This window comes from Theobroma cacao, chromosome 8 (genome assembly GCF_000208745.1).
Source record: "Theobroma cacao cultivar B97-61/B2 chromosome 8, Criollo_cocoa_genome_V2, whole genome shotgun sequence".
Taxonomy (NCBI): domain Eukaryota; kingdom Viridiplantae; phylum Streptophyta; class Magnoliopsida; order Malvales; family Malvaceae; genus Theobroma; species Theobroma cacao.
The window spans coordinates 4705794-4843452 of NC_030857.1; the positions used below are offsets into that span (position 1 = coordinate 4705794).

The 137659-nt window shown below is 36.9% G+C and overlaps 21 protein-coding genes across 41 annotated transcripts in view; 9 read left to right on the plus strand and 12 right to left on the minus strand.

The window, feature by feature from the left end:
- LOC18592055 (probable cellulose synthase A catalytic subunit 5 [UDP-forming]) lies at positions 1660-6805 on the minus strand. Of its 2 annotated transcripts, none has more exons than XM_018125596.1 (14): positions 6725-6805; positions 6399-6594; positions 6119-6315; positions 5861-5963; positions 5615-5783; positions 4994-5260; positions 4559-4904; positions 4336-4473; positions 4136-4255; positions 3802-4014; positions 3451-3727; positions 2866-3059; positions 2415-2765; positions 1660-2247 (listed from the first exon to the last, which is right to left on the minus strand). In XM_018125596.1, exons 1-14 carry the CDS (start codon positions 6803-6805, stop codon positions 1660-1662), a joined length of 3240 nt encoding a protein of 1079 aa, XP_017981085.1. The 2 variants fall into 2 exon arrangements, with proteins under 2 accessions (XP_017981085.1, XP_007018605.2); XM_007018543.2 differs by having other exon boundaries at positions 2866-3072; positions 3446-3727.
- LOC18592056 (histone-lysine N-methyltransferase ATXR7) lies at positions 9164-18001 on the plus strand. Of its 4 annotated transcripts, XM_018126069.1 has the most exons (20): positions 9164-9408; positions 9673-9823; positions 9914-10376; positions 10462-10578; positions 10762-11064; positions 11144-11491; positions 11572-11955; positions 12070-12585; positions 12683-12979; positions 13079-13124; positions 13216-13368; positions 13468-13892; positions 13988-14110; positions 14224-14304; positions 14414-14467; positions 14550-14701; positions 14898-14937; positions 15061-15117; positions 16898-17032; positions 17629-18001. In XM_018126069.1, exons 2-17 carry the CDS (start codon positions 9681-9683, stop codon positions 14917-14919), a joined length of 3627 nt encoding a protein of 1208 aa, XP_017981558.1. In that variant the 5' UTR covers positions 9164-9408; positions 9673-9680; the 3' UTR covers positions 14920-14937; positions 15061-15117; positions 16898-17032; positions 17629-18001. The 4 variants fall into 4 exon arrangements, with proteins under 4 accessions (XP_017981558.1, XP_007018607.2, XP_017981557.1 ...); XM_007018545.2 differs by having other exon boundaries at positions 9656-9823; positions 12683-13124; XM_018126068.1 differs by having other exon boundaries at positions 12683-13124; positions 16898-17083.
- Positions 20589-25245, plus strand: LOC18592057 (uncharacterized protein At1g76660). The gene is made up of 3 exons (XM_007018549.2): positions 20589-21263; positions 22696-23881; positions 24881-25245. The coding sequence occupies exons 1-3, from the start codon at positions 21225-21227 to the stop codon at positions 25090-25092; spliced, it is 1437 nt and encodes a 478-aa protein (XP_007018611.2). The 5' UTR covers positions 20589-21224; the 3' UTR covers positions 25093-25245.
- Positions 25932-39846, minus strand: LOC18592058 (stromal processing peptidase, chloroplastic). Its single transcript, XM_007018552.2, has 26 exons — positions 39798-39846; positions 39398-39618; positions 38863-39154; positions 38536-38777; positions 37622-37820; positions 37163-37210; positions 36837-36944; positions 36555-36743; positions 36161-36460; positions 35374-35475; positions 34589-34723; positions 34107-34331; positions 33287-33490; positions 33001-33171; positions 32313-32462; positions 31232-31369; positions 30803-31030; positions 30559-30711; positions 30272-30398; positions 28147-28267; positions 27701-27821; positions 27514-27594; positions 27256-27357; positions 26946-27096; positions 26353-26487; positions 25932-26244 (listed from the first exon to the last, which is right to left on the minus strand). The coding sequence occupies exons 2-25, from the start codon at positions 39580-39582 to the stop codon at positions 26396-26398; spliced, it is 3864 nt and encodes a 1287-aa protein (XP_007018614.2). The 5' UTR covers positions 39583-39618; positions 39798-39846; the 3' UTR covers positions 25932-26244; positions 26353-26395.
- LOC18592059 (calcium-binding protein CML39) lies at positions 41463-42589 on the plus strand. Its single transcript, XM_018125931.1, has one exon. The coding sequence runs from the start codon at positions 41833-41835 to the stop codon at positions 42418-42420; it is 588 nt and encodes a 195-aa protein (XP_017981420.1). The 5' UTR covers positions 41463-41832; the 3' UTR covers positions 42421-42589.
- On the minus strand, positions 42750-45487 carry LOC18592060 (UPF0047 protein YjbQ). The gene is made up of 7 exons (XM_007018557.2): positions 45053-45487; positions 44900-44960; positions 44729-44823; positions 44578-44611; positions 44392-44446; positions 44252-44294; positions 42750-43073 (listed from the first exon to the last, which is right to left on the minus strand). The coding sequence occupies exons 1-7, from the start codon at positions 45239-45241 to the stop codon at positions 43002-43004; spliced, it is 549 nt and encodes a 182-aa protein (XP_007018619.1). The 5' UTR covers positions 45242-45487; the 3' UTR covers positions 42750-43001.
- LOC18592061 lies at positions 45618-49332 on the plus strand. Of its 3 annotated transcripts, none has more exons than XM_018125930.1 (9): positions 45618-46066; positions 46280-46507; positions 46602-46723; positions 46840-46900; positions 47076-47225; positions 47602-47709; positions 47910-48138; positions 48217-48362; positions 48979-49332. In XM_018125930.1, the coding sequence occupies exons 1-9, from the start codon at positions 45938-45940 to the stop codon at positions 48997-48999; spliced, it is 1194 nt and encodes a 397-aa protein (XP_017981419.1). In that variant the 5' UTR covers positions 45618-45937; the 3' UTR covers positions 49000-49332. The 3 variants fall into 3 exon arrangements, with proteins under 3 accessions (XP_017981419.1, XP_017981418.1, XP_007018621.2); XM_018125929.1 differs by having other exon boundaries at positions 45627-46066; positions 48217-48456; XM_007018559.2 differs by having other exon boundaries at positions 45628-46066; positions 47085-47225; positions 48217-48456.
- LOC18592062 (tetratricopeptide repeat protein SKI3) lies at positions 50940-62688 on the minus strand. Of its 2 annotated transcripts, XM_018126040.1 has the most exons (22): positions 62547-62688; positions 62354-62428; positions 62068-62268; positions 61860-61982; positions 61691-61774; positions 61531-61581; positions 61125-61217; positions 60464-60604; positions 60293-60373; positions 59874-60121; positions 59617-59788; positions 59075-59190; positions 58922-58979; positions 58655-58720; positions 55951-56166; positions 55729-55780; positions 54984-55357; positions 54768-54862; positions 54297-54539; positions 53280-53923; positions 52925-53128; positions 50940-51520 (listed from the first exon to the last, which is right to left on the minus strand). In XM_018126040.1, exons 1-22 carry the CDS (start codon positions 62556-62558, stop codon positions 51342-51344), a joined length of 3528 nt encoding a protein of 1175 aa, XP_017981529.1. In that variant the 5' UTR covers positions 62559-62688; the 3' UTR covers positions 50940-51341. The 2 variants fall into 2 exon arrangements, with proteins under 2 accessions (XP_017981529.1, XP_017981528.1); XM_018126039.1 differs by lacking the exon at positions 62547-62688 and having other exon boundaries at positions 62354-62541.
- Positions 65068-67329, minus strand: LOC18592064 (AP-1 complex subunit sigma-1). 2 transcript variants are annotated; one of them, XM_007018565.2, is made up of 7 exons: positions 67087-67329; positions 66540-66626; positions 66119-66210; positions 65936-66044; positions 65777-65812; positions 65399-65485; positions 65068-65300 (listed from the first exon to the last, which is right to left on the minus strand). In XM_007018565.2, the coding sequence occupies exons 1-7, from the start codon at positions 67087-67089 to the stop codon at positions 65229-65231; spliced, it is 486 nt and encodes a 161-aa protein (XP_007018627.1). In that variant the 5' UTR covers positions 67090-67329; the 3' UTR covers positions 65068-65228. The 2 variants fall into 2 exon arrangements, with proteins under 2 accessions (XP_007018627.1, XP_017981102.1); XM_018125613.1 differs by lacking the exon at positions 65399-65485.
- LOC18592065 lies at positions 67560-74684 on the minus strand. Of its 4 annotated transcripts, none has more exons than XM_018125301.1 (13): positions 74492-74660; positions 74280-74367; positions 73315-74109; positions 73049-73132; positions 72864-72933; positions 72137-72253; positions 71071-71382; positions 70490-70878; positions 69974-70073; positions 69560-69613; positions 69387-69473; positions 68297-68425; positions 67560-68192 (listed from the first exon to the last, which is right to left on the minus strand). In XM_018125301.1, exons 3-13 carry the CDS (start codon positions 73368-73370, stop codon positions 67884-67886), a joined length of 1707 nt encoding a protein of 568 aa, XP_017980790.1. In that variant the 5' UTR covers positions 73371-74109; positions 74280-74367; positions 74492-74660; the 3' UTR covers positions 67560-67883. The 4 variants fall into 4 exon arrangements, with proteins under 4 accessions (XP_017980790.1, XP_017980792.1, XP_017980791.1 ...); XM_018125303.1 differs by having other exon boundaries at positions 73315-73416; positions 73990-74367; XM_018125302.1 differs by having other exon boundaries at positions 73315-73416; positions 73684-74367.
- LOC18592066 (protein MIZU-KUSSEI 1) lies at positions 77383-78478 on the minus strand. Its single transcript, XM_018125367.1, has one exon. The coding sequence runs from the start codon at positions 78298-78300 to the stop codon at positions 77602-77604; it is 699 nt and encodes a 232-aa protein (XP_017980856.1). The 5' UTR covers positions 78301-78478; the 3' UTR covers positions 77383-77601.
- Positions 85013-86347, minus strand: LOC18592067. Its single transcript, XM_018125372.1, has one exon. The coding sequence runs from the start codon at positions 85853-85855 to the stop codon at positions 85238-85240; it is 618 nt and encodes a 205-aa protein (XP_017980861.1). The 5' UTR covers positions 85856-86347; the 3' UTR covers positions 85013-85237.
- Positions 89484-91805, minus strand: LOC18592068. Of its 3 annotated transcripts, none has more exons than XM_007018572.2 (5): positions 91599-91805; positions 91367-91516; positions 90963-91163; positions 90640-90855; positions 89484-90224 (listed from the first exon to the last, which is right to left on the minus strand). In XM_007018572.2, the coding sequence occupies exons 2-5, from the start codon at positions 91367-91369 to the stop codon at positions 89913-89915; spliced, it is 732 nt and encodes a 243-aa protein (XP_007018634.2). In that variant the 5' UTR covers positions 91370-91516; positions 91599-91805; the 3' UTR covers positions 89484-89912. The 3 variants fall into 3 exon arrangements, with proteins under 3 accessions (XP_007018634.2, XP_007018635.2, XP_017981840.1); XM_007018573.2 differs by having other exon boundaries at positions 91367-91467; positions 91599-91794; XM_018126351.1 differs by having other exon boundaries at positions 91367-91486; positions 91599-91794.
- LOC18592069 (squamosa promoter-binding-like protein 14) lies at positions 92791-98984 on the minus strand. 2 transcript variants are annotated; one of them, XM_018125960.1, is made up of 11 exons: positions 98388-98984; positions 97390-98025; positions 97071-97264; positions 96146-96894; positions 95945-96019; positions 95720-95827; positions 95514-95631; positions 95150-95285; positions 94919-95063; positions 94207-94809; positions 92791-93868 (listed from the first exon to the last, which is right to left on the minus strand). In XM_018125960.1, exons 2-11 carry the CDS (start codon positions 97977-97979, stop codon positions 93443-93445), a joined length of 3144 nt encoding a protein of 1047 aa, XP_017981449.1. In that variant the 5' UTR covers positions 97980-98025; positions 98388-98984; the 3' UTR covers positions 92791-93442. The 2 variants fall into 2 exon arrangements, with proteins under 2 accessions (XP_017981449.1, XP_007018638.2); XM_007018576.2 differs by having other exon boundaries at positions 96146-96990.
- On the plus strand, positions 103942-106150 carry LOC18592070 (bZIP transcription factor 60). Of its 2 annotated transcripts, XM_018126335.1 has the most exons (4): positions 103942-104078; positions 104178-104619; positions 104862-105085; positions 105671-106121. In XM_018126335.1, the coding sequence occupies exons 2-4, from the start codon at positions 104180-104182 to the stop codon at positions 105952-105954; spliced, it is 948 nt and encodes a 315-aa protein (XP_017981824.1). In that variant the 5' UTR covers positions 103942-104078; positions 104178-104179; the 3' UTR covers positions 105955-106121. The 2 variants fall into 2 exon arrangements, with proteins under 2 accessions (XP_017981824.1, XP_017981823.1); XM_018126334.1 differs by having other exon boundaries at positions 103961-104619; positions 105671-106150.
- LOC18592071 (pyrophosphate--fructose 6-phosphate 1-phosphotransferase subunit alpha) lies at positions 108482-113807 on the plus strand. The gene is made up of 19 exons (XM_007018578.2): positions 108482-108795; positions 109469-109641; positions 109844-109956; positions 110193-110267; positions 110362-110475; positions 110558-110625; positions 110736-110819; positions 110932-110985; positions 111142-111222; positions 111308-111401; positions 111487-111560; positions 111692-111802; positions 111900-111944; positions 112031-112087; positions 112375-112479; positions 112561-112677; positions 112904-113007; positions 113100-113265; positions 113464-113807. The coding sequence occupies exons 1-19, from the start codon at positions 108706-108708 to the stop codon at positions 113590-113592; spliced, it is 1854 nt and encodes a 617-aa protein (XP_007018640.2). The 5' UTR covers positions 108482-108705; the 3' UTR covers positions 113593-113807.
- On the plus strand, positions 114441-117729 carry LOC18592072 (protein FAR1-RELATED SEQUENCE 5). Its single transcript, XM_007018579.2, has 2 exons — positions 114441-117030; positions 117311-117729. The coding sequence occupies exons 1-2, from the start codon at positions 114958-114960 to the stop codon at positions 117473-117475; spliced, it is 2238 nt and encodes a 745-aa protein (XP_007018641.2). The 5' UTR covers positions 114441-114957; the 3' UTR covers positions 117476-117729.
- LOC18592073 (cell division control protein 2 homolog D) lies at positions 118019-120132 on the plus strand. Its single transcript, XM_018125995.1, has 8 exons — positions 118019-118448; positions 118577-118718; positions 118807-118868; positions 118997-119108; positions 119208-119301; positions 119407-119476; positions 119558-119696; positions 119803-120132. The coding sequence occupies exons 1-8, from the start codon at positions 118210-118212 to the stop codon at positions 119893-119895; spliced, it is 951 nt and encodes a 316-aa protein (XP_017981484.1). The 5' UTR covers positions 118019-118209; the 3' UTR covers positions 119896-120132.
- Positions 120211-125809, minus strand: LOC18592074 (protein PIN-LIKES 3). 3 transcript variants are annotated; one of them, XM_018125993.1, is made up of 11 exons: positions 125475-125806; positions 124783-124904; positions 124408-124487; positions 124184-124308; positions 123074-123195; positions 122672-122908; positions 121998-122090; positions 121454-121554; positions 120957-121009; positions 120642-120827; positions 120211-120526 (listed from the first exon to the last, which is right to left on the minus strand). In XM_018125993.1, exons 1-11 carry the CDS (start codon positions 125695-125697, stop codon positions 120402-120404), a joined length of 1467 nt encoding a protein of 488 aa, XP_017981482.1. In that variant the 5' UTR covers positions 125698-125806; the 3' UTR covers positions 120211-120401. The 3 variants fall into 3 exon arrangements, with proteins under 3 accessions (XP_017981482.1, XP_007018644.2, XP_017981483.1); XM_007018582.2 differs by having other exon boundaries at positions 124783-124942; XM_018125994.1 differs by lacking the exon at positions 120211-120526 and having other exon boundaries at positions 120645-120827; positions 120944-121009; positions 125475-125809.
- LOC18592075 (AT-rich interactive domain-containing protein 5) lies at positions 126864-134824 on the plus strand. Of its 2 annotated transcripts, none has more exons than XM_007018583.2 (14): positions 126864-127359; positions 127858-128273; positions 128377-128510; positions 128623-128662; positions 130999-131051; positions 131225-131270; positions 131859-131948; positions 132140-132262; positions 132405-132453; positions 132541-132610; positions 133204-133270; positions 133441-133491; positions 134016-134108; positions 134447-134824. In XM_007018583.2, the coding sequence occupies exons 2-14, from the start codon at positions 127872-127874 to the stop codon at positions 134540-134542; spliced, it is 1314 nt and encodes a 437-aa protein (XP_007018645.1). In that variant the 5' UTR covers positions 126864-127359; positions 127858-127871; the 3' UTR covers positions 134543-134824. The 2 variants fall into 2 exon arrangements, with proteins under 2 accessions (XP_007018645.1, XP_007018648.1); XM_007018586.2 differs by having other exon boundaries at positions 127865-128273.
- The window catches only part of LOC18592076 (AT-hook motif nuclear-localized protein 27), a 4711-nt gene continuing 2322 nt past the window's right edge, over positions 135271-137659 (minus strand). The window contains exon 2 of one of the 3 annotated variants that reach the window (XR_001929070.1): positions 135271-135622. The gene's annotated coding sequence lies outside the window, so the exon portion shown is untranslated. Of the gene's footprint in view, positions 135634-137391 lie in introns of those variants that run through there. The other 2 variants (XR_001929071.1, XM_018125902.1) reach the window with 2 other exon arrangements.

The following is a 137659-nucleotide window of genomic DNA, read 5'->3' on the forward strand; positions in this document are numbered from 1 at the left end:
TGGAATTTTACTATAAGAAACTCTTGTTAAAATACAAATGCTCTCCTTGAATTTAAACTTTTTCTATGCAAAAGCAAATAAATTTACAAAATGTATGAGCTTCATTATGACTTGTGTGGACAACCTCTTTGCTCACAGTCAAATCACATTTACAATGGCCTCTTAAGAGATAATTATATAATATATATATATATAATATATATATATATATATATATATATATATATATATATATATATATATATGAGTACTTGCATGGTTAAGTTATGTCAACCAACCACAAGTCTAAGGAAAAGAAAAGAGAAAATAATTGGAGTGAGGAATATCGGTGGACGTGGTGGTGGAGCCCCGGAAAGGTGGTTGGCTGGAAAGCTACTATTTGTGACTTTATGGCATATGTCAGCTTTGTCTGGTGCGGCTTGGCTAAGTGGCTGGAATGGCTAGACCCATGTTCCAGGATGCATCTATTTTAAAATAATAATCTAACATACATCAAATTCTTTAGCAACATGTATGAATCCATGACAAAGAGCAGGCTTGACATTAAAGTCAAGGCCAACTAGAAACCGCGTATTAAGCGGCATAGAGCATCATTATTAGTAGTAGGCTGTAATTATTATTATTTATTATAATATATTCCCTATTAAGATAATTATACAAATTATGTTAAATAAAATAAATCTTGTATTATAAAATTATATATATTAATTAAACATGGGTGAATAAGTCAATCATTATCTCTAATTAGATATTGTAATCTATCTGAATAATAGTTTTGTTTAATAATTATAACTAGATAATTTATATAATTATTAAGTGTTTGATATTTTGATATAAAGATAATTTTTAGATAAAAATAATTTATAGAAAAAAGTTTCAAACTTGTTTATATCGTATGCCCTTATTCTCATTTTAAAATATAATTTAAGAAAAAGAAAAGTTAAAATAAAATAATAATCATTATATAAAAAAATTACAATCAAATTAAAGAATCTAAGATCTAAAACCATAAGAAAGTATTGTACTCATGAATTATAACATAATAATATTGATGCCTTTCATTTGTCTTCAATTAAAACGGGAACCATAAAACAAAATCCAATTGAAGAGATAATGCCAAAACATTTGGAGAGATATATTTCGAAAAACTACAAATACAACTGCAAAAAGTATTTATATCTACAGAATAAAAAACTCATTATTATCATAATAAAACCTATAGTTATTATGATTTAAAATACAATAAAATCTATAATAAATTAATAATCATTCAATACAAGAAAATTTATAATAATTATTTCATTCAAATTAAGGGTGTCAATATATATATATATATATGTTATTAACTGGCTGACTTGTAGTTTACATGTAGACTGTACCTGACAAAGCCCACTTTTACATAGTGAATAATGATAATCCACTACAACCTCCTCTTCCATAGGTCAGTAAAACTAATAAAGAATCAAGGAGAGCTCCTGCTACCGTAAATCATTATGCTCAACAGTCTTATTTGAATTTCGATGTTAAAGACTGATATATGGAAGGGATGATAACATGCCCAGCAGACCTTCAATCTACAGCTGCAAAACCTCGTTACAATCAAGATAGTTTTCTATCCTCAATTAGGAAATTTGGACTTGTAGGGAAGCAGATGTAGTGCTAATCACAGTCCAAGCCACATTCCTCCAAAGGCGGGCCATTTGATTTGGCCACGAATGGGTTCACATGAACCCACAAAAGTGAGAAGGCCGAAGCTAGCAAAGTTGACCAGATAATAATAATCGTGGGAGTCCTATTCCCTCGACCCAACAAGCCCTTCAGGAAGGGATAGAGGTGAGCAAGAACCCAGAAGGCAAAAAAAAGCTTACCAAGCAATGGTCCCCATGAATCATAACCATTATTTATTGCATTTGAGATACCTGCAGTCACTCCTATCAGGTTTACTATTAGCAGTGTTGTTGGGGGGATGAGCAAAGTTGTCCACTTCAATTCATACAGCTCGGAGAACTCTCCATCGTCCCCTGCCTTGGAAGTCATAGTACTGAAGTTCGTATTAACACCAGCTATAACCTTTAAAAGGCCTTGGAATACAGCAAATAGATGCGCTGAAACCCCTCCAATCACCCAAAATTGTTGATTCCTCCACCATTCATCAACACCGACTCCACTCCATCTCATTTCCAAGATGCTTGTTGCAAAAATACAAATGAAAAGCGACACGAACCACAAGCTAGCAACATTGCTGAGCTGCAAAATGTACAGACCATTGAAGATGATTAAGTTCACATCATTACAAGGATGCCTTAACAACGATGTAAACAAGTTTAAAATATATAAATATATATATAAACATTGCACACAAACACCATGATTTATCTTCTCCTTTGCTAATTTTATGGTTAGAAGCTTTATACCTCTGGAATGATGAAATTCCCTGTCAGCAGGCAAACAGCTGGAAGAGTACAATATGCCACCAGAGGAATCGAGGTCCATGGATATACAGTGGCATTTACGTAAGAAAGACGCTCCAACCACTTTAGACCACCTCCGTATCCATACCAAAGAGGACAATGCCTGCTCAAAAATATTTCAATAGATCCAAGGCCCCATCGGAGGACCTGGTTCAGACGATCGGAAACATTGATGAGAGCAGATCCCATAAATGCTGGCCTAGCAGGAACACAATATATGGATCGCCACCCATGGCAGTGCATTTTAAATCCTGTTAATATGTCCTCCGCAACTGAGCCATAGATCCATCCAACCTAGATCACGAGAAATGTTTGTATGAATTATATCTTTCAAGGAGAAAATGTTAAATTAAGAAAAACATTTCAGCAATGAGAATCTAAAAATTGTTGCTACCTCTTTTCCCCACTCTGTTTTATCTTCATAGCCACAACTGATGACATGGATGGCTTCTTTAAGCAGAGATGCAGGGATAGCACCATTCAGTGTTCCACCATCCTCTAGTAAGGTAGAGGCAATAAAAGTAGGGGACTGCCCAAACTTCTTTTCTAACTTCTGCTCAGACATAGCAAAATTATTCCCTGCCTTCCCTGTATTCAAGCTCTACAAAGTCAGATGACAAGATTATCAAACTTGCTGGACAAATTAAGGGTACTGCTTTTTAAGTATCTCATCTTGATAATGGAAAGACAATATTAATATGCCTACAAAATCAGTGAGTGCTAGAAAATATTGATTTGACTTTATATGCTGACATAAAAAGTATGTTCTGGTACGTATTTTTACAGCCTCAAAGTATAGCATTAGGTAAAGGGCTCAAACTTCTCTACAGGAAAAGCTTGAGCCCTATTATCCTGTGGAGTCTGGGTCGAGCAGATGCACAGCTTCAGCAATTTCAATGCTTTGCACAATTTCATTTGTTAGTCAAACTTGAATAGTCTTGAAGAAGAGTTCAAAATGTACAAAAATTGCATACAACACCTTCTTCGATACCATCAGTAGCAGTACACACAAGTGGTGATGCTTCTTCATCTCTTTGCTTAGAATTTCTTGCCTTCCGTTGTTTATTAGGTTGCTTCTTCTTTCTCCTTCCTGAGCAAAAGCATCCACAGCACCACTTAGGCCAACAGTTGCATGTCCTTGTTGGTGGCTTCTTCGGTTTTGGAGCATCATAACTGTAAAGTGCTATTCTTCTAAATACACATCCGGTACCAACATACATAGGACCTTGAATGCCATCCAAACCTTTCATATTAATCTGAGATGGGGCAATTATACATTATATTTCGGAGAAAGATTGACAAAACAAAAATTCAATAAATAAATACTTACATCAAAGAATACGGTGTTCGTGTTGCCATATCGGTCATGACTGTCAATGCCATCAAACCTCTGGGGGAACTGGACGTAACACACTCTCTTTCCTAGCAATGGATCCATCATGAAACACATTGCCTCTCTAAGAGCCTTACTATTATTAATGTAGTGATTGCAACCCAAATTTAATACATATGGAGCATTTGTGAGCACAGCAGAGACTCGAACCTATTTGACAACCAAGTACAAGATTATTAATTAAATTAAAATGTCTAATTATATTTTTCCAAATAAAATGTCACATCTTGTCAGCTGCAAGAGAATATGTTCGCCATTTTTAGAAGTTTACCAAAGCATTCATTGCTCCAGCATTTTTATGGTGAGAAAACCTCGGTCTCTTTTCTCTAGAAACATACACCAGGCGTGGCAAATCATTTCCATCAATGTCATGTCTTTGTCCAAGAAAAACCTGTGAAGGATTGCAAATATAAGCAGGACATGAAAGGGTTCTAATGAGAATCATATAAAATGTCAATCCATTGAACGTACCTGAATCATTCCAGGATGATCACGGATATTATTCCCAGGCCATGGAGTTCCATCCTGCATAGTCCACCCTTCTTCTGGAACCTTTCGAGCCTTGGCAACCAAAGCATTGATGCGGACTTTGAACTTTTCATACTCTCTCTATATATACAACAGGCATTGGAGTTACCATGTGATCCGCCATAAATAACAGAACAATTTTCAATGACCATGGAAGCCTTGTTACCTTCATTGCTCTCCTTTCCCTCACAAATGATGGTAACACCTTGTCGTTGAGGTAGTCTATCTTTTGAGCAAAGTACCTCTCAGGTGCCCGGGGTTCAATGTTAAACTTCTTACAAAAGGGGACCCACTTCCTTGCAAATTCGGATGCTTCAGACAGTGCCTCAAATGTTATCATAGCAGCGGCATCATCAGAAACATAACAAGAGACCTTTTCAACAGGGTAATCCACTGCAAGAATGGATAGAACAGTGTTTACAGTCACCAGTGGGGGTTCTTTTACCGGATCAACTGTACTCACGAATACGTCAACATGAGAAAGTTGAGAAGGTTGCCCCTCCTTCTCATACCTGAAAAGGAGAAAAACAGGGCAGAAAATACTCAAAATCTAGACTTTAAGCACTTTTGCTTGAGTATGATCACTTTGCAGACTACTTACCTTAAGGATAACCTATCCAGATAAGTTTCCCTGTCAATTGGAAACCACTTCGGGAATTGATCAAAAATCCATGAAAGAGCAAACCAGATTTCACAAATGACAGATACAAGCCATAACGCATAGGCGTCATTCACAGGGTGCATGACTCGATAGTGAAAGAAAAATCCAAGAACTACGAGTCGAATTAGGATGATCATCCGGTATGGGTTGATTTGGCTTGATGGAATGCGCAACTTTCTTGACAATGGTTGTCTAGCTTCATCCATTCTGATCCACAAGCAATAACTATTAATTTAGCCAAGAAATTTGAAAAGAATAAAGAAATTATAACTTGTAATCAAATATGAAGTAAAGCACTCTTTTAGTCTTTTATCATTTCTTCAAGGAACTTGGTAAGTTTTAGAGCTTTAATGGGGATTGTACCAGTCAAATGACTACTAAATTGAATTTTACATAATTCAGGAATTATTTTGGGAAGAAAATAAGAATGGTGGCAAGTATCATTACATCAATGCTTGCCTGATTTTACTAATATGAAAAGAAAATTGTGCTCAAATTATATGTGAGTCTATTAAACCCAAAAATATATATAAATAAAAAAGTCCTAGGGGGGAACTTTACAATGGTAAATCAAGGTCATCAAAATAGCCATCTTTGCTACCATCATCAGACTTCATCATATGTAATTTTTCTTGCTTTTGTTTCCAAATCTCAATCCTCTCCTTCCAAGCAACACTTCCATAGCCATAAGCAGCTAAATCCTTGGAAGGATCCATGGCTCTAGGTTGCACTGCAAAAGGGAATTAGTAAGGAAGTTGATGTTCAACTACATCAAAGAGATGCATCTAAACAAAAATTAGTATATACCGGGAAGAGAGGGATCTGGAAAAGGAAGGGGGTGGATCCTCTTGCCACCACCACCCATGAAGGAAGGGCCCAAAGCATGCTGGTCAGGGGGTGTGTCATCAACCTGGTAGTGGCAAAAGTTGAAGCGAACAAAAGAAAAAGAGTGAGAACAAGGTGGCCGAGCAAGTAATGATCATACGAACTACTAGCATCATTTACATCATTTATCATAGATAAACTAGTATGTAGTAGATAAAAGAATTAGTAAAAAGTAAATACCATTTGACCATTAGTGAGAAGGGGAAGTTGGTAATCCGGATGAACAATAACACGAGGCAGATCAGAGACACAGGTGATTGCATCGGCAGCAAAACCATGGTTCATATCCTGCCCGTTGCTCCTTCCCTCCAAATTGAACTCATTCTCCAGGTCATCAATGTCATCTTCTTCTTCATCCCCATCCACTCTAGGACAGCCTGAACCGCGATTACCGAGCAGTGAACATTCACACTAAAGTAGTAGCTAGAGAATAGACAAAAGAAGAGTAGACTATAGTTACCCTTGAGACGTTTGAATCTGGTCTTGCACTGAGGGCACACTTGACTTCCTTCCCTGCGCTCGTATTCGTAGCAAGCGCGGCAAATGGGGAAGGCACACTCATTGCAGGCAACGAACAGCTCTCCCTCAATGGTCAGTCCTACATCATCCCCGCATATATGACATGTTTGGCCACTTAAATGTTCCGCCGCTTTTCGCTGCAACACCACTCGCTCTCATTTTCATGATTCATTTCAACGTAATTCTTTTTTTTTTTTTTTTGGCTAATTCATAGTTCGTGGAAAACAAGTGCGTGTCATATATATATAGCATACAAAAGCTACTTACAGAAGAGTCCTCATCACAAAGGATAACTACGAGCTCGTTCCGGTTGTGAGATCCTGCCACTAAACCAGCACTCGCTTGCATTGCTTTCGCTCTTTCTCTCTCTTATTTAAACTTATAGAGGATCTGCCCACTCGAATGAGATCTTGAATACTGCTAAATCAGATTGTTTGCCCTGTATTGCTTTTCTCCCCCATTCCCTCTGCTGGCAGACTTTCTTGACCTTGCACCCTCTACCTCTTTCCTTCATTAACCGTCTTGTTCATTGCTTGTTGTTTCCCCTATGCCCCCGCCACACATCCTCTTCAGCTAAAATCGTACCACCATCTCCCTCGCTTTCTTTCTTCTGCTACAATTATCACTTAGAGCTAATAACAAAACAAACAAAACGATAAGCAGGGGTGTGTGTAAAGATAAGTAGGACTCAGTAGGAGTGTTATCGATAAGCAGGACTAATATGATTTTCCATTTTTAATTAAATAATAAAAAATATTTCCCCAACCTTCCTTATCTCCGCCGAACACGTGTAATTCCGTAATATAACATTTGGTAAACACAAGTTGGCAACCTCCCTCTCCATAATCTCTATCCGTCGGTTGTTACGGAAAAGTCAGATGTAAGGCACAAAGCAAAGGACGGCATTGAATGAACAGAAGCAATTTTAACTTGGGAGCCAAATCTTTGGAGAATACAATTGTAGTATTTTCTTTGAAAAGAAAGAAACAAAGGAAAAACCAAGCGTATGTGCGATTTTAACAAGGCTATATCCTCATACATATTCCGTAGGACCTAAATAAAGCATAAACTAATGAAAAACGGTTATTACAAAGATGAATTTCTTTTTTCTTAAGAAAACAAAGCAATGTGCATAGGTACATGAATTTTGGCTGATGCAGCAACTAAAACAAAAAAAAAAAAAGAGGGGATTTCAAATCAGGCGATGGACTAAAAACTAATGAGAGTTTGCTAGCGTATCAGAATACGTTTATTTGAACAAAAATGCAGCTTTTGAAAATGGTGAAAAGGAAATTGAATGTTCTATTTTACCCTTGACTTCAAGTTGAATTTTCAACTTTCAACCTTTGAAAAAGAGAGAGAAATAGAGACTAGAGGAGAAACCATCAAACACACGCTGGTAGCATCGTGCCATCAGAAATGACTGAAAGCAAGCCGATCCGGCTATGAAAAATCTGGATCTGGTCGCAGAGAGCATCTCGCCAACTACTTTGCCTTTATTGCTTGGTTGGCAGTTATGGATCGTTGGGGAACTTCACTGTCATGTACTACTTGTCGTCTTTGTAATGTAGAGGATTAGCAAAAGAGTAGAGACCACTTATTATTCTCAAGCTGTCTGGACCAAAGTAGTGCAGTTATTCCAAGGATATCCCTGCTGATTGGAATACTGAATTTGACTGGGTAAGGCATCATTGAGGGGGAAGTTCTTCTGTTCAACTCTGCTTGAGACTAGCTTGACAAGCTATAAGAAATGCTAGGAAGGTCAATAACAAGCAGCAAACTCCTGATGATGAAACTCAGTTCATTATCTCATATAGCTGCTACTCCTTTAAATATGGATATTTGTAATGGTTGGAGGATCAACCTTCTGTCTTTTGTTAGTTTCTTGTAGTGCTTATAGTTTGGGGTCTTCGTGTACTGTATTTCTTGTAGCAGGTGATCTTTCCCGCTTCTTTTGCATGAACGCAACTTTAATTATCCTAAATAAATAAATAAAATCTGCATAAGAAAAATACTTGATATAATATAAAATAAGATCCTTAAACTATTAAAAAAATTCAAATATATCTTTATACTTTTATTGCATTGAATCAAGCTTTGTACTTTTATTTTAAATTAAATAAATCATCATATTTTTTATTTTGAGTTAACTAAGCTTTTATAATTAATAATTAATTTAATCAAAATATTATTTATTATTTTATATCATGTGACGTTGAATATTAAAATATCATAATTGATTATGATGTGGTATATTATTGTATCATAATTAATAATGACATGATATGTTAATTTGATATAATAACATAATTATGCGATATTTTTACACTTTATGTCAATATTATGTTGACATCATATAAATATAAAATAATAAATAATATATTTATTAATGATAATTAATTAATTATTAATTATAAAAATTTATTTGATTTAAAATAAAAATATAATAATTTAATTGAAAATAATAAAAAATAAATATTTTTTAAATATTATAAAAATTTATTCGAGCATTTTGTTAAAATACTTTAATAATAATTCAGAGACTATGAGGCCGAAGAAAATTGGGTTTTGAGAATTGCCTTAATAGTATTGGCCCGAAAGTGAACGAAAAGCGAGCCCAACAAATGAGGGTAAATATTCCATAGAGGGAAGGCCTGAAGTAAGTTCACTAAAAATTAAAAAAAAAAAAAAGCCCGAAATCTGAATGCCCACTTGCAGCCCACAAAAGTGATTGATAGTTGATAGTAGACCGACCGAGCCAGGAGTCAGAGGGCAAAGGAATTTTCCTCGCCCCTGCAAGGCTGCAACCATAGGCAAATTAGTCCTGAATAGGGTTTACGAAGACCTGCAGGTGATAATGGTTTACCCCTAGTTGGGAAAAGTCGGAGCAGAATCGTATTACTGTATTGGACCCAGAGGAATTGTGCGGATTGGCGGCGAGGATTGGAAGGGTAAGAAAAAGTTTTGAATGGTTGATTCTTTTTTCAACTGTGTGGAAGGATGAGAGATTATGATATTCCCACATGCATGTTGTAGATTTCTTTTTTCTTCTTGGAGTTTTGGGCAATCCTATTTGCAGATGCAGCTATAAGTCTCGTCTGATTAGTTGAATGGTGTAATGCGTATTACAATTATCGCTTCTTTTTTTTTTTAATTTTTGTAATACTAAATACATATATGACAATTGAGGTTGGTTAGGTTTGAATTTGGTTCAGGCCAGACCATGGTTTCCTCAACATCCCCCTTTGACGAATATGATCACGTTCACGATTACCCTTTCTTTTCCAGAAAGCGGCTTAAAGTTTCAGATCGCAGATCAAATATCTATACAGGCCTCTCTCCTGATTCTGCATCTTCGATTTGCGGGTATTATTATTGATATACTTCTTTTGTTGCTTCAGCTTGAGCCCTTCTTTTTCTCTGTGTGTGTTTTAATTCGTATTTATGATTCGGCAGTGATGAACGATCCGCAACGGAGATGAGTTGCCAATCTAATGGCAATAGCAGTGGTGTTCCTCAATCTTGTAATGACGGTGGAGGTTCATGCCAAGACAAGAGTTACTCCAGCTATGCACCGTCTTCTTTTGCGAGTGGATGGATGTATGTAAACGAACATGGACAGATGTGTGGCCCTTACATCCAGCAGCAATTATACGAGGGTTTATCTACTGGTTTCCTGCCTGATGAGCTCCCTGTTTATCCTGTAGTCAATGGGACTGTGAGTAATCCTGTTCCCTTAAAATACTTCAGGCAGTTCCCTGGTCATGTCGCAACTGGATTTGTGTATCTCAGTTCAACCACAGCTTCCAATTGTTTGAAGTCTTCCCATACAAATTTCCAGCACACCCTTTCCCAATCACAAATTAACCGCAATGGTTTTGATGCATCCAATGACCTCATTTCAAGCTCTCTTTTGCAGGTATGATTGTTTTTTACCAGTTCAACCTCTACTTTCCCCCTTTTCCCTAACACTTACTTCGAATGATTTTCACTTTTTATTCCAGTCAGGTGAAGATGCATGTTGGTTGTATGAGGATGATAAGAGTACGAAACATGGGCCTCATTCCCTTTTACAACTATATTCTTGGCATCGCTATGGGTATCTTGCAGATTCTGTTATGGTAAGGCTTGAAATTCTAACGTTATGACTGATGGTGCAAGTGCTAAATGATAAAAATATGAGCTGTTCATTTGTATCAACTGTCAGGTCCTATGGGTTTGTGTATTGTAGTAGGCATGATGTATCATAGTTTTACTTACTATTTTCTTGTTATCTCTTCTTGTTGTAATTTATCATTTTGCAGATACATCATGCTGAAAACAGGTTTCGCCCCATTAAGTTGCTGTCTGTTTTAAATGCTTGGAAAGGTAGTCAAGCTTATGCTGCTGAAAATGAACGGGACTTATCAGTGAACTTCATATCTGATATTTCTGAAGAAGTTTCTTCTCAGCTCCATTCTGGGATTATGAAAGCAGCTCGTAGAGTTGTGCTAGATGAAATAATCAGCAATATGATCTCAGAGTTTGTTACTGCAAAAAAATCTCAGAGACATCTAATGGTTGAATCATTCAACCAGGATGCTAAAAGGTTTCCTGATGGAAAAAGGGTAATGTATGCAATGACCAAAAAAAAAAATTGATTCTGAAGTTTATTTATCTTAAAGCTCCAATTCTTTTTGTTTACAGATTGAAAATGCCCCCGAAATAAAAATGCAGTGTATTCCCATGTTTGAGACGGCAGCCTCCCACAATGTATCTGACCAGCCATGCATTCAAGAATCTACATGTTCTCCTGCAAGTATAAAATCTGTTGGAAGCATTGAAAATTTTTGGGGTTCTTATACAGTTGTTTGTAAGATGCTTTTTGACTACTGCATGCAAGTTATGTGGAATGCTGTCTTTTATGACAGTATAGCCGAGTATTCGTCTTCCTGGAGAAGGGGAAAACTTTGGTTTGGTCACCCTAATGTTATGCTGTCTGCTACTGACTCCAGGGATCATGGCAACGAGACTGAAAAAGTAACAGATAAACCTGTAAGTCAAGCCTATATACAATTCTCTGTGTGCACAGTCTATGTAATGTCCTTGAAGCTAATACTTTAATGGTTTTACAGCTCTTATCTGGGATGGAATTGATTGCTCATGACGTTGATTGTCCACCTGGTTTTGAGCTGGCAACAGTTGCTGGAGTTGATTCTGCAGAAAAGTCATCTAAATCTTCATATGTTGTGCAGCAAATTTTATCCAAACAGAAAACCCGATTGTGCAATAATGGCCTGTATGATGACATGGAATGCATCCTTGAAGGTGTTGAAAATGAGCTCCATTTATCTGTGAAGGTGTTTATGGCCAAGTATGTTGACAATTTTGTTAAAAGTGAAGCAAGAAGAGTGATTGGTTTGGAAAATGATGACAAATCGAAGGAAAATCTTGATGATGAAGAAGCAGAGAAATCAGTTAATTTTTCAATAGATGATGAATTGAAAGAATTACAAAAGGTTCATCCTGTTAGTTCTTCATTTCCTTTCTATTTTTTTTAAACTGTTCTAGTGAGACTAGGACACACAAGGATTATATATTTCTGAAATTTGAACAAACATTTTGTTTTACAGTTGCAAGATGCTGTTGGATCTTCCAGTCAATGCCATCTTGCTTTAGAGTTTGATACTTTAGACATTTGTGGAGAGAAAAGGGTCAGTTTAAGCAGAATGTCTGATTTATCTGGCAATCTACAGAATCCATTACAATCTTGGACACCCATTTGTCAGTCTGTGTCTGAAAATTTGTATGTTACAAGGCAGGAAACTTTCATGGCAGGTGCATTTAAGAGTTTGTTTTCACATTTAGGGGACGTAATTGATGAACTAGAAGTTGATGAGCCACCACCTCCTGGACTTGAGGGTAATGCTGGGACGCTTGTTCCATCACACCTTTGTAAGTTTCGACCTTCAAGGTCAGATGAGCGTAGCCCTAAGATTGGAGAATATGTTGCCGTGGCAATGTGTCGGCAGAAGCTCCATGAGGATGTACTAAGAGAGTGGAAATCATCTTTTATTGATGCTACTCTTTATCAGTTTCTTACATCATGGCGTAGTTTGAAGAAACGCTGTAAGGCTGATAGCAAAGAGGTATTGATCACTGCTTTATACTTTATATTCCCACCAATCACCCCAGAATTTTGATATTGGGCTGAATATTTTTGTTGACATTTTTCATTTGCTTCAGGAAAGGGCATTTAGTGTAGGAAGGGAAATTCTCGCTGATTCTTCTGCCATAGGAGATAAGCTCAGGGAGAGGTCAAAGAAGTCTCAGAGTTCAGGCTCCTCAGAAGTATCTTTAGTTACTGGTAAATATACATATTACCGCAAGAAAAAGTTGGTTCGTAAGAAGATAGGATCTACTCAGTCCACTATTGTCAATGGGTCACAGAATCATCCTGTTGAAAGGCCTCGGAAAAAAGAGGCTTCCAGAAATTTGTTGGATCATGCAGATCCAGAACCAACTGCGGCCACTTCTAAAAAGGTTGGGATAAACAAAAGTGCATCTCAATCATCTACTGTTTCTAGGTCATCCAAAACCATTGCTAAAAGTAGTTTGCTCAATGATCACTCAATACTGAAGAGTGCAGGTGGTCGCAAAAAAACCAAGGTTACCCTTGCTGTTCAAAGTATGTTATTTTTTCATCTGATTGGTTCTTGGTATTGCACAAGATAATAATGAACTTAGCAATGGTAACAGTTATTGACTATGTTATGCAGAAAATTTGGTCGGAGAAGGTGCGGTTCAAGTCTCCAGGGAGAGAGCATCAACCTCTCAGAATTGTGATGTTAAGAAGGTTGTTGGCAGGACTAACCATATTGTTGGAAGTGAAGTAGAGCTCACTAATGATTCCCACAAGAAGACACTAAAAGGTTTTTTATTCTTTTTCTTTCATTCTAGATGTTTTTTGGTTTTATCTTAATTAATTGCATTATTTTAAATCTTTCTTGATTTTCTGTTATTTTCTTCAGCTCCCAAGGTATCAAGGGTAAAAAGGAAGCAATTAGATAATGATGAGCCTCCATTGCTTCCAACCAAGGTACAGAAAGTGGCAAATTCTGCTAGCAAGCATCCTTCTTCTAGAGGGAATGCAGATCGAAATACCCATTCAATTAGATCCAGGACAGCAAATTCCTGTCCCAGATCTGATGGATGTGCGCGTTCTTCAATTAATGGCTGGGAGTGGCATAAATGGTCACTCAATGCAAGTCCTGCTGAAAGAGCTCGTGTTAGAGGAATTCAGTGTACACACATGAAATATTCAGGCTCTGAGGTTAATAATATGATGCAGTTGTCAAACGGTAAAGGTCTTTCTGCAAGAACAAACAGAGTGAAGCTGCGCAATCTTCTTGCTGCTGCAGAGGGTGCTGATCTCTTAAAAGCAACTCAGTTGAAGGTGATTTTAAAATGATGTTTGTTATTGGAATATATTTGTTTTGAAATGTCTTGATGTGACCTTGATGGATTTAAATTACTTAATTTTGTTTTTAGGCAAGGAAAAAGCGTCTACGTTTTCAGCGAAGCAAGATTCACGATTGGGGTCTCGTTGCGCTTGAGCCAATTGAGGCTGAGGATTTTGTCATTGAATATGTTGGAGAGTTGATTCGTCCCCGGGTAAGTTTGACTTGTTTAGAATTGGCTGTAGTATATTATCCTATTTAGTCTAATTTTTTGCAATTCCTCTTCCTTTCATGGATGACCATTGATTAAGGTTCCAAATGTTATAGATATCTGATATACGTGAACACTATTATGAGAAGATGGGAATTGGTAGCAGTTATCTGTTTAGGCTTGATGATGGATACGTGGTAAGTATATCAATTTTTAATGCCTGGGTGTGGATTTAAACTGAATTGTGGTGTTCTTTTCCTTGCTTGTTTTTAGAGGAAATCTTTTGACTTTTATTTACTCGTGTAGGTTGATGCTACAAAGCGTGGTGGGATTGCTAGATTTATAAATCATTCTTGTGAGGTATTTGAAGTTGTAATTTTGTTCAGTTGTTGCCGCATATGTGATTGATTGGTGCTGCTAATTCGAAATACTTGAAATGCAGCCTAACTGTTACACAAAAGTTATTAGTGTTGAGGGCCAGAAGAAGATTTTCATCTATGCAAAACGGCACATAGCAGCTGGTGAAGAAATTACTTACAACTACAAGTTCCCTTTGGAGGAGAAAAAAATTCCTTGCAACTGTGGTTCAAAGAAGTGAGATGCACTGGGATTTATGGCTGTGCATTTATTATCTTTGTGATCCTATTTGCATTATGCCTTATTGGTTTTTGTGCTTCTTAAGGGAAACTTAGTCACTGCATGGTTATTCATTTCATAGCTGCATATTAAAAACAAATTAGATACACTGCCTGCCATTCTCTGCTTACTTTTTGTTCCTGCTTTTGTTCAGGTGTCGTGGATCTTTAAACTAGGATGCACACTTCCAATATGTATGTGGATGAAAATTGTTCCTTGACTTTGTCTTACGGAGATTTATACATACTTAATTTGATGCAGATTTCCACATTTTCATATTTATCTTTGTTCTCTTATCCATTGAATTTATTTTGTAGGACATCCACGTGATTCGTTTCTCATTTTGTAAAGTCAGGAACAATTGATGCCATAGGGTATGTAATTGTCTTAATTTTGTGAATATGTGTTTTTTTTTTTTATTAGTAGGGTTTTATTAATTTAAAGAAACAGCAAAGTACCTGTTATACAGATATACAAAGGTTAAACAGTACAAGAACAAACCGGAAGCGTACAGAGTAATAACAAAGGTCAATAGACCAAAGAAAAAAAAAAAGAAACTACAAGAGGAAAAACCAGGGACTAAAATTTATGCAAGCAAATGTCTTTACTGAGTCTTCCATTGTTGCCAAGTTTTTGTACATTCTATTGACTTTTGGGAACGTTGCAGAGACAATTTAATTAAAGTTTAGGGAATTAAAGTTTGCATTTAGTCCTTGTGCTTATTGAAAAATGAAAATGCTCAATCACCATTAGGCCCTTTTTATTTATTTGTAAAATGCATTCTCTGCAGTTCAAGTCTGGTTACCAAGTGACAGTGTTAACACCTTTGAGTGTGAAACCATTAAGTCTACTTATTTATCTTATTTTGCATCAAAATGATTGTTGATATGGCAACATTTAGGCTGGCTTGGCGAAGTTAAAAATTGAAAAGTCTATTCTCAGTTTTCATTATTATGTTCTTCTTCACTACTGCATCTGATTCTTGTGATCTGCTCAAGATTCAAGTTAAAATGCTTTGCTTTTTTGCAATCACATTTACACCTTGATTTACTCCTCTCTCCACTTCTTCTGCTGATGCAACCTTCGAGGGAGCACTTACCTTTAGGGTGTAGGGTTTTCTCTTTCACCCCCCACTTGAGAATTTAATAGAAGACATTGTTGCTTGAATGGAAAAGTTTGGGCTTTATAAAGTTTCTGTCTTATAAGGTGCTTTAAGCCTTATTCTGATAGGATTGAGCAGATGAAGCTCTACCATGGTTATGCCTCCTCTCAAAGGGAGTAGAAAAAAAAAAGTGAAGTAAAGCATCTGGGACACAGCAAATAAACACATAGCTAACATTAGAGTGTAATAAGACAAGCTTGCAAACTTATTGCTCAGCGGAAAGATATTGCTGTCTTGACAAGGCTGGCTAGAGTGAACTCTTGGGGTGGAGAGAGAGAGGAACCAGATGTAAGACATGGTTCCATAAAAGAAGAAAGGAGGAAATAGAAAAAAGATATAGAAACAAAGGAAAATGGTTTTATTAATTGATCAATTTTAGTTTTTGTATATGTTAATGCCTCTTGAGCTTATGTTTTTCCATGTGGGCAAGTTATTGGTTTCACTTTAATGGTCTTTACAGTTTTTCATATGACAAATTGACTGCACTTTAATGAATAGAAGTAGATGGAGTTATATGAACATTCCTGACAAGTATATGGACTAATTGCAAATTTTAACCTTTGGATTGTGCACTGTAATAATGGATGTATTGTTATGACATACTTGTTGAGGGATGATGGACATAATAGCAAAGAGAATTATTTGTTTGATAAAACGCCACATATATGTGGTCATGTTTTGGGAGATGTTTTGATGTACTCATGTCCAACAAATATCTGACGAGCATACGTATGGAGATTTGACCCTCCAAATATAAGGAAAATCTTATAGAGAAATTGAACCTACCCATGTGGGACACATACCTAAGCCAACACTTACCCCAGAGGCCAAGCATAATAGTTTGGGGCAAGCAGTTTAGACAATTTTTTATCTTTTCTTTAACAATCATTTATTTATTTATTTTTAATTATCCATTGATTGGCATACATTTACATTACTTGTTATTTCAGCTTACAGATTACTTCATGTTCTTCATTCTTGATTAACTGTAGCTTGACATGCCCTGAGGTAGAGGAGCTTGGAATGCATTCGCTTAAAGATTCTCAATACCTTCCAGGACCCTGCTGCTAGAAAGTTTTGGTAGCTTGATGTACCAAGATGAGCTTTTGGCGAAGTACTTTGACAGGGTATATCGGCAATTGTTTGTCTCTAATTACCAAATTACTTACTAAATTTAGGTATTTTTGACAGCCAGTTTACCATTTAATTTACAGCAATCAACTATTAGATATTGGTTCCATAGTTAATTGGCATGAGATACTTAATTGGTTCCATAGTTAATTGGGCTGTGGTTGAGGTTTCAAGTTTGGGTGATGTAAAGCTTCAGATTAGATGTCCTTATTGTATCTTTCTATATTCTTATTCTAGTAGTTTTAACCCCATAGCTTGTGGTATTTAAGTTATCTTTGCTAAAAATGATGAAAATCATATCTGCAAGACTGCAACTTATTTCAACCTTGATTGGGTTCTCTCATATGGTCAATGGATACGAGCTTAATCTTTATAACAATGAATTAAAAACTGCATCTACTTTAATAAATATCTCCATGAACTTTTAGTCGCTTATATTGAGTCCTTACACTGCCGTCTCAAGTGCTGAGTTTTTAACATAAGCTTTTGGGTTATTCTAGACCTGTTGCATCCTCTTTAATATGCAATTCCAGTTATTAGAAAACCAATGACTAATATTTGCCATGAATGTGGACATTGATGGACGTTTCAGGTTATGGTCAAAGTTATCAAATAGGAGTGGATGATGGGATATTGAACTTTTTGCATCAAGTTTTTTGCCTACATCTGGAAGATGAATTACTTACCCGTGTCATCGTTGTTGTATATAACACTGTTGCAGATGAGTTCCTCCTCTTAGAATCTGTAATCAGTTTGTTGATTTCTTGCCTCTTGACATTTTGGACTATTAAGTTTTTGTACAAACATGCATTATTTATTCATTTAGTCCATATTTGTCATTTGTATACCTCTTTGGTCGTGTTCTGGTGGTCGTGGGAATTGTTGTGCCCTCAACTGCAAACATGTTTGTTTAACAAATTGAGAACTGGAAAATTTAATCTTATACCCTTTGACAAGCTACCAAATTTTACATGGATTTTATTCTGGAACCATCTATCATAAGCTATCCATTGTCTCAACCTTAATTGAAATATTTCCAATGATTTATATTTATGGGATCTTTTCGCTAGACACTAATAAATTTAGTTATGTCAAAAAATTTGAAGCAATGAGAGGGGAAGGGATAAGAGGATGAAAAACTTAGCTTTTTGTGTGTGAAACATTCTGCATGCCTGCAGGCAGTGGGTCATTATTGGTAAGCTTTTGGAGATTATCAGTTCGGTTAATAGCAGGAGAATTATGAGTCAAAGATCAATATAAGTAGGATTTGTTAATGAACTGATGTTTGTGCTCCAAGTTTGCATCAATTCGGCGGGTTGGAGTAAGCAACTCTCATTTGCCCCTTGCGGATGTTGAAGCACCAGCATCATGGGGACGCTTGCCCCCTTGCTATTCTAATACCATATTGATAAGTTCCTTTGGCATCCTTTTGTCTTTTTTCTTTTCACTGTAATTCTGTTGGTTGCAGGGTTGAATGACACCTGTTTGGCGCAGGTCTATTTGCCTCTGGTATGTCCCTGCTCTCTCCTTGGTTAATTAAAATCGCAGGTGTTGAATCCTGACAACCTACATCACCATATGCTTCTTTTGGCTAACAATATTGGTCGGCAGTATCGTCCAAAGAAAAGACCAAATTCACCAAAAGGTAGAAATTTTAGTTTTGTGCCTACTCCCCTCCCCGGCATCCCCCCTGATTTCTACCTTTCTCTTAACTTAAGACGTACAATTGAAAAAGATTCAGTGCAACTGTGTCAATCGAGATGACCCATGGCTCTGATTGGTTCAACTCCGTTATAAGCAAATCTTCCAAGTTCTATGCATGTTAAAATATAGTGTCAACTTATCTCTCCAGTGGCCTACTCAAAATCTGTCACAATACCTGGTTGGCATGGCCTCATCCTCGTGCATTTCCGCGGTCTGGTTGATTCTCAATGGGAAAAAAAGCAAATATAATTAATCATGGATGACCACAGATGTTGCCGGAACCTTATCTATAAGGCACAGAACATTAGAAAAATTAAGAGCCGGCTGGTTTACCGATGGCTGTTCAATATCTTGATGTCTTGAAGTTGAAACCTCTGTGGGGCTTTGGAAAAATGAACGTCCTTTCAGTAATGTGCATGCAGGTTACGGGCTTAATTTGATTGAGTTTGATATAAATTTGAACAATTTTTATTGATGGTTTTGGTTAAAAATATTGCAGAGTCGGGCTTACGTTTCTCGGACCAATTTCCATGAGAAGTAACTCCGCCTGTGTCTTGATTAAGGCATTTATCTTTACACAGCCGGTCCCAAGCCCGGATAAAGGAGGAGGGTTGCACCGAGAATAGCAATACCACACGTACGGTAATGCCTTGTGCGATATTAAAAACATTTAGGAGAACAATTCATTCTACATTGGACATGAGTTAGTAATCTGTTGTATCTGATGCACATAAAAGATATTGCTCCAACGTTAAGGAAAAGGTCTCTGGCAATCCATAGGTCCATAATCTCTATCTTCCATTATCTTTCAGTTAAATCTTAATTTGGTCCTTTATTTGCTGGTCGGTTCTTTTCCTCGATGAAAGCAAACCGCCATTTTCTTTTGTCATCGAAGATTGTATGTAAAAAAATAAAAACAAAAATGGAGTGACTGAGTTAAGGCTTGAAGCTCCCAACTTGTTTTATTATCCCTAGTCCTCGCATTTGCAGGAATTTTAGCTTTAACTCTTAGTTTGTATAGCTGGTCTTAAAATGAAGGCAACTTTTGATTTTTCCCTTTAAGTGTCAACTCATTGTATTTTTCTTTTGCCTTCTTGTAAGTGTTGTTGCGGTTGCGTCGATCTCCATGTGATAAGAAAACTGGAATAATTATGCCAAAACAGTGTGGTTTAACAGTTGCCTTTGTTAAAGTATGGCCTAAAGTATTTTGATGTCTCTTTAGCAGTGAGCAGTATACAATAGAAGGAAAGAAAGAGGAAGGAAGAAAGAAAGGAAAGATTCAAAGAGAGAAAGAAGGACAAAAAACAAAAGGTATGGCATAAAGGAAAACTATTAGTAATATTAGTAAAATAAAACAAAAAAAGGCAGGAGTTTGGAACTTGGGAGAGAAAGAAAGAAAAAAAGCAAGCGTGAAGCGTGCATCGGGCAAGCTGGGCACAAGTAGTTGATATGGGCGGTGGGCGGAGAATCCATCAAATAGAGGCCCACCCGAAGCCCGCGCCACCCAGCTCTAACTTTAATGCCTCTCTCTCTCTCTGTGACTGTATGTCTGAATACTGCTAATGTGCTTATTATGTATTCTATTCTGCTTTCTTTTTGCTTATTTGCTTTTGATTTATATTTTTTTATAAATAAAAGGAAAACAGTACTCCTAATCCTATCCCTTTTTTAGAGAGAACACTACTCCTACAACAGTAAATAAAGGTAAAGGGGGTAAAAGAAAGGAGATAAGTACTAGTTAAATTAAAGAAATAAAATACTAACAGTACAAAATGACAAAAAAATATATAAAAAAAAGTAGGGAGTAGGCATAGAGCAGTGTAAGTAAAGAGTAAAGAGTGCTGCCCTCTCACTCTCCATCCCTTTCTGCATCAGTTGAATCCTTTTGGCTTTATATTTGTCTTTCCTTGTCTCTTGCACTCGCAATCTCCTCCATTCTCCATTACTATAAAATAAAAAATAAAAACAAAATCCATCCCTTGATATCCCTTCGCTCGCTGCTCAGCCCAGTGTATCAAATATTATTATTTTAATTATTTAATAATGTTATTGATTTAGTAGTGGTGTTATTATTAATGGTTCTGTTTCTCTTGGTCCTCAGAAGTTAAGTATAGATTTGTGATTGAGCTTCACAAATCGCAATCACAGCTCACGCAGGTTTTTTTTTTTTTTTTTACAGTGGCGACAGCTTTTAAGTCTCAACGACAAAGCCGCATCTCTTCATTTTTTTATACTTATTTATACACACTGAGTTACTAACTAACTATGCTATAGCTAAGATACGGAGTAATACTAAGAATAATAGATTAATTTATAGATAGGCCCTCCTCCCAGCTCCGTCTTTTCCAAATGTTGTGCAAGAAATGTCGTGAATGATGGATTTGGCTTCATCAACCTTCTTCTGTTTATTTTTATTTTATTTATTTCTTCCATTGTTTTAGTCAACAATTTCTTAATTCAGTTTGAAAGAAAGAAACGCCGACCATGGGCTCCGAGCAGAACAGATTCCCTCAGCAAGAACGGGTACGTTTTTTTACTTTGCCTCATTGTTTAGATCTGTTCCTTTTGCCTCCCATTTTGTCTCAGATCTGATTTTTTTTTTTCCTCTTTGTGCTACTGCTACTGTGCTCAGATTTGCTTGCGAGTTGTGTTTTGTTTGATTTTCTTCTTTTTTTTTTCCCTTATAAATAAAGATAGTAAAAACAATTAGAGATGATGATTTAGAGGAAGAAGAAGGAAGAATTGATCTGAGCTGGGCCCATCTGGATCAAGACCTACACTCTGATGAGATGTTGGATTTCTTGGTGTGGTTAATTGGCGGTGTGTGTTTTGTTGACTTGTCAATTTCAACATAACTCATCAGGAATTTAATTGTAATTTTTTCCTTTTTTTTTTATGGCAATACTTAGCTTATTGCAGTCTTCATCTATAGATCTAACTAATTCACCAACTTACTTACAACTTTGCTTGTTTAATTCTGTTGACCAAACAACTTTTGTCTTCTGCTATTGATTACTACGTCCACCTCGAATCCATTCTCTTGAGCTTGACTTACCTCACCTGTCTTTTCCATTTCCCTATCCTTTACTCGTTCTGCAGTGTCAAACCTTTTGTCAAAGTTTCTGTTTATTCATTGTTGCTCATCGCACCTACATAAACTATCTTAAAATCCCAACACTTAACTGCATTTCAACTCCAGTACCAGATCTAACTCCTAACACTATTGCATGTTTAATAACAGCACTGCTTAACCATGACCAAGTTTAGGGTATAGGGCTCCATTCTTCTTGACGTTCATTTTCTTTTATATAGAATTGTTCCCGTTGAGGGAACATGAGTTTTCTGTTTTTTTTTTTTTTTTTTTTTCAGAATCGTTTGGATATTAGGTGGAAATACGTGGGTTTGGATGATCATTACATTTTGGTAATATTGTTATCTTTACATTAATCTCGACGCACCAAGTTACACGACACCATTGCTCTCTCATCTTTTTTATGATTTGCTCTCTCTCTTTCTGCATGTGTGTGTGTGTGTGTGTGTGTGTGTACTTTTAACATATACATCTGTTTGTATATGACATGTACATATTATACATATATGCTTCAATGTGCTCTCTTTTGCATGTTATGAAAATGTTATTGCCTGAGCATAGTACAACTACTTGATTTCTTGTACCCTAACTCTGAAGAATCTGAGTATTTGTCGTCTGCACTGTCTTTCAATGTCACAGTAGCTCTAGAGATGTATGTAGTGCTCACTTGCGTGTTTATGAATTCATCTGGCTTTTGTGGAAATTATGCCACTGAAATTCGCGCACACACACACAGAAAGTTTGGTTTTCTTACTAATTGATAATTTGTTCTTGAGGATTGCTGGTTTTAATTTGTTTAATTTCAATTTTCCTTTCCTGTTGACTTATCTGGGTCAAGCTTACAAGGTTTAACTATGTTGCCAGCGAAAGAGATGGGGAGGGTGTTGGGGGGCATTTTCCTGTTTTGGTACACAGAAAGGTGGAAAGCGTATTGTACCTGCATCTCGTATTCCTGAGGGCAATGCATCAGCCACCCAGCCAAATGGACCTCAAGCTGTCGGGTTGACCAACCAAACTACTACCTTAGCTCCATCACTTCTAGCACCACCTTCTTCTCCGGCATCCTTTACAAATTCCGCACTCCCTTCAACAGCTCAATCACCAAGTTGCTTCTTGTCATTATCTGCTAACTCACCTGGAGGGCCATCATCCACAATGTTTGCCACTGGACCATATGCCCATGAGACACAACTAGTTTCTCCTCCTGTTTTCTCAACCTTTACAACTGAGCCCTCAACTGCTCCGCTCACTCCCCCTCCTGAGTTGGCCCACCTGACTACTCCCTCTTCACCAGATGTTCCTTTCGCGCGGTTCTTGACATCTTCTGCAGATCTTAAAAGTTCTGATAAGAATAATTATATTGCTGCAAATGATCTTCAATCTACATACTCACTCTACCCTGGGAGTCCTGCCAGTAGCCTCATATCTCCAATCTCTAGGACCTCAGGTGATTGTTTGTCGTCATCCTTTCCTGAACGGGAGTTTCATCCACAGTGGGATCCTTCAATTTCTCCCCAGAATGGCAAACATTCAAGGAGTGGTTCTGGCAGGCTATTTGAGCATGATGTAACTGGTTCCTCCATAGTGTCTCAAGATACAAATTTCTTCTGTCCTGCTACATTTGCACAATTCTATCTGGATCAAAATCCACTTCCTCATGCTGGTGGGAGATTAAGTGTTTCCAAGGATTCAGATGTTTGTCCTACTAGTTGCAGTGGGCATCAAAATAGGCAAAGTAGAAGTCCTAAGCAAGATGTGGAAGAACTTGAAGCGTACAGAGCTTCGTTTGGATTTAGTGCAGATGAAATTATCACTACTACTCAATATGTGGAGATTACTGATGTTACAGAGGACTCGTTTACCATGACACCTTTTCCTACAGACAAACCTTCTTTTGAAGAAAGTGTGGAACTCACATCAATTGGCAAGGGACTAAATACAGAGAAAATCGAGGAAAACTTGCTGGCTGAGAAGAAACGTAAATCAAAACCTGAATTTGTTAATGAGGTTGTACACCATGACGTGCAACTGTCATGCAATGGATTCGAAGGTGAAGTGTCCCCTACTTGATCTAAAATTCATTATTACTGTCAGTTATCAAGAAATCATGGGAAGAAAATTTTAAAGAAACTGGAAATCCTTGGCAACTTCAACATTAACCTTCTAGGCATCCTGGATATCATCTATTCCATAATTTCTAAAAAATAAATAGGGCATAGACTATATATTGTAAATTTGTCTAGTTTCGACTTTTGCAGCTCATGCAGTAAATATTTCATATAATGGTATCTTCTATTGAAGAAAGAGAAGAAAGGAGAGAAATGATAGTGAGAAGTGAAGAAAAGTGAACTTAAATTTCCAAATGAGAGAAATGAGATAATTTTACAATACTGAAAGTTTGTACCCATGTATTACACTTTAATTGATGAATTAGATTTGTAAAACTGTGAAGCACTGTTTTTATTTTGATCTTTTATTTCTCTTTGGTTCTTTCAAAATCTCGCTAACTAAGAACAATAGGTTATATTTACTTCTTTTATACCTCTATCTTGCTATCTGAATGACTCTATGTTTCTCTCATGAAGATAGTGCAAGCGATAATTAATGTTTTGTGCATCCAGCATAATTTCTTAAGTGAGGTTCTATTCGTCCAATAAGATTGATCATTTTGAAGAAATTCTGAGTGACATTTTGTAGTATTATTTTTCCTACTTTACTTTATGATGTATTTAACTATAAAATGCTAGGTTAAGATTTTCTGATAACATGTACACACACACAGTCACACCTAGAGGGACCTAGTGTGAATTTTCACGCTGGAAAGGAGTAAAAGACAACAGGCATGAATAGTGCTGTGATAAGATTGGAGGCCATGATGAATCAAGCAATCCATTACTCGAGAAAATTTGAGTTCCAGAGCACCTCGACTGCTTGGGGACAATATTTCTCTAAGATGTGTCTAGTCCATCTTAATAGAATTCTCATCCCATCTGTGTTCTTTTTCCCTGTTACCTGAAAAATGAACAATGTTGTTTGCTTAATGATGCAGATCACAAATCAAGGAGGCAGGTGAGTAATGTCACTGGATCAAATACGCCTGTCAACCATACCCTGACTGATGAAGAGGGTATATATTTGAAGAAGTGTTCATCAAGGAGCAGGAAATATCATCTGGGGTTATCAAGCTCGGATGCGGAGATTGACTACAGGAGGGGAAGAAGCTTAAGAGAAGGCAAAGGGGATTTTGCGTGGCACAACTGAAGGACCACAGTAGAAACAAGTTATGAGCTGCTTGTCCTATGTAGTAAACTGCAGGTTTCTTTTGTTATAACTTGTGTTTAAGGGTTCTTTTATGATAGGTGGAATGGAATGATCTTAACTTGTGATCTAACCAGTTGTTCCCTTTCTTTGTTGTCCATCTCTCAGTCAGGTTTGTGACCTGATATCTCTCTGATTATGAGTGTATTCTGTTATGTGCGACCCTAACTTCCTGCTTCACTATAACTTACATGTGTGATATGCATGTAATTATATATATATATATATATTATTATACTTTTTGTAAAATGCAATCTTACTGGACTCAAATTAGTAAGGATATATAGCTTTTTCCACGTATCTATCTACATATATGTATATATAAGGAAAGATTAATTTACATTAATGGAAAAATTAAAATAACCATTTGTGACCATTTCATCGACTGGCTTCATTTTAAACTCTTTTAACCCTGTCTTCCGTTGACATGGCTTCTCTACCTCACTCCAGTTTTAATTTTTTTTTTTTAATATTTAAAAATTATTCTTTCTGTACATTTTTTTAAAATAAATTTCATTTTTTACAATAATTTATATTTTTTGAACAGCTTAAAAATGTTGAAAACAGAATCATTCTAATATTATATCCTTTTCAGACATTTTAACACTTAGTAAGAGTTTTACACTATAATGTCAACTAAACCCTAATCTCGAACCTAATAATTCCCAATTGAAACTGTATATCGGTTTGTAGTGAGAGTCAAAAGTGTTCCAAGTGGAAACCCACACCATATATTTCTGTGCTCGTAGAAAACTGCAAGCTAAAAGAGGAGACTTTCAGAGTGAGAAACGAGCTTTGAATTATGGGGCATAAAATTTATTCAATTTACAATTTTATGAGAAGGGTGAAAAGAAAGAAGGTGGGGACTGGGGAATAAAGCCAAATTTATTACTCAAGCATTGAATAATATCCCTTAAAGAATACATGTGTCAATTGGTATCAAATCATGTAATGCCATAAATCTGGCTTTTCCAACGAATTGTATTTAGTGTGACCTTGACATAGCATCTCCATGATTATTTCTTCCATACCATTGGCTACGACTTTGTCGCTTTGCCCTTCAAATAATCATCAAAGATTCCACCACAGGGCAAGCTGGCAAATGGAGAGATTAGTCTCACCATTTTACTAAGAGAAGAAGAAGAAGAAGAAGAAGGTTAAGGGGGGTTGAGAGAGAGGTTTCCTTTTGTGTATTATACCAACCTTCTGCTTACCAAACCACAGCAAATGGCGCAATCACGGAGGCTCATGTTGTTGGCCTCGTCATTGTAGATAAACCACGCCCTACAGGAATAACTCCCTGAAAGCCTCCGTCTGATTCTTCCTCTTCTTCGGAAGCTGCACAGAAGTTTATGAACAAGGAGAAGAAAACTCTTCTAAGAAAACCAGGAGCAATATATTATCCTTATGCTAAAATAATTAAGGGTTAAAAAAATTGGGGTAACAAAATGTTTGTTAAGAAAATTTTATATATTTTGAGAAATTTTAGGGCATATTTGTCTATATTTTTAATTAAAACTAATCAAATTATATATATAAATATGTATACAATATTTAGTTAGTATTTTGTATCCCACCTTCTCACGTCCTAACTTTTTACAAATCGCTCTATCATTGTATCCATATGTCTTGTGTCTGCATATCTGTGCTTCCTAAGATCTAGCTTTGCATCTAATCAAGTTTCCAGAAACTAGTTGATTGGTTTAGAAATAGACTGGTATTTTCAGATTTATCAGGTTCAGTAAAAAGGCAATTAAAACATTAAAATGCTAAAAAACATCAAGGTATGCCCTCACCTGTCGTACCTTCACCAGCATGAACCCCTGCAATCCCAATACATGAGTATAATGAATCTTCATCCACCTTCATCTGGTCATAAGCAAGGTATATGTCTTCAATAGAAGCAGCCTCATATAGAGAAGTAAGCTCCTTAACACATGATATGTCCTGAATTCCAAATAAACAAGTATGGATTTATTACCATGACCAATAAGAAATTAAACATAAAAGTAGAAGTGACAAATTTTGGAATACTTTTTTCACACTAAAGTAAGTTTCAAACATAAAAACTCAATGTAAAGACTGAACTATCACATATCATATCACCTTTCTTGGAACAGAAGAAGCTTGCAAGTGAGCCAACAATCCAAGCCAATAGGCATTTGACTTAATTTCTGCTTCATGTCTCATTAAAAGAGTCCGCTTTGCCTGCAGATTTAAGGAGTGCATTTATGAACTTTTAACAAATGACAACTAGTTCGTGTAAATTATGCTCTTTTTCAACTGAACCAAAATACTTTGCAAGACAATATCCAAATACATGGTAACACAAAAAGTACTTATAATAGTTGTTTAAGAACTAACCCTCTCCAGTTCCCGTGGGGCAATCTTGTTGGTATGCAAACCTCTAAGAACATTCTTGCAAGCATCAACAGCTCTATATACCTGGAAGTTCATCAGCCAAAAATGGAGGAGGTCAAAAAAGTCAAATAATAACAAGAACCACAACAAACAAAAAAACAATGCAAATGGATCTGGATTGACCCCCCACCTTGCTTGGAGTTGATGTTACAGATATCACATACCATCCGAGCTTAAGTCGGTCAAAGAGGTTCAATTCAAATGATACATCATATGTTAATCCAAGAGAATCCCGGACTGTTGTAAAAAGCCTGTGTAAAGCATGGGAGAATTTTTGTAAGGTAATTGCCAAAAACATGTATTAATTTGTAAGAATACTCGCAAGAGGGGTAAAAACACGAAACTCTTAAAAGATAAAAGCGATTTTAAATAAATAGTTGCATGTGGAATAAACCCAACACTCCTGATTGCAATTTCATGGTTAAGGAATTTCAATATTTCATCATCTAACAATGGAACAAGGTATACGATTTGCTGCAACAACCAAGGATTTAACACTTTGCAGACACTAACAATGCATTTCAGATAAATTCTGCTTCACTTGCTAACTACATGCAGTTGGCTAAGAAGCATTACCTAGAATTTATGACCTCAGCCAGCAGCCCCATTGTTATGCCAAAGAAAAGTGGATGACCGCGAAGCTTTTTTTGCAGATCCTTCTGAATGTCTTTTCCCTCATCAGAATGGGGTTGTGCATCTGCAAAGCAATTGACCAGCTATAAGATATAACAAGAAAATTTGTTTAAATTTCAAGGAAAATACAACTCATGTTTACATAAGCCAGGATTTCCATTCTAATGCATAAAAACAATCAAAAGTTCAAAACTACTTCTGCCTTGCACAAGATCTAATAATAATCATCCCATAAGCAGCATTGAATTTATACCAACTTTAATAGTAACTTCTATTTTCTTCCCATGTACCTGAAGGAAAAGATGAGGAGAAAACAAACTGATAAAAGATATGCCAATCTAACTAGTACAGAAAGAAAAAACAATAACTAAGACTTGCAAAATTTTGTGGACTTTTCACACTAGTTTAACATGTAGTTCTTGACAATTTGAATAATTGTAGTACAATGAATCAAAAGTTTAATCTGGAAAGAGAGAGAAGATTTTCCCTTAAGGAACAAGACTAAATGCCAAAACAAAGAAAGAATTATATATATAAAACTAGCTATGCACCTTAATTAGTATAGTCTCATTAATGCAGTTGAGAATACATGAACACTAACATTTGTCCACAAGTCGGGCCAGACTAGGTTTGGGTCGGGCTCTACGAGGGTGACATCCTTAAAAGCCAAGGCCAGGCCTAGCTTAACCTAACCATATATATAATAATTTAAAGTTTTAACTTTTAAATATATTTTTCAGAATGATAATTAAGTAAATATTAATTATACTTAGTAGAATAATAATCACAGGCCAAACTCAAGCTATTGAGCTGGACTTAAGGACCTGGATGAGTGGCTCAACCTTTGACCAGATCAACAATCATTATACAAAAAACTCTGGATAATAAAATAACTGAGAATATATTTCCAGAAAACAACTGAAAACATATTTTCATTAAAAATTATTCGAAATCATTTAACTTGCGCTTAGTTATAGATAGATCCATATGCTCATACAATGAATGAGCACCCCTTTGGCTCACAAGGAATGCAAAAACTAGGAGATAAGAGGAAGGGAAAGATAAAGCAAATTTTAGATGCGAAATGAAAGATAGATGGTATTGCTCCTCAGCAAAATATGCGAGATTGCAATGGCCCGAGTCAAGGCACCACTAGCCCACATGATTCTCAAGAGTCTAAACTCAAGTTGTTAGAAGTGATCAACTAGAATTGTTACATGGGTCTCATCATTCACATTCATATCCAGTTTGGGATGAGGTATCACAACCCACCCATTTAAATCCTTGATGTCTTCATCAAGAATACCCATCACAATCACAAACAACACCAACTACAGGAACCATGATCATAACACTTCAGTGTAAGAGCCCACATCAGCCGGCATATGCTTTAATACCAACTATAAAGACCCACTTCCAAGCAACATTGAACTGACAACTTTTCAGACCTAAACTATATGATCTTTGAAAGTGCAAACTTGAGTTGTTAGTAATAATTGACTTGAACCCTCTTATGTCCCATTATTCACATTCATATTCAATGTGGGATGAGATATCAAATTGTATCTTCTCAAATCCTTGGATGTCCTCACCAAGACCACACATCACAAGCACAATCAGGTTCCAATCTACAGAAACAAGATCTTACCAGCACTGCATGAGCACCCACACGAGGCTGGCACATGCTACACCAATTGTAACACCCTGAGTTCAAGCACCACTAACCTAGCCTATTAAGCATAAACCATGTCACCTTCCAAAGACTAAGCTCAAATCTTAGTAGCGATTGACTAGAACCATTATATGGGTCTCATCATTTACATTCATATACAATGTGGAGTGGGACCAGTGGGTTATCACAATTTGTACATCCTATACTTAGATCCACTCAACAGCAAGGCTGATTGTATGCTTTGAAGTTAAAACTCTTCCAACCTCTAACTGTTCAATTTTATATTAGTAATAAAAACTGGACTCTATTCAACCATGCAATCGCTAGCAGTCCAAGGAACTGAACACTTAAGGTGGAAAAATTATATCCAGTTCTAAACATCATAGGGCAACTCACCATCAGCACTTGGAATATCAGCAACTGACTCTAATAGGTCTTTTCCATCAACTGTAAGACCCCAACGGTTTGGTGCAGGGCCTGCGATATATGCACATGCCCTTTCGTCGGTGTCCTTCAAGAATACCTAATTGAAAGTAAATAAGCACATTAAAGAAAAAAAATGCTCAGATCTTTTAGCAAGAAACCAAACATGATGCATGGATAAATGTACAGATCAATTGCAGAAATTTGTTTCCAACACATCACAAATATGTGTGTAACAATAGCTTGATCAATGGCCTCACTTGTTGAAACTGCAAGTCAGATGGAGAAGGTCGAAATAAGATTGGACTAAATCCATGTGCTCTCTCAGAATCTCTTGACGCTCTAACTGTTCCCAGATAATCAAGAACACAAGACTCAATCTCCTCCTCTGAGAAGTCCCCCACAATACTTACCTGAACAATGAACACAAACAGCTTTAGATTAAAAAAAATCTCATGTTGAATATCAGCTTCAGTAAGAAGTTTTAAGAGTGAAAACATTTACCTCCATATTATCACCTACAAACTGATTCATCACAGCATCTTTTACAGATTTGAGTGTTAAATTTTGTAATGATTTTGGAGTAGGTTCAACAAAGCGCTCATCACCATTCATCATTGCTAACATAAGTTTGTGAGCAGTTGACCGTTCCAAACTCTTTGGAATGGACCGGTAGTAGGACAAATACAATTGTCTAGCTCTATCAAATGCATCATCAAGCCAGACACTATGCTGCAAATCAGAAGCCAGCATCATAACTTACAAGACAGTACTACTAATCAGAATTTTATGACAAAAATTCATGAATCCACAAAAGGGATGACTCTTGCACAGCATTAATATTTTCCTCAACCACTCGATAACTTGCAAATTAAAAGGAAAGATCCAGCGTATGTAGATTTAACTTTTATATAATTATCAACATGGTGATACCTCGAGCACCATATGAAGCAACTGGAAAGCGGCATGCATCCCATTGTCTCTCAAAGTGAAACGGAACTCCATCGAAATGAATTCCTCAGTGGACTCCAAGGAGCAATTTATCAGGTGATTTACACAAAAAAGTTCTACCTAGGGAATCAAATCAAAACACACATGAGACAAATAATGCATGAAGGCAAGACGAAAAGGCTGAGAATTTTAAATGAGATTATAACAGCATGCCAAAAGTAGCTATCAGAACAGATAACAAGTCCAATTATAACAAGTTAGTCACTGTTGACAGAGCTGAGAGAATAGCACATATGATCATCATAAAAGGAAGAAGGCCATAGGCAGCTGTACTCAATTTTCTTTCATTAGAAGAAACAAAAATTCATGGTTAACCATCATGGCTAACCATCATGGCATTTCCATCTGTTAGCACATCAGATAATCCCTTAGTTTACAAGGGATTCACACATGGGAAGTATAAACTAAATCAACATATCTGATTGGTTGCTGTTAGTTGCTGGCAGTTTATTGTTAACAGTTTCATTGTGGTTCCTATTTTATTGTTAGTGGTAGTTTTCCATTTCATGTTGTTGGAGGTTGTGTCTCCACCCTATTTTATTGTTAGTGGTAGTTTTCTATTTCATGTTATTGGAGGTTATGTCTCCACCTTTCCACTTTCTTGCTTTAAGGGTGGTTATTCCACCAAGCTGTAGTTAAAAAGGAGTGAAGTTAATAAAAGAGGTTGTTCAGAATCTATTCAAGTTTTTGAGTACTTAAAACTCAAGAGATCTGTAGGTTCTCTCTAACGAGCCAGCACTACAAACATAGGTCGAAAAAAGAAACTTTCCACCCAAGTACCTAGCGTACCTCAAACTAAACCAAACCCTTCCACACACCGTCCCATAACTCGATCCGTTTCAAGGGACCGTATCACCATCTTTTTTTATCCTGCCAACCACTATTTGATATAGCTAAATTAAACCCAAAGAAAGGGCACAAATCCAGCAAAACAATCATTTTCACAGTTTTTCCAAATATATCTACTTAGGATGTGATAAGAACAGGGAAGAAAAAAAAAGACCTGTTCCCTTGAGAAGTTGCCAACACGACCACCCTCACTGAGAGTTCGAACACCTACAACAACAGCTCCTTTTGAATCAGAAGTTTCAGCCGCCCGACCTCCGCCAACTATGAGCCGCATTACACCTCCTCGGGCTTCATTTTTTGAAATCTAAACAAAAATAAACGTTTAATAGGGATATAAGAATAACCAATCCCCCGTGAGAGAAATACATGTGGAGTTAACCAAACAAATATTGTTGGTTTGAGATATCATCAGTGCATCCATAATCAGTATAATCAGATACCAAATATCTTTAGCCTATCATATAGAAACTGGTTGGGGAAGTCATGCAAAGATACATATCCTGAATTTGACATTTCTAAATAAATATGTCCAAATTCAAGAGTCCAAAAATCTACCTGCCTGAACAACAAATCAGTGTCAAGGGAAAAAGAAAATTCAAGAAATCCCCACCAAGAAGACATCTCAACAAGTTAAAAAAGAAAAAAAGAACAAGCAAACATTAAGCAAAAAGTGAAGATCTATTTGGCTGACAAGGACTTAATCTTCTAGAAACAACTACAACTACATGGAAATGCAAAATACTCAAATCACCCATATCATATTGTACTATTAAACAATAAACAATCATTATTCATTTTTAATTGGTCAAAAAGAAACTCAAAGCAACAAATACAAAGCATACCTTATAATTTACAGGAATTCCATTAGAAAGACGGAGTTGAGTAATCCCTGTTTCCTTATCTTGCACTTTTGTAACATTCATTTCAGCACTAAGAGGAATAAAAGAAGGCCCCCTCTGCATCCTTAACTCTTGCAACTGCAGTGGAGATATTAATTCTTTTGGCACCTCAAGCTGCAGAAAAGAAAAGACATTTAGCAGTGACGTAACTTGAATATACATCTCCTGCAAAGATAAACTAAGCAAAAGAAGTTCAAAATGGCACTTAAAAAAAGATACAGATGAAGACCTCAGGCTCAGCTTCAATGGGTTCTTCCAATCCTGACTTTATGGCAGCTGTGATCTCGCTTGGGGTTATCTTGAATTCAGTTTCACCAATGCCATCGAGATGAACTTTTTTCGGAACACATGCAACAATTGCTGCTGGAAGGGGTGCAGTAGGTTTTCCAAAATCAGAGATAAATTCTAATACCTGTGCACCAATAGAGTTGACCTACACCACAGAACAGTAAAAAAATTATTTGTAACGAAATTTTTTGTTAAAAAATGTAAAATTGTGTTATGCAGCACCAAAAAAAGGGGAAAATCACATTTTCCAAACAACTTCTTAATTGAGGTTACACCAGTCTACATGATATAGCATTACATAGAAATCCCACATCTACACACCAACTAGATATTTCTTTCTCAATAATGAATAAAATCTTCACACCATATCATTTTTGGGCAAATGAAAGGAATAAAGGAATTTTAAAAACAATATTCTTCTAAATCATAGCAACTAGCTCTGTCATACTTCGCAGGAGACACAAGTCCTGACATTACAGGCAATAATAACTGCAAGCCATGTTGTCATAGTGCCAGTATATGTCCAAGATGTATAATTTTCACAAATACAGAAAGCAAAATTATGTGCTTGACTGTTTCCAAAAGATCCTACTACCGGATTTCAACCAACATTAGTTTCCACCACCCTAGCTCATATGCTCAACTATATAATGCAGATATTCCTCATTTAAACAAAAAATATCAAAATGATCATGTGTAGAAAAGAAAGCATGAAAAACAGTTTCACTGCCAGAGGATAGGATCATTATTGGTGAACTTACTTCATCAAGAGTAACAGTGCCAGCGACCGCCATCAAACTCTCATGTCCTTGTGTCTGATCCATAACTGTATGGCCCAGTGCATCGCTTTCCATAATAAAATCCAAATTGTCAACTGATGACACATTATCAATCATTGCTGCCAGCTGTTCACTATCTTTTAACAGTGCATCCATATAGCGAGTCAATTCACCCTTAGTGACACCAAATTCCTTGAGCCTTCGAACCTGTGACCAACAAAATATATTAGGCTTTACAGCCATTCACTATGATTCCATTGAAAAAATTATCTACCATCATCCCATATATAGCAAATAAAGAGGAAAAGTTAAAGGAAACGAGAGTCAAGATTGCGTTATGTGTCCAATGTAAATTCCAAGAAGATTGTCACAATAATAACCCAAGCACTTCATGCACCAATTAAGCAAACAGGTAAAATCAGCAGAAGAAGATAGAAGACTGAGAATGATAAAGAAACACAAACCTCTTGAACAGCAACCTTAATTGCGTTCTGCCAGTTCTTGGGTTCTGCTGTGACTGTAAGAGTTGTGACAGTGCATCCTTCCCTTCCTGAATCACTATGGTCCAATTCAACTGAAGTAAACGGCGGATTGGAACTCTGGAAACTTCCATAAATTAGCCAAAATTTTCAAAAGCAATGTTGTTGTCATTCTTGTTATGTCTTGGAAAGAAAAGAAGAAGGGGGGGGGGGGGGTGCAATTCAACTTGACAAAAGAAGATAACAGAATAAAAAAATGTTAAAATTATAGAAAGAAGTGCAGAAAGTAGAGTACTGATAGATTTATAAAGCAAGTTAACTAGAATCATGTCTGCAAAAATTTCACTGTAGTTTGCCACACTGTTTTACCTCCCAGTAAATTATTCCTCGAAATAGTAAAACACCCTATGTGTACCTATACTTCCCTTATAACCCCCACAAGTTAATAAGAGCCCTTTTGGTATTAAATTGCAGTTACATTGATTGCAATTGCCAAATTTAATTGTAAACGCAATGCTGAACAAAATAAAAATTGCAATAAAAAATCCCAATTATGGTGAATTTGTTCTCACTAGCAAAAGCAGGTAGGGAATTGCAATGCCAACTTGGTGCTAAACAAAATGTTACTTGGGCAACTTGAAGACGGCATGATAAGAGTAATTTCAGAATTAATCAGCTAGATCATGGCATTTACAAGATAAGGCAAGCTCTCCTTGGGTAATAAAGGCTGGAAGATAAGGGGTGAAAAGGTGCTTGGGGAATCAGAATACCTTGTATCTTGTATTAATTCGAAAATGCAAGGCAGATAGAAATATTCTTTTCATCAGAACATTTCTCAGATCTCCGAAAGTCTGAACCTTGTTCACAGGAATCTGCAGGAAGATTCACAACACAAAATCTGAGACAAATGTCTAGGTCTAGTTGTTATAGTGCCAATTACAAACACACAAAATGTAGGTCAGCATGAAAGGATAAAAATAAAATTTAATAAGAGAGAAGACAGACTAACATATTAAATTAAGTAATAAAAATGCACCAGGAGAGCACTGTACAACTACTACTGTATCAGGACACTGGTTCTTTCTGGGAATAGGATGAAATAATTAGAGTTTGGATGTACTTACAACTAAATTCTCATAAATAGAAAACAACTAGCATCTAAAAACTTGTTTAGCAGAACCATTTGATCTAGAAAGGATAAACCGCCTGTTCCCTACTTACATATAAACATGCTCTATAATACTCATACAATAATTAAGTATGCCAAATCATATGTTTGGCACTGGTAATTGCACCACTTATAAAACAATCACACTCCTAATTATAGCAAAACTAGAGCAGCAGAGCAGGGACTCCAATTAAACTAAAACTAGAGCCACAGAGCAGAAACTTTTAGCCACACAGTTTAAGCACAGAAACACAACGTGGACAAGTATTTATATGAAATTTTTGACAACAAGAAAAAGAAGAACAATAAGATTTTAACCGTAGAAAAACAGACAAACACTTTCACAAAGCAAGCATAAACTTTCACAAAGCAAGCATAATTTTGCAAACCTTGCAGAACATGTTAATTGAGAAATTCTGTAGCAACTCATGCTGAAATATTTGTGGTGGCTTCATGTCTGTATTATGTCCAGGGAGGGACCAAATGTGCTTTACAGGAGGACGAACAGCATGCTTTTCCTTTTTAATAATCTTAGCTTGATCTGCAGGATTAGACAATCTTTCATGAGATGAACTTCCAGCAAGCCCAGCTGAGAGCTTAGGAACGAGAAAACTAGCCATGGCACCAAATGCACTAGAAGTAGGTGGTGGGGGCATCTCATTTTCAAGGGCAGTTTGTCCAAAAACAGCCTGCATAGAATCAACAGATTGCAGTCAAGAATCACAATACTGCTTCTTAGGAACAAAGACATAAATAATAATAAGTAAACAGCTTGTGCCATACTTCAATCTGGTAAATTGTCTTTGAGATATTATCAATGTCCCCCACAATGTACAAAGTCGCATTACCAGGGAAATACCACCGTTCATGAAATTTTCTTATTTTATCTGCATCCCACTTCTTAATCTGCTCCTCTAATCCAATTGGAAATCTTTTGCTCAGCTTGTTTTCAGAATGGAGATGTTGTAATAACTGCATTCAGAAGAAAGAAAAAATGCTAGATTGGAATTTTGAGCTAACATAAAATAATAAGCAGCTAAACCATAGAATCACCCTGATTAGCACCTGACAGTCAACACGATACTCTATTGTGTTCATCATCTGTAATTCTGAAAGTATAGCACGCCTCTCCTTTTCAACTCGAGAAGAAAGGAATTTTGGATGGAAAGCTATCTGTATGCAAGAAACAATAAAGACAATGTGACACATTTCATGGTGATTAAGAGAATCATTTTTTCTATCTTAGGGTTGGGTGGGAAGGGGTGGGAGACATGGGCAACGGAAAATAAGAAATCCAGTCCAGCTGCTATAACATAAGCAATAGGTCCTTATCTTTCAACTTGGCCAAATTATCTTTCAAAAAAAGATTTTGATGTAGTTGAGTTTCATACCTCATTCAAGGCATCCAGAACAAGTGGAAGTAAATCTTCATCAGATTCCTGGTAAACAACAACCTTTTTACCATCAAATATACAATAAACCAATTGTAGGTATAAACCAACCCATTCAACCAATACTCAGTTAATAAATTTCAACAGATGGCTCTTCCATAAATCATTTCATAGATTGTCAGGCGAATGCAGAAAGGTAAAATAGCTATCCTGAACTAAATATTAACTTGTTTAACTTCTTTTCTAAGTCTATGCCAAAATAAAAAATTATAGAACAGCAAAAAGAAAATCATACCAAGATAAAAGCACATAAAAAAGAGTAAAATACATATATAAACAAAGAATGGAAGATTCAAGAACTTTATCCCTGAGGCAAGCAAACAAGCAAAGACACTACAATTGAATTAGAAAGTTAAGGTTAACAAGCAAACGTATAGAAAAGGAAAAGGAAGGACAAACCTTGGTACAAGTTGGTGAATGAATGTGAAAAACTGTATGGTGGAAATCAGTGTAAGCATTTGAACGAGCCCCAGTACCAAGAAGTTTCTCACGTTTCTTGCTTCCAAGGAATGCGACATGTTCAATCATATGTGCAATTCCTTGCTCATCATCTTCCTCATCAATTGATCCCACATGAACCTCCATATGTGCTTCAAACCTAAAGTTGTTCCAAAATATTATTATGTAAATGCAAGAGAGAAAGAGAGAGGGTATTGTCTCATCTACATAAAGCAGATATATTGATGACGCCTTACATTTCACTATGTCATTATTCAAAAATCAGGTTTCTTCAAGTGAAGTTTTCTGGATAATTAAACACAAGCCAAGTACAGTGCTTTTAACATCATAAAAACTGTTGACATATAAAAGAAGCTGATTTTAAAACTCAAGTTTATTATGGAATTATAATTACAATCTGTCTATACCTAACAAGAGAAGAAAGCATGAAAACTATGCTCATGGTGCACAGTGAAAATAGTGCATTGACGTCAAAAAACATCAGTAGCCAGATTATAGAAGAAAAAGGTGACACATGTAATGATTGAAGCTCTTCACCAGCACTATCTATAAAACAAGAAGGAACTATTGTCAGCAGTTGAAGATTAAGCTTGGGGTTTGTTTTTCAATTCGTCAATTCATGATAATCGGGAATTGGAAAGGAATGTGAATACAACAACCAAGCCCAGATTTTATTGAGAATTTGCAACCTAATAGATGGGTGGCATTCAATGATTTTACACCCAAGAAGAAAGCAAAAGTAAACATTCTCTCATGCACTAAAATGCCAATAAAGATGGGATATAAATTCATCTCAGAATTTTTTTATTTCTTTATAATGTGTGGCTCGCCAATGTTGGGAGGGTAGATTATACCTGTTTGGTGGAACTTTATTTGGCAAAATAAGGTAGCGAAGGCCATTTTTCAATTGTCCTCGATGTAACTTTGGGTGGGAAGGAAGTTGAGTAGATAAAAACCCCTCTAATTCAGTTGTTTGAAATTGTGGATATAATGAATCAAAATCTTGTTTTTCAAGAAGACCATCTGGCCAGGTCGTACTTGCTGCATGCGGCTCATCTGGACCAACAGTAGCGCAAGGAGCGCAGATATGTTTGCCCTGAAAATAATTATTACTAAATTAAAGAATTGAGTAAAAATGGCATTCAGGGAGTTGAAAGCAGAGAAAGAAACAAAATACTTACAGAAGTGGTGTTGAGTGTATGGGCAGAGAGAGGAAAGCAAGATTTGTCGGGAAAAAATGCCGGCACAGATGTTGCAAGAGGCAAGGGTGCTATCTTGCGGTAGCAGTTGCGGTTAAGGGAGGAGCAGCAGGGGATCCACCTTTTGCACTGTTGTGAGAATGAGACAGGGGAAGTCCATTTCCATGCTTTGGAAGCACCGCTCTTCTTCTTCTTCTTCTTCCTAATAGTATTATTATTCCAATTCTGGAATTCCAATCCAATAGTATTTCTACTTCTAACGTCACCTTGCCACCTTCATCCGCCAAAACATCTCAATTTCAGATAAGGGTTCGTTGAGTTGAGAATTGAGATAATATTACTTAATCGAGAAAGCTGATACTTGAAAACTAATCCACTATATTAACCACAATATAGACATAATAATATATTCTAGTTAAAATAAATTATTATGACGAAATGAAAGAATTCTCATATAATGCTTCGCGGAGTGCTGTGAAATGCAGATTAAATTCTATTTTCAGAAAAAATAGTTTACCTGGCAGCGGCAGGGGTTGGGGGAAGATGGAAACGGAAACGGGTCAAAGGCAGAGAAGCGGTAGGAACAGGACTGTTAACCCTAACTATGCTTCTTCCCCCTCCCCCTCCCCCTCTGGAGGTATCCCATCGTATTTGAGAGAGTGGGATTCCCGATACCACTGATGAGCTTGACGACGTTGCCATAACTTGCCCCACTGCTGCTGCTGCTGCTGCTGCTAACTGCTACAAGCTATCTATTAATTTCAACTCTCAAGATGATTAACCAAATTACAAGAGATTTTGCATTTCCCCCTCCCCCGCTTATTTTCTTTTTTCCTTTCAGTAAATAAAATACCAGTGCTACTACTAAACACTTAAATTGATATTTTACTTTGTATTTATTATATTCAATTTCATACCTGTGATTTGTGTGGTTTTTGTTAAATTGTTTTTCCTTTTCCTTTTTTGAAGATGAAGTGATAAACACCCCCTTTTTTTTTTTGATACAAAGGAGGCTACGAGAAGGGACTGATGGCCGTTAAACCGACTCGCTAAAGCTGCTATTATATTTGCACGTTGACTACCAAATGCGCTTCTAATACGTTAATCAACCAAAACAGAAAAAAATCTTGGCAGCAGCCAATGCCATACACATGAAAAGGAAAAATCAAAGCCCTCACACTTAGACACGATGATTCGTGTTAACGTATCATAAATATATAAAATATGATTAAAAATATTAAAATTAAATATGAATATAACACGTTTAATATTTATATTTTAAATTTAAAAAATATATATATATTTAATACACATGCAACACGATACAACACGATTAACATGTTTGTTAAATGTGTCAATATACAACACGACACGATTAATAACACGTTTAACATGATTAAATAAAAATATTTATAATTAAATATAATTTTATTATTTAAATTTAAAATTTATAATTATAAAAATAATTATAACAAAATAAAAATAATAATGACATCAAATAATCACTAAAAATTAAAAATTAGGATTGAACATATATAATTACATTATACTTTTTATAAAATTAAAAAATTTATTAAAATAATTATTTAAAATTATTTATATAAATTAAAATAATTTTTAACTATTTAATTTTAATAAATTAATAAATGTGTCACGTATACACGTTTAAACACAATTAAATATGATAACACGATTAAGTAAACGTGCTTAAACGTGTTTGTCATGTCTGACACGTTCGTGTCTTAACATATCAGACACGATTAGACACGAAACACGTTAACACTAAATCTAAAACTTGTTTAACTCGTATTTTTTCATATCGTGTTAACGTGTCGTGTTTAAAATTATTAGATCTATTCACAGCACATCCGGATGGTCCAGCTCGTTCCGTTTATAGCCATGTAAAGCATGTACAAAACTAATGGGAGTAATTTAAAACGTTTTTTTATGTATTGAACTTTTTTTTGTTTGCAATCATATAATTATAAAAAATATATAATATTATAAAAAAATTCAATCATTTTAAATCAAATAAATTTTTAAATTTAATAATTAATTGTTATCAATTAAAAATATTATTTATTATTTTATATTTATATAATATTAACATAAAATATAAAGATATCACATGATTATACATCAAACAATACTCAAGTGTTTTTTGATAATATTTTATTTTTTTAAAATTCACTTATAAAATTTAAAAGAGAAACTCCAAACATAGTTATCCATAAGAAAAAGAAGAAAAATGCAGATAGCTATTTGACATGTGTAGTATGCGTGTTATATAGTCGTGACATATGCAAACACCTGTCCAAATGAAATCATTCGATGTATCACCCGTGACGTCCCCGATAAAGAAAGAGAGATGTACGAAATTGTCCTAAAAGAAGAGACGAGAAAAAACTCTCCCATGAGTTTGACTCTGAACTTGGAGCCCCCAGGACCCAAGGAAGCTTCCCAGACCAGCGGCAGTGCCGCCTCCGCAACCGTGTATAAACAACTGGCGGAAGCCAACTACCAAAACTATATACAAGCAAACCCATTACTACTTGTAGTGATAGATATTATATTACTACTGCATCAGGGGAAAAAAAAGGAAGGAATTCAAAACCGCGTTCTCTATAGAGTCCCAACCTGTCAACCATATCTGATACCACATCTCCCTAGCACTATCCATCAATGCTTCCACGTCTTATATATACTCTGTCTCTCATCAGAATTCACAATTAAAATATTTTTTCCAATATTCTGAAACATCCAAATCCGAAGCTATATATACCCTTTCATTCCTCCTAGTGCCCAGTTGAATCACAATTCACAATCAGCTAGCTACTACCTGTGCCTTTTTGCCTTTCACCAATTCACCTACAATACGAAACAAGCTACAGAGTACCCAGACACACCCCAGAGAGAGAGAGAGAGAGAGATCAATACATCGACGCTTTCAGAATGAATTCTAATGGTGATTTCATTGCTACTACTAGTACTACTGCTAGCAGCAATTCACAGCCAAAATCAGTACTCGCTAGTTTGAGGAGGAAACTATCCCCAAGAACAAAGTCATGTTCTGAAGATGCTAGAAGATGCAGCAGCAGAAGCAGTAACATCAGCGAGGCCAGCTCCGACCTCCAAATGGTGTTTGATTTCATTGACGCAAACGGTGATGGAAAAATATCAGCAGAAGAATTGCAGAGGTGCGTAAGAACAGCGGGAGGGCACCTGTCCATGGACGAAGCCGAATTAGCCGTTAAGTCATCAGACTTGGACGGAGACGGGATGCTGGGGTTCCATGAATTTCAGGAGCTGGTGGAGGGTGGAGGCTCCACTGAGGAGGAGAGAAAAAAAGAGCTGAGGGAGGCTTTTGGGATGTATGTGATGGAAGGTTCAGAGTGCATAACCCCCGCCAGTTTGAGAAGGATGCTCCGTCGGCTGGGTGAGTCCAAGTCTATCAAGGATTGCAAGGCCATGATTCGTGCCTTTGATCTCAACGGAGACGGCGTACTCAGCTTTGATGAGTTCAGTGTCATGATGCGGTGATCGATTCCCTTCTTCCCATACGCGTTTCGAGTTTCACATGAACCCCCCAACTCTTTACTACGGATTGCCTCTGATTTTTCATTATTTATTTGTTAAGTAGTTTATTCATTTTACATTTTTCAGTTCTGCAAATAGAGCTTTTATTGATACAATCGTTTACTTCTTTTCCCCTCAATTCTTTCCACATTCTACTCCGTCTGTTTAAGATTCTACCACAAGAACTCGAATCCATCAAATTCCGGTCCTTTATTGCAGTTTCCTGCCTTGAAAACAGGGCAACGAGTCACATGAACTCATGCGATTCTATTGTCAGCAGCAGCAAGTATCAATCCAACTAATACAAACTGACGCTCCTATGTATTACCTTACTGTCAATGGTCATTCGACAAAATAACACTTCCAACTTATAGCTTTCGAACTAATATTCATATATCACAGGACCAAATCCTGAATAAAATCAGGAATACACAATAATACTAACATACCATCAACAAGTAAGTAGATCTTATCCAAAGACCACCTTTTAAGTACAATACCATTACAAAGATAAAAGAAACAGAGTATCTCCATATTTTAGGATCTCAGATGCCATTGAGGGTGACCACCACTTTACGAGCTGTTGGAGCATCTCGGTGCTCACAAAGCCATATTCCCTGCAGCATAACAATGAGAAAAATAAATTGCACAGTTTTTAAGCGGGAAAAAAGTGAGGCAAACTCAAACATGATGTAGCCAGAGCTCAAGCAATCCCACAGAGTAAATCACTCTAGGACATTCAAAGCAAGAGATGCGAATGCATGAGAACATTCATGTTTTCAGTGCATATGGACAATCAAAGCTGATAAAGACCACACCCACAGTTGGATGATCATTGTTAATATACTAGTATTATATTAGTTAATGTTGAAAAGGGTTGTTATGTCTGTGTCCGTGTGTGTGAGTCAGATCACAGTGCCCCACAGTTCAAAAGAGAGAGAGAGAGAGAGAGGTTATAATGCAACATTGTTGGCTTGTTCATTCTCTTAACTAGTACAACAGAAAGACATACTTAGTTCAGGCCTATAAGTATAATTATGATTCCAGACATGACAAGAAGTGTTGTGTTTTTTGCTACATATTATTTCTGTAAAAAATTTTAGCTTCCGCGACGTTCATCATTTAGACTAATATATATGAGCAAACAAGGTACACTGACATACTTGAAAACAAGATATCACAACAAATATGCAATGAATCCAATTAATGATGGGCCTAAACAGCTAAAACTATATACCTTCTATCTTCCCAATTCCCGAAGAGTGTACTTTTACTGTTTATGATATTTTATTCAATAAAGATTATTATTACCGTTGGAGTTTGTCTTGAAAACTGGCATTTGAAGAAACAGCGTTGATGCAAAAGTTAATTCTAGTTTGGAACAACGTGACCGGTATGATCGGAAATTATTTTAGTTACATGTTCAACTACAAAGGAATCCATTCATCACCATCTATTGCCTTGCTTTTAGTTTCATAATAATGACATTATTGTGTACAACAAGAACTGAAAATGCTTCAACAAATAAACAAAACAAAAGCTCTGACAAATATGATGCGCTTTTCGGCCTTGCTATGCTGGATGTGAAAGAAGCAGGTGGTACTCCAAGCAAATTCCATTAGAAGTTGAGCATTTAGAATAAACTAATTAAACATCAATATTGCAAAAGGTTTCAGTGAGCTATTAATCATGAAACCACAGATGTTCAAATTAGCTATTGACAATAAAAAAAAGAACCAAAAAACAAAAAAGGGAAGGCATTTCAAATAGTTTGAAAAGTTAAAAGGTTGTTTACCTGCCAAGTTCCCATGTTAAGCCGTCCATCTGTGATAGGAATCCTGTAGAATAACATGAAGAAGGGGTGAAATGGAAACCGAAGACAAAAATCTTTTGAACTAAATAAAAAGTAGTGTATGTATCTTATCATATACGCACGTAAGGGAGCAGCCAAACATTGATGATTTGATATGGGCTGGCATATCATCAGGACCTGCAAAAGGAAAAACGAATCATCAAAATTGCTAAATAGACAAATTGACAGGCAAGGAGCAGGATTCATGTGATGTTAGTCTAGTTCAAAGAGTAAGCAGTCCGAAGTTGTGAAATAGGAACTGAAACAACCTTCAAGTATATGCTTCCAAGGCGCAGATCTTCCCTGAAAAATGGACATCCAAATTCCAAGCACCACTTAGAAAGCTAGGGAAAATAAAAAAAAGAAAGAAACTTCGGCCTTCCCTTTCCCCTGGGACAAAATGAAATTAAGAAAGTTTACCTCTGGAACTATTTTGTTGAGGAACGTCTCGGTGTCGTCACGAACATCCGAGTCATAATTCTCATTGATGGTTAGAGAGGCACTTGTGTGATGCACTGGAATTGGTGAAAACATTTGTAAGATAAACTTCACATAGAGAGAGGAGGAAACTAGAAAGCCAATGACACTCACAGAATAGATGAGCGAGGCCGCACTTAAATTCTGATAAATCTGGTCTAATTTCCCTCAATATCTGACTCCCAAGAGACAAGTCAAGAAAGGTCCCGGAAACCGTAGGAAAGAAAAATGGAATTATCAGGCTAGAAGAATAGACTTGTTGGTTACCTGAGAGGTAACGAGATGGCAGCCTCGGCGGTGGGGAGGAAGAGTTATGGTCTTCTGAGCCCACTTGGGGCCGGGGACGGCAGCAGCCATGGAATTGGAATCGCCCGATGATGTTCTATACAGTGCTTTTACCCCAAGAGGTGCCCACGCTGGCTTTGCTGAAAATATCGCCGGGCTTTGCATCAGCATCTTCTCAATCCTCGAAGGCTCTAACCTTCTTACTTCAGGTTATTGAGCTGAAGAAGCCCAGACCCAGAAGGGCAGAAGGCAGACTTGGCAAAGGCAATTACCAGAACGCTCTTGCAAACGGGCTCTCTATGCTCCACATATAATATACTCTTTGATATTTGTTTGGGCCCTTCTCGTAATTCTAATTTCTATGTGTGGCTGGGGGATCGGGCTACCAGCCTCATCCGTGGCTGCCATTTGCTCACCTTGGGTTTAAATCATTCGTGGCAAGGCTAATTTCGAATATATTCCCCTTTGAGGATACTATGTGTATGTGATGTAACACACACGCACAGATGGATACATATACACAGATGTATATAATATTTGTAAAGCATTAATTCTAGCAGCCCAATAATCCATATGTCAGCGCATTTACCTGTCTGGTTTTTGATTCCAAGAGGTGAGAATGCGTGTCTATCTTTTAACACAGGGTGCTGGTTGTAATAGCTGAGTTTGTTTGTGTAATTTATGAGTCGCCGCCTAAACAAGTTAGGTAGTAATGAGTAATTGAGGCCAAGTGTTCACTTTTTGATAGACGTCAACATTGTGTTTCCTTATGGAACTTCCAATCCTGTTCCTCCTCTGATTTCTGATTCTGGCAGAGGATTCCAGTGGTTAGTAAATAATTATTTAAAAGAAGAAGAAGAAGAAGACATGGAGAGGTTACTAGCAGTGGTAATAGGAGTTTTGCAGGTGTTGATAGCAAGCGCCGGTTCATACGCCGATAATCACTTGCTATCTCGCATTGCTTTCGGATCTTGTGCCAACCAAAGCGCTCCTCAGGTTCTTCTCTTTACTCATTTTTTTAACCTTGATGCATTTTTTGAATCGTAAGTATTAATCTGTTCCTTAACTTAATAACAGTAATTGCAATTATATTATTGTTATAGAACTAATAGTTGATACATGGATCAAATAGTAGTTTATTTTTTCATACTACTAGTAGTTTTCTTCATGTATGGTGGTGGGTGACCGCCTGATTGGGTGGTGGTGCAGCCCATCTGGGACGCCATCAACAAGTTTGATCCCCAAGTATTCATATGGCTTGGTGACAACATATATGGAGACATTAGACAGCCTTTCAAGATTCTGGGAAAGGAAAGGACAATTGGTCCCTGGAAGAATGTTCGCAGGTTCGTTCCTTCCTCTCACTCCCAAATGCTTTCAAGGTACAATATGGCTAAGAACATTCCCGGTTATTCTCGTCTTCGCGCCAATGCTAAGGTTAACACTCATTACTTACTATCTTTTTTTCGTATATCCACACTGCACACAACTACTTTAAATACATTATTGTAACTATAATCTATCGCTGTAGGTCATTGGTACTTGGGATGATCATGATTATGGACTCAATGATGCTGGCAAAGAATTTTCTGAGAAAATTACTAATCAGAGGCTTCTCCTTGATTTCTTAGATGAACCCCAAGATAGTCCCAGGTCACCCTTGCTTTCACCCCTTCTACCCGACTGCTTTCCATTGCAATAATGTATTTGCTCTCTTTATCCAACTTAATTAAGGATTAATGGCCATCTTCATGGCTTTCATATTGTAGGCGCAAGCAGGCTGGTGTTTACACATCTTACACATTAGGCCCTCCAGGTAAACAAGTCAAGGTATAACTTGCAAAATGCTTTCCAACTATTGCCTTTTCTCTACCGATGAATTAAAATCTAGAGAGTGAAATGTTTTGTCTTGACTGTGAGATTTTTCTTTCTCCTTCTCATTCTTTCTGCCACAATAACGGACTCTTCACCTATAAATAGACTTCTACTAATTGTGGTCATCTAGCTTCCTCAGATTATCCTATTAGATACACGATATCACAGAGATCCTATATCTAGTGATGGAAGTGTCTTGGGGGAATCACAATGGTCTTGGTTAGGGAAAGAGTTGAGGGGTCCACCATCAACCATTACCATAATTGGCTCTTCCATTCAGGTATGTCAAATATCTACTTCAATTGTGAAAGTTATATATTGAATCTTCTCATTCGATATCTCTTTGTTGTAAATGAGCTCCTTGTTAGCAAAAAATTCATATGTCAACACCCTGTAGCTGTTTGGTCTCTCTCTGAGCCATTATTAGCAGCACATTTTTGTCAGAAATATGCGTATTGGATGATGGATGTATCAGTAGTCTGTATTCCTATATTTGCCTGAATTTTAATCAGAGATGATTCCTTTCTACCCTTTACTTAAGATATTTCACTTTAATTTCTCTAGAACGGATTCTCATTTGCATTTTCATATTTCTTTTGTTTTTCAAGTTTATGATACTCGGCATGACTTTGTGACTGTATTTGCCTTTACTTCAGGTTATATCAAATCTTTCAGCTACAACTGGCCCCTTGTTTTATATGGAGTCTTGGGGACGTTTTCCCAAGGAGAGGAATCGCCTTTTTAAGTTGATAGCAGATAGTAAGGTAATAATCATCGACACATATTCATGTCATGCACCTCTATTTCAGCTGAACTACTTTCAATTTTGTTCTCTTGTCGGTTCAAATAAGCAGTGATATGTTCAATAGTCTCCCCTTCCCCCCTATCTTTTTCATCTTCTGGTCTGAGGGGAGGTTATTATAGACATCAATTTGCCATTATAATGGTTTGTTTTCTTGAGCAGAGAGATGGAGTCTTCTTCATAAGTGGAGATGTTCATTTTGGAGAAATTACACGATATGACTGTGGAGCTGGATATCCCTTGTATGACATTACCTCAAGTGGGCTAACCCAAGCTATTGAGAAGGTGCTCCCATCACCGTTGCATTTCATTGTGAGATTTTTGGCATGGTTTACACCTAGTACAATGAGAGCTATGAGCCAAACTTGCAGATATAGGTCATGCACATATGGTATGTTTGTCATCTGCCTTTTTTCAAATTATTGGATGTTAACACTTGATTGAGTTTCAATGTTTTTGGATTCTATAGGTGAACCAAACTTTGGAGCCATTGAGATAGATTGGGATGCATTTCCAGTGACCTTGAAAATTCAAGTCCGCGATATAAATGGACTTCCTGTGACTGGTGTAAATATTTCATTATCAGAATTGCAAGCACAGAATTCTACAATTAAAGTAAGACAAGATCGGAGGCACTGCTCTCTGGAAGTGATGTTACCATGGATTGTTAAATATCGCTTGGCTATTCTGGTCTATTCTGTTTTAGCTTGTAAGTAGTTCTTGATGCTTATGGTTTTCCTTGTCAAATCCATCTAGCCTTCTTTTTACCTCATTTTAGTAGCATTAAAAAGTTTATAGCAAACAAAAATGTCTGGGAGGAAACAGGATAGTGGAACATGGGGGATATGTTGCAGTAATGCAAAATGAACCTACCATCTAAGAAGTGCAGAAACCATGAACCAAAGACTGGCAGATAGTTGGCTTGCTTTTGATATTGAATCCTAGAACTACTGGTAGTTGTTTGATCAGCTTGATTTACAGAATGTCAGTTGACTTCTTATAGTGCAAGTTTAGAATAATTTCTCATAGGTGCACCATCTTCTAATTTCCATAAGTATTTTTCTTTACCAAGTAAAGGTAAAAAAAAACAATTATTTTTCTCTGTTTCTTGCTTGATGGTTTTAATTGCACTAATCCACGTAAATCTTGGAGTCTCGGCAGTATTCAATTCTATATTTCTTTCTATATACCGTTTTCTTATTATGGATTTCCTTTTTGTCCATTGTTGCAGTGTTGCTTCTTGCTTTGGTAGGACTGATTTATGCAGCAACAATAGTCTGCCGGATGTGCCTCAGCAAATGCAAGATTGATTGACCATGTGTTCAATATGGAGTTGGGTGCATAGATCATCAGAAACCAAGAAATGTAATAACTCTGACTCGCTAATTTGTGCTAGGTTAAGCTAAATTGTGTATTCCTTTTCTGGTATAGCTTGGGATGACAACAAGAGTTGACTTCCTGATGCAATGGATTTTCAAATTGTGCATCTAATTTTCATGTTTTACAAATTAAGTGATTGGACTGTGTGGATTAATCCTTGGCTGATGAACACTTTGGGAAGTAATGCATTTGGAAATTACATTTACCGTCCATGTTTTTCATTTAAAACAAAATTTTATAACTAGATGATGTTGAAAGTGATAATTTGAAGGCTTATGTGCAATTATTATAGAACAAAAGGGTAGCCTTATATCCTGCAATTTGCGTCAGTTGATTTGTTAAAGCCTAAATTTAATCACAGAGATCCCTTTTGGGTCTTAGTAGTGGTTTTCGAGTTGCAATCTACGGCTGTTTGCGCCATGATGGTCCTTGCCAGTGCGTTGGTATTGAATTTCAAATTATAGCTGATCAAATTCTGACAGGCTGGGATCAGAATTTGAGAGACGATACATTGATTTTAGAGTATGCTGCTGGATTTAAAAGAAAGCTTAGGATAGTCTCGGGCCCTTGACACTAGCTAGAAAGAAACATGTTTAGCTTTGGTGTGAGAAATCTCATCTCTTTAAGATCCGTCGGTAAGTTACTTAATGAGCAGGCCGTTGGTGAGTTCAAGTTTAGGGTGTCCCGCCGATCGAAGGGTCAAGAAGGAAGCTGAGAAATTAAAGCAAGAAGGAAGCTGAGAAATCAAAGCGGCAGATGTTGAATTCTGCTTGAAGAACGCCAAGGAATGCTTTGTAAATAAAAGAGCAATCCAGAGCCTATGGCCTGTGGAGAAGCTTAAGCAGCGTTGGCCTGAAAGGGCAAGATTTGACACATTCCCGCCTGGCTGCCGCAGCAGGCTCAGAAGTCATATTTGAATGAACAGTCATGCTCGTCCTGCAATTCAGCGTCCAGCACAGACTATCTATTTGGTGCTCATCCACTTCCGGCTTCGCATTTGGGGTTGTCATGTTGGAGCTTTTAGCTGGAAGGCCTGTAGCTGCCAGCTGCTGACGCCTGAAAAGAATGCAACCGCTATCGTACAATTATCAAGGAGTGCTTAAAGGGGACAGCATAAGAAAGAAGCTCCGAAACTTGATTGAATTCCTTCTCTCAGGCCTGAATACGCCCCAGCCCAACTGGTTAGAAACTGCCTCGTGCATGATCTCAATGCTCGTCCCTCCATAGGACTATGGCTTAACTTTTAATCACTCTCCGAGATCCTCTTTCTTCATTGGGCTGGGATACATCTGAGCTTGAACGCTCACGGTCCCTCACTATCGTGTGATTGCTGCTATGCTCTAGCCCATACTTTAAGACCGGTTTTCTTCAAAATGCCAGAGCTCAAGAATCAAAACATGGTGACACAAACAGAATAATGTGCATGCTCTTGCATGTTTCTAAGTTCCAAGAATATTGCTGAATGGTGAATCAATTCTTAAGAGAGCGTCAGACGGACTAATGCAAGGAGCATAATTGGCCTCTTGCTCCATTATGTTGGTCAGGACCGTGAGCTAAGATGGCGATTGTACGGAACTGCAGAATTCTGATACTTCGTATAATTGAGGAACAGGTTGTAACCCCCCCCCCCCCTTGATTTTATAAAGAATTTGGGTGTTTTCAAACGTTTTCCGCATTCTTCCTGACATTCTTCGAGAAGATGAGGCTACCATTGTGTCCCTTGGCATAATAATAGTGCGGGTCACATGGGATTTCAGGAACAAATGAATGACATTTTACAGTAGCTAAAGCAACTAGCAAGACATAGACAACTTCACTGCAATGGGTAAAATCTTCAATAAAACTATATTTAAAACAATCCAATGACGAAATCCACAAAAAATTCCTACAGAACCCAATTAGAAGCTATAATCACAATTTTCTGCAATGACATCTTCAGGTCAATATTTGCGTTAAGACTAAAACCTAAGTTTTAAGGAAGCAGCTGCAATTTCTTCAGCAAATTGCAATGACAGTGTTTACTTACATTGGGGTGAGTTTGATGACATAATCTACAGACAAGACAATAGAGGTTAATCAATTGCATGCAAGAAAAGACAGGTCAATCTACAAAATCTTGAATGGTAAGATGAGGAAGAAGTCCTAGGTATTCTGTACAAAATCTTGAAACTTTTGGCTTCTCGTTGTTCAATTTGCAGAATTGAGACTGAGTAGTTACACAAGCTGTTGCAGAACTTTCCAATATCTCAAGTTAGAAGGGTTTGCATGGATTGCCCGAAGAACCCATTGCTGGGGACTTTGACAGCACTCCACCCTGGACGAACTGTCAGAATCAGATTCAATCTGTCTTGCAAGCAAATGCATTTGAAAAAAGAGCTCTGCAGGTCTCATTTCTGCATAAAAAAGAAAACTTATCTGAATTATCATTGAAGACATAGCTACTTGTATTAGTAACAAAATTTTAATCATCACAATCAAAAAACATTTATTTATCCAGCCAGCTTATAAGCTTCGATTTACTATAATAGAGTCAACCTAGGCTAGAAGGATGCAGCCGTCAATTCATGGCAAGAACATCCATGGACACAATGAATACTAATGCCCTGCACCAGTTGATTACTCTACAGACTTAATGTTGCAAGATCCCACTTTACAAGACTCGGATAAACTGATTGATCTATCATATTATTAGAGGCCCATTACCATCCTTGGTGCTAAATAAAATCATAATGTTCTCATTTCTTTCTTCAGATATTGAGGTTCATATAGTTTCATTCAGTTAAATCTTATTTTCAGTCTATTCATCTTTTAAAAGGTGGTATTTAAAGCACTCTCCCAAACTTCCCCATTTACTTCATGTTGCTTTATCACATCCTCACTTGGTGGCTAAAGGAAGTTAAAACATCTGAAGGAGACTTCTTTGAGGAAGTAGGGGCAACAATTTGAAGCAACATTTGGTTAAATGGGAGTAGTCGAACCACTAATAGAAATAGTTGGGTAAACCACTAATCTCCTTTTCCTTTATTAACACCAACCTTCATAAAGGCCGTAGGAGATTCTTGGCAGACAAAAACACCACTCTGAAGGTCTTTAATTCATGTCAAGTGTGGGGAGACATGTAATGGTTGACTTTCTGAATGTAGAAATCCTTCTGCTGTAAGCATTTGGAAGTGGAATAGAAAGGGATGACATGAGTTTTTAACTAATATTTCTGTTGAAGTTGAAGGTGAGCACTCTTCACTGACTCTTTCTGGCACGATTTTTATGTGGCTAGAAATAAGGAGGCCTCCATTAACCTGGGTGTTGATATGGAATATTCAGTTTTTGAGAAATGTACAAGATTAGGGGTTTGAAGCTCTGCCAATTCTAAATCTACTTCGTAAAGAGGTAGATTGGTTAGAGGGGAGACATGTGCAGATGAAGACTACGTAAAAGAGGATGCTTTGAGGTGAAATTGTTCTATTGGTGACTTCCACTTGCGATCAATAAATACTAGAAGAGGTATAAAAAATTTCCTTGGACAGCAGTTTGGCAGAAAAATGCCCCAATAGAGGGAGTTCTTTTACTTGGGAAGCAACTTAGGAACAATTCCCACCATAACTAGCTGACCAAAAGAGGGAAAAGTATTTCCCCACCGTAGCTGCTTTCTATGTAAGGCAGTAGCAGGATCAGTTCCTCATCTCTCACACACATGTACACACAAACACCCTTAGTGGCAAAAATATATATAAAAAGGAAATAAAAAAAACGAAACAGACAGAACAACAGCAGAAAGAGAGGGTGGGCTGGGAGTGAACCTGGTGGCCAAGAAAACCATTCAAGACGAAGGTTTCTCTCCCATTTTTTCCTAGAACCAAGGCTTCCTTCTGCTTGGGCCAACAATGCTGAGACGATAGGTATTGGGACCAAGGAAGTCATATGAGTTTTACTGAGACTCCTTATGGCACTTGATAAAAATTGCGAATCATGAAACAGCCGTGCTAGCTCCATAAAAGTGACACCTGAACCATCAATGATATAATTTCTATGTGAAGAGGGATAAACTAAAGCACAAAAAAGGAAGATAAAAAAATATACATAATTAAACTTTAAAGCAGCATTGTGACACTAAGAGGTCATCCTAAAACCAAATCTCCATTAATAGGTGGATACCATGACAAAGGAAAATGCAGCTTTCCGCACTGGCTAATGAACAAGCTTGCTCCAGAAATTTCTCTGCAGAAGGAAAATCCTGATTCCATATACATGTCAGACCCATCACTAAACTATATACAGCCATCCACATATTCCATGACTTATTCCGCCCTTTTGAGCATTCCTTGAACCTTAACTCAACAACATTTGAAAAGGTTTGCACTTCATATTGAGATTCCATTAATTTTAGGCATACCCAACCAGCATGAAAATCTGTCTTAAGCTCCAAGCACCTTTCATACTCTTCTTTTGAATTTTTAAAATTGCCTTCTGCAGCATAACCACGGCATAATAGTAAGTGCCCAAAAAACTGGTAGCTATCGGGAAGCAAAAGTGCTGAAGCACTTTTTGAATGGTTGATACATCCAATGATATCCCCCCTTTGCAAAAATATTTCAGAAGCACATAGATAAAGCTGAAACTTCTGATATTGACAACAGGCTTCTTTTCCAGAATAGAACTCATCAGAAAGAGCCACAATTATGAGACGTTCAAGTATGATACAAACATTTACAGGAAATCTCTCTTCACGCGCTTTCTGTAAGAGATTAAGCACAAGCAGGTATCGTGCATTACGGTTCCATGGCTCTAGCCGTAAGCACCTGCATTATTGAAAATACAAACAAGATGTTATCTTTAATTACATAAACCAACACAAACAGTTCAGACTACAACTGCAAGAAAAGTCTTCATAGACTCTTTTGCAGACTAATTAAAGAGACTCATGTCCTCCCTTTTGAGGGGATCGGATGCATGTGGGAGTTTCTTAAGGTAGAGGAAAGGAAGGTATGTAAAGTTGTTCATGTTATGTACATCAAATTTAGGAATTGCATAATGTATTCCATGCAGAGACTGCAATAACATACTGATCCTAGAAAGCACAGAAAAACCCAATTTGTTTTCTAGAGTCATAACCTATGAGTCAAAAGTTATTAAAGAAATATTCAAACTGACAACAGGAAATAGTAAATATACTTCTGCAGTTCTTGCATAGCTCCAGAACCACTTGGGCATTGACAGCCACATGTCGGAAAAGAAAACCTTGGTTTGCTATTGCCCATCGCATGGCAAGCAACTGTCCCAGCACTGAAGATCTCCCAGGCCAATTTTAAGCCTTCATTATTCTTAGATTCAGAAGCATTGACAACGGAGCATCTACTTGAAACATGAATATTTCCCCATTCTTCACTGGCCAGCAAAAGATAACCAAGTAGGTTCCTGTTTCCACCATGCTCATGTTAGAAGTACAAGAAGTAGGTTTGCTAAAAGCTTACAGTGATGAATATTATATACTAAATTCTATAATTAATTAGGTCATCAGCTTTTACACAAGCAGCATGCTTGGTGTCAAACTGCTCTCAGCAATAACACAAAATACTGAACAAAAAAAATGCCTAATTGTTGCTTAGAAACTTCCACAAATTACTTCCTAGAATTAAAACATACCTTAGTAAATTACTGTTAGGGTACATGTGAAGAGCTTTTCTAAGATGACTGACTCCGCTCTGAAATCCAAGGTGGTGTTCTGCCCCATGTTTAATCTGCATAACCAAAGGTATAGTGATATCCATTTAAAATGTGTATGGCCTAAACCTAGTACAGATTTGAAAACTCAATCTTAAAGGCTAACTCATGCTTAAACAACCAACTAAAAAAGCTTACTAGTTTACTAAGTGCGATTAAATAGTGCATTCCAGTGATCTCCCCATGTGATGCAAGAAAGTAACGACTGCTAGAAACAATTGATTCCAGGCTATTATTCTGATCCAGAGCATTAATGGCAGAGACAATAAAGCTTATTTTTGAACTCTGAAATAGTTCCTTTGGCATTTTCAGAATGCTAACAATTGCTGAATCCTGTCCAGAAATGTAGTACAGCAATCTACAAATGAAACTAACAGACACAGCTGCAGATGTCCTATCCATGGTAGAAACACTGGCAGCTAGGGTTCTAGTCACAGAGAGGGCCACCTCATGCTCACCAAGTTGCCATAAGGAGAAAGCATACACTTGCAAACCTTCTGCATCAAGCATACCTTAAAAAAAAGAGCAAGAGATTAAATCACACTTTTCATAAGTTCAAACATAAAATCTAGTGAAGTCAAAAGTTAACTATGTACTTTATCCAAGTGTTCCCAATTTGGTCAGCAAAAAACATGATAGCCATTGAAAGACCAAAACTGTATGCTTTCCCAAGAAAACACCTATTGTGCTTGACACTATGTTATGTCAGTGGCTGCACATTGAGTTAACACTATGTGAAATGTTATAGTACTGATTAAAAAAGAAAAAAAAAAGAAAAACCAATGATACACAATTCCAACTCTTTCCCCTGCCAGACTAGCACATATCAATATAAAAAACTAAGAATGAGCTATAATAACCAGATATCAATAGAATAACAAACCTTTTCTCTTCAAGTCTTCGCATTCTTGCACGGCATCTATGGCACTCCCTGCCTGCACCCACGCAATAAAAGACAAAAGAAAAGCTTTTGCTTATCAAACGAAAGGATAAACAACACATTTTATCTTAGAGTGTGTGACAAGAAGATTAAATAAAAAAATATGGCAACACAAGTCTACAAGAACTACACATTTAAACAGGGGAAAAGTGCAAAGGTTTTTACCTTACAAAGTGATCTGGCCAAATTAGTTGATATGTCTTTCAAATGAGATTTCAAGACAGTGCCTGAAGAAATGGTGGTGGTAGCATAACGTGCTAGTCTATAAGAAGCAATGGCAGATTGAAAATGGAAACGTGCCTCACACGCTAGCCCATTTAAATTATGGGATTCGTGATAATGAGGTGCGCGTTGCACTGCCTGCTGGATAGCTCCAAATACCTGTTATAGAATGCTAGAACTATCACATAAATACTTGTTAAAGCATGTTTCTTATCAGCTCTCTTCCAAATCCCACAAGGGGTAGAAAATGAACTTGAAAAGGTCCAAAGGAGGTTCTTGTGGAGTGGGACAGAGGAGAAGAGAAAAATTCACTATGCAGGGTGGGAAAAAGTGAGCAATTACAAAGAATATGGGGGTTTCGGAATTATCGATTTAGGCCTTAGAAATAGAGTGTTACTCACTAAATGGCTTTGGAGGTTTGGGAAAGAAAATGAGAGCTTTTGGAGGGAAATAATAGTGGAAAAAAATAGAGAAGACCCTAACAGCCTACTGCCATCCCTTGAGCAAAATACTGGAGTGTCTACCATATGGCGTAAGATCACTTCCCCCCTTTCCTCTACTAACCCTTTCTTTATGCAGGTTTCAAGCAATCAGAGTAGGCTGGTCGGAAATGGCAGTAACATCCTTTTCTGGTCAGAAGAGTGGATTGAGGGAATCACCCTTAAAAATCTGTTTCCGAGAGTGTTTGCCTTGGCAATCAATAAAACAGGGAAAATTAGTGACTATGGGAAATGGCAAGATAAGGAATGGAAATGGGAAATTCTGCCATGCAGAAGACTGTTTGGGTGGGAGGAAGATCAATGGAGGCATTTCCTATCAGTGGTTAATGAATATCACCGATGCACTGACATCCCGGATACCATAGTGTGGAAAGGTACACCCTTGGGCGAGTTCTCTGTTAATGATTTTTGTAGACAGCACCTTGTTAATTACACCAACAATGGCAACTTATGGAAAAACATATGGGCTAATCTTATTCCTCTTAAAATCAAAGTGTTTATGTGGCAGCTACTCCAAGGGAGAGTGGCTGTCAAGGACGAACTTGCGAGACAGGGATTGATGAGAAACAATGCAGCATTTTGCCCCCTTGGCCACCAGGTACCTAAAACAATTAACCACCTCTTTTTGAACTGTTTTGAGTCATGGTATATTTGGACTAGGTGGTGTAGGGATTGGAACATTATTTGAGTGCAACCTAACGACATGACTACATTATTTAGTGCTTGGAATGAGGTGGTCACAAAGGAAGGAGAAATTCAAGTCTGGAAAATAGCAATGTACGCTATGGTTTGGTCACTATGGCTAGCTAGAAATGATGTTGTGTTTGAGGGCAAACCCTGGGATCATGACCAGCTGTATGAGTTGATCAAACTGCATGTGGCTACATGGGCTAAAGCCAAGTGGCCAAGGCAGTATGGGAGGATACTAGACACATTTGTTGAACCAAGTATCGGAGCTGTTATAAAAAATGTTAAGAAGGCCAGACCAGTGACTGAGTGGGAAAAACCTCCTGATAGAACTATGAAATTTAACGTCGATGGGGCTGCAAGTGGAAGCACGAATGAAGCTGGAATTGGTGGGTTACTAAGGAATTCCAAGGGAGAAGTTAGAATGATGTTTTCGAAGTCCATAGGGGTGGGGGACTCAAATCTAGCTGAAGTTCTCACTATCCAGGAAGCTTTTGCGATTTTCTTAGCGTCCAAGTGGTGCGATTCTCACAAGCTGTTAGTGGAGAGTGACTCACTGAACACCGTGAAATGGGTGCAGGAGCCAAAATCAGCTCCATGGAGGTTAAGGAAATGGGTGCTCCATATTGAAGCACTTAAGAGAAGGACAGCAAATTGGGCAATCAAGCATGTATGAAGGGAGGCCAACCAACATACTGATAACCTTGCAAAATCTGGAAAAGGTAGGGAGATTGATCTGATCAATATTTGGGTGGATGAACCTAACAGAGAAGAGAGAACAAGAGATATGGCAATCAACTGCAAATGAACTGTGAACCGTAAGCTTGAGTAGGTCTGCTCCTCTTGTAGTGATGATTATGATGGCATTGCTCAAGATGGGGTGTCCTACACGGTTGATGGGTAATGGTAGTGTTATTGGTTGGTCTCTCTTCGCTTGATTATTGTGGTGTCTGTTGATGCAGGGGATTGTTTTACTGTTAGGTGTTATCTTTCTGTTCAATGTATGAGGGTGCCTTTTGGGCGCAAGTAGCTAACCAGATGTTAGTGGGGTTGGCTGTTTTCGCTGTGGGTGTTTAGGGTGGTTTTCTTTCTGATAGCGTACAGGGAATTCGACAATGAGAGAATTTTGTTATGGTATACCCCTGGTTGTTGGGGCATAACCTTGCAAAATTGTTGTAAGTGGTGAACTCAGGTTCTCCCTTTCTTCAATTCAAATGAAATTTCAAAGAAAGAAAAATATATATCTTTCAGGAGAATAAAGGACAGGTGTCTTGAAATAAAAATAAATCCAAATAGTGGTATACGGCAACTATTTGAGTGGTTATGACTTCCTTCTAGTATTACGATCGCCATTCCACTTATCAGGAATTATTTTAATTTCAATAGACTCATGTGGTGCTCTCATATTTCTTTTTTTTCCTGAGGATGTTTCCTTTTCTGTAACATTTTAATGAATATACCTGTGAAGATGAAAGGTTCCCTGAAAGCAAAGCAAGCTTAGCAAGACCAATTTGGAACTCTGCAACCTGCACATACATCAAAGCTCTGAGTACTGTTGCACAAGTATTTGTAAAAAGCACTGTAAATCCTTCCCTTAAACTGTTTCACTAGGAAATGATTACTGCATCCAGTGATTAATTGAATTATGACCATATGCACTGCCAATTCAAGGTTAATTTCTTCATCGTGAACCCTATGGAAGAGCATAACCTGATATCAACACTTACAGGTAATATCTGCACGGCACGTAGGCAGCTCTCAAAAGCATCATCTGGTGTTGACTCCCTACAAAATCAAATATGTCTCGGTGTTGAAAAGGCTATCTACCAACAAATCGTTTCTAAACATTTTGTTACTAAAAATTAAATCAAGAATTTTACCCAGTATGAGTATCAGCTGACATGCCCGCCCATGGTAACGCCAATGATGGATCTATACCTCTAGAACAGTCAAATGCTTTCCTAGCCAATTCCTTCTCATTCTCTTCTCTATAAAGCTGTCAAAACACAGAGTTGTTAGATGCCTATCAACAATTAGATTCATAAAAGCCAGTATGGACCAGGACAAGGTTAAGCACACACTTCAAAGGTTGACCTCAGGGTTGGATTTAAGCTAGGAATTGCATATACTTATTCTCATGCTCCTAACCATCTGCTGAACATAACTTCTAACGCATAACAGACTCCGGAAACAAACTGCCAAGCATCTATTAAATATGACATCAAAATGAAATAATTAACTTTCTTCCCAAAGATTATATAGCCTACCTATATAGGATTTATTTTTCAACAAACTCAATGCATTATACATGCAACATTAGTCAATTTATAAATAAATAAAACAGTTCAGTTCGCATATTTTAAAATTACAAACTAAGACCAGGAAAATAAAAGTGAAAGAATTCTAAAACAGCGGATGTTACCTTTCCAAGATATGCCCAAGCATTAGCTAAAGACACATCCAATTGCAGTCCCCGAATTAAAGCATGCTGTTTCAATGCATTACAGTGAGACAAACAGCCCAAAGCCACCCAGAACTCATAATTGTCACCCTCCAGTACTAAAGCCCCAAATGTCATCTTCTCTGATAGTTGCCTGATAAAAAAGATATTAAGACAAAAGCACAAATTTACAGGAACACAAAATGGTTATGTAAAACAAACACCACCAAAGATTTTACCAAGTACAACGATCATGTGTACAATCCATGTTGAACGAAGAGATAAGATCGGAACAAATTGCAATGTCAATATAGATGTTAGCCTGCCATGGGGCTAAGTGCAAAGCACGTTGATAAGAGTTTCTAGCAGACATAGCAGCCAAAGAACAAGTATTCTTCCACGAATATATGGACTCGTTGAAAGTTTCCACATTATATTCTAAACTCTGGCTCTCCTCCATCCATGGATAACTTTGTGCATATGTAAGCTGGCCAAGAGGGAAACACCCCTCAACATTGAATCAGTCATGTTACAAGAATATGATTACCAACAAATATGGTGCATATGGAGGTGAATTATCCCCCAACCCCCAAAACAAAAATATTAAAAAAAGGCAAAGGAAAATGGACATCTAAAGGCCAAAGTCTAGATAATTTACCTGAATATCACCATGCAACTTCCAAGTACATGATGAATTTCCAGCTAATTGGATGCTTACTTCTGCTACTGTACATGCATCCTGCAACAATCCAAGACCTAATTATTATATGCTTCTCGTTCGCTGTCATAAACGTGGCAAGTGATTTGATTAAACTGAGAGATGACTAACCTCCAACAATGAAGCTCCCCAACTAAATGCTCCTGAGTTTATACATTCTTTTGATAGACCAAGCAGCCCAGAAGCAAGTCCATAGAGTGCAGACAGATTTTGTGGCGAGATCTTCAGTGCTTGCTGAAATTGCTCAATTCCCTTGATGAACAAAGACCACACAATCACACACAAGTCATGATTTCATAAAACATGAATGAGGACTAGCACAATAAATGAGAATTACAACTTGTCAAATTGAACGGCTTAATTTCCATGAGCACTCCAGCTTAATACCCCTACATCTGATGCAAGGAGATTGCACAGCATAATTTTCCAATATAGAGGTACATAAATGAATTCAATTAGACTGCATGAGATTTCATTAGACTCAGTAGTTGAATGACTGAATGAGCCAATCAATAAACCGAATTACATTCCTTAATTTCAGTTGAAAAAAGAAAATATCAGATGTCAAAGCATAATCTTCTGGACCTAACAACGAAACGTCTTACAAATACTGTCTCACATGATCCCACTGGATTAACTTTCACTCTAAGCAATCACATGGATATAAGCTTACAATCTCAACAGAGTGGGTTCAATGCTCATAATTGACATAAAATTAAAAAGCAAAGATATAAGGTGAATGACAAGGATAAATATAACAAAAAAAAATTACCTTTCTAAATGAACCAAGCATCGAAAAGACGTTTCCACATTCAACCAGTGCAAAGATTCTTGTATCTTCCAATTCAACCGCACGCCCATAGGACTGTTATAAATTCCATAATAAGTTAATTGCTTAATGATTAGATAGGACTCGTAAAGATTAATTTATGAAAGAATTCCTTAGACTAGTCAGTTTGTTTTCATATGTGTCTTTCGATTTGGTTTCCCCAATTTAGGCGCAAGAGGTAGCAGCATTATCTGATAAGAGCATCCGTGTTTAAGGTTTAGTTGGCCCAATTTGGTGTTTGATATGTGAATCACATATTGAATAGCTTGAAAAGAGTATTTTGCTTGAACTGGAAAAGCAGAAAGAAAAGGTCAGAATGAGTTTAAAAGATGAAAGGAAAGTGGATTACCTTAATAGCGGCAGTAAACATGCCAAGACGGTGGTAAGCAAGACCAAGCGCCTAGAAGACAATTGTTATTAGATAGAGAAAAGGGTGAGCAAAATCAAGACGCATTTTTAAAACAGAATGGGTATATTCTATGATACGGATAAGAGGGGAAGAAACTTACTTCCCACAAATCAGGAGAGGTAGGATAACCTCGAATGGCATGTTGAAGACTTTCTACAGCTTCAGACCATTTCTTTTGATGCACCTGCTCCATTCGAGGAATGCAGATGCACAACAATAAGAGGCAAAGGAAAAAAGGATTTTAAATCTTTCATAGGAAGAAAGAAAACCTGGAGAAAACCCAATCGGCGGAAAGCCCAGAAAGCCCTGGGAGAGTTGTGAGAAGCATCTTTGCAAACTGCGAGCTCCAAGGTCTCCTTTCCTTGTCGGTCCAACAAATCACACAAAGCTTCCTGCAGTATTTACTAAGTCAGTATTCATATTTACTGGTAATCAAAGAAAACAGCAAGAGCAAGAAGAAGAAGAAAACGAACACACCCCAGCATCGGAATCATCAGGATGCAGGGATAGAGCTCTCTGGTAACACTTGATGGCTCTCTGGACATCAGCCGAAACAGTGGCGTAGTAATGGCCCAAGTACCTGAAGGCTGCCGCATTGTTAGGGTTTTGTTTTGCGGAAATCACCCAATGCTCTGCCGCTTTCTCCTTCCCTATGCCTGTCTCCCACAAGTATGCTCCCTGAAATTCACATGTGCATTTACATATATCCTTCACTACAACAAAAATTGTCAGAACAAACAGAAAATGAATCCATGATTTTTACAAGTTGAAAATGAAGGGAAGGGTCATCTGGATTGCTTTCCACCAACTCCTCCAGCCGCCTTCTTTCTTCTTCCTCCTGAAAATCATCCATTCAAAGGATTAAACTCCATGAAGTAAAGATTTTCGCAAAGAAAAATGTTCTTCAAAAAGAAAAAGAACCGCCGAAGGAAGGGACTAGAATGTCAAAAAGAGACCGTTGTTTTCATTTTTGGAGCTTTGGGCTTTTGCTTTGTCTTTGGCAAACTGGCATCATTGCTGCTTGCTCTGGTTTATTTACATTTTGCCCATCAGACCCATGAAATGCTTATAAAAGTCTCCCGACACTCCACATTCTGAATACAAATGTTTGTAAAACTAGGACTTCGATTTTTATTGATATTTTTATTATTTATTATTTACATATTAAATAAACTCTTTAACTAAGTTTGGTGTAAGAGGTTAAGTGACACCACCTTAATTGAGGAAATTACATCAAACACTAACTATATAATAAAAATATATGTATTAAAATAATAATATATTAGCCTTTTCCTTTTCGTTTAAAATAAGATTTGCATTTTTATTTTTTTCTAAACTCAAATTTGTGCTTTTCTTTTCTAATTTAAAAAATTATTCATTCAATTCCGTTTACTCCTTCTCTCAATTGAGAAGCTAAAAGCAAAAAAAGTAATAAAGAAGTTAAATTGATTAAAATATTGACAAAAAGTTAAAACGTGACACTAATTTTGATATAATTAATCCACATAAAAATAAAAAAAATCATTTTATCATTCATATAGATTAAAATGTATAATCCTTCAAAATATTATTTGTTTTTATCCAAATGTGATAGTTGCTTTGACACGTAAATGTGTCGAATAGAGTCTAAATTCCAAAAATGCTAATTTGACATATAAATATTGAACTCAATAATAAATAAATATTTATCAAAAATGTGAGTTCGAATCTTTATTTCTCAAATAGAAAATAAAAATGTTGACATGCGACAATCAATTTTAGAGATATTATTATCATATTTAAATTTTTTTAATTTTAAAGATATTACGATTATATTAAATATTTTTAATCAAGATTCATATCTTACTCTTATTTTAGATTCAAGCAACAATGAACTCATTTGCATGATTTAAACTAGCAAAACCACCACCCTTTGTTGTAGAAAATTATAATTTTGTTTTTCATTTAGAAAATGTAAATTAATTCATTAAATCTGTATAGTTGATTTTTTAAAAATATTGAAAAAAATCAGAAAAAGAAGGAAAGAAAAATAAAGAAGAAAAAAATGAAAACAAAACAGAAGAAGAAAGAAAGCACAATATTGAAAAGGAATTATTTTTATATCTTCTCTTTACCTTTTTCGTCTGATTATTTTTTTTCATTTCTTTGTTACCAATGTCTCTCCTTCACCTAAAGATCTAAAACTCTGTCACTCAATTTCAAAATATGAAAATTGATAGATTAATTGTGTATGCATGATTTTTTTTTTTCTCAAATTATTTTTATTCTTATTTTAAATTATAATTATTTCAAAAATTCAAATAATGGAAGAAAAATTATGAAAAAATGAATTGGTTGATTAAGTGTGTATAATTGATAATATTTTTTCCTCTAAAATTATTTCGAATTATCATGTTTTAAATAAAGAAGAAAGAAAACAGAAAAAGCACAAAATATTTCCTTTCATCCAATCTAATCCTAAATAAGAAAACCCAAAACCCAAAGGCCAAAGCCCAATTCCTTTTTCCTGCTGGCTCCCCATTCTTCAACCTCAAGGCTCGCGTACACATTTTAGCACGTGCCACCATAGGTAGGTAGGGCCCTACAAAAAAGAAATGCTTTTTCTCCACTTGCAGGTGCACCTAGGAGTGAGCAAAGTCGGTTGTGGGTCGATTTCGATCGGTTTTTCGTAAAATCGATCAAAAATTTTCACCAAATTAACCAACCGAACCGCAACCCCCCAAAATTGATTTCGATCAATTTTTTGGATAGACGGGTCGATCGGTTTTGGTGCAATTTTTGGATACTGTGGGCTCAATTTGATTTAAGTGAAAAGCATCGGTAATAGGTATCAGTATGACTGTATGAGACGGTTGTTGGCTTAGGGTTTAGCTGGAGAGGCAGGAGGCGGCAAGGCAAAGGAGAAAATAAGGGGGGTCGGGCCGTCGAGGGAAATGGAGAAAATATGAGAGTTAGGCTCCAGCGATCTACAAAAATGAAAGGCAAGTTTTGGGTTTTTGAGGGTAAATTTACTCTTTTACCCTTATGGGCTGCGAAAGGGAAAGTATGTAATGAGGGGCATTTTTGTACTTCCACCATCCATGAAAACCAAGGCAGTCATCGACTGGTTATTCGGTCGGTTCGGGAGGGAAGGAGTCCCCCCCGAGGGCCGAGCCGATCAACCGACAAGGTCGATCGGCATGACCGACGGTTGCTATTGCAATCGACGGTGGCGGTCGGTTGCTCGATTGCAATCGACCGCTGCACACCAAGCAACCGACCGCTGCACACTCCTAGATGCACCCTATCTCCATTTTTTTTAGCCAATACCCTGTTCCAACTTTAATTAACAAGAAATACCAAAAACAAATGTATAATGCAAATATATATATATATGGAAAGTTAATAGGACGTAATAAATGCATAATAATTTATTTAAAATTTTTAAAATAATATTATGTAAAAAAATGATTTTCGCGTATAATTTTTTCTGTATAAATCAATTACATATTGACATTTATTTATATGATAAATGATATTCACTTATGAAGAAAAGAGGTTTCAACGTACGGATCATGAAAGATACACAAATAATTGATCAAATGCAACACGAGAAAAAAAAAAAAAAGAATTGATGGTTGGACTTGCTTGTATGTATACTATTTGGTGGCCTGTGCAATTAGATTGCCCACTGAGCTGGCCTGCTGTTGTGCAATCTCCACTATGCAATCCTGCATTAATTACTCAAAACCAAGCCGTCAGAGTGTCCTGAATTCAGATGCATCTTCACGCGACTCATGCATAAAGGATGCTAATTAACTACTTATACCTGCGCATCTACCAAACGTAAGACTGTTCTCTTGCTTGATTCTTGAAGTTCACCCGCAATCAAAAGTTCATCCAATATGTAGTAAGCCTATGATTCTTGCAACTTGATGATTAGAGAGACTCTTTGATACCAAGTGTGAATCAAAGAATAACATGCTCAAACGCTAGATATAATACAACCAAATTGGCAATAATTGATCCAAATAAAGATGGATGTCTTTCCATAGGCTAGAAACAATCTTCCCCTTGCCACATTTTGCCAGAATAATTAGTTCATGCAGAAAAGCTGTCCTAACTCGTTCAGTAATACTTTTGGGTGATCGATATCCTTAAATTGCACAACTAAAAATCAAAGAAGAAGCAGATTTAGAGAAAGTACCTTATGGAAATTAAAGATCAAGTCCAGCTCACATACCTACAGAAAAAGTACAAATAGTAAAGAATGCAAAGATCAGTTTTATAGGTATCAGATCAGAACATTCAAGTATATATATATATATATACTGTCTTCAATGACTTGAGGGTTTAGCAGGCTTACACTGCCAAAATAGCGGTCCAGTATCTCAACATAATGGTGAATTATATCAAGAATCTCTAGTTCATTGTCATCTTGGTTAATGCACATGCAAAAGTAGAGACCTGCATATCTGACCATGATATCCCTACAAATTAAATTGGTTACATATTCATGATTTGCCATTTATAGAAATATCGACATTACCTTTTATAGACAATTTTGAAGCCCCTCCACTCAACAAAGTTGCACAGCTTGGGGCCTCGACTGAGTATTATCCCACTAAGCTCCCGGATCACCTTTACAAAGTTAACATCCACAGAAGTTTCAGCACCCACGCCAGATCACAGGATCAAGGAGTGCAGACCAGCAAGAAGAATGTCTATAATTTATGAGCATACATGTATATATATATGATGTATCAAAAGCCAAATGAGCTATTCAGCTATGAATAGGTCTTCACAGAGAACTTAATTGTAGCCATGGTCATGTGCAAGATGCCGCTAGTTTAAGAGAAGTAAAGTAGTGGAAGGCTGGGAGCTAACAGAACGAGATTATTGCTTCTATTAATTTCCATCACTACCGTTTACGATATCAGTTGAGAAAAACTTATCAACTTTGAACATACCTTACTTCTCTCCTTCTGGGAATAAGGTGAATACCATTTCGTCAACCTGACCTTTCCTTGGCGGCTAACAAGAAGAACAAAGTGAATCTGGAACAAGTAGTGCACACAATTAGACTTACAGCACAATGTGCCCTGAAGACATACAACACAGGACCATTTTGTAGTTCCATGTATTTTTGTGGCATTCTATATATACAGTGAATTGAGTTTCCAGGAGCTAAAATCCTGAAAAGTCCTCCTTCAGCTCAACGAATATAGGTTGAAGGGCCTAAAAGGTTTGGACATAGCTTACATGTATGCTAGACCTGTTTCTCTATTTTCAAAAACATTGGAACACTTGAGGGTTGTCCTCCCTGAATGTACCATAGAATCTGCTGCTCTATGTGCAATTATAGAGCTTTTTCTACGGTTTTTTTGGGAAAAGCAAGGCATATCAACATTAGCAATAACAGATGATGATGATGATGCAAAAGCATAGCGCACCAAATACAAGATCTGAACTGAATGAGTCCAAAAACCTACAAAATGAACAAGATACGAATCATACCATTGCTCAAAAGAACAAGTTTTCAAGCTTGAACCTTTTCCATGTATGACAGGATCTACACTTGGATTCGGAGAAGATGAATTACATTTTTTTTTGGGTCAAATTTGTTTCTGTGTTTTTGGGTCAAACACTCTCTTCTATCTCGGAGCATAAAAGGGGGAAGGTTTTGAACAGACGGCCCACAAAAAAAGCAATCTATTTAGATTTTAGACGGCAAAGTCATTGAAATGGTGAACAACAAGATTTTATCTCAGCTTCAATTTTGCTTTTGCTTTTGCTTTGTGGCAGTAATTTAATTACTTGTACTTCCCATATTCCAACCCCTTCATGCATAACCAATACATCCTTGGTTTAGGATTTCAATTGCTCTTTCCTTTGACCCTTTCAGGCCTACCGATCCTAAGTTATGGGGATGACAGGAACTTCGAAAGATGTGGATCAGATTGTGGGTAGAGATATTTAAAATTGAAAAATAAAGAAAACTATAGATGCTAATGGCATCCATTTACACTACTAGCAATTCATGCCCACTGCATGTTTTACATTTAGTTTTAACGCACTGACTGCCAAGTGCCAACCTAAAATGTTAGTACAAGCTGAAAAAGAAGCATACCAACCAGTGAAGCTTGCAGCAATAAACATGGAAGATTCATCAACTAAAACCAACAAAGATTTTACAAGTTTCTCTTTCCAACAACTCTATACAGCTTATTACACACTTTATTAGGCATTTTACAAAAATAATTTGACACATTATTTTCCTCTTATTAGGTGCAGAGGAAGGACTCATCAAACGCTCATTCTTCTTTAGCCAGTTCTCCATGGATGAGATACCGAAAACTCGAACTTTGAGATAACCAGTGGATGTACTTGTCGGGCCTTCCCTTAATGCATTTCTGGATAAATTCACGTTGCTCTTCTGATACACATCCACTAACTATCTCCAATACATTCTTCATGTCCAGTGACATATCCTTTGCAAAGTGGTAAAGAACTTTAGGAAGGAAAATTTTCATCTCCTTGTGGATGTAGACTCTAGAATGAATGAACTCTTCCATAGCAAGCTTGAGATCTCTAAATATGTTTTCGGCTGTGTATACTCGAACCTTGAGCATTAAGTTGTTTCTCATCAGACAATCTCTACCTTCAAACATTCTACAACTGGTTTAAATATAAAACTACTCTTAGATTCAAAGAGAAACAATCTTACCATTGGGTCAGAGTAGGCTCCCAAACAAAGTGCAAAATGAACAAGGGGCTCCGGGTATTCTAAGGCATACACATGTTTGGTGCTTGTTGCCTTAGGTTTCCGTCCTGGAGAAAACAGTGTTTGAAGCCACTTCATGCATTAAGAAACGGGACCGCCCAGTTAGTAAATATATTTGATCACTTTCAAAAAAAAAAGTAAATATATTTGATCCAAAGCACAAAACATAGTATACAGAGACTGTCTGAAGTAAAACTTTTTGTTGGATTGGTATGGTGAGACAGAGACTTTCTGAAGTAAATTTGCTTTTACAAAACCTCTACATGTATAATGCAGCTCTCCATTAGGATATTTGAGAGCGAAACCAACAACAGCACATACAGAGTAATGAATTTCTTCTTAAAATGTAGAGGACCAACCATTCCTGATAGAAGGGATTCCCAGGAAAACATGTTGCTTCCATTCTGTAAGACCATTTATTCTCAAAGCTCTGGCAAGACAAGGAGAGTTGCATCATGCTAGACGCCTACATGGGTAAAAAGCAAGGGCAATGAAACTCAAGCCTTGTACCAGCCAACAACAGGCTTAATTAATTCTCCCAGTTTATGAGATGAGCTGAGACCTGGTTCGAAGGTATGGTCTTAAGAATCAACACCACCTACTTCAACCTACTCAAGGAGGAGATTAGCAAGCAAGCATTTTTGGAACTTGAGACTTCATCAAGTTCAGTCTCATGATATCCTAATAATACTATACTCTCCCTCGCAGGGTTGTCTTATCCCAAAGCCCAAGTGCCCACAATCCCAAGGCTAAGTAATGCAAGCACCAAAAGACAATGGACTTAGGAATTCTTTGGAAGTTGGAGTTCTATGCAATTTCGTGTTTTTCTCTTTTTCTCTTAATGATGTCTTACATGATCAAAATGGTAATGGAATAGTAAAAATGGATTCTTTCTTGAAACTCCAAAGAAAACATTACATTATGAATTCATAGCAAACCATGTTATTATATGCCTTGAAGCATATTACTTTCGTAATTATTAGCATCTATATAGCTAAAGTGGACACTAATGACTTTTAAATAAGAGGCATACCAGTGCTGATTGGTGTGGCCGAATTCCTAAAATGGAGGTTTGGATGATATAAGCATTAATGCAATATCCACCAACATTGTATTCTGCCTGAAATATGAGACTCAAAACACAAAAGTATGATTGGTATATGAAATCACAATGAGCACAGAAAAAATAAAGGATAAGTGTTTTACTTTCATTATGGAGGTACTTTTGACATGACTATGAGTTCCATATGCTAAGTTTGCCTGCAAAATCCTAAGATTCATGTCAGACATCCATATCTTAGAATAATAGCCAAAAGTAAGAATGAGAACAACAGGCATCGGAGCCTATGATACTTCTGCATCAAAGTTAGACAGAAAACAGGCAATTACTATTGTTCAGTTTTCTCAATGACTTGTAATCGGCAAGCAGAAACAAAAACTAATGGCTGAGTCACTGAGTTGAAAGTGGGACTTGAATCATCTCATTAGGATTGCCTATGATAGTGATTCACATGTTCATGACTTACAGCTGGTAGCAATGAGCAATCTATCGATGAGCAGTACTAGAATACATATTTCATTACTATTCATGGGTAGGAGTTCAAGTGCCAAAAGCCATACATGCATCACCAGGGCATTGTGAATGTTGATCCAGAATGCAAGCTTCTCTTCACGCTTCATTTTCCTTGGGTCAACCTTCTCAAGATTTCGGACCAATGACCTACATAAACCTAACATAATTTAAGAAATTCCCCAAGAACACTGCAGAAATATAAGAGGCAAAGCAACTCTGAAATTAGGCATCAATTTATGCATCTCACAACTCTGAGTACATTTTGTCTTTGGTATGTTTGGAACCGTTTTCTATCCTTTACGAACAATCTTAGCATGCTGCATGAACTTTAAGTACTTTTTTTATATTAATGAAATCCCTCAAAAAGAAAAAGTAGAAATAAAAAAAAATTCTCAGAGGATTGTTCCGTCTTTAAACTTCAGTATGCTGTCTAAGACTCTTTCATCGTAAACCTTTTGAAAACAAGATTAGAATAAGCCACATGTTGAGGCTATCCCATACATCTAATTATGCAATCAATTATTCTAGTTGAATGGATCAAATGATGGGTGTATGTGGATTACCTGAAGTTTTGTAGCATTTCGGCAGCATAATTGAAACTATCATTATCTAGACTTAATTTCGAAACCTCTATTATTGCAGCATGTGGTCCACTCTCTTCTTTTGAGACTTGAAATTGAGTGTTTCCTTTGGACGCCTCAGTATAATGAGGACTCCAACTATCACAAGGAGTTTTAGAAGAAAATATACTTGAGGAGGACAGAGATGAAACAGGAGAAGCTGACAAGCCTGCATGGGCTTGTGGGACATGGGCAAGTTTGCAATAAATAGAAGATATGCATCTCACTATATGTTCAGAAAGTCTGTCTGGATTGTAAAGGCTCTTATCCATACGAGAAGCACCAAGGTGATCAGCAAGACTGCGATGACCAGAAGCAGATAATTTCTCTTCCTGCAATAGTGTAAGATAGATAACATAAAATTTCTTACAAGCATTCAAGGGTGGATAATTGGATATAGGGAATAGGCAGATGTTTTCAGAATGCATATATGCATTCTAACAACAGTTAAGACAATGTGATCCTGTGCAAAGAGCAAACAAGGCAGATTAACTAAACAAAATGAGAAGCTGATGCATATTTACCCTCACAGACATTGCAATATTAAAACTGGAGGGACAATTCTGGCCATCTGAAACGAAAGAATCATGTGCAGGGGAAGGCTGGTCATGATTTGCAAAATCACATTTCTGCATGCGCGGTTCCAAGTTGTGGTGCCCATTTGCCACAATTGGTAACAGTAATTCTGTCTCACATTCTAAATGGTTTCCACCATTATTTGATAAGGTTGGTAGGTGTTCTTCAAAAGCTGTTCGATATAATGCGAGAAGATAACGTTCTAAATGCAAAATTTTGAGCTCAAGTACAGCAATCTCCCTCCTCAGTCTCACAGATGACTGCATTTGAGAACTAAAAGCTTAGATCAAGTTAATCCAGTTCCATAGTTATTTCATTTATAGTTAAGTATTTCATCGTAGCTTGGATGGTTAAATTGACTACACAACTAATACTATCCTTAATACTGTCCGCTTGATATGCACCAGTTCTAACTTCTACCGAAACTAGAAATCATCTGCTTTTCTTCATACCCATATGCTGAAGAGAAGTTTAGCAAGAAATGTTGTACCTATCTTTTTATTTATTTAGAGCCTTGGCGGATTTCTAGTAGGTAAATAAATATTTTAAAGGGAAGTCTTCTACTGTGGTATAACTTAAAAAGCATGGTCTGCCTGCATTTATGCAATCTGGAGAGAAAGGAATTGCAGGAAATATGGGAAAACTCTCCAATCGGAGTCACAACAAAGAAGATCAACTGCCTATCCAATATCACAAAAAGTTCCAGTAACGAACTTTTCTTTCAATACTGGGGTCTAAATGGACGAATCAATGAATTATGTGTTGCTATCATCTATTTTCAGTTGTTTCTAATCCCTTATATGTAAATTTAAATTTCTGTTTGCTTTCTGCTACCTCTTGCAGAAATGTTTTGTTCTAGCAAGGTAACCTAAATTTCAATACTCCAAAAATATTATGGATTTTGCATATAAAATTGGTTTCAGATATTCGTAACCTATTCATGAAATTAGAGAAAGCTCAACTGTCCGTTAAAATTAGCTTCTCATAATAGGCAACAGAGTTCAGTAGGAAAACCTTTGGCCCTGGTGTGCCATTGGAAGCAACAGATTTACTGGAGCAATAACAAACTTCTTTTCTGGAATTCCAGTGCATTGAAGCCTGGTCAGGTGATGACCTCTCCAACAGTGCATCCTGCATCAAACAGAACAGAGTACGCCCTTATAAAACTGCCAAAAAGTGAAACCAGCAGCATATGAAGCTAGTGACACTGATCAACCAGTTCCAAGTCAGCCAAACGTTTTACTACTGTAGAAGCTTAGATGAAACTTGGCTTAGAATCAGTCTTAAACTTCTGTCATAAGCTAACAGACAATATTGAGAGCATGTCGATGCCATAAGACTGGCACGATACCAAGCATTTATGTGGCAGATTAGCCATTCAGCTTGTCAAATTTGAGGATTGCGTCCCAATTAGCCAATGTAAGATAACTTGCAGAACATAAGCTAAAGAGTTTGCTGATTTCTTATAAGGTGAAAAGTAGTCAGGAACTGATCTTCCAGATAAGAAAATCTTTTTCTCCAATGAGCACTCCATTGTCACATTCTCCATATATACTTGCTAAATTTTAGATTCTCTACCAGCCATTCCACTTGCTACGTCCCAGAACAACGATTACTTTAACGGAGAAACTTATGCTAGTAATTAAAAACTAAGCCACCAATGGGCAGTAGGTACCAGAAAAAATAGATGGTAATTTACTTTGTTGCAGACAGGCAAAAGGAAAATGTGACAACTACTTACTGGATTAGATAACATGGATAGTCTAGGCGATATATTTAGCATACTTTGGAGATTCCCGTCGTCAAGATTTCTGCAAAGAAATTAAAAACGAATACGATAACAAAGTTAGTGTGTTACTGGACAATTGTTTCGTCTACAGTGGAAGGAATGTGCAGAAAAACCTCCAAGTCTTGTATAAGCTTTACCTGGAGGAACAAAGGTGCCAAGAGGAAGGAGAAGAAGAGGAAGCGGACCGGCCATTGGCACCCAGCATCTGCTTTTTAGTTCTTCTGTTTGACTCAAGTAAGTTAATTTGAGAGGCGAGATTATTAAAAAGGGCAACAAAAGAAGCAGTAAATTTCTAAGAACATGTATATGGAGTAGTTGACTGAGAGTGTGTGGAGTCGTGCAGGATGCAGTCACATCCCAACTTGACCCACTTATTAAGTGGGGATGGTACTAGTAGTATTACCTAAGTCCAATGCAATGCATTTCAAAGTTCCAGCTTCGGTTATTGCCAAGCTTCATTCTAATAACAATGGAAGTTTTTAGCACTTGGCATATATTTCATCCTCTGATGGTAGAGACAACAAACAAGAAGAAATGAAAAAGAGGTCAAAAAGATGGCATTTGCCAGTTTTAAGAAGTTAGACGAGTTAGGTAGGCGAAAAAAGAAACAGGCAACCGAACAAGAGTCATCTACCCCGCATTGATTCCTTGCAACATAACTGCTAGGTCTAGAAAACAATTAATGACGACAAGGATAAATTGTTAATCCTATACTAGTAATGGCTATGAAGAATATAGACCAAAATAGTAGTAATACAAACTAATGACTCACGTCCAACATCAATGACCTTCCAGGAGAGGAAGAAGGAGATTGTTAAGGTAAACACCAACAGGGTCTCAAACAATGACCATGGTCCATGGAGTGGGGTCAAGACAAAACACCCCGAAGGGTCGAACCGGGTATTTAGAAACAGCAATTATGAGTCATATGAGGTGACGAGGGAGAGCAACTGTTTCCATCATGATTAAAGTAAAGAGACAAATACAGAATCCTCGTTAGATATTGAGATTAGGTGGAGGAAAGTAAGCAGTTATGATTACGACTTTGCTGAAAAGGTATTGGTTCTGCCCAACTCACTCCATTGTTAAACCCCGGCAATCCGCATGCAATCTCACCCTTATATAATAATATACTTTTAATGATCACATCCCAAGTCCAACAGATCAACAAATTCATCTGCCCTGAGACACTCTGCACCTAAAATTTATATAATTCATCAGAAGCAACCAAGTGAAGATAATTAATCAATTAATCCATCTGGCCTGAGACTCTCTGCACCTAACATTAATAAATTCATCAGAAGCAACCAAGTGAAAATAATTAAACAAATAGTGCTAAGATGTAATTAATGCCAGTATCAACTCCACCTCGAAGTCAATTAATCATCCCGGCCCTGGGCGGAGTTTTAAAGAAATGCCACCTTCCCACCCAGATTGATCATTATTGCTGTCAGGACTGAGGAGCAGTTTTCAATGAATAAAAGTAGAGAAAATCTTTTACATTTATTTCTTTATTGGATGAACAAAAGTAGAGATTTTCTAAATCTGATTTCGTTACCGATATGGGCTCAGTGAATTACGTCTATATCTGCAATGAACATAGGGGACCCTCGTAGCGAATAAGTGATAAAGATCCCTACTGAAATCTTCGATACTTCCCTGTTGTTGAAGTCACCCTGGTTGCAGCATATTAAGTCTTTCATGATACCAAATATTTGGATAATATTTACCATAAAAAATTAGGTTAACACTAACAAAATAGTTGTAATTTGGATCAATGCATATATTTACATGTAGTGTTCATTTTTTTATCAACTTAATTTAAAGATAATTAGAACATAATACAATCTCTTATTTGAATTTAATTTATCTAAAAATATGTTCCTCCTTGAAAAAAAGCAGAAGCATATAGCTTCTCAAAATAACTGCAAGTTTTCGCTTTTTGTGTCATTGAACAAGAGAATAACCGCAGATAGTAATAGAAGAATGGTTTTTACTCCGGAGACTTGGGCTTGCAAAGTGCAAACTCTTTTGCTCCTTTGATTATAGATTATAGAAAAACATACAGACTACATTACTTGAAAATAAGAAGAAGATTCAAGAAAAAAGAAATTGCATTAAGTCTAAAGGTGGTAACAGGCGAAGAGTCAGCTTGACAGATTCTGATCTGAGGCTTGTGCCATGGGGGCAAGAAGTAAATAAGGAGTGAGGAACGAGGTGGTTCAGGGTTCAGGATTACATTCTACAAAAACTGGCCAGCTAAGAGTCAGAAAAACTTTAATGGGCCTAGGCCTGGTTTCAAGTTCTTAATTAAGAAAAAACGTGGGCCGGACGGCACTGGGCAGTCTCTTTCAATCATTAAAAGAGTGGGCCGGACTCGTTTTACACTGGTTAGACTGTGGACTATTTCGTGTTGCATCTGCTTTCTTTTTGGTGGGGGGGGGGGGGGGGTTGGGTGTGGTGGACACTAGTCTGCTTCAGTCATTAGTACCAAAATGAATAGGCAAACCAATGCCTTGTTTCATCTCTGTACGATACTACTACAACAAATCTAGAAGCATTATGCACTGTGTTGTATTCTGTTGTCAAACACACCGAGTTTGGGTCGGGTTTTTTTATGGTTTTTGACCAAGGGTCCATATCCCAGAAGGCCCATCAAGTTTTTTACTCACGCCACTCACTTCAACTTCCAACATTCCATCCGCCTCTTCTTGCAGGCCCCGAGTTTGGGCAGAAGGGTCCTCTAGGGCTTTAATGTTATCAAGGCATGCCGAACTGAGCCGTCCATTATGGGTTTGCACCTGAGGACTGCAGTGTGTGGATGTCCTACTATTATGTAGATTGATTAATTAGGAAGCGCAAATCCGTCTAATAAAATAAAACAAATTGTCAATTTCATGGGGAAGAAGGAATCAGGGAATGAGAGGCGCCGAGACAAAAGAGGAGGTGGTGGGTGGAGCCATTGTGTTGGGTAGATAGTCCACTCGTGTGCATGTCCATATTAAAACGAATTTATATAATAATATAAAAAATCTTATCTACCTTTTTTCCATATGCCCAAAGCCAAACAAATAGGACTTTTTTTTTTGTAGGGGACACAAATACAAAGCAGTCACTCCTTTGCTGGCACTCACCATATACATGTAAATTAAAATAACCCAATTATTAAAGGGCCAGTCAACAGTCAAATCCTCAATATATTGTTTGATTCCTTGGATCATGTATGGCTCTCAGTCTAGGAGGAAGAAGACGCCGAAAACAAAGTTCCTGCCCTGGAGGACAGCTCAGCTAAATTCCTGTGTTGCTTCTTTCATCCTTTTTGTGTCTCAATGAATGAATGCCATACAATTAAAATCTTCACCACCCCTGCAATGCCAGTGTTTGTCCAATCGGTGCAAATCCTTTCGTTTGGTCTATTTTCACGTTATACTTTCGTTTTCTCTCGATTGCCCCGGGACCTCATGCATGTTCCGAATCAATAATGTCGCAAAACAGCAAAGCAACAGTCAACCAAAGTCCAAAGACATGAGGCATATGATCCAAAAAGCCAATGCCGGGGGATAAATTAATTAAGGGCATAACTAATTAGGCTGGCTAAACTCGGATTATATGCTACTATATCATAGATTCATATACATATGGCCTTTGGGATTTCGTAATTCTTGTCCATTAAACCCAATCTTGATTCATGTGATTGTTTCTGAATGGGGTGTCATACTGTCATCTGTCTTCAAGTGCAATGACACAGTGGCAGTCAGCAAATGCAATGCTTTTCCCCTTAAATCATCCATGCCCTGGGGCACCCCTTGTCTCTTGATGATTCTAATTTTGATTGATCCCATTTGTCACCCCCCTGCCCACGCAAGTTTACCATTTCTATAACCACAACATTTTTCTAATCCTAATATATAGGACTAGTTATGTTTGTGTTGATACAAAAAATATTTATCTTCTTAAATTAAGCATTATATATGATTTATATACAAATTAAACATATTAAATAAAAATCAATGAAACATGTTATATTCATAGATTGAATCAATGACAGAGATCTTTCATTAACTCCAATCAGAATCTTCCAAATAAATCATAATTAAATGAGAGTGATGTATTTAATTTCCAAAAGAAGACATTTTTCATGACCTTATAATAGCATTATACAATTTGTGTCGTTGAAATGCACCAAATAATGGTTATTATCTCATTGAAGTTGTCGCATACCAAAAAGGATAAAAATTGTATAATTAGGTACTAAGAAAATTAAACTTGCATGTTCAACATGTTGGTTCTCTTTAAGTTGACATATCTTTAAGTAGAAGATAGCTAGCAGCGTACTGCATAACCAAGAAAAGAAGCAGTACTTGTCATGATGTTAGGGCAGGATTAGGAAAGTAATTATATAAATGTATATGATTGATTTGTGTGTGTGTGTGTGTGTGTGAAGACGTAGATCTTCTAATCTTTTCACCTCTTTTTTCGAAGAACTTGATTAATCTTGAAAGATAAGGGAAGGATGAGGGAATTAGACAAGCAAATACATGAAACTTGGAACTATATATATATATATATACTACTAAATGACTACAAGTGAGAAGAAGTAAGAATAAATCATCCTATAATTCAGCACAGCCCGGAGGGTTGGGTTTAAAACTTTTGAGTGGAAATGATATATATATAATTCGTAGAGGCGTCATGATCTCAACAAAAATATACTGAGCTCCTGACCAGTGCTACCCACTGGGTTAAGCATGTGAAATGACTCGGAGTCGGCTGAGCCAATGACCCTTTCGAAACTAGCTCGCAGATACATGAGGTCCCCGTCCTCCTCGGACGACTTCGGGGAAACCGGCAAAACTCCAGCACCCACCGACACAGACTGCATGAGCTTAAGCACTGCCGCATCATTGACGCTCATCTGCCTCCTTATGGCAAATCCCACCTTCCTTCCATTGCAGTACATGGACCAAACGGGCACGTTATAGAGCGAGCAAGGGCTGCTGCATCTATTTTCTTTGTGCTTGTCGCACTCCAGCGCTATCCTCAGTAGACCGTACTGCATCTCTCTGGCAAGGTATGCGGTGGGGACAGCGAACTCCAGTAGCAGAAGAGGAGGGCTTCGCGTGTCATCCTGGAGGCAGAAGCTCACACGGCCCTTCCTGTATCCAAAGAAGGTTCCTGTCACCGTTGAACTTGAGCCATGGGTTGATTCCGTGTCGCTGGAGACTGAGTCTGAAGGTTGGAAGCCGCAACAAGGGACCATGCATTCCACCAGAGACCGGAAAGATCGGCGGAACCTAACTTCCCTGCCACACTCCACAGAGGTTGCCGAGTCCATTATATTTATATGGAGAGGCCCTCTCTGGCTCCCCAGGTCTATCATCATCCTCATATTTGGTGTAGCAGCCTGCACAAATAAAAATTAAGGCCAAAAATATTCTAACAAAAAAGAGATGGCCGTGGACCGTGGGAGAAAGACGTAAAGATAGATAGCATAGACGACAGGTAGTAGTAAGTAATTAGCTTAGTAGTAGTAGTAGTAGTAGTAGTAGGTGAAGGAAGCGGAGGGGGTCTGACTGGAGGTGAGAAGAACTTCAAGGCAATAAATAAGCAAAGCAAAAGCAAAAGAGAGCAAAGGGAGCGAAAGGTGCGTGGGAGTGGGCTCAGGAATCGTGGGCAATAATTCTGCCCACGAGGGGTGAGAGGGGCCCATCCTTGGATGGTGGTGCGCGTGATTGCGAAAGCTTTCACAAACTTTGATCCGACCTCTCAGCCTGTTGGATTGCGAAAGTATACCAGACTTAATGCACCAATGTGATTTGCATCCAGTTACCATTCCATTGATTGTCTCAGGTAATCACAAATTTAAGCTGATTGATTTAGGCCCTCGCACGTGTCCCTACTCACTAATAATTCAACAAACAACACCATTCCCAATTCCTCTTCTACATAATTAATTGCTGTATCTATTATTGTACATATATGATTGTAATTTTTGCTCCTTTACACTATGGACGAGCCCTGTTCCCATTAGCCGATACAGATTCCCATCCATTTGAGCTGTGTTGAAATGTCAACTACTAATTAATTAAATCATTAGGCACCTACAGGCTAAGACAACCGGCCGGTGCACGTACAAGAAAAGCCTAGGCTCTTCCAACAACAACAACAACTAAAAGGTTGAAAATTTACCGCTAGTTGTTGAGAGCCCAAAATAAAAGCAAAACGGAAAAAGAAAAACAAGGGAGAGAGAAGGTTCAACACTTCAATAAAGGTAGGTGGGCTACAGTGGAAGGAATAGGATAGCATGCATGAGCATGAGCATGCACGAGGCAATGATTAGACCCTATCAGTCCTGCCTGTCCCAAGCTTTTGCTACCCACAGTCCACAGATACCGACCCCGCCAATGTCATTTAGTCAAAAGCTTATCTTAGGATAAAAATTGGAGCCTTAATTAATTAATATCATGTTGAATTACTCTACTTATACTCTTAATTAAAGCATACCTATATATATATATATATATTAATAGATTTTCATTCGATAATCAATGTCTTGGATTAAATTGATTGTTTGACTTGTAATTGAAACATATGTGCTATACTCCATGTTACAGTTACAATTTCGTAATGCATAATTAAGTTGAGATCCGTGAAACAAATTAAAGGCACTGTATATATACAGTATACCTATTCCTTGTGTTTCTAAAAGATGAAAGAGTAGTGACTGTTGAAAACTTTTTATCTATGCACATGCAAAGCTTTGTCTACAAGTTTAGCAACAATGTCCATCTTTCTCCCTTTTGTTAGTTTGTCGTGGACGAGACGACTCATGTGGCAGTGTTTCCATCTAGTGCTCAAATTAAATATACAGTAGTCTTGTAAAAAACACTTGAAAAGCTAATTAGGTTAATTACTCACTGAAATCACTGCGCCGATCGAGTACTTTTAAATTCCCCACACCCACATATATATGGGCATGCATTCAGCGCTAGCAAAGCAAAAATCCTCTTTTTTTTCCCCCCTCCTCAGATCCCTGTGTGTGGTGCCTGTCTGGTTCTGCAATGCGTAATTGGGTGATATTTTATATCAATTGATTACTTTTTCATGTAACAAAATCAAAGTTGCTTTTATGCTTATCGTGAAAAAGATGCCGCATAAGACATCAAACATGACATGATTAATGTTTGGTCAAGAAACTTAAATTAAATTCAATAAAATAACAAGAAATTAATGTTAAAGTAACAATTCTTTATATATATCTATATATATATAAAGTATAAGAATAACAAGTTAGAAGAGATATAAGCCAAAATGGCAAATGCATCCACCCGTCAACACATGTATGAAATGCTTTTGGGTCCCCCCACACCAATAGAACTAGGTTTTTGCACGATTTCATGCCATCCCCACCTTTGTTGTGTACTTTATTCAATAATGGATGCCATATTTTTTCCAATTTGGAATCACAAACTCCCAAAGGTATGTGTTATTACAATTAATTTTGACAAGTGTTGTAAAAAGAATGAACTCCTCCAATGGATTCCCTTGGAGCAAAACGTGCGCCTTGCTGTATAGGACAGACCGGCTACATGTTTGTGTCGAGTCATACCTGAAAGAAAACAAAATATTACATCCACTATTGTCCTCTTTCCTTTACACGAAAGCTAAAAGCTGGTTAGCCCTTTAAAAGCAAGGCCAATTGACCTGCTCACCTAACCCAAACAGATGAGGTAGCTAGCCCTTTAATTTGTCTCAGTTATTATAATGAGTCGCAATCATGGGTTATGCTCCGAATCCATATGTTTTGCAGTGATCTATTATGACTGCATATGTTAATTATGAGGTTTAGGGTAAAGCCATGCATGAATGTCTTCTTTTTTTTTTTGGGATAAATGAAAGCTATCAGCATCATTGAACAACTAAGCAATATTAAAGTTCTGTTAAACCGAAACTAAATTGCCATCTGGGCATATTTATACAAGAGGAAAGATTCTTTTACAGGGGTTGGCTATTCATATCAAGAAAGGCTTTTATGTATATAGTACATGAAAGAAGGAATATGATCCACTTTTCTTTTGGATTTTCAATTAAGGATATTGCTTTTGCAACATGCTTTTCCACTCCCTTACAAAACAAGATATCAACTTTCCTTTTTGATTGTATATGATTAGTGCTAATCAGCTGAGCTGATTACACATATATCCCATGATTAGTGGACAAGGAAGTAATCTTTCTACCCCCTTCTATCATCTTCCACCTTTTAGGATGAATGCAAGGAGTCTTGTTAGCTGCTGATAATAGTTATCTACTCGATTTCTTTCCTCATGCAATGACTCATATTTCTTTACGTACCTTGTGTTGCTTTAAGATTGAATAAAGTCCTGGCGGATGAGCAATATGACAATCAACTTAGTGCAGGAGAAAGTGGATTAGATGGATGAAGAAATTAGCAAGATCTGCAGGCAACACCAGCTGGCTGTAAATTATGACCACTCATGCCGTCAGAATGTGGCACAGAGACACAGAACAGTGCTCTGTGAGAGTGACATATACTTTCACACAGCTAAGGGCAAGGGGGACAGTCACAGTTATTGCTGTAAAAGTTGACAATATCTCGACCTGTTCACTAGGGTCGTCAATGAGTAAGTGGCAAACCTGTCGGGGCACATATCATCATTTTAGCTTGTACCTAGCTAGGTCGACTTTCTTTTTGTGTGTGAATTATAGCTGGGTCGATTCGGTGCTAAGCAACTCACAGCATTTCAGTTCTAAGACCAACTCCACATTCCATTGCTCCTACCATAAGTGAAACCAAAAGCCTATGTCCCAGGTAATATGGTTGCCGCAGAAATTTTTCCTCAATTTACAGTCTCACTGGGAAAGAGCATCACATCACCCTTTCCCCAGGCATTGGCCCTAAGATCTTCAAAAGAAGCTAATAATTATATATAGGTAAGTTTTTACTTTGTTTAGTTAGCTAGGCTCATATTTTGTCAAATTTTTACAAGCAACCAAAAGAGAACACTGATAAATGAAAAGCATCCACAGACTTGACAAAATCTTGGGAATACTTTTCTTGCATTTGAAGACCTGAGCAGCGAGTGTATCCAGGCTTCAGCATGTAGTTTAATTCTGACCTCGCGGGTTAGGTTTAAGCGTTTAAAAGGCCGAGGATTTGGAAGGCCTACTAAAATTATGAGTCCTGAAGCAACGTTGGACTATTTTCTAGCTTTAGCCCAAACTTGATCTCAACCATGGACAAGTCCATTTAGTCCGTTAACCACAATAAATATTACTATAAAATTTAAAAGTCAAGATATATAGAAAGTATACGACCGAGCTGCAATCCATCGAAATTTCTCCAAAATGAATTTTACACCTAACGTCTCTCAATTCCCTCCGCGTGGCTTTTATTAAGATTTTCATAAATATTCAAACACGAGGTCAACAGTCAACTAAATCATCTCCAAAACTTTTCAAACTTGATCATCACTTTTCAGTTCATACATGAAATCAATTACTCATTTTTTATCTAAACATTCAAGTCATATTCAAACGTATAACATATATTCAAACATATAATATATATATATATATGTTCTATGCCAAAGCTAAACATTAAGTTAGATTTTATTAAATTATACGTTTGTGAAGCAAGTAATCTTTGTTATAAAAGTTATATTTTAATATGTTATAGTTTGTTTCAAAAGTTCTTAAGTATTTGACTCGTTCGTTGATGGGTACATAATTATTTATTTAAAGAGAAAAGTTCGAATCCTTTTCTCTTAATTAAAAGAAAAACTAAAAAAAAACTTGTTTGAAAAAAAGGTGGCGGCCATATTTCAAACAATCTTTCTCAAACTCTATCCTTCTCTCACTAATCATCCATTAATCGAAGTGTTGACCAAGATTATACATCATGCATGAAATAAGTAGCTCCAATTTAGTAGGTAAATATTATAGCTATAGCAATCTGTGATTTTGAAAGTATTGACTTTGAAGAAAGTGTCACATATATCAGGGGGTTTGCTTTCTCTTTATCACAAATTTATAAAAAAAGAAAAGAAATTAGGAGAGAATTTAAGTAAAGTAGGATTTTTTTTTGGTTAAAATCGACTAAATGAATAAACAATTTTCAAAATTAAAATTTATAGATTGTTAAAATTAAATGAGAAGATCATTTATATTAAAAATTAATTAAAAAATCATTTATACATAAAGTTTTATTAAAATTTATTGAAGGGTGAAATTTTTGTCAAAATTTTCGATAAAAATATTTATTTAAATAAAGTATTGAACTATATCCAAACTATTTGAAATATGTATCCTTAATCTATGTAATAAGGTCTCTCAATCTATCCATTTGGATTTTCAAATTTAATTTTTATTTGATCCTTTTTTAATTCCCTTTGCGTTTCTCTTATTAAGATTTTCGTAGATAGTCAAACACATGCACAATAATTAACTAAATCATCCTAGTAAATTTTTAAAATTGATCATAATTTTTCAATTCATATATTAAATCAATAACCCATTTTTTTATCTAAACATTCAAATCATATTCATATATATTTATATATATATATATATATATATATATATATATGTATGTGTGTTTACACGTGCATGCACACATATTCACGTACACGTATATGAATTATAGGTCAGAACTAAATATTTAGTAAGATTTTGTTAAACTATATACTTGTGAAGCAAGCAATCTTTGTTAGAAAAACTATACTTTAATTAATATGTTAAAGTTGTTTCGAAAAGGGTGGCGATCATATTTCAAACAATCTTTCTCAAGCTTCGTCCTTGTTTCAATCATCCATTAATGGAAGTACTATTGACCTAGATTATCATGCAAGAAATAAGTAACTCCACTTTCATTGGTAAATATTTTAATAATAACGATTTGTGACTTTAAAAGTATTGACGTTGAAGGAAGTATCACATATTTCACGTAGGGGGCTGCTCTCTTTATATTGTAAATTTATGAGCGAATTTAAGCAAAGTTTTTTCACGTAAAGTATGAAATTTTTCATTAAAATCAATTAAATAAAAAATAATTGCGAAAATTAAAATTTATGGACTGATAAAATTCAATGAGAAGAACATTTATTTACAAAATATTTAAAAATATCATTTATAAAAATATTTTGGTTAGCATTTGTTGAATGGAAAAAATGTTGTCAAAATTTTTAATCAAAGTATTTATTTAAATAGAATATCAAATTATATCCAAATTATATTTGAAATTTGTATCCTTAATCTATGTAATAAGATATGACTCCAATATGTCAAACAACAATAGATGGAGAAGGAGAACATGAAAGGAAAAACACTGACTGCCCATGCACTCGCTATTTTACTACATAAGTTATGAATAAGGAATCTTTCTTTATAAATATAAATCTATGGATATTGATGAAAACAGATATATTTATTTATTATATTTTTAAATTATCATTTTAAAATTTTGTTGATTAAAAATATTAATAAGGTTTATTTAATTTGAAAATAAAAATTTCAATGAATGACTTTTATTAAAGAAATATTTCTTTTCCAAATAGCAATTGAATATAACTTATGAATTAAAATACTTCAATTTTTTTTATATTTAAAAATATAAATATTGATATATAACTATAATTTAAAAATAAAAACTAAACACATAAAAACAAGAAAAAGTTAGTAGTGTGGTAATATTAACAAGAAATAATATTACAAATTCTGGAAATATATACATTGGACGGTTGTGAGGCGGTCAACCAGGAAAGCAAAAAAGTGTCGAGACATCACATGGGCCGACCGTAAAGGCAAAATAGGAAAACAGAAAATGTAAGTTCCCATTCGGTCCGCGTGGATTGGTTTCCAACGCATCCGTTTTTCTGCTTCTGGATGCCTCCAGAATCGGCGACCACCAGGCAATTTCTGCCTTTGGGTTTGGAAACTTGTTTTCGTAAAACCGAGACACACCGCTTCTTCTTTGTTCCTTCTTCCCCTCTTCAAATTAAACAAATAAGAAGAAGAAGAAGAAGAAGATGGACTAGTATGGGTGCGGAACAGCAACAAGGAAAACTAAAAGTCAAGAATATATATATATGAAGGTTGGGGACATGAATGATTGAACAGAAATTGGAAATGAAAAGCCATAATGAGCCTGAAAAATTAATGAGGCATTGAACCTCAAAATAATAGTAATTTAGAAAATTGGCACTCTCAGTTTTTTAATTTTATACAGGAAAGTTTGAATACAAGTAGGTTACAAAAATCATTGCTTGGATTAAAGTTTTGGCGCTCATGAAGGTGAATCCGGGCAGAGATCACAGAACGGAGCCTTCGTAAATGGTGGACAACCTGAGCCTAAAAGAACGAACGGCCAATTTGGCTCGTCTAGAGGTATATCTATGCAATTTTCGAATGGAAGCAGACCTTGACAACCGAGGCCGAGGCTCGGCGAAGGACTTGGGTGCTGTGGGTGCATCATCTTTGTCAACAACAGGAAGAGATTGAGCTACGAGCAAAACAGGAGAAATCCGGGCCTTCTTTCGGCGATGGGATTCGTTTTTAGAGGAATTTTGGATGGCAACGCTGGCTTTGACGGCCAAAGCGGCCATATCCTTGGAGGTCAAGCGCTGCTGAAGCTTGGAATTGGGAAGCACGAAGTATATTTGATTGGCTTGCAGCTGGTGGTCGATATCCAAGGCCGGAATGTAATCATCGTAATACAATCGGTCAGAATTGCAGAGGAAGATGGCAGAGGATGGCAAAGAGGAAGAAGATGAGGAAGAAGCAGCAGCTTCGGCCTGGAGAACCTGAGACACCAACACAGGAATGTTATATTTATGAAGATCGCCGTTGAGGGAAACAACTTGAGCAGTTGGGGGCGCCGCAGATTCAGACAGTGCCGTTCGAGAATTCAAAGAGAAGCAGGTTCCCATGGATGAAGGAGTTCCAGGCTGTTGGTAGCTTTAGTTAATTAAGCCTTTGCTCTCAAGCTGCAGGCACTAGCTAGGTCGACAGTTTGAGAAGCAGAAAAGAAAATGGAAGAGATTTGGAATTTGGAAGCAAAGAGGGGAGCAAGAGCTGTAGGGATATTAAAAAGAGTTGAATCATGATTTATGTATGAACGAGAACGCACGTTGGTTAATGGTGACGTGAGCGAAGCCGTCACGCGGGGAGACGAAATACCGTTGGATGTCACGGTTGTACTTTTCGAACAAACCGGCGAACAGCTGACAGATGCTGACTTGGGGTGACGTCAGTTAATTTTGGGCTCTCCCAACAATTAACCTTGACTTTCGGGCTTTGCTAATTGCTAGTTTAAGACAAACAACCGAGTCCTCAGTCCTGACTCAGCAGTGACGCCTCGTGCGCTTCGAAATCCAATCGCGGACGGCGATTGTTTTGGGAGTGTAAAGGAGATGACTTGGGCTACAAGCAGAGGACTTCAGCTAGGAGCCGCAACTAATGCAGTACAGTTTTGTTCAAACACACCCGCTTTGACCATACACCACCAGCAGCCGTTCTTTTTTTTTACAATTGAAAGAGAGAATTTCGAATTCTGTTATTTTAAGTAGAAAAATTATATATTAATTAATGAGATAAATGTTTAGGTATATGTTTTTTTTTATTAAGTCAATCTTTATTTATTTATTTCTATATATATATAAAACTATATATTTGGTCAATAGAACATGGGAGGAGGAGGAGAAAGGGGAAAGCAATTAAAACAGAATAAAAACAAAATCACTGGATTAAACCTGGTTTCAGTATCCATTAGTTAGTACCAGAATGGCCTGTACCAAATCTGCTTTACCTTTTCACTAGATTTTTCCATGTGCAAGTGTATTCCATCATTGGCCCCTATCATTTGCGTATAGCAGCGTGTTACAACAACTTGTTCACTGAATATAAATGTCAATTGGGTTGTGTCAGCCATGCGAAGACTACTATGTTCAACTCTTATCCTGCAAAAGAAGTAGATACAAAAGTTTACGTGTCATGCACCTATCGTCACCGCTCAAGATCGAATGATGAAAATTTCATTTGATTTTACGGTTCCTTCAGCTATGCGTTAGCAACAAAGAATACTTGAAGGCCCACGCAATCGATGACATATACATGTCTTTTTGACTAAAGCAAAGAAATTACCAAGTTTTTCCATGGATAGACCCCGGAAACCCCCACCCCGCAGACATCATGAGGCTTTGACGTGACTGCTGCTGATCACAATTTTTTTGACAGAAACGTGTAGGAGAAAAGTAGCAATACTGTGATAGTGGTTCTGAGCATAGAGCCCAAAGTAGCTAGCTACCTTTCAGGTATTGATGGGCCGAAGTCCTTAACGCTTGAACAATGGAGTGAGCCCAAGCCATAAACTTAAAAAAACCAATTTTCAATCCACCCAGACAGAGTAAGGATTTTCACTTTTCCCCTATTCTTTCTTTGCTGATAAGGTACTTGGTTTTCTCTTTGCGTCTTTCTTGCCTGTGCGTTTTTCTTCTTCTACTTAATTTCGATTCGCCTTTTAAGTCACCGAGCATAAGTGGAAAAAGAGAAACAATGAACAACAAACAATGAATAGAGATGAGAAAGTAAAGATCCTTTAACATAGCCATAGCCAGATCCGGCTTCATCTTTTACTCAAAAAGTTAATTTTGACTTCTCGTGTCGGGGTCAAAATATTGGGGTCGTCGAAGTCAGCATGTTGATGAGTGTTGATTAGGGAAAAATACAACAGTATCACATAGAGAGAAAAAGCACACTGTAGAAGCCAAACACTATGTTAGCAAGAGTTTCTTCTTCTTTTTTTTTTTAATTTGTAAAAGAGAAATTTAAATGCTCTTTGCACATATGTATAATCCATCTCTTAATCCTGATGTTTATTTAGGTTTGGCACAAAAACTCAAAGTCAAAACAAGCTTAAGAAAATAAAAATTCATTGAATTTTATAAATAAACATAAAATTTGTCAAATATTTTATTAAAATATTTTTAATAAAAATAAACTTATAAGCACCTTATCAACAAAATATGACGACATGTCTGATGCCAGACCAACAATTGCACATACATGTTGTCGGCCCAACCCGTCCCTTTCCCTTATCAACAACTGCCAGCCTCTTACAACTCTACAATTTTATAATGTTGCACTAATCGTATTAATTTATTAAATTATATTATATATCAATTCTTAACATCTTAAATCAACAACGTATTTAAAATAAAATGAAAAAAAATCAAAGTTGAAAGATGTTTCTCGTGCTAATCCTTCCTGGCAGTGGATAAATTCTGCCCCAATCCATCTCAATACCGAATAAACGTGTCGAGGCAAGAGCGGGGAAGGATGGAACGTGGCACTGCCTCGCTTATTCCCTAACTATTTCAGGATGATGTCATACCGAAGCATCTAGCATACAGACAAAGACCGGAGTTGAGGTTGCAGATATGTCTCACACTTTGGAAAAGCCGCCAAACACTTAAGTTTGACAGAAGCCGCAACTGTCCTTAGCCATATATATATATTATTTAAATTTTATTAAAATATATGTAGTTAAGTATTTACTAGCATCTATCGTAATTAATTTAAGCAAATAATAATAAAGAAGATAAGAAAGGGAAAGGCATGAATGGATGGAAGAGGGTGGTGCAGTCACGCAGCCTTCCAGATTCCTCACGGCTCTTGATCATCCCACTTGTGCTTGATTGCTTTGCTTTTAATAAAAGTAGTAATACTGTAATAGAATAAGAAGAGAGAAAAATGGATGGGGAAATTCAGATTTGAGAGCATCTTGGAAAGGGGTGTCCTTGTCTCACGGTGGGGTTAACGTGTCTCCCTAGCTTTTCCATGATTTGGACTCCCACAGTGGCCTATCGACACTCATCCAATTGCTTCTGTTTTAACATATAATTATGCGATTGACAACTTTGAGCACATATACCATGAATTGAGTAAATAAAATAAGAAGAGAAAGAATATCATCAGATAAACGAGAACCCTGCTTGGTTAATGATCCGACTAGTCTCCCTGAAAGGCAGAAACTCAAAGAATATCTGATAACAAGTCAGAACTAAATCCACTTGTAAGTGGAACACAAAGCTAATTTGCCATCATATCGTGATCTCATGTTCAACTCCCATGACTACTGTTGTGTGAATCCCAGATAAGTTTCACGAAGCTTACCTGAACATGGTCCAAGACCTCTCCCCCTATGCTGTATCCTGTCTGTAAGTACTTGGTACCAGAATGGTAAATTGTGGATGAATAGGAATGAGAAAAGGACTATAGTCACTATACAAAGATATCGAGAAACCACATGACACACACAAGTCTAGTCTATCATCCTACAAAATTTTCGTTAATATATATTATATACCCATACATGCCACTTTCACTAAAAAGCAACCAAATCAACGGAATATGGCAGAATTAATGCCCACAAACACCAAAAAAAGAAAAAGGCAGACCTGGTCTTATCTTTGGCACTCCCTAAAGATCTAATACTCGGATATTTACAGGGAAACGTCAAAACATGGACGTGACTCACAATGCACATTGCAACTGATGAAATGAACCAAGAATCACATAATAACTTTAAAAAGATAGTATTACATTTATATGCACAATGTTAACAATTAACATGGCCTTCTGCAGTTTTTAAAACAGAGAAAGGAAGACCCATATAACGTTTATTATGTACATGGATACATGGCCATCGTATAATCCCCACTGTAATCACCAACTATTTCTTGATAAAACGCTTGATTCAGCATTTTTTTTTTCCAGTATTTACACAAGAAAGAAACTGTCCTACTATGCTATTCCTATACCACATTTCACATTCCTGATTGTAAACAAATGATATTTTCGTTTCAGTTTTATTTCTTCTAATTTCATATCAGCCTTTCAAACCTTTTTTTTTCTTGGGGTTCCTTTTTTCTTCTGAAATTTTGTGTCTTTTTTAAAACAAAAAATTTGGCAGTCCGTTGTCAAATCTCAAAATGGAGCGCGATGAGGTATACCCTTTCTCCTCCTGGCATTGTGGTGGTTGAAAATGGGAGGAGTTGCTGGAGAAATGGTATTATTAGCCTCATCTCCAGAACTAGAGTACCTCTCTCGACCATCGTTTTTATGGCTGTCAGAAGACAATGGCAGTCCATCCATCATACGATTGAAAAGAGGGGTCTTTCGTATCTTCTTTGGGGTTGACGATTCATCTGATTCGGACCCACCATAGAACGAATCCCTTGTATGCTTTGCTCTCAAAGTAAATGTGAGGTCTGGATCACCCCTCTTCATGGCTCCAAGCTGATCAGTTAGAAATGAAAAATTCAGTCAAACTCATTATCATTGGATCAAATTGGATTGTATAACAGAAGAAACATATGACCCAGGGAAACAGGGTAGATGATATAAACAGAGCAGCAGAGCATCGAAACGCAAATTGAACTACTCATAACCCAATTAACAATTGAGAGGAAAGATATTTGTGTTAATTCACAATTGAAGACATGAAATCATTCAATAAACAAAATACGGTACTTGGACAAATTTGACAAACAAGAGAAACAACCAACTAAGTCAACCGAGGCATGATGTTGAGACAGGAAAAACAGGGCTCGTTGACACTAGGAGTTTTTAATCTTGGAGAAGAAGAGACCTAATTTCAAGGGAAAAAAACGAGTCATTGAATTGTAAAAGAAAAAGGATGATTGAGTCCAACCTTGCAACCAAGAGAACAGAATCTGAAGGAATCAAGGAGGCTTCTACAACAAATCTCACAAGTGTTGGTGACCCCCTTTCCAGGCCTTGGCTGGGGCCTCTCGTTGAGGAAGACAATCTTGGCGCTATTGATGATGTAGGTCTGTACGCAAGATATGTCTATGAACTTCTGTATCTCACTAACTCTCACCACGTTATGGTAAGAGGATCGCCTTATCTACACCCACCAAAGAGCAACCGCATTTCATTTTCATTCATCCATTCATTCTACATGTCAAGTGATTATTACTATTACTAGTAGTAAAGAATTAAGCTCAAGCACACCTGAACAACCCGGTGATCCTTGTGGTTAATCAAACAGTAAGAACACAGAGCATTCCTCATGCAATCCAAACAGAACAAGTTGCATTCGCTTTTATTGGCATCCCCATGAATTGGGCACGGAATAAAGTAGCTTGCTCTCAGCATTGGTACCAACCACGGCGGACCCATATCGTCCTCCTCCATTCGCCCTATGGGGCTAACCTGATCATATGCATAAAGACATGAATATACCAAAGAAGAAGAAGACATATATTAATCCTAGTGAATAAGTACCAAATAGAGAGGGTACCCAGACAAAAAGAGAGAGAGAGAGAGAAGGGAAAAGATCAAGACAAAAAAAAAACATTAATCTATTATCTATTACTAGTATTATGTAAGAAGTGGGATGGAAAAAGGAAAAGCACCATGACTTTCTTATGGATATGGCTGGCCTCGACGACCCCAAAAATCTGGTGGTGGTGGTGCTGCTGGTGTTGATTGTCAATGGCCAGCTTGTCCAGCTCCACTATAACGGATAGAAAACCCTGTATCCTGAGTAGTATTGAAGATGAAATCTGCGAAAAACTTATTTCTGTGAATTAGGCAAAGCAAAGCAAACAAGAACACAGTAGATAAGAAAGTAGAATCGGAAGAAACCTTTGAGAAGATGAAGCTGGAAAAATGAAGCGTATAGTTGGAATTTTGCCTGGTAAAGAATAAGGGAGCAGACCAATAATACTACTGTTGTATTAACGAAGAGATATATATTTATATATGCTAAAGTCCTATGCAGAAGCTCAGCCCTAAGTTGAACAAAAGCAGAACACGGGGAAACACTAGGGGGCAAACCTATGCAGACTCGGAAACTAATTTATAAGGCGGTCAGCGATGCAGTCAGTGCACGTAAACCATTATTATTATTATTATTATTATTATTATTATTATTATTGTTGTTATTGTTGTTGTTGTTATTGCTGCTGCTGCCGTTGCTGTTGCGTGGTGTTTTGTCTGAATTTAATCATTTCTAGTGGGATTTTAAGGTAATCGTACTTAATCAACAAGAAAATTATTTCGCGTAGGTGTTATTATTATTAGCACATGAATATTATCACACTTACTCTCTTATTATATTTCAATTATTATTTTCATCATTCAAAAAACGAGAATTAATTGCAATTAATTTTTATTTATTATAATAACAAGAGTGTCCAGAATTTAATTTAAATTTAAATTTTATTGCAGGACCGAATTGATAGGACTTGAATAATAGAGATTGTTATCATTAATTTTTATTTTATTATCAAACATGGTAGCATTTTAATTTTCTATTCTAATATACGTGTATGTATAATTATGTAATTTTCTATTCATTCAAAATGATGTATTACTTTTTAAATAAAAAAATTATTTACTAAATAATGAATCAAATGTTCTGGTATAATTAGACAGTGTATTTTCTGTTTATGTAGCAAGTATAGTAAATAGATAAGGAAAGAACATTTGCCATCCCAAAAGATGACACTTGTCAGAGTTTGCGGTGGATATCTTCCACCTCATGCTTCTCAAACATCATATGCCCCATTTGCAAACGCCACCTTATCTTCTCGGCCGTCCAAGAAACATCTTCATCTACCTACAAATGAAAAAGCTTGGGATGTTGTGTTGGCCCATTTCTTTTGATTCACTCATGCAACGCAAGTCCAAGCCCAATCAATCTCTGTTTTTAGCTGCAATCATATCCTCGCACCCCTGGGCTTTTATGTTAGGGTGACATCGGTTTAGACTAGTCCCAAGTCCCAAAGCTACTGCTCACTGCCGCCAGAGAGCTCGCACACAAGAAGCCAGCAGAGAATGGGAAGGGTGATGCCTCTTTGATTTAAATATAGTTGAAAATATCAACGTACAACATTGTAGCTCTATAATCGATCCTACAGATTGCTGATCAACTTTACAATGGTGAAAATTAATACAAAAGTCAGTAATACTTCAGACTTGGTAGCTTCCATGAATTTTGAAGGAATCAAGTGAAAAATACAAGCACATAAACTTGACTTAATTTCCCAGAATTGTATGATTGCTTATATCTTCTTGCCTCCTCTGTCAATCCGGGTCCTTTGCTTCTCATTTCCACTGAAAAATTTTATCAGTAACATTCATTCAACCTTCTGCTGTATACCACCTCACCTCCTTATGACATTCAACAAATGCCAGGAACCTTTTGTAAGGTCTTAGGATCTGTGAAATTAGTACAATCCAAAACAAATCATCATCTATTCTCCAATATAGACAGGCCAGAAGAAGGGCATAGCCTAAAAGATCCCAAATCTCAGGTTTGCTCAGAAGTAATCAGCAGCATACGGAGTCTGCCAATGCACAACCTGTCCTATCCATAAATTCTCCCTTTACTGAGTATTTATGCTCAAATCAATTTTCCATTCCAAAGACCATGAGGAATCTGCCCCTTGTTTGTTACTTGCTTCACAATGATTTACCAACAGCAACTAAATTGTGCCAAAATCCAAATTTTCCCACTTAAAGGGAGCAACACTGCCAATGTCAGGTGAACCCCGCAGGAATAAGCAGACACAAACACAGACAGCAGCAATGGCAAGCATTGAATGAACATAAGGACGTTGAAGCAAGCCTTGTGAACCTGGAAACTTCTTGTTATACCTTGTTGCCACAACTGCACACTTGGCACAAGAACTACGGTCTTGTTTGAACTTGGAACTTATCTCATGCAATTGCACTGCAGTCAATCCTGACTGCTCATCCTGACCAATCGTCACAGAAACTTGACCATTCCTTCTGTCAGCATATTTGCGAGCCACCAATTTGTTGTAAGAATGGTTGTTCCTCATAATAGCATAGGCGTATGGAGACTGCCCATTTGCATCCAGAAGGGAATTCCAGCAGGCCAATCCAATCTACAAAATAGAGTCAAGAATTTTAAAAACTTGCTACAAATAAACATAATTCTGGCAACCTAGTATGCATAGAAGTAACAAACCCATCACCTCCCCTCTCTTTTCACAAAATGAGTGAAAGGAATAAACATGGTTTTATCATTTATGTTCAGAATAATATCAACATTGTTTCAGTAGTGAGGAAAAGCACTTTTAATCTAGGATGCCAGATATGGACAATGTTTAACTAAAATGATCAGATAAGGATAATCATGCAGAAAAAGTTCCAATTCCTTAAGTTAAACCTCAAAACCAGGTTATAAGTAATAATTGAAGTTATGATGATGTAAAACTCATACCTCCTGTGGATCATCCGTCAACACATCCACCATATCGTCTGAACCAGAAGTACATGCAGCCAAATGTAAAGGTGTGATTCCACCAGCACCTTCAAGATTTGGTGGGAAGATATACTTCTTAGAGCTTTCATCAATGCTACTAATAGAATAATGTATGAGCAAGTCAGCCATCTTCCTACACCTCCTTTTCACTGCCCGGCTTAAGAGATGAATCTCAGACAGCATCTCTACTGACTCCCTGGATAGGCCATCCATAAACAAATTGCTTTCCACCAGCATGTCAAGGAGTACCTTGACCAAAGCACAGTAGTCCCTCTCAACAGAGAATATGAGCAAAAATTTGAACCGGCAAAGCAAATAATCTGAACTCTTAGGCAAGGGACAAGTGCTTCTCCTTTGGAATAGCCATCCAAGTTCATTCAGAAAGTGCAGGACTTCCTCCCTTGACCTTGGACGGCGACCATCATAAGCATGCTCTTCAGAAATTATATCAGATGCTTTAGCTTCTATGTCAAGTTCAGATTCCAGAAGTCTCAATTCTTTACAAATGGTAGCATCAGCTATTATAATAGGAAAATTGTTTCCCTTGAATCCATTCTCCACCTGTTCAAAATTATGGGAAAAGTTAAAACACAACTGCTTGAGAATCCTTCAGAATTGTGAGTACCCTCCAGTGAGCCAAACAGAGTAATTGATTGACTTAAAGTCTTACCTCAATGAAAAAACGACCTAAAGCGCTCGGTGAAGAAACCTGAACTTTGAAACCACCCATGCTAACTTCATCATATGTGGTTCCCTGATATGCTGACCCACTAATTTGCATTGATGAGTATCCACCCATGTATGCAAAATGAATCCTGCATAGATTTCAAATTTACATTTCTGATATATAAAGAGAAGGAACAGATGAATAGTTCTCAAATAAAAAGCACATTCTGCTTACTTGGTGCCAGGATTAGTCAGATTTCTACCCCTTAATAGAAGAGAAGTTTCCTGCCCACCCACGATGGCCAACGGAGAGACTGAGATTAACTCAGGGGAACTCCATGTTCTCCAGGATTTGCATAGACGAATCTTTCCTAAAAAAACAAAATAGAAACTATCAAAACAATTTATAATCACTGCAGTGTAATCCAACCTCATACTCCAAATCAATCAACTAATTAGTAATGATCTATGAAGTCATCCAAACATAGTCAGCGATGATAAAGACAATCCCAAGGAGTAAAAATAAACTAATGATGCCTATAATATGTAAACAGTTTGAAGCTAAGCAAATAAAAACTGCAATTTCCATTTGCACTCACCATCTTTATGTGATGCTAATTGCTGGCCTGTATGAACTAAAAACCTAGCCTTTCTCCAAAAATCTGAATCCGTGTAATGCAACAAAGAATTAACATACTGAAGCAGGTTTCCCTCAAGCTGCAAAAAACATATGCACCCTGCAAATGGTCAGTTCATTGTTGCACACGAGGAAAATTTGTAATGCAGAATGTAGTAGCATACTCACTTGCTCCCAAGCAACATATGACATTGACACATAGAGTGACAAAACCACACAACCAGGTCTTATATAGCTCTCCATTTCAGACGGACTGTTCGAAAGCCAATTATAGATCTGTAAAATGAGCAGTCAGTATCATCATTATATTCAACTCCAAGAAAGACCTTAATGGCGTCTCCAAATCCAATTATAGGTAACGGAGAAGGCCAAAATTCGCAAATAACTGCTCACCTGGGTCCGCAGTGTCCCAGGGAAGTGGCTGGGGTCCTTATCAAATAGCTTAAATATTATTCGTCCAGTGCGATCCTGCTCAGGAACCATTCAACCATTAAAAATGTTAATACAACACAGCCAGGCACGTGTGTGGAGAAAGAAAGCAAACTCAAGCATAACTAAATAAATGAATCAGAATAGGTACTACTGGTAAGCTACCTGAGCATCAGAGTTCAAACTTGAGGGGGAATGATCCGACCCAGAAGAAGACGTATACCCAGCTTGAGAAGGAAACTGTTGAAATGAACCATGAGCATTTCCTCGTTTTGACCCACTAAAGAGCTCAAGCGGCAGAATAGAACCATGAGTCCTGCTTCCTTCAGCAATTGCATTACTTTCCCTGCCAATTGGCATTTTCTCATATTTCACAGCTTCTACTGTGCTATGCATTGGGAACAACTTTTGCACAGCTGGAGATGAAGTTGGAGATCTTTCCTCCATTGGGTTGCTACTGTCAGAAGAGAAATATTTCCTAGAAGATGCCAGTTTTGGTGGGCTGTCATTCTCAGGAGAAGAGCTAAATAGTTGCAATGGTAAATTAGCTCGAGTTTCTTGAATCTGGCATTCTGAATCTTCAACAGGAGACTGATAACTGGTACTACTTCTTTCTCCTCCACCTGAAGCAAACTCCAGAGGAACTCTGTTTTGCATACTGGGAGCAGCTACATGATCGGGGCAGGTCGACTTGGTCTTCTCACTATCACTGCTCTGGGTGCTTCTTTGAGATAAAATTGCGAGGGCATTATTAGAAGATGATGTCAATGTCGCTGAAAGGGCAGCAAGCAAATCCATGGTAGATGGAGAAGATGTGTTTTTCCCATTCAATTGGTTTTGATGGCCTACCAAAGGCTGCTCTTGGTTCTTTCTATTCAAAACTCCAACGTTGGGCAACTTTGCAGCCAGGTCCACTGGCAAAGGTAATGAATTAATTTTATTAAGAATCTGAACGAGTTGATCTTTGTTTGGTAGTGATGAGCAATTAATGCTTTTGTCCTCATTTTTACCTATATAGAAAAGCACATAAACTTCAGCTTCAAATTAAGAGGAGAATTTGAAATAACACCATTTAGAACAATTTTCTTACCTTGCGACCGAGCCAAGGCGGTCAGCAAGTTGACAATATCTAAATTTCCATTCCCTGCATTATCTCTGTTTACAGGGAGTAAAAGCCGTGAGGTCACATCTTCCGGTTGCGTTTTCCTTCTTCGGCGATTATGCCCAGCAAGTCTACGCCTACAACTTCTCTTCCCCTCATCAAACTCAGAAAGAAGGTGAAACCTGCAGAAAAGCATTGTAAATGATGTGGGTTCAAACAAACAGCAAAACAGAAAACAAATGAATTTTCAAAGGACAGTATTTTAATTTAGGGGAACATTTTACTCAAAAAAGGAACAAGTAGCAACCTGCTGCACTGCTGGCAGAACCTCTGCATGTGCTTTCCAACAAGAGCTTTAGTGGCTTTGCTATGGACCTCACACACTTTATGCCGACGGTGATAGTCCTTTGCATTAGAGAGATCTTCCTTGCAATTATCAACCTGACACATGGGGTAGTTAGTACTCCCAGGGGATCCAGAGCGGACCTTTTTGTTAGGCCTGGACACAGGCTCTTCCACGGAATTCAATCTCCCACCGAGATTCAGTTGCAGGTTGTCATCATCCTCATTGACCGCAGCGGTCTTTTTGGACGTTATAGAGTTCCCATTTCCATTAACACGCTCTTTCTTTCTTTGTTCTGCTGTGGAAGTGCCCGGCTGCAGAATCTCTGTGTCCAATGGTTTGGCAATGAATCTTACAGCGTCCCATTCCCATAGCTTAGGGTTCCAGTCCCTGGGGTTGGCAACGCGCTGTTGGGAAGGGTTTTGGTACTGAAAAGCTGGGGTCTGACAAGAAAGATCACGTTTCCTCGGTAAGGAAGGTGGTTCACAGAACCGGTTGGCAAGGGCCTGGTGCATAAATATGGGAGGAGCTACTTGCGCGCCTACCTCCTCCATGTGTCTGAAAATAACTTGGTACTCCGGAGTCCGGACACACAATAATCTAGACAAAAAAAATGAAGATAAATGCGTATTCTTGATGCTTTATGTGGGATTACAGGAATAACTAGTAACAAGAAGGAGGTTCAACCCATCCAAAGTCAAAAGAGCAAGGTTGAATTGTTAAAAGTGGTTGATATGAACTGTTTTAGATCATAATTTCACGGCAGATTGTTAGATCACACAAAGATTGGGACGTAGAAATGGTTGGGATGCTGTCTTTGTTGGAGCTGATAAAATTACCTTCAACTACTGAGAGATAGTATATAAACAAAAAAACAGTACTAGTATTAAATAGAACAGAGCATAAGGAAGGAGAAAGAGTAAATATAGGCGCAAGGAAATCTCGCGAATTTTAGAACATACCCTTCAAAAAATCTCTGCTTCAGTCTTCATCTCTCCAACCAAAACCACAGCTTTCTTCTAAACAAGCCAAAGAGAAAGCAACCACCGTATTTTGCCTTTTACTTCATCGCAGTCGCAGATCTGAATTCTCCTTTGTCCCACGATTACGACCATCCAACTTGGAAGCCGGCTAAACTCGTCCTTGGCTTACCCTCTCTTAACTAATAATTATAATATTATTACGGTAATTTCCGATGAAAAACGAATCAATCAAAAACGAAAATATAGGAATCTAGTCTAGGACTAGTACAGAAAGAGAAGCAGCAATCGGAGGAAGTGGTTGTTGACGGTAAGAGATCCGAGAAGAAGGAGAAGATGATGATGAAACAACTCGGTACTTGGGTTTGGCTCCACAACTTTGGTTTACTTTTTCTTCTCTCTCTATATCTCTAAGAAGAAGAAGAGAAAAAAAAAAAAACCTTGCAGATGTAGTATTCTAATTCTACTTTTGGCTGTCCTTGCCTTGTAACAAACTTTTTTTTCTTTCGGTGCTGGCATAAACCGTAAATTGAAGCAAAGATTGAGGTTGTAGTTATGGCCGCCCAGGGGCCAAGGAAGAATCCAAGACTCTTCCTTTCCTATTCCTATTTACTATTGGGTAAGTCGTACGACTATATGTGTGCTTTGGTACAATTATAATAATAACTCCTCCTCTTTGTTGAGTTGTATCGTTATTGACTACACAAACTATGGGCATATCCCCATGAGGCCATTACCAACATAAGATGTACATATTGATATCACGCAGGCAGAGACAGGACGTACAATCATTCATGCTTGTACCATATTTAACACCACTTTCCTCTCTCTCTCTCTCTCTCTCACTCTGTAGTACTTTTGATACGTCCTTTCTTAATTGCCTCTTTCTTATTCCTACCGACAATCACAATCCTATCTTCCCTTCCCTGCTGCCTCCTCTCTGGTCCATTCTTTCACCATTCAAAAGTAAAACCCTCCCGTCTCTTGGACAAATATTACTTGGGCTCGGGTCGGGTTGGAAACCCGTATAACATCCAGAACGAAAAGGTTGAAAAGTAGGAACACGAAATTAATCAATAACGTGCTATTACAAGTCATTGTCTTCCTTCTACGCTTTGATGTTTGATGTTTTGACATTTTCAACCAACAATTCCTACCTCTTAACCTTTTACTTTTTTATTGTTATTTATTTTAAAAAATACTACAACTTACTCTAATGTAATTTTGGTCAATAAAGTATGTCTGAATCCATTCCAATCCCCCAATGAATTTCCCCATTTCAGTGTTTCACCCCTAAGGTAGGCCCTCTTATTTCGTTTTATCTAATGAATTGAAGAATCGGAATTCGGAGTCGAAATATTTGAAATTGAATAATTACTTGTAATGCAAATCAGTCATCATTTTTTTAATTCATCAATTTTTTTCCGTGCTTGACTGCACCCTTCACATGTCACATGTTATGATTCCGCGCTACATTTTTTACATGTAAAATGAGATACATGTATGTGCTATTTTGTATCCTCGAAATTCTAGTCTAAGACAGTCATAGTAATTATTTCCATGAAGCCGAGAACATATTGTATACTATTGGAAGGAGTAGTTAAACAACATGCTAATATTAGTCCACATTATTTTCGAAGATGATACTATACAGCAGCCTAAAGCCAAATATATCAGACCTCAGCAGGACCCAAGGAAATGAACACTTCAAAAACATTGAATTTAAAAAAAAAAAAGGGGGTCCATCTTGATCCTTGAAGGGTTGGGTGAATTCGTCAACAAAGTGGCATAATAATGGCCAGAATTTTCCGATGTGAAGCGCGTACTCGGTGTCGTCGGCGTCACGCAATCATCCTATCCTATCCTCCCAAGTCCACATTTTCACACAAGGTAAACTTAATTTGCCTCCTTAATTTGTACGACTGTCTGACACAAAGAAAAGAAAGAAAAAGAGGCTTCTCCATGAAAGTTTCACACTACAAGCAACGCCAGCCTAATGATAATAAGCTATTCCTGTTAAAGGAATTGGGCAAGGGAAATGATCCGATGCATTTGAGTAGAGTTTAGTGGGGAGGAATGGCGCGTGTAGATGGTGGTGGTGGTGGTAGAGGTGGAGGTGGTGGTGTGGTGCTATCGTCCGGACACTGGAACGTGTGGGAACCAGCTGTTGTTTGTTTAATAAGTACGATGCATCTGGTCGCTCGCTGTGACTTTTGCCAAACCACTTCCTTTTCTTATAGTACCACCATGTCATTCACTCCATAGTATACCATACTAAAACCTATGGGATATGTCCACCCATTACGAAATCTAAACTATTATCACTCTATCATTTCTCTTCTATATTCTTCTATTACTATTATTATTATTATTATTAGTTAGATAAAAATGGAAAGGAACATGTGCTCACAATAAATAAATAGAAAGCTAATATCGAAAATAAAATCCAGTAATTTTTATTCTATCTATTATCATTGGAATTCCAGAACTCATAAATGACAACAAGTTTTTGATACATGTACAAACAAGTAAGGAGTCCATTTAAGTACAAATAAATGAATCACTAACTATATTTGATTATGGAGTTAATGTGTTTTAATAAATTAACACATGATAGAGTATTAACGGGTGAACAATATTCCAAGCCTTGATCAACTTATCTCTTCTTCAAACCAATTGGGTCTTGGGAATTGGACTACACACTTGGTGCTGCATAACACTTCATGTTTTACCCATTATGTAATACATAAATAGTTTGATGTTTTCTTCTTGAAGCAAATTTTATTATGAAATAAAATTTAATATTGTTTTTATATTTACGCACTGAAGCAAAGACATTAGTGGATAGAAATATCATATAAATTAATTAATTAATTCAATCGTTGACATATACTCTTATTTTCAAAGAATATGGTTCAAATTTTTTTCTCTCTCAAAATAATAATAATAAATAATCTGCTTTTTTCTTTTCTCGCATTTTAATCAAGGTTGTGGACATTATAATTTTATTTTATTTTAAGAGTATATACGTCCCGTTACCTCTTTGGAAGTGGTCCTGACTCCTGAGTGCTGAGTGGGAGACGCTTGACTTTTCTGTTTTCGGGCAAACGAGAGTGGTCCCAACTCGCAAATCCTAACTCCGCATGCAACAAGGCTAACGGTATTTGCTTCCAAGTTCCAGCTTGGGCTTACATTTTTTTTAACTAACATTTAATAATATATTTTAAATAAATAATAAATTGAAGAATAATCATATTTCCCTCTAAATATTTTGTATGTTAGGCAAACACAACGGAAATATACATTTCAAAACACTCTTACAGTCCTATCAAGGAATAAAACACATACAACTAAGCCACACAGTTAACATTTATTAACATTACTATGTGGTAAAAAATAAGTAAATTATATTTTCTCACTTAATTTTAAATTACTTTGATTATTTAATCTTAAAAATTGTAAAAGTAGGAGGGGGACATTAATTATAGTCACTCACAAAAAGTAATTAATAGTGTAATATAAAAATATATATATTAGTAAACTGTAGACATATCTAAAAAATAAAGAGTAGATGGAGGATATTGGATAGAAGTATACAACATATAAGTGAGGCAAAATCAGATCAAATTAATTACATATCCAAATTAAATGTGAATTAGGTAAAACGGTTTGATTTTATTCATTTATTAAATCAATTGATTTAAAATGTTGAGTCTAATTAGTTTTTATCGGTTTTTGATTTTTTAATTTTTAAATCAAATTGAGTAAAAAATAAATTTTAATTATATATATTAATATATAATATTTATATATATTTTTTTAATTTTATATAAAATATAATATACATTTAATATTTTCATTTCTTCATTTTTATATTTTCAATTCTTATTTTTTTATTTTTTTTGTTTATGCATTTTAGAGATGTCAAAGATTGGTATTATGAATTCCATTATCATCTTGACGATTGACGAGTGAAGAGATTATAAATGCATTATTCACACTTTAATCGAGGTAAATGTTAAATTTTATGACTTTTTTACATAATTTTTTTATTTTTAATATTTTTTTACTTTGTTACTAAAATAAATTTATACTAATTATATTTTTTTCTTTAAATTGTTAGATAGCTTATGTGAACAAATATGAAGAGTCAAGTCATGGAAGAAATTTAAGTTGATAATTTGCGATAATTAATGGTCTCGTGTTACATAATTTTATTTTGTGGATTTTAATTTTATTATCTTTAACTTTTTATTATATTGAATAGTGAATGTTAATTTAATGATTTATATAAAAAGATATAATTATATGAGTGAAAGAATAAATGTTATGGCACTCGAACATTTAGCTTATTGGTTGGTACATGATTTTTCTACTTAAAGAATAGGATTCAAATCCCCCTCCTCCAATTATAAAAAAAATGTTATGTATTTTTTATGTTTAAATTATTTATATATTTTATAATTATAAATAAAATTTATAAATTTTAATATTATAATTTGTGAAAATAAAAAAATTAATTAATTAATTAGTCTACAAAGGAACTATGAAATCAATATGATATTTTATTGATTTAATTTTTTTTATATTTAATTAATTTTAATCGATTGTTAGAAGATATTTTATCCATTATCTTAAGATATGACGGGCAAATCATTAAAACCATCCAAATGATCACTCCTAACACAGCATACGGCTTGTCCTAGCTATATCGTACTTTCCCTCCCCTACGCAATTGCTACGATAACTAATACTTTGTTGAACTTTTAATTTTACTTTACTATTAGTAGTAAGTCAAGTGATGGATATCTTTCTAGTAATAGTAATTTTGGCCAATTACCAGTCGATAGTGATGAAATGATGATTACTGAAGGGGAAAATAAATACGTAGTGATAACAAGTACCGGTAGTACGTGGCAGGTGCTGACATGCAACGCGTGCCGTCGGATTATGGCAGTAAAGGACAACGAGGAGCCAGCTGTGGCTGTACGAAAGAGGTTCAAATTCACTCAAAAAACGACCACCCCATCGCTCGTCATGTAACATGTCTGTCCACACCCTACGTACTCTCTTGACACAAAATCTTGTCACTTACTTATTACGAGTAGTATTATTCGTATTATTCGTGTAGTATAAATAAATCACTGATGAGGTAATTTAATGAAGGCAGAGAGAGCGTACCGAACAGATCAGAAGAGAGGCAACGTGATTGATAACTTTGCAACCTCCATCTAATTAAGCACCAATCCGTACGAAACTCCACGCATTCCTAAGGCATCACCAGTCCCATCACCTTTGTACTGTTTCTTTCCAGGATGATTAGTGATATTATTGGGTAGAGATTTGAAGTCAAGGAAGGAAAGGCCCAAAGGCCCAACCTATGATAATTTAAATGGAGAAATGAGTCCACATGGACTCATCCTCCACTGTCATTGGTGGGATGACGCGAACGCATGAAATTGATGCCTATGCAACAGGATTGGTCCACGTTCATCTTCTAAACTACAAATATTAATATTAAATATCAGAATATCTAATATATAAAAGAGGAGAGCACGACGTCGGGTAGCGAATGAGTCAAACCTAAGACATCCCTTCGTCTCCAAGGAAACAGAGTAGAAAAGGCGTTTGATTTCTTTTTTATTGAAGCTCGGCCGCTCCTCTCTCGTCCTTGTACATGATATTTCTCTTGTTTTTTTTTTTAATTTTTAATCCTCTTCCTCTGTAAATATTGCTTAACTTTCGACTTTCCCTTTCCTAATTTTTGGGTAGTTATGGAGGGGGATTTGGAGACGATCGGTGAAATCAATTGGGATACCTTGTTTCTTGAGCTTGACTCTTCCGATTTTGCAAATATCTTTGAGAATTCTAGCAATGAACCAGAGCCAGTAACACAACCTCTTCAGCCTTTGTCCACCCCATCTCCCGATGGAGATGCGGTGGTGTCTTCGTGTATCGGGGAGATCGAGAGGGTTTTGATGGAGGACGATGATTTTGATAAAGAGGTTCAGACTCAGTCTGTCTCTGATGATTTTTTGGCAGAAGTACTGGTTGATTCACCTCTCAGTGGCGGCGGTGAGGTCATCGATGCTGCTGCTGCTGATGTTCCTGATGCTGCTGATGTTGCTGATGTTGCTGATGCTTCTTTCTTCAAACAAAACGACTCCGACAACAACATCCATAGCGATGATCATATTGCTAAGAAACGGAGAAGGTATTAATGGACATTCGTTCTCCTTTCTTCCCCACATTTATTGCCCTATTATCAATTTATTATCTTCTACTATTGTGCATTTTCGAGGTTGATCAATGCTCCCCTTTTCTGTTTTTATTTTTTTTTTAATTTGAATTGGAAAAACTAAATTATATGTGTAAGTTCTATTTGAAATTTCTGCTGTATGTCTAATTGAAGACAATAAAAGGGTTGTAGTGTAATGATTGATCTTCGTTTTTTAGGCAGTTGAGAAATAGAGATGCAGCTGTGAGATCAAGGGAGAGGAAGAAGATGCATGTCAAGGATCTCGAGATGAAGAGTAGGTATTTAGAGGGGGAATGTAGGAGATTGAGCCGCATGCTTCAGTGCTTCATTGCAGAGAATCAAGCTCTTCGTCTTACTTTGCATAAGGGTTGTGCATTTGATGCATCCTCGGCCAAGCAGGAGTCTGCTGTGCTCTTGTTGGGTATGATTCACGAAACCATCTTTTCCCCTCACTTCCATTGTATTCTACTTGTATTACAATAGGAAGAAAGAAAGTAGCAGCATTCTTTTCTTGACAAATTGAAGGTGGTTGACTGCCTCTCCAAGTTTGTTTTCCAACCTATACTTCTTCTAGTTCGAACTTATAATAGGCTTGGGGAATGTTCGATATTGTTGAAGCTTGATTAACTTTTTGTTCTGCTATAGTGTTGTATGCCAATATTCTTAATGTCTGCATTATGAATCAACGAACCAAAACCAAATGAATAGGAGTGCTAGCATAGTCAATAAGAATTGTACACAATTGGATTTGTTTTTACCTTTGAAGTTCTTTTTCCTACTGGCATATTCCTATTAGTGGAGAAGTACACCGATTTAAAGAGGAGGGCTGTTTTGTGGCTAAGTGTGCTTCTTATCCAGTAAAGATTGAAGCCTTAAATGATCTTCTCTGGCCTTGGAGAAACTTGATGCTTTTTGTATTCGTGTTGCCTATTATGATAGTGTGGCTACATATGATGGTTTAATCTCTCAGGCCTGTTGAGTAGTTTGTATCTTTGTTGCTTTGCAGAATCCCTGCTGTTGGGTTCCCTGCTTTGGTTCCTGGGCATCATGTGCCTGTTCACCCTGCCAACACTGCCCAAGTCTCTTCCGGAGGCAGTTCCGCTGGAAAACGAGGAAAAGAGAGGTCCAGAAAGAGTGGCTCCAAGAGGGGCAGGGAGTAACCTGGTGGGACAATCTTTTGTGAAGAGTAGGCGATGCAAGGCTTCAAAGACGAGAATTAAAGAATTTCATGTTTCTGGAATTTTAGCAAGGGCTTGTGGTTCACATCTCTCCTTGGTTTTTCCATTTTAGGTTAAGGGGATGATGAACAGGTTTAACACAAATTTGCTGGTGGGATGGCCCATAAGCAGTCTTGGTCTTTGTTTTTGCCTTCAAAACTCTTCTATTGAGCGTTTAGTTTGTTTGTATAAATAAAACCTTAGAAATATTAACTTTATAGATTGTTGCAGTTTCTTACTTGTTGATTATAAAAGTCCAGTCCAGTGCATTTTGTTCCTAATCAATAACGGAGCTAGTTAATTTTTTTGAAGTCTAGAAACAGACGAATAAAGATTAAAATTTTTAAAAATTAATATATTGAATTAAATCAATAATAAAAAATTTATTAATAAAAAATAATGTTATATAACATATAAATCAAAAAAAGAAAAACTTATAATAGATTTTTAAGAAAGTTGTATTTAATTATATTTTCTTAATTAAAATTATGTATTGAAAATTTTTATTTTTTAAGAATTGAATATTAGATATTTTAATTCACATGAGTTTTGTTCATGAGTTGAGCATTGATGCTTGATGGCGTAAGTGTAGATGAATCATTTAGATGATTTTTGTATTTTTTTAAATAATTTGTTAATTATTTTCAACTTATTGTTATTTTAGTCAAACTTGAAAACAAAATTAATACATTTAACATTCAATATTCTTATTTTTTTTTAAATTAAATTTATAATACTAAATATAAAACTACAATGTATAAAATATAAATAGTTAAATACAATATACAAGATTAATAATTTCTTATTATATAATTAAGATTGTTTAAAGACTACACATTTAAGATAATTTCTTTTAAATTAAATATAAAATGTAAAAAATATAAAAAAGATATACTCAATATAATTTATTTTTACATAATTACGATTAATTAAAAAATAATATATTGATAAAATTTTAAATAACAGTGTAATATAACTTATATTTAAAAATTATATAATAACTTATTAATTTTTAAATATTAAAATTATGAAAAATAAAATTCACAGAGCAAAAAAAAGGATGAATATAACAAGTAAAAAATGAAACTCATATATGACATAATAAAAAAAATATATAATTGATGGTTCGTATTTTTTTGGAAAAACAAATCTATAGAAACTTAGTTAATATGAGTAAAGAGTATAAAATAATAATAATAATATAATTTAAAAAACTTTTTAAAATTGAATGAGGCATGTGAAATATTTTTTGTTATTTTTTATTTGTATTAATTATTAAATAAAAAATTATTGAAAAGACTATTAACAAAATATATTAAAAATTTTAAAAATTTTATATAATATAAAAATTTATTTTAAAATTTGACCCCAAAACTCTATGAGGCTCCGCCCTGTCTCTAATAGAATGTTAAGGTTGAATTTGAACCGCACTTGTTTATGATTAAAATTTTCCATTTATATATTTATCGACTTGGAACAAGGTTCATTTAAGAGCGGCAGTATATTGGAGGTTGAGGATTATGCTGCACAGGGAAGAAAGTGTCGTTGAGGAGAATGGCGCACTGATCAAGAAGCTAGAACTGAGAAATCACAGGATTTCTGTAAACAAGCAAGAGTGGCAGGAAAGGATAAATGGCAATGGCGAATGGGACCGAATGGTGTTGGTGTATGTCGTTCGGGGCCGTGACTAGATTAAAAATGACCTAAAGATCATTATCACGATTATGAAGGATCGATATGTGTTTTTCTTGGTTTGGGTTTGATATAGACACAAGTGTTGGAATTATTTGAAACAGCTGTTGGGTTTTGCTGTAGAGACATTGGAATTTCTAAAAACCATTTGCCTCGGCCCTCGGCATGGCATAAGGCCGCTTGTTTGGATATTCATGTCCATATTCATGCCATAAGAGAAAAATTACTAGAAGGAAATCGGGATTGATGGGAGCGTTAGGTGGGGGTGTACAACTGGTACGTCCTTGGGCGTGTCCCGTGGTTGCTGACTGAGCCAGTGGGCTCCTGCGAATTTACAAAGATATCCTTTGTTACTTGGTTTCTCTTTAAGGTTTTTGGGTAAAGAATATCCTTTGTTACTTGTTTAGCATATTCCAAGCGAATTAACTAAATCTTATCCTGCGGTCTGCCTTTGGCCTTCCACTGTTATCATTGACTTTTTGGTCACTCAATGGCTATGCAGTGGGTCTATCTCTATACCACCCCTTACTTACCGATGTCGAATTAATTAAATTTCAAATATATGATGATCACGAAATGATAAAATGATTTTTATTAGTAATTTCAATCCTATATTATCTGATAAGTGAAGAGAAAAGAAAACTTGGGTAGTTGTAAGTAAAATTCCATTTTAGAAAGCTTAGGAGCACTGGATTGAAGCAAATCAAGCTGCGCCCGCTCGTGGTACTGGTGAATTTGAAATGAAAAATTAGGAGTAAAAAGTTATCCGCAGAGACAAATGGCAGACAAACATTGGTTTAGGAAGTGGAAAGTGATGGCAGGTGGTGTAATAATGAGGAGAAATGGGGTGATTAAGGGCAAAGGGTGAGGGAAGTTGGTTTGGTTGTATCGCCCAATCGCAAGTAACCGCATCATCGCCCAGTCCGAAATCTGCACTTGCACTGGTCTCTGATATAAAAGCAGAGTTTTGAAGCAAAAAGACCCCCCCAACCAAATCAAACACTACTAACCTACCTACCATTTCCAACCAAGAGAAGCCAACTACTGCCAACAACTGCTCTATTGCTATTTGCTTAAGCCTTGTTCCTTACTTGCACTACCAAACCGATCACCACTCTCCCAATACCCAAAAATGGACTCTGATTTCGGCATTCCCAGAGAACTTTCCGATCTTCAGAAACTCCGATCTCAATACCAACCAGGACTCCCTCCTTGCCTCGAGGTTCATTTTTCTTTTCCTCTTCTAGATTTCCTCTCTCAGCTCTGTTGCTTTGCTGCTTTGCAGTTAGATCTTTCCATGTTTATCATTCAATACTTTGTATATGTTAACAGATCTCAAATTTCTCTCCTGCTAATCACGCATCGCATCGTTCTAATCTTAGATTTTTTCTTTACTTATCAGTGTTCCTGCACTTGTAATTTCTGTTTGTTTTGTCCCTATGTTCATACCATAGTATTTCATTTCATATACAGGATCTTTTAGTAAGTAATGTCAGTACCCATGAGTCATGTGCATGCATTTCTTTTGGGGGCCAAATACCGCGTACTACCAATCCATGCTTTTGCTTGCGACAAACAATTTTGTGGGTTCTTTTTCGTTTGGATTTTGGATTAATTACAGTGCATGTGCGGTTGAATTGATTAGATTTACTCATATCATATCGTATGCTGGCTTCTCTTTTTCCTAGCGGAGATCATCCATCTGCCTTTAGCATTGTACTACTATATTGCAATAGCTGTTGACTGTTGAGCTGTATCCTTTACTGTTATAACGGCATCTCTTTCGTTCAAGCAGAGAGGCACTTGCTTTCATTTTCTTCTTTGCTCTGTTTATTTAATTTCAATGTCATAGATTGGATGACTCACAATTCAGTTGATGCTCTGCTATTGTTCAGGGAACTACTGTCAGGGTTGAGTTTGGTGATGCCACCACAGCTTTAGACCCAGCTGATGCCCATACCATTACTCGTGCTTTTCCACACACTTATGGTCAGCCCTTGGCTCACTTTCTCAGGGCAACTGCAAAAGTACCTGATGCTCAGATTATAACGGAGCATCCAGCTATGAGGTGCTCATCGTATCATACTTCATGATTTTTGCCCTTCTACTTTTTAAGGACATTTTTAAAAGCAATTGGCTCTGCTTGTTGTACCATTTTCTTCATCCTTTCATCTTTCTGTGGAATTACCATGCATTAATGCATGGTGGCATGCTGTATATATGAAAATAAATCCTTATTTGTCTAATTCCCAAACCTTCTCACATTACAGGGTCGGTCTTGTCTTTTGTGGGAGACAATCCCCTGGTGGGCATAATGTCATATGGGGCCTTCACAAAGCTCTCAAAATCCACAACCCCAACAGCACTTTGCTCGGCTTTTTGGGTGAGCTTCATTCTTTGTTTAAAGATGTCACATATAGATTCATGTACACACCTACATATGCAGTAGGCACACTTGCATGAACGGGTATATGTCTGTTCAAATAATACTCTTTATTGATACTATGTTGTAATTACTTTCCTTATGTATTTTACATGTTGTAGTGTGCTTAGTTTATTTTTATTTTTATTTTTCTTTCGTTATGTGACAAGTATTTCTTTCTCTGCTTCTGCTAACAGGTGGTACTCAAGGTTTATTTGCACAGAAAACTTTAGAGATCACAGATGACATTCTTTCAACCTACAAAAATCAAGGTAGGTTCTCTCATGAGGCAATATTATGTCCAAGTGCTCGGATTTCATACAGTTCTGTAATTTAACAGGCTTTAAAATGTGTTGGCTTGACAAGGTGGTTATGATTTGCTGGGACGAACACAAGATCAAATTAGAACGACTGAACAAGTTAATGCTGCATTAACTGCATGCAATGATTTGAAGTTGGATGGCCTTGTCATTATTGGAGGTGAATTTAATTATCATTGTTTGCAAACATGGTATTATAAGTAATTAGAAGTTACTAAGTAATAGTTCTGTTTGGCTTGTAGGTGTAACATCAAACACGGATGCTGCTCAACTTGCTGAAACATTTGCTGAAGCTAAATGTCAAACAAAGGTAACTTGCATGACAAGATTTTCTTTACCATAAGAGTCAGTTAGGTGCTTCTGTCACTGTTATATGTGTGAGTTTGCCACAGCACTCTGAATTTTGTCTAATGTTTGCAGGTGGTTGGTGTTCCTGTTACACTGAATGGAGACCTCAAGAATCAATTTGTGGAAGCTAATGTTGGTTTTGATACAATATGCAAGGTATAATTATTTTAAACGTTTAGGAGTTTAACATTGGGAATTTGAAATGGTAGTTAAAGCAAATTTAAGGAGAAAACATCACCTTTACTAAAAGTGTTCACATTACATACAGGTCAATTCCCAGCTCATCAGCAATGTCTGCACTGATGCTCTCTCTGCGGAAAAGGTATGTGGTTTACATCCTAAAATGGTATCTCCTGTATGAGTGGTTACGTCAATCCTGTTGGCATGAGGTTATTGAAAGTTGTGTAAGAAGCCAGTCAGAGCAGTAGACTAGTATGGTCATACCTTTCTGTTGCCTTACCCCTGCTTTTCTTTTCAGTATTATTACTTTATCCGTCTTATGGGAAGGAAGGCCTCGCATGTTGCACTGGAATGCACCCTCCAATCTCATCCAAATATGGTCAGTGTTTGCTTTCTAATTCTAATTTTAGTTACATATACTTTCTTGAGTTTTCACTTATTAACATTTGATATATGTTTAACAGGTAATTCTTGGTGAGGAGGTGGCTGCGTCAAAGCTTACTCTTTTTGACATAACAAAGCAAATATGTGATGCGGTTCAAGCCAGGGCAGAGCAAGGTCAAATATTTCAAGTTGCTTTTATTTCGTGTTGGCCAGTGCTTAGTTGTCATTGTTGTTTCCTGACCTTGTGTGTTTGGACCAGACAAGAACCACGGGGTCATCCTTCTGCCTGAAGGGCTTATAGAAAGTATTCCTGAAGTGTATGCTCTGTTGAAGGTAACTAATTTTAAACAATGACTCCTCTAATTTTCTTCACATCCCTCTCGCTCCCAAAGAGAGATGTTTCTTTACATTTGAAGCTTCAATGTGACATTAATCTGTGCTTATATTGATGATTTTTACTTCAGGAAATTCACAGTTTGCTCAGGCAAGGTGTTTCTGCTGAAAAAATTTCTTCTCAACTTTCACCTTGGGCATCAGCTTTGTTTGAATTTTTGCCACCTTTTATAAGGAGACAGGTTCTGGTTCAGATTTCCTTTAATTCATCATGTTTAAAGGTATATGTATACCGATTAATCAGCTTAATGAGTGACGATGTGATGTTCAATGTCACAGCTTCTCCTCCATCCTGAATCAGATGATTCTGCACAGTTGTCACAGGTCAGTAGGATGAGATATGCTTTCTTATTACAAGAAGAAGTTATCAGATTTTTCCAAAACTAATATCTGTTCTGCCTTCTTTCCAGATTGAGACAGAGAAACTTCTGGCGCACCTTGTAGAGACTGAAATTAATAAGCGCCTGGTAGGCAATAGTTTTCTCCTTTTGTTTTGTACACTCTTATTGTTTCTTTCTTGTTGACATTGAACTAAACTTTTCAAAACATTTAGTGGTTGGTACAAAAAAGAAAATCCATAACTTTTCCCCAGGAGTGCACTTTTCGGATAACAAGTTCTTCTGCCTCTCTCCCAGCATCCACCAGAATGTTTTAGTAGTATTTTATTTTGAATCATTTTTAGTTAACCATATATCCTTAGTAGGTTCCAAGTTAAGATTCTTTACTCACTGATGTCTCATGTTGTTTTGAGCAGAAAGCAGGTACTTACAAGGGGAAAAAATTTAATGCTATCTGCCACTTCTTCGGGTATCAGGCTCGTGGATCCTTACCATCAAAATTCGACTGTGACTATGCCTATGTATGCTATCATTAAAACGTTATTATGTCTCCTTTGCCTTTGTTAATATGCTCCCTTTATAATAATGATACATTTTCACAGGTTCTTGGGCATATCTGCTATCATATTCTTGCAGCTGGTTTAAATGGTTACATGGCAACTATTACTAACCTAAAAAATCCAGTGAACAAGTGGCGCTGTGGTGCTGCACCTATTACAGTTGAGTTTTCATTTTCTTTACCATAATCCATGATATGGACATCAAAATTTGACAACTTTTAATCATCATTTCCTTTCCCTCGCTGGGAACACCCTGCCCTCTCATCTACTTTTTGATTTTTCATGCTTTTCTTTTGTGCTTTCTTAAAGGCTCCTTGCCATTTGGTTCCTTATGTATGCTCTCTCTATAAGGCTCGACTTTAATTGCCTTTTTGTTTAACCTCAGGCAATGATGAGTGTGAAGCGCTGGTCTCAGAATCCCAATGCCTTGTCAATTGGAAAACCTGCTATTCATCCAGCTACTGTGGATTTGAAAGGCAAAGCATACGAGTAAGTGTCATTGTTAAAAGATGTTGTAAGTGAAGCAGTGTCGATTCTAGTTTTATAGGCACTCATTCTAATTTCTGTATGTCTGATTGCAGGCTGCTGAGACAAAACGCAGCAAGGTTTTTGCTGGATGATATCTACAGAAATCCAGGACCCCTTCAGTTTGATGGTCCTGGTGCTGATGCTAAGGCTGTGACCTTGTGCGTTGAAGACCAGGATTACATGGGCCGCATCAAGAAACTCCAGGAATATCTTGAAAAGGTGCCTAATTTTCTGTTGCCTTTCAGTTGTGTATAATTGTTTTTTTCTTGTATTTCACATGTTTCGTTCGACAGGTATTTTATCTTTATTTGTGCATGAAATATATCTTTTTGGCTTTGGATATTGGTTTCTGTTCAATTGCAACTGCTATGGCTGTATTTTTCTCATACGGCACCACCTTATGTGCACGTTTTTCAGGTCCGTACCATTGTGAAGCCAGGGTGTTCTCAAGAAGTTCTGAAAGCGGCTTTAAGCGTAATGGCATCTGTGACAGAGGTTCTCTCTGTGATGTCTTCGTCGTCATCAGGCGGACAGACAACCCTTTGATACAATAACTTAGGAACATGCCAGTTATTGTACTCATGATATCAATTTTCTTAATTATCCTGAACTTATAGGCCTGGGCATGTGTGATAAACTGAGTTTCCCCCTGTTTTCTTGTTTTGGGCGAGATGATAATAGCATGTACTCTTTAACAGTTTTGGAAGATTAAAAGTTTTATGGAAGGAATGATGGCATGGTAACCATGGTTTACTGTGGCAGATTTTTACGTTAAAAGTAGCATCACCGCGTTCTGTCATCGTGTTTGATTAGTATTTGTGCAGAGTGTGAGTGCAGACAGCAACTACATTAAATTAATTGAGGTTGGATGAGGATTGACCAAATAAATGGAATAAATAAAGGCAGAAAGACCAACTCACCAGTAAAGGGGCTCAGGTTAGTGGGGAATTTCGGGTTTAGAGGATATTCGAAATCATTAATTCTAGCCGTAAACTTGGATCTTGTTTATTTGAAGGAGCTAATATTACGTGCTTACTAAATGAATGAGTAAGAACGCACATAATTGCATTATTGAAACCCAGTGTTCTGTTTCGATTAAGACATCCGGATACTTAAAACTTCAAGCATTTCAATTCGAATATTTATCTATTTAAATATTGGGAAAAAAACCAAAGAATAAAAGTTTATGATTTAGGAGGGAATTGCGTGCTTTGGATAACTGTAAAAAATTCAGCAAATGAAACAGCATCCCTTAAATTTTCATTTGAGATTAATGGGCATTGATGAAATAAATTTTCATTCTTAAATTGTAACCTAAAGATAAATTCCAATAAACTTTTAACAAATGTCTGTAATTGTAATTGAAATCACCAGGGGCTGCGTACAGAGTAATAGCACCCTTTTTTACGGGGCAAATAGTGAAGTGGAAAGATATCCCGTCCGTGTACTGTGTAGCTTGTAATGGTAACTACAAGATGAAGCCAAGCTAAGCTCTCATCCCTCTTGCACTTGCACATGACACCCAAAAGCTTTCCCAGACTGAAATGTGAAAACCCTCAAAGCCCCCCCACGAAAATACTTCCCTATCTTCCTCTGCTCCAACAGAAACTACTCTGCGCGCTCCCGATTCTGTGCAGCAGCAGCAGCACCCGCCCTCTATACCATCATCATCTCTGGTCAGTTAATCCTTTCCCACTAATCCTTCAGCTTTCGACTTTCGAATGCTATGTATGAATATTGAACATTGACACCAAACCCAATGGCCACAACTCAATTTGCAAACTTATGGTTTTTAATATGATTGTCACTTCCAAGTTCCAAAACCCTCAAAGAGAAAAAAGAATATATACATGATTATCGTACAGCGGTGACCAGAGTCCCAGACCAATAGTCAGATAATACATTAGTTCAATGGATATTCATCCTCCAAATCTTGCAATTGAGTTTGATGACGACACTACTGCCCTTGACTTGGAACACCCACTACCTTTTGATCATTACGATCCCGCCTTGGCCCAACCTCTTTCCACCCTGGGGGATCCCAATCTCGAGCCATATGAGGGTATGGAATTTGATTCTGAACAGGCAGCTCGCATTTTCTACAATTCGTATGCCCGCCGCATTGGTTTTAGCACTCGGGTTAGTGTTTACCAGCGCTCACGTCGTGATGGCTCCATCATATGCCGCCAAATTGTCTGCTCCCGGGAGGGCTTTCGTAGAGATGCCGGTCAGAATAGCTCCAAGCGCCAGCGTACCATCACTAGAGTTGGTTGTAAGGCACAAATCACTGTCAAGAAGCAGACTTCTGGAAAGTGGGCTGTCTCTAAACTTGTTAAAGACCATAACCATGAGCTTGTGCCACCAGATAAGGTGCATTGCCTTCGTTCTCACAGGCATGTCTCTGGTCCTGCTCGCAGCCTCATTGATACACTTCAAGCCGCTGGGATGGGCCCAAGTGGAGTGATGTCTGTGTTGATTAAGGAATCAGGTGGAGTTAATAACGTTGGTTTTACTAAAGTTGATTGCCAGAATTATATGAGTAGTAGTCGACAGAGAACACTTGGGAGTGGGGGTCAGGTTGTTTTCGACTACTTGAAGCAAATGCAAACTGAGGATCCTGCTTTCTTTTATGCTGTCCAAGGTGATTTTGGTAACTCCACAGGAAACATCTTCTGGGCTGATGCTCATTCTAGAATGAATTATAATCACTTTGGGGACACTGTTGCATTTGATACAACTTATAGAACAAACCGATATCGTGTTCCTTTTGCCCCATTTACTGGGTGGAATCATCATGGACAACCTGTGTTGTTTGGATGTGCTTTGCTTCTCAATGAGTCAGAGTCCTCTTTTGTTTGGTTATTCCAGACTTGGCTAGCTGCAATGTCAGGCCGCCATCCTATTTCAATCACGACAGACCAGGATAGGATAATACGAGCAGCTGTTGCACAAGTTTTCCAGGGGACCCGCCACCGATTTTGTAAATGGAATGTGTTTAGGGAAGCTCAGGAGAAGCTTTCTGATGTATATCACTCACACCCGACTTTTGAAGCAGAGATTCAAAGATGCATCAATGTAACAGAGACAGTTGATGAGTTTGAGTCATGTTGGGAGTCCCTTCTTCTAAGGTACAGTCTTGGAGATAATGAATGGCTTCAGTCAATGTACAACACTCGACAGCATTGGGTACCAGTTTATCTTCGGGACACATTCTTTGGGGAGATGTCCATAAATCAAGGAAGTGATAGTATAAACTCTTATTTTGATGGTTATATAAATGCGTCAACTAATGCCCAGGTTCTGATTAAGCAATATGAAAAAGCAGTTGCAAATCGATATGAAAAGGAAGTAAAGGCAGATTATGATACATTAAATATAGCACCAGCTTTAAAAACTCCGTCTCCTATGGAAAAACAAGCAGCCAACCTTTACACAAGGAAGATCTTTATGAAATTCCAGGAGGAATTAGTTGAGACTCTTGCTTACCCTGCAACTGCAATTGATGACTCAGGATTAGAAGTAACGTATCGGGTGGCGAAATTTGGAGAAGACCATCAAGCACATTTTGTGAAGTTCAATGTTTTCGGAAAGAAAGCTAGTTGTAGCTGCCAAATGTTTGAATTTTCAGGCATTATTTGCAAGCATGTATTAGCAGTTTTCAGGGTAACAAATGTTCTGACATTGCCATCTCATTATATCTTAAAACGGTGGACAAGAAATGCAAAAAGTGGGGCTGCAGTGGATGGTTGCACTGTGGAATTGCCAAGTAATATTCAGGAGTCCTATGCTGCTCGTTATGACAATCTATGCCATGAAGCTATTAAATTTGTGAGAGAAGGGACAGGATCAATACATACTTTTAATGTCGCAATGGATGCACTTCATGAGGCTGCAAAGAAGGTTGTTGCTGCAAAGAAGAATGATTCTGCAGTCATAAAAAATTCTCCTTTTAATTCTGGCCAGCAGCTTCAGTCTGGCTCTGAGGTAAAGTTCCTTTATTCATGATATATTCTCTTTAATTGACTTCCGTATTGTATCATTGATCTTCACTTTTTGCTCTTCATACTTTAGGTCATATCTGCAATATCTGTCTAAACATTGAATCAGGGCATTGTAGACCGGTTTAAGATTTGCTGAATTGCTTTTAAATAACCATCAGTAATAGCTCTAGTTTTTTTAGGAAACTATATACCAATCAATCCCCATAATGAAAACCCTTTACATCTCGAAGGAGTCATAATCTTATTCCTCTGCCTTGCTGCAGAACCAGGAGAAGAAAATCCAGGAACTAAGTGTGGAGTTGGAAGACGCAAGTCGACGGTGTGAAGGCTATCGAGCAAAACTGGCAGCTGTTTTGAAAGATATGGAAGAACAGAAGCTAAAGATGTCAGTGAAGGTTCAGAATGTGAGGCTTATTCTAAAAGACTGAACAAATAAAACATGAGGGTTGATGGTGGAGGTCTTGCCCGGGGTTCATGTAAATTACCTAACTAACTAACTAGTGAAAACTAAGAAGGTGGGGTTAGATTGGGAGAGGTCACTCAATTGGCGAATGCATTCCTTTATCAACCTTTGCTGACTCCACAACCACAACACGGTTGCTTGCAATGTACAGAAAATGCAGACTTTCTTCTCCTTTGGATTTTTAGCTGTGGAAAGGTTGATTAGTTCCAGTTTAGTACAGATAGAGCCTTGTATTTCTTCTTTCTTGCTTTCTTTTTTAATATAGGAAATCATGATTATGGCAGCCCCCAGATTCAAGTTGAAGCCAAGCAGCCGATGACTTCTATGAGATTTGATAGAAAATGTACTACCAAAACAAATTGGAAAAGGGCCTAGGCCTGCTAAGAGAATTGGGCTGGGCTAGTGAACAGAAAAGATCAGACCGTTGGGTCTCTGAAAAAGGAAAAAGCCCGTTGGGGTTATTTATTTATTTCTACGCAAAAGGGAAGGAAGGGGGCAAATATGGAAATGGGGGGTGGGGGCGCTGGATCGGGGAATTTGAAATTCAAAAAGAAAAGTTTCCGTTGGACAACGACTGTTTTTGGGTTTCTAAAGGCAAAAGAAACGGTTATATATGAATATAGCGATTGGGTTTAGACATGTAATAGAAGAAAGAGGGTTTGGGATTGCGATTGTGACTTGTGAGAGAAAAAGCAGGAAATGGAGAGGCAAAGCCAAACGGCGGCGGTATCATCGTCAGCAATGGAGGCATTCGAGAAGTTGGAGAAGGTCGGGGAGGGAACGTACGGAAAGGTGTACAGAGCAAGAGAGAGAGCGACTGGGAAGATTGTTGCCCTCAAGAAGACTCGTCTTCACGAGGACGACGAAGGCGTTCCTCCCACCACTCTCCGCGAGGTCTCCATCTTGCGCATGCTCTCCAGAGATCCCCATGTTGTCAGGTCTTTCATTCTTTGGATTTCTTTGCTTTGCTTCCTACGCATCTTTTTTTTTTTTTTCTCCTGATAAGCAGCTTTCTGGTTTCTTCCAACTCTAACAACATGATAATCATATAATTGTATGTGTTCAGGTTGATGGATGTGAAACAAGGGCAGAACAAAGAGGGAAAGACGGTTCTTTACTTGGTCTTTGAGTACATGGACACTGATCTCAAGAAATACATCCGCTCCTTTCGCCAATCTGGAGACCAGATTCCTGTTAACACTGTCAAGGTCTCCCCTATTTCTGTCTCTCTCTTCATTCTTTTCTTTCTTTCTTTCTTTGTTCTTGATTGGGTTGAGGATGCATCTATGTTAACAGAGCTTGATGTACCAACTTTGCAAAGGTGTTGCCTTCTGCCACGGCCATGGCGTTTTACACAGGTTAACCCTCCCTTCCCTTCTTCTCTCTTTACTTTTCTTTTAGATCAATTACTGAAGCCCATTTCATTTTGATGTTAAATACGCTTATTTCTTTCCTGTATTTTAACTGTTCCCTTCCATTAACTCAGGGACCTTAAGCCTCACAATCTCCTCATGGATAGAAAGACCATGACGCTTAAAATAGCTGATCTTGGCCTTGCCCGGGCTTTTACTCTTCCCATCAAGAAGTACACTCACGAGGTTACTCACACACCCTTATTTTACTTACCTTCACTCCTTTTCTGCATCACCTCTTCACTCCTGCCTCTTTCCCTAATTGAACTAAATGTAAATTTTCAGATATTGACCCTATGGTACAGAGCACCTGAAGTCCTTTTGGGGGCTACTCATTACTCAACTGCTGTGGATATGTGGTCTGTCGCCTGTATATTTGGTACTTGCTTACTCCTTTTTCCATATTCATACTTGCTATCTTCTTGATCTTGTTCTGCTAAATAACCTCTTTATTCTTTTCTCCGTTTTCTATTTTCTCTTCTAGCCGAGCTGGTCACCAAACAAGCCCTGTTCCCTGGAGATTCTGAACTGCAGCAGCTCCTTCATATTTTCAGGTCCATTATGCCTCTACATCCCCTGTCTTGGTGTCCCGTTCAAACCTTTTCTATCTTCTGATATCTTCTTCATGGATGCAGGTTGTTGGGTACTCCAAATGAACAAGTGTGGCCAGGAGTCAGCTTGCTGCCAAACTGGCATGATTACCCCCAGTGGAGCCCTCAGGGGCTGTCATCAGCTGTTCCTAATTTGGATGATGATGGGCTTCATCTCTTATCGGTAACCCTTGACTTTTTACAGCCTTATTTTCATAACAACTATCAAAAACCATCCTCTTCACAACATCTGATAGCTGATAGTTGAAATGTTTTGTTGGTGCTTGCAGCAAATGTTGCAATATGATCCCTCAAAGCGCATTTCTGCCAAGAAAGCCATGGAACACCCTTACTTTGCCGATCTCGACAAAGCCCATCTTTGAACAGCACAGAGGTGGTCGTTGCCCAATTAGATCAGCAAGAAGGAGTTCATTGGTAGAAACAATCCCATCTGCTTCTCTCAAGCATACTAGTTCCATCTTTACTGAATATTTGTGACTTGTTGCTTTCTGAAATGACTTTATCGCTCAAATTCTCCATTTGCTGAAATTTACTTTTTGTTAATGTCTAATGAAGAATTGACGTGTTGAATATATCACATATGAATCTTGGTCAATGAACAATTTTACTGTGGAATTTGTTTACATTGTTGCAACCATGGTGTTGACATGAAACTAGGCCAAGTGTGAAGAGAGTTTTGAGGCCAGCGCCGAAATTCCAAAGCATCAGTTGTATTTTTTGGAAAAGAGAAACATTTGTTGTCCTGAGTTTGGAATCTGTTCTTAATCCTCCCAAAAAAAAAAAATAAAAAAGAAAAAGAAAAGCGGTAGCAGCACCTACAGCATCCTTTGCTGGTATATTGCTCCAGAAACATTTGTTTTAGCAGAATTCAGGCCACCAACCACATGAAAAATGTTGACCATAAGGTAAGCGAAATTGAGGCTAAGGCATAAGTCCAGAGCATGATAACAGAGCATTCACTCTCACCAGCTCCAAATAATTGAGTGATTGTACCTGTGCAAGAATTAAAAAAATAATAAACAAACAATTATTTGGATCACTAGTTTCTGGCGGAACAAGAGTTAAGACAGAAATCCACAAGGAGAACAAATTGAACAAATTATGATACCTATGTTCATTGCAGGTGGAACAGCAAACTGAAGAAGGAGAACAAATTGATATAGTGCATCAGCTTGAACAAAACCAATACGAGAAGCTCCTTTAACAATGACAATACCAATGAGAGGCAGAGCAATATAACGAGCAACAATGATGCCAAAAATGATAGACTTGCGAATTCCTGACCCTCTCAGTCCTGCAAAGCAGCCATCCATTGCCAATCACCAGCATGAAAGGAGATTCAACATATACGCAGCTTAACCGTGCTATTAATATTAGCCTTGAAAAAAAAAAAAACAAATCAATCTTTACCAGCTAGTAGTACCTTTGAGAAGGTTACCTCCCACAATTAGGGTGAGAGCTGGGATGGCTCCATCACTGCATTGAGAAACATAAACTCATAAGCTAATTAGGATGGAAACAAAATGAGCAGAAGTTTGAGATGTGATACGGCATAAGTATGGTCTGACGAATTCTTGTGAAGTTGAACGAATAGTAGGGTAGATATTTGCCCCAAGATCAAAAAATATGAAAATGGCTGATTATATATAACCAGACAGGAGATGCAAAATGTCACGGTCAAATGTATGTTACTTGTAAACATCATCAGTTACAGAATCATGGTGTTTGATGAGTTATCCATTAGTGATGAAGCTGTGTGGCTAGAGAACAGCCAAGATTCCATTAACCAAAATTTAGAACTGGATGTACTTCGATTGTAAATGAAATTGTATTCCTCATGAGCAGAGAATAAAAGAGATGTTGTTTGATGATGAGTCTTCAAAATCCTGGTCATTTTGAAAACAGTGATTGTTGCTATACCCCACTAAAGAAGCAGAATCTTGAATCGCACGAAGAGGAGCACCATCACCTATCATTGATTTTCTAATCTGAGGGACGAGTCCAATTACAAATCCAACAATCTATACAAGAGAAGAGTGCACACGTCAGTCAATGACTCAAAATATATAAACAGGACAACAAGGCAGCATGAATTTTGTATTACATGTAGAGAAACTTAATTCATACTTCAATTATATGCTATTCATCCATATATTATGAATGTATATTCATTCAGACCCTGTATTGATCTCCACAATGAATAGTAGATCTTGTGCTTCAGAGACATGCAAAAAGCATCCTTCCATAAAGGATACTTGGCATAGAGTTTTCTTCCATTGGTCTTAGCTTGTTAGATTCTTTATGATAGATCCATTAGATGAATATCCATCTGACTAAAATCTTAGCTAAGTTTAGCACTAAAGAAAACGAAAAACACAATATGGCTGGGAGAACAACATTCTCCTTTTTGCTTCCAGTAAGTGAAAATGGTAAATGAAGAACATAAAAGGAAGTAAGATCATACCGCTCCAGTTGTTGAAGGGGCAAATACTGATCTCATATTAATCTTAGCAATCATCATATTTAATTGTTGCTTTATCTTACTTGAAAATCTTGCCTGCCACAAGATTTCAGAAAATCAAAAATCAAATCTCAATCAAAGCTTCCATTAAAATGCTTCAACATGCAAACTTGATTTCTATCTCAAAGAGCAATGAAAAACTTGGTAGACTACTAAACTGCAATGGTTATGAAATGTAATGGAGTTGAATAAACAAAACTATATCTCAGATACAAAACTACTAGCAATAGGATAACATGAAAGATGCCATAGTTAATATTACAATCATGAAGATAGTTTTTCTCCTTGTGAGGATGCCAAGGTAAATAAAAAGATTGCCAATACAATTTGCTTGTAATAATATAGTTAAATAGGAGAATAGCTCAAATCCTAATGTAAAAGATCCCATCCTTTCTGTTAAATTTAACAAGCAATCAAAAAAAAATATAGCTAGGTTTCCTGGTGGGTTTTGCTACAGGAATCTGTATGTTATTACCATGAAAACCATACTGTGTTGACATTCACAAAAACATGAAATATTCTTAGAGAAACATTGAAAATGTCCAATAGGGAAGATGTAAGAAGTCATGGAACTGATAAAGCAAAAAGGAGATTGGTAGTGTCACAAGCTGAACAACCTCAGCTTTTCCCTTAGAACTTGTGCAAGGCAGGATGTATCCATTTTCATTGTCTTCAGATACCAAGAGATCCTTGGAAGAAAGTAGTGGTTCAGTGCAACTCCCCTGATCTGATGTGGATGCTTCCCTAAAATATTTGCTGGTAGAGGAATCATTTACAGTGGATTCGTTGATGCTCGTGATTGAATATATTCGGACGATATTGAAGACGTAAGACCACAAATAAATGGCTCCAATCTAAGGTTTCAAAACAAAGCAATTTGCAAACATGAATAAGTCCCATAGCCATATAAATAAGTGTACTTCTTCCAATGTAGTTCTATACAAGGTTTGAAAAAGGGAAATTTTTTCCTTGATGGCATCAAGAGCTCTCAAATCCAGCACAGTTGAGAAGGAACATACCGCCATTGAAAGTGAAACATAACCCATTCCGTATGAATGACATACTTCAGGAGATCCAAATGGGCTTCCTTTTTCTTTGCAAACAGCTGGGATTATAATAAGGAGCATGTTCCCCATATTCCCTGTTGTATGGAGAAAGAAACTTAAAGCAAAACTTTTACAGACTGCAGAAAAAGAAAATTTGATAAAAGCCTTTCGACTAGAGATTTCAAGAAGAAAAGTCCTAGTCATTTGCATTAGCACAGAAAAGGTTCAAAGGATTCAGACTACGTTTGTTTTAGCTGAAGTAATGCCAATGACTCCATTTTTTGTTCTATTGGAGAAGCTTAGTTAAGCTGGAAAAAGGCAAATGACTCCACCTTGCACAATAGACTAACCCAAAGTCACTCACAAGAGACCCAACAAAGGGTTGAATTCTAAGGCCTTAATAAGCTTTTCGACTGCCAGTCATGAGTCCTCCGGTACAGCTTTCACTAGCACCAACAAGGACAGTATGTGAGCTTCTTAAAATCAGAAGCTTTAAGTTTCTTAAGCCTACATATATTCTTCTTGCCTTAGATTGCCCATTTTCCTCTTGAAGAGATAGCTGAGATAAATAACCTGGGGCAGATAACAGAGATCTGTTGACATCACTACAAACAGGCAAAATGCATGTGCTTGACGCATCTTGTATGAATATGATGCTCAGAGTTCGATAAGACATGCCATGACAGAAAAATAAAAACATCAGCCACTGAAAACATAGAACTGATCACATTCTTAATATTATCAGTTTGTGGAGGAAGCAAAACTTTCAAAGCGATCGCACACTCTAAATTTAATATGCTAATTATCAGTGTCAGCAACCTCTTTCCCCTAGCTTGAAGTTTGATAAAGCGGATGATTTCCTCAAGAGATTCCTTTGGCTCAACCACCAACTAGAACACATAAATAGTACCATATATCAGCCGACCTCTTAGGAGTTAGGAATCCTTGACATTTGTTCAGTTCAATTAAATGGTGTAACAAGTTAGTTTGAATCATCCTTGAGAGAGGCAACGATCATCTTAATTACAGTGATCATTATCATCTTTCATATTTGATGTTCAATCAGTTAAATGGAATGTATACCTGCAGCACAACAACCCAAAATCAAACCCCGCAAATGTGACGGAGGTCTTGTAAATTGGATGACTATCCATCCAAGTATTGAACCAATAACAAATGTGAGCAGGACATTGAATGGCATGAACCACCTAGACATATGTTGGACAAAAAGATTTCTACTTCAGAACATTGAAAGAGCAGTTTGTAATTTGTATCAATGTAAAATACACAGAAAGAGTTTCACTCACAGCTTAACCATGCTTTCATACGTAATTGTTTCTGCAAGGTTGCTGGCTACAAGCGCTGGATTGAATACGTAAAACACTACCTGTAATCTCAAAAGAATAATAACATTGTCCTAAGTGAACTGACTATTCACTGTATTTGCATAATTTGAATCGATGGAGCATTACAAAGCAAAGCAAAGCAACAGAAAAGAATCAGAATTTCTTTCACATGAACAAATATTGAATAAGCTTGTTGGCCAAAATACTAAAAAAAGAAAACCAAAAGGGTTTGTTTTTGCTACGCCTCACTCAACTATGTCATATGGAACATGGTACGGAACAAATATTTAAGGGCAAGAAGTGAAGTGTGTAAAAGAGCTAGGATTAAGCACTTACATTGTTCATATGCTTCCTGGTGTCTTCCCCCAAGATACTGACGTGATCTAGAGCAAGATATAACCCAAGTGCAGTTATCAAAAGCACTTTTAGGACCGGTATTGTAGCAGCAATAAAAAGATCTAGCAGCACCATATTCTCATCAGAATCTTCTATAAACCTGGAAATCAACTCATCTTAACTCAGCTCCCGTTCATACATACAATATACCAGTGAAAGCTGAGGAGTGGACGTCCAACTCCAACAACCGCTACATGAAATCCAATTGTAAAAATGGAACGTTGATTTCTTAGGGTGCAAAATGTGCCTTCATTTGTTCTTGAAGCCAAGCCATCAACACAAAATCTTAAATATAGATATTAATTTAATGATAGAATTAATTTCGTGAGATCATTAATGTCTACGTACGACGACCAAGGATGATTTCGAAAGACCAAAGCAGAAAGTAGCCTTGGTTAATGAACCTAGTCTCTGTTGTATTTAGGAACTTATATCAAACAAAAAGAAAACTCGTGTTGGCAACAAAGCATTGAGAGCCCTTCACTCTCCCCCAAAATCAAATCGAAAAATTTATGTTAAAAAAAAAAGGGAAATGTCGATACATATATGTATGTGTGTGTATTAGCAATTCATCATCATCATCATCATCAGCAGCCATAAAAGAAAAGAAAAGAAAAAGGAATTACACTTACCAGCGCGCAGATAAAACCGACGCATGCATTGGGGACGACAGGGAAGATGCAAATTAATAAAAGCATATGAATGTGCGGCGGGTTTTGTTCGTTTTCTTGTGCAATTGATTTCCGTAAGAATTACTTGATTAGTCGTGACATGCATATTTGAGATCCCACGTGCAGAAGTGGACTGCAAATCATATTGCAATCTGTTGGTGGGCATTCGCTGCTTGGGTTGCATTCATGATCATTCATTCCTCGGGTGAAAACGATGGATCCAATTAACACCACGTTTCCCGCTTTGCTAAATTCAACAGTTTTATGGTCTGTGCGTGAAGGAAGAAGAATTTGTATGTAACTGTAGTATCACCAATTAGGAGGAGATAAACAAGTGGCATGCGCTTAAAATACTTATAGCTGGTGGATATACATCACGTCATGCCAGTTGTAATTAATACCAAGCAGCTAAGCGCTTACCCAAGTACTTGTCACGCCTCAGCAAGGATCTAGGTAGGGTGTTTTTAAAAATTTTAGATCGAGCAAGTCTTTAATAATTTGTAAGTGGTGACATTACATATGTCATTAGATTAATTTTTTAAAAAAAATAAATAATTTTTTGATAAAATAATATTAAAACAGTTTCGATTTTAATTTAATTCACGTCAAACACTTTTAAGATGAGATAAACAAGGTGATTGAGAATAACAAGAGTATTATTAAATCATATGAATAAAAATATCACGCTTAACATTTCAAAAAGAAAGTAAATAAGGTATTTTTTAAAATCTCACATCGAATAAGTAAGAGAGTTTTAAATGACTTATTAATAATAACACTGCACGTTTTATTGAATTAGTTTTTTTCCCTTGGGTTAAGGAGAGGATAATAATCCCATCACATACTGTTCTAGTTATTTTTACTAGTTCCTTTAACTTGACACCATCCTTGTCTAAATCTTTTACTACTACAATCATATATCACCATAACCTCAGGCATGCATGCCGTCCCCTCTTCCATCTAGCCTTCCTTCTTTCCCATCTGATTTTCTCCTTCTTTTCCATCCCTTGTATTTAGCACTCAATTTTGATTAATTATTATGTGTTATATACTAATTCTGGCATGGGCATGGATAGAGTCATCGCCGTTGTATTCTTCAATTCAATTTTCGTTCACTAGTTTATTGAGTTTAATTATGTACATATGCTGTATAGTAGATTTTTGTTGTTGAATTTTGGTCATGAATAATTATATGCCAAGCAAAGCCAAGAGGCCTGGCCCCATGGGAGAGATGTAAAAAAATTGGGCTGAATTGGGCTTGGAGAAGAGAAGAGAAGAGGAGGGATAGATTGGGGCTGAAATGGGCTCGCAGAAGATAATAGACATGGGTGACTGTAGAAGGAAGAAGATGGCTGGGGCCTGGGGAGATGGGTAAAGCTGCGGAGAAATTGGCGTGAGCCAGGTTGAGTCAAAGGGGCGCAAGTATGTTGTTTTGAACTGGGAAAAAGGCAACAGACCGCCGGGGGTTTGCTAGCTTCGGATTTTGTTGCTTTTGGTTAGATATTAGTAGTATTAATTTAGAAAAAATAAAAAATAAAAAAAAAAGTTAGAGTCACACACAAACAGAGACCAGCCACCGGCGTCAAAAAAGGAAAGAGAATCCAGAATTGGAAGATTCGTTGGCGGGCAGAAAAACCCCATTCCCAGTCCCAGGTGTAAGTGTAACTGCCATTCCTGCCGTGCCATGAACGATACTTTCTATGGTAGTCGGATAAGAAGAGGCTGCTCTGTATCTGTATTTATTGTTTTCCATTCCCCGCATTGTCTCTTTATAACTCGAAGCCCTAACGCTTGCTCTACTCCTCTCCTCCGCTTCTTCGCTGCATTTCTCTCGTCTCCCCTGCAGGCAAGTTTCTCTCTCTCTTATTTCCACAACCAACACCTGCTTAACTAGAATGTAATATAATTAGGGCACGCTAATTCTGCTATTGTTTTCTGTTTTAACTCATTTTTCCAGCCTATAGTTCTTTAATTACATATTTTTCATTTTAATGTCTTCTTTTGTTTCATAAATTACTTAAAACTGTCCTGTTTGGCTCTTTTGCGTTTGGACAATGAGGAAACAGAACAGAGGAAAGGAGGAGAACAAAATTGGTCAATAATGGTTTATTTTTCATGTCTTTTGAATTATTTGTTTTTTTTTTTTTTGCTTCTGACAAACCTACTGGAAGTTAGGGTTTGGTTTCTCACCATGGTATGTGCAATATTTTAGTACCTATTTTCAAGAAGGAAAAAAACTTGGATTTGACAACTGAGCTTTTGGCACATCACCAACAGTTCCTGTGTCTCTTGCAATCCTTAACCAATCTTGTTAAAAAATGCTTTAATGCAACATTTTTTATAGACTGCAGAATCTGTATGAGCAAGATGGAAGATACCGAAATGTTGGAACAACAATTACCAGAGGCATCCAAAGTAAACCTTGTTGATTCTGGCGTCCAACAGCAACAGTCCTCGCTCGCCACTGAGGATCAAGATACCACTGAAACTAGGCATTCACCTCATTCTGGGACAGCTGATGATAAGGCTCTAACCTTGCCCACTGATGTTAATATGAGTGATAATCCAGCTTTGCCCGATAAACCTGATAAAAAAACTTCCAATGATGCTAATACAAATGCTCGCGATGCTGCTTCTGTTGAACGACTAGAGAAGAAAAGCAGTGGAGATGCTGCTCCCCTTCCTTGTGCAGAATTTCTTACACCTAAATCTCAACATGGAAGTGTGAAAAAATCAAAGAACTGGTTGCTGGATCCTGAGGTACAGAAAAAAGATGTCCAATAAATTGTGGTATAAACAAAAAAGTGTCAAGTATTCTCTTTATCCATATTATTAACTCGATGTTTTGGTGTTTGGGATATAGATGGGGGAGGCTGATGAAGCTGGAACTCAGGAGGAGCGAGCAGCATTCATGAAGGAGCTGGAAAGTTTCTACAAGGACAGGTCTTTGGAATTCAAGCCCCCTAAGTTTTATGGAGAGCCACTAAATTGCCTAAAGTACGTTTATGGTGATCATTGATTTGGATCTTCAGATTATGAGTTTGCTTTCTTTCACTGTCTAACTTGTGCTTCTCTTTGGTTTTTTTTTTTTTTTGGGCATCGGATGTAGGTTGTGGAGAGCTGTTATTAGATTGGGTGGCTATGAAGTGGTATGCATGCATATTATGGAATCCTTAATTGATGTTTTTAGTTTTCTCTTTAACCCGTAAATCGCCCTTTGCTATTCCTAGTTACTACGTTTTTTATGTAACTGGCATTAACAAGTCAGAGGTGACATGCAATCTGATTTTATTAGTGTGGATAATAATGCATTCATTTTTCTGTTTTGGAGGTTGAACCTTCTTGTAATAATTTATTATCCTAGCTAACAGTTTTTGCATATGATAGGCCTCAACTAGTAAAAGACTATAAATGATCTGATTTATTAACATGTAAAACTGGTTTGAATCTGTATCTGGTTTAGGAAGGTGAATAAGATTAAATTCTAGAAGGCCTTTGTTTTATTAATTAAAGACGTACTAATAGCTAAGGCTCTCTCTCTGTCTCTCTCTCTCTGTATTGAACTCTCCAAAATTGGAAGTTTGGATAAACATGACAATGACATATGCGTTATACTATATCTAGAGTTGCCATTATGCCGTCAAATAATTGCTTCTATTTTGGGCACAAAATTGATGAGTTCACTTTTTGTCCTATATGCACGAATACATTCTTTAGGAACCAATTTCAATGCTTTCCAAACAGGATTCCATATAAAACTTAGAAGTAAGGTGCCGTTTCTTCTATACTTACCATATCTGCCCCACCCCGCCCCCTTCCCTGCATCATATGTTGGGCATCTTTTAATAATTATCGATGAATTAGGAAGGAAATAAGAATTGAATTATGGATAGAGTTAAACTAGGTGATACTACTGAAACCTATAATCTTACTCTTTATCATATGAGATATTCTTTTATGTCTACACAAAATGTCAGTAGTCATGGTTTGGCATGTATGACATGAATCTAAAGGAATGAAGAGGACTAGGGAATATTATGTGACTCTCTCTCTCTCTCTCTCTTTTATTTTCTTTGGTGAAGCCAAGTCTGAGGATTTTGGTTTTTTCCTTATTGTAGTTGTTAATAAGAGAAGGTGGAGGAAAAAGGAGTTGGTTATTGGGAAAAATATTATATATTTACTTTTTATTGCCATATCCTCATTTTTCAAAAGTTACCATTTTCTGTATCCCTATCGTGATTTATAGCTTTATGTTAAAACTGTTGTATGATACGAGTTTTTTCAATTCTTCTCTCTAAACCCTGCTTTAATGAGGCATAATCACACCCTTCCTTTTAGTGCTATTGTCTTTGGGTTTTACTGTGTTTTGGTGTCTCTTATTTTTAATGTACTGATTTTAATGTTTTCAAACATATTAGAGCAGGGGAACTCCTTTAATTATGATTCTCTATAAAGTAGTTCTGTGATTCATGAGCAAACATTTATTGATGCATGCAGATAATTGACTTTAAGAGAGGTATTAACTCTTCATGCATGTGTGTGTGTGTGTGTGTATGCCAGACTTGCATATTTGAGGGGTGCATAATTTTTTTTTTGGGGGGTGGGGGTGCTTATCATAGCTCTACATTGTTCCAAATTGGATCAAGGAGTAAATGATCTGCAACCATTTCTAGAAAAGTCTTGAGGCGTTCTATCAACTAAACCTTGTGTATTAAATGGGTTGGCACGTAAGCATGATTCTTTAAGAAGTCAGTAACAGGAAGGTAATTTCACTCACATATAGATACATTAAATTTTCTTGGTCATGAGTCAAATATTTATCTTTCCTTTGGATCATTGCTTGTCCCAAAACCATGTCCTCCTTCCTTTCTTGTAACACCTAAACTTTTACCTTTTCTATTTTCCATATTAATTTTTCATATAGCTTAAATCTCTTAAGATATTGAACAATATCATTAGAGAGTTGTAATCTTATGATGTAGAAAACAGTAAAGTGATAACCTTTTTTTTTTACCTACATTCCAAAGCCAAACATTGATATTCAGTTTGAGATTTAAGGAGTGATTTATATATAATATATATACACCTATCCTTACAATCTGATGATAAACCAAATCCAAATTTACTCTTCGAAATCCTTGTTTCCAAACAAAGCATATGAGTTTTCATGTCTTCTAGATTACTTTTTGGACAAAAATTATACATTCTCTGATTTTTTTTTTTAACAGTTAAACCTGGTTATTATATGTTTTGCTCTAAATTTTAAGCCATGGCCTATGAGGCATAAATTTATGAATATTTAAAAGTTGGAAGACATGAAGTTGGGTTTATGGGTTTCTATTGGAATTACAATGTTTGAGTTGATAGTTTTCTTATGTGTTGAATTAGAATTACCTGCTTTTGAATAATGCACTATCATTGACGTGAAGCATTTACACCATCAAAATACATGATAAATTTGTTTTTACTCTATGGATACCTATAGGTGACTGCATCTAAGTTATGGCGGCAAGTGGGAGAGTCTTTTCACCCCCCAAAGTAAGGAGAAATGTAGACAGGTTTTTTTTTTTCTTGTTTTTTTGGTGCAAAGTTATGTCTCAATCCTAATGGCTTTGGCTGGCACTTGAACTCAACACAAAGTAACATGCGTTTTATGCAAACTTATTATTCTCTTGATTAACCTTGGTGTCTTTCTTCTTTCTTTCTCTCAGGACCTGCACAACTGTCTCTTGGACATTCCGCATTTTTTATGAGAAGGTATGCTTGTTTCGCTGGGACAACTAACTAGCTACCGCATTGTTTTGACTGTGGGTCCAATGATAAACCTTAAACCTTAACATTCTTCTAGTGCTGAGAATGATATTTGGGGTTTAGTTTGAGGCATGATCTTTATAAAAATTACATGTGTACCATGTGCTTTTGATAAGAGACAGTGTTCTTTTATCTATGTTGTGCAGAGTGTTGTTCTGCTTGCCAGTCCCTGGTACATGTCTTCAAACCACTAAAATGAAACTGAAGTAGTTGTTTCTTGATATATTAAGTGTCATAGTGAAACAAGTGTTTTTCTAAACATACTTATCCAAACCAAACTAAATAAATAAACATGTGGCAAAATGATATCAGTGCCAATATTTTTCCCTATAATCTTTTTTTTCTGCTTTCTTGTGTAGCAAGTCTTTTCCTGTAATGCTTATTGATCACCAGCCAATAAATAAAGAAAAAGGAAAGTTCATTGAATGGCTCATCTTTTGGTAACTGTACCTGCATGATTTCAGGCTGTGTTACTTTTACGGTTCCTGCAAGAATAATATGGTAACAGTTCCTGGTTGTTTTATGATTGTGCAGGCACTATTAGAATATGAAAAATATAAGAGGGAGAATGGTGAGATACAACTTCCTGCTTCTTCCCTCCCTCATACAGTTGGGGAAAAGGAGGTAGAATTTTGCTTCTTCACATTTTACTTCAGTATGATGATATCTTTTGTGAATTTTCATATTCCATTCAATATGCTAAATTTCATACAAGTAATCTAATGAGCGTTTGAATGCTTATACTAATCTTTTGTTTCCTGTCACTATTTGTGATAAAGCTTTCTCTTTCTAATGTTTTCTAGTTTCCTGTGCAGTCAAGTGGCTACCAAGCCTCAGGGTCAGGTAGGGCACGCAGGGATGCTGCAGCTCGTGCCATGCAGGGTTGGCATGCTCAACGTTCTGTTGGATATGGTGAGATTACCGAGCCCATTATTAAGGTCTGTTGAATATCTAAACCTTATTATCATCTGTAATTTTCTTAGTTTCTTTGTGGTATTCCGGATTTTGTAGCATTTCTTTTATGCAAAATTTAAAGTGATACAATAATTATTTTTATTTAAAGAAAATTCCTCTGTACAGGATAAGAGCTTAAGTTCTACTCCAAAGCAAAAACATCTCAAAACAATTGGTATGCTGTTATGTGGAGAGATCTTTTGCACTACCATGTATCTGTGCTGCCATGTGTTCTCATATTATATTCGGTTTTCTTTTCCAGGTTTGCAGAAGCAGAAGACACCAATAAGCACGGAGCCTGCCGAGAAATCTGCACATGAACCAAATAAGCAGTTAATATTTGCTGATCTCTTAGCTGCCATTAAGTTTTTTGGGCTTTTTTATCTATCCATCTTTATTTACCTTCTACTTAAGCTGAACTTTAAATTGAAGATGCAGACAAGATTTTATTGAATTAATTTATGAATGAATCTAAAAGAAATATATATATGAATAATTTTCTACTGGATAGTTGAATTTGTTCAAAGAATCAGATTTTTGGTATATTCTTGTTGCACTCTTTACTGCTAGGAATACTCTTTGCCTATGGATGGAAGCATGCCCCTAATTTAAATGGCCAAGGTCACTTTAAGCATACCCATGTTTTTCTTCCTAAGCCATAGAAGGTACAAGGACCTTTCTGAATGGGCACATGTAAGTCTTTTTAGATGTTTCATATCCTTTAGGAAGGCCATAGTCTACATTACTCAAATCCCATCCTCCTCCTGGGAGGACAATTATCCTTGATGCCTCTACCAAATAAGGGAAAGAGGAGGGATGTCGGGCACAGGAAAAAGTGAAGAAATCTTAAGCATGCTCATATGAACTTGATTGTTGATTTCTTCTATTTCTGACCAATGCAATGCCACTGATTTTCATCTGGTAGACTGGTCACTGAAGTTGTTGATGTTGGAGCCCCTGCTGATTGGGTGAAGATCAATGTGCGCGAAACTGTAAGTATACCTTGTTTTTTCTTTGTCTTACTAGACACTGCCCCCATTCCCTACCCAAGTGCACACACTGAGAGAAAGCTATGATAAAACTAGTTTTGGATATAACCAGTTTCTGAGTAACTGCTAGGATTTTTGGTTCTGAGTAGTTTCACTGTCCTTAAAATCTACAGAAGGATTGCTTTGAGGTATATGCTCTGGTCCCCGGGCTCCTGCGTGAGGAGGTATGTAGTTGTTCTGAAATCCTTTTTAAATGACCTTATACAAATTAATAAACAGTTGGCATTGCAACCTTTAGTTTTTCTCCTAAGTATTTGGGGTTAATCAAGAAGAAAATCATATTAAAAGTACATGTGTGTCTGTTGTTTTTGTAATCATTTTCTGGTGCCAGTATTTATAAAAGAAGGTGTACTATTTTTGCATTTTTAGTTCTGAAGATTTGTTAGACTTGGTTGAACGATATCTTAAGATATTTTGGATTTCCACTTTCCTTCTAAGCTTTGGAGGGTAGTGAGAATTAAATAGCTATGCATTGGGGCTTGGGTCCTTGGAAACACTATTTTAGCTGCTTTACTGCTTTCCAATACTTGGAAAGCTTTTGGTCTTTTGAGTTCTGTGACTAAAAATTTCATATACATGTGATTAGAAAATATGTTTAATGTTTCTGAATACATTTTGCTTCAGTCTCTATGAAATGTGACCCTAACCCCCTGGATTTAAAACTGGCCCCACTTTTTGGTGGATCTAGGTGCGAGTTCAATCAGATCCTGCTGGACGTTTGGTTATAACAGGTCAACCAGAGCAAGTTGACAATCCTTGGGGTATCACGCCCTTTAAGAAGGTATTTCTTGTAGTTCCTAACCGAGCAAATCAAAAAGCTTGCAGTGTTTGTAGACCAGGTCCAGAAGTCCATAAGTATATGCTTGAGAACATAGTGAGACTATTGAAAAGAGGACGCACCCTACCTTTGCTGGGCACTGATGTTCTTAATTTTCTACAGTTTCTTTTAAGCAATAATTAGTTTATCATATTTTAGATGAAAAAGTTAGGCTTTACTTCTTTATATTCTCCTCTGTGTGGGTCGTGAAAAACCAAAAGTACTGCCATTACAATAGGGAACAAAGCACAAAATAAAACTGAGCAAAAGATTTCTTGACCTTATTTTGTTGTGGTTTACAGGTTGTGACCTTGCCTGCAAGAATTGATCCACTTCAAACATCTGCTGTTGTTAGCTTGCATGGTCGACTCTTTGTTCGCGTTCCATTTGAGCACTGATGGCTTTGAACCTTGTCTTGTTTAGATTAGTTGGCTCAAATCAATTTTAGTGTAGGCACTAAAATCGTGTAGGACAAGCGTAATTGGAAGTAAACATGGTACTGTTGAACTAGTTGCACATTTTGGTTCTTGGCTTATTGTTGGTCCTATCGAACTAGTTCAAAAACAATGGATGAAGGAAAGTTAATTTTATGTGCATTTCTAAAATCTCATCAGATTGTCAAGCCAAGTGTGGAGATGTGGTAAATTCTAGATTTAAACCTCACCATTAACTTTTCTGGACGCTGGCTTGCTTTATTAGATTGATTTCATTTAAATCGACTGAATGGAGCTATGTTGTCCTGTTGGGCTTTCCTGATTTTATTACTCAGGGTAATCATGGGGTGTCAAAAAGATTCTCTCGTTATATGTACACCATCAGTTCAGCCCTAAAGGTAAGCTTACTGGCAGAGCTAATGATTTACCTAATTGAGCAAGAAAATTTGAAGAATATAGAGGCTAAAGCGCAAGGTCCAGGCCAGTCCTTAAATGTTCTTCGATTCTTACTAAAGCTGAATCGTTGAAGGCCCAACTTTTAATGGGCAAAACGTTGCCTTACTGCCTTGCGTTTAATGATGTAATTAATTTGTCAAAATTTGGTGGTATTTCTCACATCAAAACGAAGGTGGTGGAAATACAACTTTTAATTCTTAGCTGATAACTCTAATAATGAATTAAATGCAATGAAATTAAATAACAATGTATGAAATGATGCATTTACAAATGTAATGTAACCCATGTTATTGTTATACAGGAGTGCTGTCCACCATTTCTAACCCTTGTTATAAAGGTATATTCCAAGCTGCCGTGCTCTAGAAATTAAAAGAATTTCGGAAAAGAAAGCAAAGAGTAGGCAGCGGCCAGGTTGCAGAACTGGGATTATTGGGTAGACGATGGAGTAACGTATTCCTATGTGTACACTTTGCTCATTGCTTTTCCATTCTTACCGCCCTCGAGTTGAGTCCACAATTTGACCACTCCCTTATTACTAAGGAAGAGTAAAGGATATGTAGTACATGGGTCATGCCCATGCATGTGAAACTGCCAACACACTTAAGACAAGTTAGGAAAGGATTTTGGTCAAGACTTAAGAGCAAGCAGATTTTGTTAAGGGACTAATTTCCCATGCGAAATTAACGTGTGAGGTTTTTTTTTTTTTAGAATCGAAGAAAAGAGATTTAAATTTTATTTTTTAAATAAAAAAATTATATATCAATTAATAAATCAAATGTTCAAGTGCAAATTAACGTTTGAGGGTGAGAAAGAAATAATTAACTAGACAAGCCTCCCTCCCTGGAAACCAAGTGCAACATCTGTTTGCTATTATGAAAGCAATTGGTTAAATAATTAATGTCTCCTGTTTCTTGCTTGTTGTTCCATGATGAGTCTCTCCCCATCCCTACCAAATGGATCGAAAACACATAATTTTTAACTACTATCTGACCAATTGCCAACGAGTCCCCTCCCCTGGAGGAATATTTCATCGCATTTTAATCTAACAAAACTACTCTAATTGTTTAAGAAGGAATTACGAAATTTACGTGCATGATGCATGCTTTTATTTGATTCACTTATGTTGCTTATATACAGAAGAAAATGAGTGCATGCAATGCAAGGCCATTAATGAGAGCGAATACTAAACCTGCAAATGCATGCAATTAGAGCAATTAATGAGTGTTTTAAGAAAAGTTAGTAGCATCATTAAGCAACTTTGAAAACTCGATTTTGACGTACATTCTCTCTCCGGCTGCTAATTAATTGCTATTATATATCAGGCATATTTGAACTAACCGCACAACTAGACATGTGTTAGGTCAGCAACCTCAGACTAATATCAACAACTGTCCTTCAGTATATGGTGAAAGATTATATTATTTGCAGTGGTAAAGGAGACCAACAAAGGATTAGCTCCTAACAACTGCTGCAATATATATATTTGTTTGTGATCACCTTCAAAGTAAGTATAAATAAAGCACAAATTGCCTTCAACTATATATTATTAGGAAAGCAGAAATGGTTCTACTTCTAGGAGGGTGGGACTTGCACATGATACTGTACACATCTTTTCCGCAGCAAAGAAATTGATCAAGTGCCTCTACACAATATTATATATGTGACCTAAAACAAGAAGTAATTTCTTAATTAAGTTGCCAAAAAACGTGCCTTTCCCTTTTTTCAAGTTGATTTCAAATAAACAAAAAGTCCCGAAGTCCAACAATTCTTTCTTTTTTTATTTACCAATTTTCACTCCCAAAAATAGATGATTCAGTTCCAATTCTCAGAGCTCAGAAGATTTGAGACATATGTTCCTAATTAATTAATGTCTGATACAGTAACTGACAAAAGTCTTTGTACCTTAATAGTTTATATATATATATGTATGTATGTATAATATTCATGGATGTTATATAACTGAAACAAGACAACTTTCTTTCACTGTGTTTCTACTGCTGTAACTCCTGGTCAGATAAAACTGTTAATCAAATGGAAGCCGGAACTGGAAGAGAAATTAAGCCAAAAAAAAAATAATCCTTAGACACCCTTTACTTGTTGAGGTTCAGAACTAGGGTTTTTTCTCCTGAGAGTTTTGACTTAGCCTTTTTCTCTGCTGGGTAAGCAAGCAGGAAATCAATGAGGGAAAGCAGCAAAAATAAGACAAACAAGACACAGCCACATGCAAGAGGAATAAAACGACATCAGAAGATAGTTTTGAGCTCCAAGGAGCCTAAAAGCAAAAGATAGAATATTATTATGCATATACAAAGCATAAAATAATTAGGTATTTAATAATTTATATAATTAGATCGGTATGAAGGATTCATCGTCACCTGTACATACATATATTTCTGGTAATTAATTAAGAAATCACAAGCTCCAAACACATGATAAAGTGCTGCATAAAATATAGTCACACAAGTTAATATTACAGTTCTCTAGAATCCCACAGCATTTCACTCCCCATGGCATTGGCAGCATTAGAAATCAATTAATCATGGGTAACTAAAACCATGTTATATATATATAAGAGAACCGAAGGGAAAATATTGAAAAGAGAAAAGGGGAGTAGCCCGAATATAT

Coding starts and splice junctions, on each gene's coding strand:
- LOC18592055 (XM_007018543.2), bottom strand. CDS start 6,805: ATGCAAGCGAGTGCTGGTTTAGTGGCAGGATCTCACAACCGGAACGAG. Junction 6,595..6,724: donor TTTGTGATGAGGACTCTTCT/GTAAGTAGCTTT, acceptor GTGGTGTTGCAG/CGAAAAGCGGCGGAACATTT. Junction 4,256..4,335: donor ATCATCCTGGAATGATTCAG/GTACGTTCAATG, acceptor AATCCTTCACAG/GTTTTTCTTGGACAAAGACA.
- LOC18592057 (XM_007018549.2), top strand. CDS start 21,225: ATGGGCTCCGAGCAGAACAGATTCCCTCAGCAAGAACGG. Junction 21,264..22,695: donor GATTCCCTCAGCAAGAACGG/GTACGTTTTTTT, acceptor CTATGTTGCCAG/CGAAAGAGATGGGGAGGGTG. Junction 23,882..24,880: donor GTCATGCAATGGATTCGAAG/GTGAAGTGTCCC, acceptor TTAATGATGCAG/ATCACAAATCAAGGAGGCAG.
- LOC18592069 (XM_007018576.2), bottom strand. CDS start 97,979: ATGGAGGAGGTAGGCGCGCAAGTAGCTCCTCCCATATTTATGCACCAG. Junction 96,991..97,070: donor CGCCTTGGCTCGGTCGCAAG/GTAAGAAAATTG, acceptor TTTTCTATATAG/GTAAAAATGAGGACAAAAGC. Junction 93,869..94,206: donor TGACGGATGATCCACAGGAG/GTATGAGTTTTA, acceptor TCTATTTTGTAG/ATTGGATTGGCCTGCTGGAA.
- LOC18592058 (XM_007018552.2), bottom strand. CDS start 39,582: ATGGCAACGTCGTCAAGCTCATCAGTGGTATCGGGAATCCCACTCTCT. Junction 30,399..30,558: donor CTGACTTGCAGTTTCAACAA/GTGAGGCCATTG, acceptor ACTTTCAATTAG/GTATTCTTGAAGGACACCGA. Junction 27,358..27,513: donor CCCCACGGGAACTGGAGAGG/GTTAGTTCTTAA, acceptor TTAAATCTGCAG/GCAAAGCGGACTCTTTTAAT.
- LOC18592062 (XM_018126039.1), bottom strand. CDS start 62,443: ATGGATGATTTTCAGGAGGAAGAAGAAAGAAGGCGGCTGGAGGAGTTG. Junction 61,218..61,530: donor TGTTTACTGCCGCTATTAAG/GTAATCCACTTT, acceptor AATTTATAACAG/TCCTATGGGCGTGCGGTTGA. Junction 60,122..60,292: donor AGTTGCATGGTGATATTCAG/GTAAATTATCTA, acceptor CCTCTTGGCCAG/CTTACATATGCACAAAGTTA.
- LOC18592068 (XM_007018572.2), bottom strand. Junction 90,856..90,962: donor AGGATCACCGGGTTGTTCAG/GTGTGCTTGAGC, acceptor TGGTGGGTGTAG/ATAAGGCGATCCTCTTACCA. Junction 90,225..90,639: donor TCTGTTCTCTTGGTTGCAAG/GTTGGACTCAAT, acceptor CTAACTGATCAG/CTTGGAGCCATGAAGAGGGG.
- LOC18592061 (XM_018125929.1), top strand. CDS start 45,938: ATGGAGAGGTTACTAGCAGTGGTAATAGGAGTTTTGCAGGTGTTGATA. Junction 46,724..46,839: donor GAACCCCAAGATAGTCCCAG/GTCACCCTTGCT, acceptor TTCATATTGTAG/GCGCAAGCAGGCTGGTGTTT. Junction 48,139..48,216: donor ATATAGGTCATGCACATATG/GTATGTTTGTCA, acceptor TGGATTCTATAG/GTGAACCAAACTTTGGAGCC.
- LOC18592072 (XM_007018579.2), top strand. CDS start 114,958: ATGGATATTCATCCTCCAAATCTTGCAATTGAGTTTGATGACGACACT. Junction 117,031..117,310: donor AGCTTCAGTCTGGCTCTGAG/GTAAAGTTCCTT, acceptor GCCTTGCTGCAG/AACCAGGAGAAGAAAATCCA.
- LOC18592073 (XM_018125995.1), top strand. CDS start 118,210: ATGGAGAGGCAAAGCCAAACGGCGGCGGTATCATCGTCAGCAATGGAG. Junction 119,109..119,207: donor TCAAGAAGTACACTCACGAG/GTTACTCACACA, acceptor GTAAATTTTCAG/ATATTGACCCTATGGTACAG. Junction 119,477..119,557: donor CAGCTCCTTCATATTTTCAG/GTCCATTATGCC, acceptor TCATGGATGCAG/GTTGTTGGGTACTCCAAATG.
- LOC18592067 (XM_018125372.1), bottom strand. CDS start 85,855: ATGGGAACCTGCTTCTCTTTGAATTCTCGAACGGCACTGTCTGAATCT.
- LOC18592065 (XM_018125301.1), bottom strand. CDS start 73,370: ATGAAGCTTGGCAATAACCGAAGCTGGAACTTTGAAATGCATTGCATT. Junction 72,934..73,048: donor TGGCACCTTTGTTCCTCCAG/GTAAAGCTTATA, acceptor ATTTCTTTGCAG/AAATCTTGACGACGGGAATC. Junction 70,074..70,489: donor GAAATGCTACAAAACTTCAG/GTAATCCACATA, acceptor AGGTTTATGTAG/GTCATTGGTCCGAAATCTTG.
- LOC18592071 (XM_007018578.2), top strand. CDS start 108,706: ATGGACTCTGATTTCGGCATTCCCAGAGAACTTTCCGATCTTCAGAAA. Junction 110,626..110,735: donor AAGCTAAATGTCAAACAAAG/GTAACTTGCATG, acceptor TAATGTTTGCAG/GTGGTTGGTGTTCCTGTTAC. Junction 111,803..111,899: donor CACCTTTTATAAGGAGACAG/GTTCTGGTTCAG, acceptor TCAATGTCACAG/CTTCTCCTCCATCCTGAATC.
- LOC18592075 (XM_007018583.2), top strand. CDS start 127,872: ATGAGCAAGATGGAAGATACCGAAATGTTGGAACAACAATTACCAGAG. Junction 128,663..130,998: donor GATTGGGTGGCTATGAAGTG/GTATGCATGCAT, acceptor GGATACCTATAG/GTGACTGCATCTAAGTTATG. Junction 132,454..132,540: donor AAAACATCTCAAAACAATTG/GTATGCTGTTAT, acceptor TTTCTTTTCCAG/GTTTGCAGAAGCAGAAGACA.
- LOC18592064 (XM_007018565.2), bottom strand. Junction 66,211..66,539: donor CCCAGAAGGAGAGAAGTAAG/GTATGTTCAAAG, acceptor AACTTTGTAAAG/GTGATCCGGGAGCTTAGTGG. Junction 65,813..65,935: donor TGGACCGCTATTTTGGCAGT/GTAAGCCTGCTA, acceptor CTTTTTCTGTAG/GTATGTGAGCTGGACTTGAT.
- LOC18592060 (XM_007018557.2), bottom strand. CDS start 45,241: ATGCTGATGCAAAGCCCGGCGATATTTTCAGCAAAGCCAGCGTGGGCA. Junction 44,961..45,052: donor GCCATCTCGTTACCTCTCAG/GTAACCAACAAG, acceptor CTTGGGAGTCAG/ATATTGAGGGAAATTAGACC. Junction 44,824..44,899: donor CGGCCTCGCTCATCTATTCT/GTGAGTGTCATT, acceptor CACCAATTCCAG/TGCATCACACAAGTGCCTCT.
- LOC18592074 (XM_018125993.1), bottom strand. CDS start 125,697: ATGCAACCCAAGCAGCGAATGCCCACCAACAGATTGCAATATGATTTG. Junction 123,196..124,183: donor TTTGGGTTGTTGTGCTGCAG/GTATACATTCCA, acceptor TCCATACAACAG/GGAATATGGGGAACATGCTC. Junction 122,091..122,671: donor GTTCTAAGGGAAAAGCTGAG/GTTGTTCAGCTT, acceptor ATCTTGTGGCAG/GCAAGATTTTCAAGTAAGAT.
- LOC18592070 (XM_018126335.1), top strand. CDS start 104,180: ATGGAGGGGGATTTGGAGACGATCGGTGAAATCAATTGGGATACCTTG. Junction 104,620..104,861: donor ATTGCTAAGAAACGGAGAAG/GTATTAATGGAC, acceptor TTCGTTTTTTAG/GCAGTTGAGAAATAGAGATG. Junction 105,086..105,670: donor GTCTGCTGTGCTCTTGTTGG/GTATGATTCACG, acceptor GTTGCTTTGCAG/AATCCCTGCTGTTGGGTTCC.
- LOC18592066 (XM_018125367.1), bottom strand. CDS start 78,300: ATGAGGATGATGATAGACCTGGGGAGCCAGAGAGGGCCTCTCCATATA.
- LOC18592059 (XM_018125931.1), top strand. CDS start 41,833: ATGAATTCTAATGGTGATTTCATTGCTACTACTAGTACTACTGCTAGC.
- LOC18592056 (XM_007018545.2), top strand. CDS start 9,681: ATGGTTTCCTCAACATCCCCCTTTGACGAATATGATCACGTTCACGAT. Junction 10,377..10,461: donor TTTCAAGCTCTCTTTTGCAG/GTATGATTGTTT, acceptor TTTTTATTCCAG/TCAGGTGAAGATGCATGTTG. Junction 11,492..11,571: donor AAAAAGTAACAGATAAACCT/GTAAGTCAAGCC, acceptor ATGGTTTTACAG/CTCTTATCTGGGATGGAATT.